The sequence below is a fragment of the Ammospiza caudacuta genome, chromosome 6 (genome assembly GCF_027887145.1).
Source record: "Ammospiza caudacuta isolate bAmmCau1 chromosome 6, bAmmCau1.pri, whole genome shotgun sequence".
Lineage (NCBI taxonomy): Eukaryota > Metazoa > Chordata > Aves > Passeriformes > Passerellidae > Ammospiza > Ammospiza caudacuta.
This window is the reverse complement of record NC_080598.1, coordinates 26,493,441-26,637,619: the sequence shown is the minus strand read 5'-3', so window position 1 is coordinate 26,637,619 and position 144,179 is coordinate 26,493,441. Positions and strand designations below refer to the sequence as shown.

The following is a 144,179-nucleotide window of genomic DNA, read 5'->3' as shown; positions in this document are numbered from 1 at the left end:
ATCCCTCTTTGCTCCTTCTCCTGTTAGTACATGAAGACGATATTATACCACAACACCATGTAAGTTTTTTGTCATTGTTTGAGTAATTGCAGGACTCAATCAAGTAAAAACATAACCAATATAAATTCTAGGTGGTGACACCTTTGAATTCCAACAGTTATGTATTCTGTATCATATAATGTATTTTTAACTCTTTAAGGTTACACAGGAATCAATTAGCCAGAGTGTGAGGATGTCAGACTACTAGGCTACGTATTTGCTGGTATTTCAAATTTGCACTTGTTGCTAATTTATTTGATTAAAAATTAGCATATCCAGATTTTGCCATGCTGTGATTATGAGGACTGATTTAGGAGCAAATTGTAGAACAGACTTATTTGGTAGTGTGTTGCTCTAGAACAGGAAGAGATTGTTGAGCTTATTATTAGATGGGGTCAAGGAGGTAAGGCTTCATTTACTCTGAAACGCATCACTGATGTTTTCATGCAAGAACCTGACTCATCTAAGAATCTGTACTGAGTGTTCTGGGTCAGATAAGAGGCCCAGCTAGCCCAGTGACCCATGCCCAGTACTGGCCATACAGAGAGGCCCAGGAAAGAAGCACAAGGCAGGCAGGAATGACCTTTCTCCTAACACATTCCTGCACTCCAGCTGTTTCCAGCCATCTTTCCTTGGGCTGAATTTTTGGCAGTCTTTAGTAACCCTTGGAAGACCTCTCTTTGTGCCCCTGTGAGCTTTACTATCTGCAATTGTGATAAGATGTTGCACAGGTCCACCACCTGCCACATGAAAAATTACCTTTCTTGTTTGCTTTGAACCTGGCTGCTTCTAGCCTCTTCTCTAGATGATCAGTAAAGTCCCCTCCAATCCAATCCAGTCCAATCCAATCCAATCCAATCCAATCCAATCCAATCCAATCCAATCCAATCCATTCTTTTCCAGACCTGGGAGCCCTAACTAATTTAAATCATGCTCTAAATGGAAATATTTCCTTTTGCCTTTCAGCATTACTGCCAGATTAGACCTTTCTGCCCTTTCATAATAGAAATTGTTTGGTAGCTTTTAGAACAGCTGACTCCACAGCTTCTATTGCATGGAAATATTTAACTTCTGTATAATTCTGTGTACATGTATGTCTGATCCTGGAATGGTGCAAATCTGTAAATTTGCTGTTTTCAAAGCAGCTCTGTTTAGACCAAATGAAGCTGTCACTGGGGATTTGCCTTTCTGTTTATTGATGATGATAAAAATTTAGTAAGTGTTTGAGGATTTTTACAACTTTTGTAGCCTACCTTAAAGAAAATCAATAACCTGAATATTCAATATAATCTCTGTACAGAATTAAATGATAAAGACAAGTGTGTAAAACAAAGCAGAACTGTGTTTTGTCCTTTTTGGACTTGGGCCTACTTGCCAATTGATTTTGGTCTGATATTACTGATCTGGTAATTCTGGTGAGAATTTGGATTATGGAAACAGGAGTGCCTTATGTAATTTATTGCATGGGTAATATGAGAACACAGCATATTTCAGTAGTGAATATTTCAGTGCACATCTGATAACAGTGATTGGCATGGACGAGTAGCCTCTGTAAATGAAAGGTCCTTTACATTGTGTATATTTGGAAGAAATATTCAGTAGCATTCAAATTAAATGTGAACTGTAATGAAACAAAGGAAGATCATAAAATAAGCAAAGTGAAGCTGAGTAAGTGCTTTATTCAAGGAACCTGTGGAAGAAACAGGAAATGGTGTAGGCACAGTCCACCTTTTTAATTACCATGTTAAAAATCAACATGCAAATTGTTTATGCAGAAGTCAAAACCAAGCAAACTGCCTCAGAGCTGGGCAGCATTCCACCCGCAGAAGATTTGTTACATCATGCCTTAAAACTGCCAGCAAGAGCTTTGGGGAACATTAGCACTGCAATGTTGCAACAGTCCCAGCACCACCCAAGGAACTGGCACACAGAGTGCACAGCTGGGCTATGCTTTGTAGGTCTGGCCACAGTTCAGTTGCAGGAATTCAGTGCATAAATATTAACTTTGAGCCACACATATGCCCCTTTTCAATAGTTTGAACAGTCATCTGAGACAATAATGCAATAAAGATCTTGTTTGCAATTTCTGAACAAGATAACATTTAACAGGAAGCAAGTCAGATAACTGACTTCTGCATTCAAACTTGTCACGTGACAAACTGTATTTCACATTTAAGATATAAAACAACTCTGTCATTCCTTGTTGCCTTTTGAGCCAAATTTTGTGCCTTTATGAGAATGGATTTTAGCTTCTTTTTGGCTTAGCAAACTTTGGGTAGAAGGTGACAGCCTGAAGAGTTTACTGTCATATCATAGTTTCCATTCCTTCAGAGATACAGATGTACAGTTTTAACCAGCTGATTTTGCCAAGGCAATGAAACTAAAGGTTGACCAGAGATATAGACTCTCTCACTTAACTAATTAAATGTCTTTTATTACTAAACAGATGATAGAGACATATGCTGCAGCAGACAGGTTATTTGGTTATTTGGCTAGCTGCAGATCTTTCTTTGGCACTGCTCTATTAGTCTCAGCTTACAGGGAACCTTAAGCAGTGTCTTCAGAAGACACAGGGACTGCTGAGCGGCTACGGCAAGTCACAGCAGAGGCAGGGCCCTGAATGCTGAATGACGTTTCAGCAACCAAATCCTCCGAAACTGTCAGGATAAATAAGACTCTAACACTGTTGTTTTAGTGTCAGTGAGCAAGGCATTACTTTATTCCTAGACTGGAGGCGTGTGTGTGGCCAACAAAATTCATGCCTCTGTACAAATGCAGATACAAAACTCATTCACTTATTTATACATTTTTAGCAAACAAAGAAATTAATGTTCATTGGTTCTAAATTACATAATTGTCTTTCATTAATCAGTATCATGTTTCCTATTGGTTATCGTTTTCTCACTTCTCATGCTAATTAGTTTATATTTTTCAGTCTTTTTAGTATTTTTTTTCCAGGTAGAGACTTTTCAACACACATATACTGAGTCTTTATTAGCTTCTTCTCTATCTTCCGGTTTCTGCAAAAGTCCTTGTAGTCCATAAATTCTGTGCTTCTTGTATCCAATTTCAACAATACATCACTCTCTACCAGGCCTTGTTCATTGAAGCATATCAAGGTTAGCTTAGCAAAACTCTAAGTTTCATTAATTTTCCCAAGCTCTATTCCCACACTAGCTGCTTATGACAACTTTGCTAAATGCTGGCTAAGAGTACTTTAAGAATAGTATACTATTTGTAATATATATATATATAGGTAACAATTAAACAATTAATTTAGAAGTTAATTAAAACCACTAACTGAAATTATTAAGAGTTTCTATTGTTTCCAACACTTTCAGAATAATTTCACTACTTCTGTGCCATTTTATAGTGCCACCTTGGGACGTCAGTGCCTATGCTGCTGTCTCAGTAACTTACACAATCAGCTGATTTATCAAACAATAAGAGTTTCTACCAGTTTCCCTAAATTATGCATGGCACAGCATGTAAACCTTTTCCAAACTGTTTGTCACTCACACCCCTCAGTGTGGATTCTGGGCCATATCTTCCTCTTGATGTCAAGGAAAAGGACCAATTCCTTATGAAATTACTGCCAAAACCATACCATTAGCTGGAATTAAGCTGGTTAGCCTCCTGCAATGAACTGCCTTCTGTGCTACACGATCGTCTAATTTGTGAAGCCTTATTTAAAAATGCACACAGTGTGCCAGGTGGAAAAAGCGGCACGGAGCTCGACACTGTTCATACTTACATGAACACAGGAATTATACTTATATTGTTCTGTGTCCACATTTCTGACATTTTTCTTTAGAAAATGGAGCGTTCCCTAGGTGTGCACGCAGCAGCATTTTGGGAAGTGTGGCCTTAAATTCTCTTTTGGCTTCTAAACTGACTCTGTGGTACCTGAGGTCCATTATGCAAAGGCATCTATGTAACAGGGAGTATTTCCAACTCCTCACCCTGCAGGATCTCAGAGCATTTTCCAAAACAATATACATGTGTCATTTACTGAGCACCGTATGGGGCTTATTACGCCTCAGTAAATATTTCACCCGTTCAATAAAACCTACATTCAGAGCCTACATAGGTTGTGTGTCTGTAGGAGTTCAAGAGTTGAAGAGAGGTAGCAATACCAGAGAATATAAAATCTACTGAAATAAAATTTGAACCAATAGGACTGTTAACAGCCAAAAAATCCCCCAGGAACAGGGTGTGTGATGAAATCTTATGATAAAAAAAAACTTGCCTGCATTCACTGAAGGTTTGAACTTTAAAACAAAACACTCCAATGCAATTAACCTCCCCAAGATACCGATAAAAGAACATCTTTGTCATGCCAACAGAGAAATAAAACTTTCCAATAAATTCTGATGAAAATCCAGTGTCTAACACTATTTTAAAAGAAACTGTAGCATCGATATTTGATACATCCCATTGCTGTCCTGTGAGAGTCACCTTCTATCTGGTGATATCAGATCTCTTTGGCACATGATGGCTTGCTGCCTTTGAGAGAGTTGTTATCTCACCATTCTTCAGATGAGAGCAGGAAAAGTAATGATGAATAGAGCTATAAAGTGATCAAAGTTCACACAAAAAATCAACAGCAGAGCTGATAGGAGAAACATCTTCATTCCAGTTCATCTACTGTAATCACATTTGTCTACATTTGCAAGGTATGTCTAACAGCAGGTTTATCCTGGCAGGTTATTGTATACAAAATGTGTCAGGTTTTGTGTGGCTGCCCTGCTGGAGGCATGGGTTAACAGTTATGGTGGGTACATGGGTTGGAGGGTACATGGGTTATAGTGTAGCTGTGCTACACAACAGGCTACACGCACTCCGGCGCACCAGTTCCACACCTGTCCATCACAGTGATGGAGCAGAGCTTTACCATTTACTTGGCACAAAATTTCAAAAGTAGCCAAAACCCAAATTTAAAATCTGGGCAGAATAAGTTGGAGATTGGAAAAAAAATTGGAAAGTTGGGATTGGAAAAAATAAGATTTAGACAGGAAATCCAGATCAGTTTTACAGTGCTGATGAAGCTCATAGGTACTGCAGCCCAAGGAAGCAGTTGGCCTTAGTGAAAGGCAGATTGCATGAATTGCATGATTATCAGCAATCTAATAGCAAAAAAAAAAAAAAAAAACCCAAAAAAATCTAGCAAAAGCCACTTCACATATTTCTCTTTCTTCGGAAAGAGACTACCCACACTCAGAGGAACCGAATAGCATGAACGTTTCTCTTCACTAGGGGCCAATAATAATTTCTGGCAATAGCAGCTACTTTGTTCATGCCAGTGGATATTTTGAAACATTTCAAACTATTGCAGTAGAGATTTAAAATGTTCTTTTATGTGTGCATATTCTGATTCAGAATATTTAGAAACTTGTTAACAACAACAGCTGTACTATTTTAATATGTGAAATGGTCAAAGGTTTTGTACATATTTTTACAGCTGCATTGATGATGAGAGTGAGGTATGGCTGAGTGCCACACAGAACTCAGAGAAGTCATTGGCAGATGAAACATGACCTGCATCATTTGTTTAGGTGGGCACAGAAGCTGCTTTGCTTACCCTGGATATGTAAAATATAATGTCAGTCAGATGGGCACACACATTTCTTTCCATGAGCTGCTGCTGGTCACCCTCTGGGACTCTGCCTTTAGAAAGTACTCCTAAGTTGCTTATGCAACCAAATCCTTTTTGGGTTTTGACTGACTCATATATTTGCAGTGATTGGGAATACATGTACAGGTACTTCACAACAACACAATTTATTATTTAATTCTCTAATTGCATTATTTTAGCTACGTAAAATTTTATCTTACTCAAGCGTGAAAGAGAAAATAAAAAACAATCTTATAATAATCACTACAGGTTTGAAGGCTTTCTGGATTGTGGCTATCCTTTCTGGCATTGCTGTAGAGGAACCCTGGAATGATTGAACCCTGCTATATAATCCAAGATCTGTGCTGCCATTGAAGTGTTTTTGACTCCTCGGTGTTTAAGCTGTATTTAGATATATCAGTTTTTACCAGTTCTCTCTCATGGCACTCCTATTTCTCTTATCAAATATGAACTTAGCTATAGGATCAAGAGGAAATAGAAACCTTAAAAGGAAGCAATAATTTGTATTAAAACATGTTTGTAAAAGATTATGTAAACTTTCCACCCTTGATGTCTCCAATGACAGGGGAGCTAAGCTTTCTTCAACTCTTCCCTGGAGGCAACTCTTTGAGTTCAGAAGAATAGCAAGCCTTATTTGAACACAATATAAATGTAGACCACGCTGGCTTTATAAGATTGCATTCCTGCACTACCCATCAAAGAGGGTGGAGTAAAATGCCACAATTTATCAGTTGTTCTGTGGCCACCCTGCAAAGATACATTCAGTTAGGCGGAATTAGGAAAGAATTTTGGTTACCTCTGTTAAGATAAGACTAGATAGATTATATATGTGTTCCTAGCTCAGTCTATCTACCATCTGCAGCATACTGGGGAAGGGAAGAGCACAAAAAGAAGCTCACCCATTTTGAGTCCTTATGAGGTAGGAATCTGTACTTATGTACTGCAGACTTTTGAGCATAATTCCCAAATTAGTTGGGACATAATTCCCGAACAACTTCTCTCTAGATTCCCTGTGCAAATTAAAGTTTTGTGCTACCAGTTTAAATAAAATACATTTTAATCTCACACATGCACCATATTTGTATCCAAATCTTACCTCAGAATTGGAAAAAGCTTGCAAACAGTAGATTGCTTATGATTAGTGCCAATAAACACTACTACAGTAGCCAAACACATATTTGCTTAGAGAGAAAGAGTGAGTCTTTTAATCCTCTTTCAGCATTGGCCAGATCAGCAACTGCCTTTGGTAGTAACCAGGTCCTAACCTGGGCCTTGCTCTGCTGCTTTCTGTGCTGCTAAAAGGCATTGCAACAGCTCAGCTTAATCTGGCACAACTGAGGAGAGAGGGCTGCCTTAGGCAATGCTTACACACTTAATCTAAGAACTATTAGACTTACAAGAAGTGTACCTGTATGTTACCGGAATTGAACCCGCCCCAGCTGATTGTTAGAGATGCTCTGAAGTAATCACTTGAATGTTAATTCAGGAAAGGTGAAAGGTTAGCAAGGAAAACAATTTCAATTCTTCATATCATGCAATATAATATTTTTCAAAATTACTAGAGAAGCCTTAATCATTTGGCTTTTCTAACTATATTGAATAATTTTCCTTCTTTAAGGTTAGAAGTAAATTGATTATCAAAAGAATCCAGAGAAAATTACAAAATGAGATAGCCAGTTCTAAAGCCTGGTAACAGTGCAGTGCCTCTGAGCATTACTGACAAAAACTTTCTCTCCAATAGCTGACAGCTTTGTGATTACAGTGGGACACTAAGGGAGCTGCCACCAAGTGGGAATGCTGGATGTTAGAAGCAGAACCTTAAACAACCTTGGCATTTGGTGGAGAAACAACACAGATGGGCATGCCAGAGTAGCTTGCTCACAGCAGCCCTTCATTCCCTACAGCCTTTCATTCCCAGCAAAGAGCCTGGTATGTTTTTAACCATCTGGAAGTTTGGGTTGTTTTTTTTTTGTTTGTTTGTTTGTTTTTGTGGGTTTTTTTTTCCCCCCAGGGTTAATACGGTTTAATAAGTTAGAAATAAAGTCTTGAGTACATCCATCACTGCAGCAAGACCCACTTCCAGAGCTGCAAGTAGATGTTTTTCTTCAACTGTAGAAGAGCTGGTGGAAGTGAAGGCTTTACTTCTTTTCTGGTTTTGTTTTTTTTTTTTTTTTTTTTTTTTTTTTTTTTAATGAGACACAAAGCCATACTTAATTGTTAGTCACAATCTTTACTTTGTGTCAATGCTGCTACAAACAGGAAAGCAATTCTAGTGAATGCCCTGCATAGAACTGTTAAATTTCCAGGTGGGGTACAGTATCTGGCTTATCTGGCGCTTGCTAGGAGGTAGATCCTTTTTCTTAATCTACTTGCTAATGGGAGGAAAAACTGGTCGTTCAAGTTACATGTGGGACATGTGACATGAGAATGGGCTGATAAGTAAGTTGCACCCAGAAATTGATTTGGTTGCTTATTAGCTGTTTTTCCATTTGTGCCAAATACTGATAGATGTAATAACAATGAAATGCCCTTGGGAAATTTAAGAACTCTTTCAATTGCAGCTACTGATGTAATAATAAATTCACATATATTAGTCAAAAGGAAAACAAAATAACTGAATCTAATGAAAGCTTAATTGAATAAAATGAGTTGGTCTTGCCTGGTTTTAGTTTACAGAAGTATTTCTGTCCAGAATGCAGCAGCATTCCATGTGACATGCCAGGCCAGTGCAGCAGACTGTCCTTCTCCAGCAGATCTGATCTTTTATTGGCTGCTCATTCTTTGAAAGTGTGTGCATAAACCTCTTGCAAAGGCCTTGCTGAGAAAGAGGACAGCTGGGGTTATTATTTGAAAAGCCGATAGTACTCTCTTTATAAGCCACAGATAAAATGTTTCACATTTCTATTTCAGGCTGTAAACCAGACCAGGCTGTTCTTGAGTGTAAGTTTACCTTCACAGGAAATCCATTGTTTGGAAAGCTAATGGAATCACCACACCCTGTGAGCACACAGATAAGGCTCTCAGATAAGTTCTTTTTCTCCGTGAATACCTAGAAATTATCAGATAATGCTATTGTTAAATTGCAATATTGAAAATCTTACAAGAAATGATACATTTATTTACACAAATCTGTTGGGGTTGGGAACTTGATCTGAGAAAGGAAGCAAATTAGCAAGTGGGAATTTTCATGTCCAATGCAAAGATAAATCATCAATCTGGAATAAATCACTAAGCAAGTTAGCAAGAACCTAAATCCAAGGTCTAAGATCTCAAAGCAAGAGAGCCTGACGATTTGTATAAAAACATTGGCAACCCAGTAGCTTTATTTATTTCCCTCTGGATGTATACAAACCAAAAATTACTCTGAAGAAACATTCTTGCAGAGTCAAGCCTTCAGAAAAATGTAGCACTTTCCCCTTCCCTCTTGTGGCAGAAATAGGAGCTGAGTAAAGATAGGAAATTTTCATGTGAAAATGTGTGGGTGATGAACAAGTGCATTTTCTCCCTAGATGGAAAGAAGTCCAGAAGACAGAATTAATACAGCTGTAAAGTACTATGAAAATAGTGTAGACACCAGCACTCTTTGAATGTCTTGCATTCAATTCTTATAAAATAAGTCTGAGCAAGGAAACCTTGAAATATTGAGGCAATTAGCATCTTAGCAACACCACAATGACATATTTATAAGTTTGTAATTACTACTCAGCTCTAGAAATGCTGCTTCTTCTAGTATTTTACAGTAGAAAAAGTGATGAGTTTGTCTGTAAGGATACCCTAGCTACTCCAGACATAAGAAATGCATGGAGATGATGTGAAACATGAGAGAGAGGACTTCCTTCTTTTAGTCTCCATATACAGCGAGACCAGAAACTCAGTTTCAGATTAGGTCCCATTAAAAGAGCAGGATATATCCATTAGCATATTTGGAAAATTTGATGAGAAAATCTAGTTGCAAAACTCAATTTGTTTATGCGGCAGTTCTGAGGGCGTGAAACATCTGATTTTTAAAGTCATATCCTCCTCCTTGCTCCTTATAGGAGTAGTCTGGTTAAATACACATAGATTCTTAAAGGAGAAACTAAAGGCACATTTTTTTTTACCTGCATAATCCTGACAAATTTGAAACTGTCACTCTGAAACTTAAGGCACTTGAGAAAAAAGGGGACAGATCTTTAAAAATGCTGGTCCAAGCAGCTGAGAGTTTATGAAAAGTATTTCTGCTGTCAGCAACTGAAATGAGATCTTAAAGTGGGAAGTGCTGGGCCAACTTCAGGTGTTATGTCTACATTGCAGCTCATCCAGCTTGTACAGCAAGTTACATTGTTGGATTTTAATCCTGAAGTAGCTTTTAATGTGCATAGTTTTGGATAATCCAAATCACAAGTTTTGGATAATCTGTATTTTACTTACTCCTCTGCAGGGACAAATGATTGTGTTTACACAGCTGTACTACTTGAGGCTCAGTTTAAAGAAAGAATGTACACATGGAGAAGATCCTTTTGCCTTTGCAATTACATTTCTGTCTTTCCAATATAACACAAGAATGGTCTCTGTTCTGCTGAGATGTAGAGACTACTGCTGTTAGTGAAGCTGTCCCTGCTTCATTTCCCAGAAGAGATACCACTGTGCAGCTGTATTTTCCACATAATCATAGGCATCTCTGATACTTAATGAACATTCACAATATGATTTTTAGATGACACAACTTACCCAGCACATTTTAATTGTGTTTGCCCTTTGTTCCTTTTGACCTTTAAGCCTTTGCTTGAAATAAAACCAGTAAAGAGACAGAAACAAACTGCTGTGCCACATCAAATCAGACTACAATTCAAGGAGAAGAACTGTAAATGTGGAAGTGTCAAGAAAGAGTAAGTTTTTCCTGATTCATATAAACACTTTATTCAAATGCTTTGGGCACAGATAAACAGTCCTTGTGCAATGTTTGTTATGGTTTCACCTACTTCAAGCTGGAAACTGAAAGTGTTTTGGTTAATGGGACAGAAAAGTTTCTTGAGTTCTCTGCAGCTGCAAGTACTTCAGTATGTTATGATGAAGCACTATCTCACATCTTTAACAGCAAAGCATCTCAGTAATTCAGATTTTTTTTTGGTTTGTTTGTTTTGTTGGTTTTTTTTTGTTCCTCGAGGAGGAACCATTGCTTTGTAGTGCACTTACAGTGACTGGCTGTACCTGCTGGCATTTCCTGGAAAAGAAGAAATAAATTTTCATGATATCCTTTAATAGACACAGATATAAGTCTTAGTAAAAATGTTTTAAAATTTTCTTATGACACTACTAACTTGGGAGGGGTGCTTCAAGTATTTGAAATTCTTTTCTATGTAAGCTGAGACCTAACAAGTACAAGATCTGATTTCAAGTGAAAAAAACAGGAAAAATTCTGAGGGCTACAACAGAAACATCTGATGGATCCTTTAAAATGTTCTTTAGAATTTAAGAAATTTGGTTTTATATTAAATGATTGGTAATAGTCTTAGAATTTTTTTTAAGTTTTATGTAATATTGGCAGTTTCTGTAATCTTATTCCTATTGTGTCTTGACCTACCTTTAACCCTTGTGAAATATTTTCTGTAGTTCTTATGTCACAGTTACATTTCTGCAGTTTCCTGACTGGTGCAGTGTATAGGTACTCATAGCATGTTGACTTCTACTTGGAGGAAAAATTAACTGATTTAGATTTTTGGGGTTTTTTTTTTCCCAACTCATCCTCCTCAGTATATAAAATCTTTATTTAAGAGGGACAAAGGCATAACACCCTTCCACTCCAGTTGCATTTTTTTTCAAACATAATTTCTGCATTTCTTTCTTGAATATACTGGTTCTTGAGCTGGTTCTACCCATGTCTTCTTCCTACTTCATATGACAAAACAAAGCTTGGATAAATGATGCTAGAAACTGTATTATTCTTTATTCTTTATAGCAAGCAAAGAGAAAAATATCTGTAACACTCTCCTGTTCTGATCTTAGTTTTAGTGATCCTTGAGTATTACCATTTTACAGTGGTCTGCAACAGGTAATATAGAATAGTGGGTATGAAATAAAGCCAATTTGCAGCACCAAGCTGCATATGGGAGGATTCCAATAAGTGTGTGGTTTAACTCTGGTGTCACCTGAAGAATTGGATGTCTTTATAAGGGAAGTATTTCCAAGGTACAGTTATACTGCAATAAATAAAAAGTGTTCACAAAACCTAAAGTAACCAAAGCCCCTAACTGATGCTAAATTAAAAAAAAAAAAATTAATCTAAGTACTTTTTTTAACATCCCTTCCTGCTCTGGTGATTCTTTCTTTTAAGTTTACTTTTACTACTGTGATAGCTAAAAACTGAATGCGCTTCTAATCATTTAATATAAAGGGATAAGGACTTAAGGTATTTTTTGGAGGAGTTGTTGTTATCCATTAAGAGTGCTTTATGGCTCTGGGGTTCAGAGATAATGAAGAATAAGAGACAACTTGTTAACACTGCACGGAGAAATAGAAAGTTCACAAAAGTAGAATTTTGCTTCTAGGGAGGTTTAAATGTGGACTTCAGTATGTGCTCATGTGTTTGGGGGAAAAAGCCAAAATACCTTTACATTCCATTTTAACTCATATTGCTAATCAGAGGAACTTCTGAGACAGGTGGCAGGATGTCTCATCAAAGTGAAACTAGAGCCACCCTGCTGAGGTTCCACCTGCTATGTAAAAGTCCTACCACCTTCTTGCCAAGTGGAAAGAATTAGCTGACTCCAGTAGATTTTGGGTCTGTATCAGGTAAAAGTGATTCATTAGGCTGTGAGATTGAGCACTAGAAACTGTACACTCCACAACTACAACTAGAATCTGCCTTAAAATTGTTTAAGAAAATTAATTTCCTAACCATGGTAGTGAAAAATTGTCCCATATTCTAGTGTAAATTTCCCTTCCCAAGGATTTCAGAGCACTAACAAACTAAGGCTCTGCCCCTTGGTCATGGGATGAAGAAGTTGTTGGAGTCACAAGAGGTATTCTACACCTGAAAATGAGCTTTTTGTGGGGAAAATGAAATTAGCTGCTGGCCTTTCAGTATAATTTGGGAAATGTACTTCAAATTGTATGTACCTGCTGCATTTAGCATTTGTAAAAAGTTAGCACTCTGTAACAGCACTCCCCTTACTAGCTTTTCATCTCTCTCCCTAGTAATTTAATTTTTTTCTCCCATTATGTCATGGCTTAGCACAGCTCAGGTCACAAATTGCCGATAGCAGTAGGTGCTATAACATGGTTAGAATTGCAATATAAATAAAAGTAACTCCTAACTGTACAAGTTATGTGCAGATTGATCACACTTTACCCACTGGTATCTCCAGTGGATGCTGGGCATGGTACTGTGTAATTTTCTTTGATTTAAGATTATAAACCTGTAGCACAGAATATCATGGGCTTGAAAGCAAGTACACCAGCAGTAGTTTCCTCATTGCATTAAACAATTACTTGAAATGAACCTAATTTCACATCACAGTAAGTACAACTGAGATCAGCACGAGTGTACCAATGAAAGAGCCCATCTAATGTGGCCTGATTTTTGTCCAGTTTGCAAACATTGTATCTAAGAACTGTTTGCATTGAAAGTACCCTAATATTTTGTGGGTTAATAATCAGATTTATGTCCATAAAATAGTATTTTCCTACCAGACAAAAAGACCCACCACAAGATCTCCACTTTTCAGAAGTCTCCTGAACAATTTTATTGTCTTTTAGAATCCTTCTCTAGGTGACATCCTCCAAGCAAAGGCAACATACAGTTAAATGCATCATTTGGAAAGCCATGCCTTGGTTTCTGGATCATCAGCTTTGAGTCACAGAATGATTTGTGTTGGAAAGGGGCCTTTAAAGGTCATCTAGTCCAAACCCCCTGCAATAAGCAGGGACATCTTTCTTCAGCCAGATCAGATTGCTCAAAGACCCGTTCAACCTGACACATTGAATATTTCCAGGCACGGGGGCTTCCTTCCCTTCCCTGCACTGCACACACTTTTGGCCCATTTGCACATACCTAGACTTTTAAAATGTTTTTGATTTATGGAACTGGATTTTGGAATATAAATCCTTGACTAAATTTGTAGGCAATATAATCATTAGTAGATATAACAACTGTTGCAGTCACAGGAGCTAGCAACTGCACTCAGCGCTTGACAACCATCAGCAATCTGCTTATCGTCTCAATTTCTCAACTAATCTCTATTATTGTCAGTTAGGAATCAAAACCTTAGGGAAAAAAGATATATTAATTATTTCTGCATTTCCAGATCGCTCTGGAAGGTTGCTATGGGCACAGAATATTGTAACTCTTCTTGGCATCCCCCAGGCAATGCTGGCAGTGGTTGTGCCCCAAGCTCCATGTTAGCACGCAGCTTATCCAGAATGTATGAAGTTAAGAAAGAAAAAAACAACAGACACTGGCAGAATGTCTCACACCTTACAAGCTCATTTGTGAATGTTTACTACTTCTGGGGAAAACAACAAAACCAACAAAACAAAACCCAACAAAACAAAAAACCAACAAGAGGGCTAGTGAAATAAACCGGGGAAGACAAGCGTGAAGGAATACAGGACAGAACACCAATATGCAGGACAGCTCTTCTGAGCGCTGGGAGGGGGTGCAAAAAGGATGTGATAGTTACCAAGTATCCATCCTTAACAGCTCTGGCTTTAACCGAAATCACAGTATCGTCGAACATACTCCTACCGCAATTTCTACTTCCCATGCTACCTTACCATCGCTGCCATTTCGTCTCCCAAGCACACTGAAACATTATCGGTGCACATTGCAAACTTTTAAAATGTACATAGCTTCCCCAGGTGAATCTTTAGGATACTACAGCTACGTCAAATGCCTGAAATTCCGCATCCATCCGAGTTTATCCGTTTACGTGCACTTTTGGGAAGGTTCTGTTAAGCCACAAAGGAGGAACAGACAAGGATGCTTGGACGAGAGCGGGCCTCTCTCTAGTCCTGCTGTCACCCAGCAAATACAGAGCTCTCCTTTTTCTCTCATAATAGAAAATTTCGTGAGATTTCTGTCTTTTCTAGGGATCTTTGCATTAAAACCACTAAGTCAGTTCCCGGGCAGGATGCGCTGGCGCTGCGGGCGGGACCAGCCTGTTGCGGGCAGCAGCGGGGGCTGTGGGCGGCCCTGCCCGCGGCTCGGCATCGCAGCCGGGGACAGAGGGCGCGGGGCAGGGACGCCGTCCCGGAGGGATCAAGCGGCAGTTCAGGGGTGCCCGGGAACGCCGCCCCCGCGCCCGGCCCCCGCCGCGCTCCCTCGCGGAAGGCAGGAGCGCCGCGGCGGCGCTCAGCGGGCGCTGCTGCTCCGCGCTCACGCCCTCGCCGGGGTAAACGCGGTCGCTCCCGCGCCTGCCGCCGCCCCCCGGTTCCCCGCGCGGCGGGGACAGCCCCGCGCAGCGTCCGCTGCCGAGCCCGTCCCGGCCGCTCCCGGGGCGGGGGCGCGCGGGAGGAGGCGGCGGGGCGGGGGCAGCGGCGGCGCTGGGAGATCCGGGGCGCGCATGCGCGCTCCGGCGCTCCGTGACGGGAGCGCTCCCGCGGCACCGGGGCCCGGCTCGCGCTCCCATAGGCTGCTTCCCCCGGCAGGCGCGCGCCCGCGGCGCGGCTCTTCCTACCGCGCTCGCGGGGGCGCGCGCTGCCCGGGCCGTGCGCCGCTGTCACGGCTGCCCGCGCGCCGCTCCCCGCCCTCGGCGCGCGCCCTGCCCGCGCCCCGCGCCCCGTCCCCGCCAGCTCCGCTCCGCCGCCGGCGGGTTCCTGCTTCCGTCTGCTCCCGCCGCTCCCCGCCCGCCAGCCCCGCCGCCCCCCCGCCCGGCACCCGCGGCAGCGGCAGCGCGGGCTCCGCCGGCGGCGCCGGCGCTCCGGTAAGGGGATGCGGGGGCTGAGCGGCAGCCGCGGCGGCGGGGAAGCGGGTACCGAGGCGAGACCGGGCGGCTCCGGCGAGCGCTCCCCATCTCTCCCTCGGGCCTGGCGCCGCCGCTTTTGCGACTCGGGCGCTGCTCAGCAACCGCTGCCGCCGCCGCCGGGGTGGTGATGGCGGGGAGGGGGCCGGTCCCTGCCGTGTGCCGGGGTCCCCCTGGGCTCCCGCACCTGAGGGTCGCTGCTGGGGCCTGAGGCCGCCGGAGAGCGCGGCGGAGGAAGGGGAGGCCGGGGCTCGGCGAGCGGCCGGGGCATCACCGTGGGCGGCGGGGCCGGGCCGGGCCCGGGAGGGAGATGCGTGCGAGCCCCGGGCGGCGGCGTTGCCCCGGGCGCGGCGCGGACAGCGCGGTTCCCGCAGCGCGGAGCGCGGCTGCCGCCGTCCCGTGCGCCGCGGCCGCAGGGCAGGCGCGGGGGGCGGCCTCCAACTTTCCTTGTCCCGGGAACTGCGGCCGCCCGAGGGGACGCCCGCTTTTGGCAGGGAGGAATACACGGGGAGCGGGGGCTGTGAGGACGGACCTCACGCTTTGGGGCCGCCTAGTAGCTCGAGGAAGTGCTTGCCTGACACGGGTACAGAGCCTTCGGTTGTTGCCTGGGGCTTTTCCCACGGCGACCTTTCCTGTTTTTCGGCACAATTGGCTTTGGTCGTGGATCCTGTTACTGGTAAGGCTCTGGCGATTTAGTTAGTGCTTGATGTATGCTCAGGTCTTTCACACGTGTGTGCCAGTAGTGCGCGCAGGGTGTTCTTGGTGCACTGCAAAGACTGACCCTCTGCTTTCAGAAGCTCCTGGTTGAGGGTACAAGAGGCAGAAACTATAGTGCTGTGGTGCAGAGTGTACCAAGAAGCCTAAGGGCAAAGGCATGAGCTGTAAAATTGCTTGTTGAAGACTGTAACTTCCTCGGGGCAGTACCTGCTGTCCTTGTGCCCTTAGCGCACACACGGTATGCTGTGATGCGCTTGCTGTGTGTTCATGGATGTGGCAAACAACCCTGTGCTCACAACATTCGTGTGCTTTATCTGTGATCTTCTATTAGCACTTGGCACCTCTTGTTCTGTCTGTGTGTGTTTGTATACTGAAACATACACATCAGCTGAAAATTGTATGTTTCAGTATACATGTGTACATATATATATGCATACATACTCTTTCTGTCCCCAAGTAGAGGATCTTAATGTCTAGGCCTGGAAGTTACTGGTGTAAATGCTTCAGAAGGAGTGAGCATGAAAAGGTTTCTTGATTTTATAGTATTAATCTTATTTATTTTTCCAAGTAATTTTCCACTGCAAGTCATCAAAAACTTCAGAGAAGTCTGAACTGCAAAAGCAAATAAATGGCCAACTTGCCTGTGCTGCTGGTGCTTGGGGTGCTTTTACAGATGACTGTTACAATTCCTTTCATTATTAAAGAAAACTAGTTATGGGGAGTTGGTGACTCTGCTTTGATGTATTTCCAGTAGCGTCTGTTTCTCTGGTTATTGCAGGTATGCTTACTGCCAGATTTTTAGTTATGCTTGTTAGGGTTTTATATGAATATTTACCTTAAGCAGGCACACTAGCATATTGCAAAGTTTGCATATTTTCCCAACTACATGTAATAAGACAGCCTTTTTCAAAGTTGGAAGTACAATTAATTACTCATATTTTCTGAGCAAAAAGTTCAACAATGAGAGAAGGGCAGGAATCAACTTGGAGTGTTGAATCAGGTAAATTCACTCTTTCAGTGATATAGTTGCCAGGACATTTGACAACTGGGAAATACAGAAGGTCAGTTTTAGCCCATTGTCTTCATTTGTTTAAAATTTTGGTGGTTTAATTAGCTGAACAACTGAAAGTACAGTAGTTCTAGGCAATACAAGAAAAAAATATGTTAGCTATACATGCTGAAGTAGAAATAGAGCTACTTCACCTTAAGTGAATTGGTAAAGGTGGTACTAAACCACCTAGGGGCTTCCCTTTGGTTTGACATCTGTGGTTTATGATCACTTTATTGCAACTTCAAATAGAGACTTCATTGTATAATTGAATACTTATATATTACAAATATTGCACACCATTCATACTGTGGAATTTTTTTTTGATCCATTTCTGTCTTTGTGTGGCTGTATGGAATAGGTGCTTTATCTGTCAGATCTTTTCTAAACCAAATCATTTTCCCAGGCTTGGAATGTATGCAGTTAAAAGTAATAAATGTTAATTTTATTTATAGTTTATCAAATCAGTCTGTTCATTGACATTTCAATGGATAAAGAAGAAGAAGGTTTGGATTTGAGTATTTATATCTTGTTGCAGTCAGAATTAAAGTAAAAAGTAATGACTGTAATCTTAAACTGGTCTGGAGGGGGAGCTAGTGTCAAAGCAAAACTGACTTAATTAAATCTTGTCTGGTCATAGAATATGCTTCTAATACAATAAGAAAAACAAATATAGATGATGCATGCTATGTATGATTGCATTAATATGCATCTCTTGTATGATGAAATAATCTGAAAGTGATGTGTGATTTTTTTTTTGGGAAATAGAGTATGCGTTTTGCTGTTGTGCAACAAAATCTGTATCCAAAGAACTTTGAAGTTGCAAGATCAAGCTCTTACACATCATGAAATGGCACAATCAGAGATTCTTGTAGTCATGTAATGTGGCCTATAAATGTAGGGTTAAATTTTACATTTTTCCCTGCAATGTTGCTTTCAGTTTATAGCATAGAATGGCATAGATGGTGTTCAGTGTGCCATACTGAATCCTTTTTCTTAGTATCAAATAATGTGTGGCCTCAAGTTTTGTTTATGTGCTGTTCATACTGTACTTTCTTAATTTCCTCTTTTGCTGTTTCATTACCTTCAGTCTCTAGTGCCTGCATGTTTCACTAGTAATATTTTCACATAAGTCTCCTGAGATATATTATGTATTCCTTTGTGTTGAATATCCAATTTAGGAGCTTTATGATATGATTTTTCAAAATAATCTATCAGTGTTTTAATGATTTATGTATTCCAAGAGGTTTTCCCATAAAGGTCTAATTTACTAACAATAATCTGGCTTTTTTTTTTGTTGTTTTTAATAAACCCCTCAACAGGGATCCATGAATGCCTATCTAGGAAAGACCTCATTGCTTGATTTGTAGAATGGTGTGTGTTGATTTAGACTGCAGGGATAAATACTTAGATCTGTTGCAGTGTTAACCCCATGGTACTAAGTCCATAATTTTGATGAAGAGTGGATTCCCCATTAAAAGTTTGTAGGGGGTTTTTGATATATTTTTTTCCTTTAAAGATGATTTGTGTGCAAGAAAGAAGGAAAAAAAAATCCAGGACAGTATTAATTCCCTCACTTTTTCTACAATACCTGTCTTATTAACAGCACACTTGCCAACATTTGCAGTGCATATGGCAAGGTCCTTATATAATATAATGTTGTTATTTATTGTTTTTCTTACACATTGTTCAGTAACACAGCAAGAGTACCTTGAGCACAAGGGCACAGAGAACAAGATCAAATAACCTTTAATTTTTGTGATGTGACTATATATATTTTTTAACCAATGGGTAGGTTTTTTGGTAGTCAACTGTTTAAAACTCTCTCAAATTCTTTGCACATAACCAAAATATTCAACGTTCTAGTTTAAAAAAAAGTCAGCAAACCTGATGGACAGTAGGAAACCCTCTGTCCTGTGGGATTGCACATATGACTAATACGCCTATTAAAGTCTCTAAAAATGCTGAAATTTGTCTATTTTGCCTTGCAACTTGTGCCACTTGAGCTAGCTGGGAATGTGATACTGGTAATTTGTTATTCAGCTGTACTCCAGATGATGTTGTCTGTGTATGGTTTTCTGAGATTTTGAAGTGTTTGAAAGTAGAGGTGAAACTCTGCAATCTTGGGCTCTATTCCAGGCTCTGGGAGTGAATGTATTCTGTTGGATGCTGATTTTTCTGCTTATTCCTTGTGTGATATCCCTGTCCCAATCTTCTTTGCCCTATCCTGAAATTTTTATCACAATTCTATTTTCCCCATGTAAACAGTTTGTTTCTTGCTAAAGGGCTTATCTGGCATCCAGTACTATCCAGTGTGCATAGAGGTTCTGACTAATAAGTTGTTTATCTGAGCTTTTTCCACTGTTTGAATCCTTTCACAGTCCTGTCTGCTGGTTTCAGGTTTCTGTCCACTATCCTCAGTTTCACATCCAGTTCTCTGTCATAAAAAGGATCTCTCTGTGTTGTGCATTTCCACTGGCTCCTGTAGTTCTGTATTCTGTAGTTTTCCCCCTTCAATGTTGTGCTTCATTCTTCCTGACTTCCCTCATCTGAATTTGTTTTTTCCTTTCATGCCATCTCAGACTTGGTCTGTATCCCAAACTCAAGATTGTGTTCAGTGTGTCAACTGTATCAGCTTTTTCCCATGTTGCAGTTCTTTCTTTAGTCAAATTGTATTGGTTCCTCTCTTTTCCATCCTTTTGTTTACATGGATAGCTTATGTTTTCATACTTGTTGGATCCAGCAGGGGTATCATTGAGAATAAATTTAGATACCAGTGGTCCATCCTGATAATCGGGAAAGCAAGCTGGCCTATCAAGAGATGACTTTGTGGGGAACTCATGTCTGAGCTGCAGTGCAAAAATGGGATATACAAACAGGGGCAGCTGGGACAGGCTACAAAGGAAAAATTTAGAAAAATTGTCCTGGTATGTAGGGATGACATCAAGAGAGCCAATGCTCACCTAGAGATGATGCTTAGGAAGGAGATCAAGGGCAGCAAGAAGAGTTTCTTCTAGTACTTGAGTAGTGAAAAGCAGGACAAGTAAAATATGAGCTTCTTTTGGAACATGATGTGTCATAGTGGATACAGATAAGGCTGGGGTACCCTGATCCTTCTGTTCCTTAGTGAGGCATCACCAGCAAGGTCTCCCAGGCCTCTGTGCTTAGTAACAAGGGTTTGAGGAGAGCAGCTGCCAGCAGTGGCTGAGGATTCAGCTGGGGATTATTGAGATGACTCAAATCCTACCAGTGCATGGGGCCAAAAGGATGCCTGTGAACGTTGATAGAGCTGGCCAGTGTCACAGCGAGGTCCTTCCCTAGCGTCTTTGAAACCAGAAGACCCTCTCAATGGCTGAACAAATGCATATGTTGCACCCTCCAGAAAAGGCCAAAATACAGCCCAAAGAGCTACAAACTGGGTAGCTTCCTTTTTTGTCCTTGGGAAAATAGGGGCATGGGTTTTCTTGGAACACATTTCTGGTCACAAGAAGTAAGTGAATGGGAGCAGTCAGCATGGATTTGTCAAAGGTAAATCATGCATGATAAGGCAGATTACCTTCTATGGTAAGATGACTGAATATTTGGAAGAGGTAAGAACAGTGGATTTAATTTTCCTGGACTTTAGCAAGATTCTCAACTCAATCTCCAGTGATATTCTTATATACAGATTTGGACATAACAGATTTCTGGAGAACTAGAAGATATAAAAAAGATTGGATGGATGGATGGATGGATGGATGGATGGATGGATGGATGGATGGATGGAAGGATGGATAGATGGATTCAGAAAGGAGTGCTTAGTGTGTCATATAGGGAGGTTGGTAACAAGAGGGGTACTGCAGGGATTTGTGCTGAATAGTGACAAAGTGTGCTCTTGTGCTTGCAGATGACACCAAGCTGAGGGGAGATAGTTGTGCTTGATGATGGGGCTGCCATTCAGGGGGACTTTGTTGCTGTGAACACAAGGCCCATCTGGAGCTTTATTCAAGAAGAGCTGCAGAGTCCTACACTGGTGAAACAGGAGCACCTTGCAGTGTTAGAGGCTGGGGACTGACAGGCTGGAAAGCAGCTCTGCTGGAGAAACCTGGGGTCTTGGCAGACAGCACTCTGCCCGTGGATCAGCAGCAGCATGCCCCTGCAGAATCATGGAATGGTTCCCTGCTACCAGTGTAAAGCACAGCACTGAGGGCTGTTATGGAAAAGGAAAAAAAAAGAACTCTATCTCAGTCACACCCTATACAAAGGGATGTAAAAGATCATCCAGTTCCAGCCCCCCACCATGGGCAGGGACACCTTCCACTAGACCAGGTTGCTCAGAGCCCCATCCAGCCTGGCCTTGTACACTTCCAGGGATGGGGTATCCACAACCTCACTGGGCAACCTGGTCCAGAATTCCACCATTTTCACAGTAAAAGATTTCTTCCTAGTGTCTTATCGAAACTTTCCCTCTTTCAGCTGACGGCCATTCCGCCTTGCCCTATTACTGCATGCCCTTGTCAGTAGTCCCTCTCCGGCTGTTATGTAGACCTCCTTTAGGTCTGCAAAGTGCTCTAAGGTTTCAGAGGAGCCTTCTCTCCTTTTCCTCTTTGTTTCCCTCTTATTCTCCACAACCCTGACTCTCTCAGTCTAAAAAAATGAAGGGCAGCAACATCCAATGAGATGAAACTCTATGAGAAGGAACATAGCCAGCAATGGAGGGAAGTGGTTGTTGCTCTCTGCTTGGTGCTCATGAGACTGCATCTAGATGCTGTGCCCAGTTTTGGGACGCTGAATACAGGAAAGATATTGATAAGTAGAAGTAAAGTTGATGGAGGACTACCAAGATGATTAGGGAACTGGAACACTCATCCTGTGAGGAGAGGCTGAGATGGGTTTTTTCAGCTGGAGAAAGAGATGATCTCAGTGAGATCAAACAACAACATACTGTTTTTTTGAGGATATCACTGAGAAGATGGAGTCAGGCTCTTTTACTGAGATGTGTGGGGAGAGGACATGAGGCAGTGTTCATTAGTTGAAACACAGAAGGTTCAGGCTTGATATAAAGAAAACCTCTTTCCATGGGGAGTATTGAAGCTGTGTAGGAGGTTGCCCTGAGAGGCTGCACAGCTTCTGTCTTAGAGGTTTTCAGGACCCAAATGGGAAAGCTGAGCAACCCATTCTTATATCTGACCTTGAGCAGGAGATTGGACTGAGGGACATGTGAAGGTCCCTTCTAAGCTATGTTATCCTGTGGATCTTTAGTTCCCAGAAGCCTTACAGGAATGGAATAAGTACAGACAGAATATGTCGGTGGCTCAGCTGCAACATATCAAAACAAAATCAGTAACAGTTACATTACAGCGAGCTTGACAAAAGCATCACTTGTATGTCAGGGTGCTGTCTCTTAGAAAGATGCATGTAGAGCTTAAAGCATATGAGCGATTAAACTTTTTGAAGAAAACCTTTTGTAATGAGACAAAAGTGTATTTTTATGTAGCTTTCCTTGGAAGGAGGAAAAATATGTTTTGCATACCGTGTAAACTTGAAGCAGCTTTGACATGGACACCTGGCGCAGAACAGGTCGTCTTGAAAAGCCTTTGGCAACTTAAAGTAAAAAATTATTCTTTTACAATGAAGTATCTGTCAGACTTAAAAATTGGTGATCTCTCTTGGTTGTTTGTCATGATATGTATGTATATTCATATTATGTAGCTCATAATGCATCATTTCAAGGTGATGATTTTCTGACAACCTGTTAAATCAGTTGCAATCAATTCTGATTTCCACCCCCCCCTCCCCCTACCCCCCTAAATATTGTATACTAGATCCCTCAGATGATTATTTTTTCTTCCTACTCTTTTCTCCCTCCCCTGCCACATTTTCAGGGTAGGGAATAAATAAAGGAAGAGATGTAGTCCTAAGATGCAAGGAGCCCAGTAACTGTTTTGGAAGACTTTTGACTAAAAGTCTTCAAATCAGAAGACTTGCCTGTTGCAGAGAGCTACTGTGAAATAACAGGCTGGATGTACATGTGTAGTTAAAATTAATTTTTCTTTTTTGTTATCTAAGTGTGAGATGTTATATGAGGAATGATGTTTTTGTCTCTTCATTTGTACTTGCTAACCTGTCCTCTGTAGATATCCTCCCTAAAACAAATGGTGATTTCTGTAGCAAAGCGTAGTTTCCATGAATCAATGATTGTATTTAGTTCCTTCAAATATTAGATATTTATAAGCATAATGTGCATAATTTATTTTCAGAATATATCACATGGTAAAAATAAATACTTCTGTTGGTCATTCTAGAGCTTGATGAGGTTTGTGCTGCTACAATTGCTTTGTGGTAGCAATACTCTGAATGTAAATGCTTTTTAGGAGAATGCTTTCATTATATGTTTGCTTCATAATCTTATAGTATGATGAATAATTTTCTGTAATATTAGAGAATTTCTTTTGTGAGGCAGTTAATAGCAATAAATATCACCATGACATTATTAATTCTGCATGCTACAGACTCTTTAGGAACTTGTGGAACATTGCTGTGAATATCTTATGGACGTCAATTTTGACTTGCTGTGAATTAAAATCTTTCTTCAAAGCATTGCTCTTACAAAAGGTTTTGTAAAAGAGCAATAGGAATTCTCTTCCAATAACCTCCCAATGTTCATCTTTAGTTTGTTATATTACTTTTGTTGTACTTCACCATAGTTTGTTTGCACAGTGACACAGTAACTTTTCAAAGTACATCTGATTTGTATGGGTACTGATATATTTGTTAAGCTTTTTGGAGTTTATTTTTTTGAAGGTTTTTTTTAATTGATGTAAAAAGTATTAAAGTAAGTATTTATCCAATATGCTGTTTATTGAAGAGTTTCTAAAACATATAATAAAAATATTTGTTTAAATTATTAATGTTTTCAATTACAAAATTTCTTCTTAAAACCCTTTGCCTCTAAGGAAAAATCCTGTTGACCAAGTTCAGAATGTGAGCTTTCAGATTGCCTGGACCCTTTAGCTCTGTGCCTCTATTTGTGATGATAAAATGTGTAGTATACCTGATATGCTATACTTAACTGATATTTTTTTCTCGTTTTGGGTGCTTGCTAAACAACTTCCTTTGTTTGACAATCAGTGCTCACACAGCAATAGCAAAAACTGTTCCCTCTCAAGGATACAGTCATCTAATGTGGCTGTAATGTGTTGATGAATACTCTGTCCCCCCACCCCCTTTCTGATTTTCTCCCACCCCTAGTTGTATTAAACCATTCATGGCAGGGCAACGTCTTTGGTTTCTCTCAGCTGCCTAGGCAAGCATTTGTTTCTTATTTAGGGCAAGATTTGAATATACAGGAGAAAAACTTAAACAGAAATGTTGTCCTTACTTTTGAGGGTTTCAGTGGGACACCTTTGTGGTATTGTGCCATGGTTAGATAGTCTCTGCCCTTCCCTTTTCTGTAGTCTGGGGTTTAGAATGACTTGTTCACAGTTTACAGTCTTCTTGATGCATGTCTTCACATTTCTGTTCAATAGCTAAATCTGTTTCACAGTTATCTTGGGATTTGTTTTTTAACAGTACAGCATCTGACTTTTTGATCTGTCTATTGCTTGGGGTGTTTTTAAGTTATAGCAGCTAGGACAGCGTGACTTACACCTTTTTCCTCACGTGGCCCACTGCAGGCATTCAGTGGCATTGAAAGATGTTCTCCTTGAGTTATTCTTCATTGCTGATGCCTACTCAGCAGTCTGAATTTTGGATTGAACTGCTAGACATTCTCTTTGCAATGGTTTTTACCTTTTAACGTCAATGAGGTAGTGCTGGACTAGGTATCAATACTCTGAAGTTTGCTCTGCCAGGCTGTAAAGATGGATGGCAATTTTGGTAATATGGCAGCTTACATTACACCCTATGACAGTATTTTCAGATTCTGCAGATATATGATTTGTGTACTTCCTAGGGAGCGGGGGATGTCCCCTAGCAGATTGTTGATGTTTTTTTTCTGATGTAACTTTTTTTCAGTGGCAGCAAGATCCTTGTAATGCATGTGAGAAAGCCCTTTTATCCTTCTTCACTTAATTACAACAGATAGTGCTCTTACAGATGAGGAATTCAGTATAAGTAGAGCACAGAAATGTTTGTCTCTCAAGGAGTCAGGCATACATATGAGATAGAGAGAGATCAGCATAATTTAAAATGCTTGTTTGATTTTCCGGTACAACGTACTGCAGCATCATGCATAGGTAATGTTAATAATTCTGCAGATTCTGTGTCTGTAGAAGAGCTGAGAGAACATGGTCTGTACTCAGTTACTTGCTCTTAAGAGCCTTCTGTGTGTGTGCACAAAATCACTCACAGTTTATCCTTAGGCACACTGAACATGTCTAGATGCTTCAAGCTGTTGGAACAAGAATAGGAAATATCCCAAGGACTGAAATCTGACACAGGGTCATAAAACCATGTGTTGAGATGTGACAGGGTGTGCTGGCATCTCTTCACCAGAGAGGTTTTGATCTAGACTTTCCGAAGAATGAGTTTGGAATACTGTTTTACAGAGCATTGATTTTTGCTTACTTCCAAATCCACTGTGTCCTCAAGTCCTTCAGCAGATAAGATCCAGCTGTCCTGGCTTTGAAGAGACAGTCACAGATTTGTGACCAACTGTATTTTCAGTTAAGACTTTGAAGACTGTGCCTTTTGTGGCACATGTTCTTATGTAGATTGTGAGTACATTTACTGTTCCAACTGTGTTGGACTCAGGTGTTTGGGTGTTGTGGTTATTTGGGATGGGCTTGCTCATTCTTCACAAGAATGGAAGGGGAACTGACACATTTGTATGCCTGCTGAGGGGATTGGTTAACTGCATGCATGTCTCCAGTGTTGGTTTGTTCACAGTTACAGGTTTCACCTGTGGTTAAAATCCCCTTTTATCCAACTTTTTATGTCAAGTGGATATCAGTTGTCATTAGAAAAAGATTAAATCTAAGTACTTTTTAGCTGCAGTTTTTGTTGATGTGACTTGTATTTCCCCCCCACCCCATCTGATCTTTGATTGGTCCTTTTATATTTGTTAACTTTGGGGATGCCTTTTGTTGTACCTTGGCCTGTCTGATTCCAGGTTTTCTCTTGCTTACCTAACATCCTGCTTTCTCCAGTGGAGAGCCCTTTACTTAGAGAAGAGATTTGGAAGAGGAGCATAAAATTGACTGTGGCACAATATAGTACAGATTTTCAGGTGTTTTCAAGTCATGCCATGCTGATTAAGGCATTGGTATGATATCCGGAGTGTCATGGAATCATAGAATGGTTTGTGCAGGAACAGACCTTAAAGATCATTCAGCTCCAACCCTCCTGCCATGGGCAGGGATACCTTTCACTGGACTCCAGGTACTGGAAGGCAGCATTTAGGTTACCCTGAAGCCTTCTCTTTTTCGGGCTGAACAATCCCAATTCTGTCAGTCTTTCCTCATAGGAGAGGTGTTTTGCTATAGATTGTTTAGAAAATTAAATGATTAATCTTGGGCTTTAGATTTTATAGACTTATATTACTAATTTTTTATGCTTTCAAAAATCTGAGCTAGTAAATTGAGGTAATAGTTTAGTGTCCCATCAGAAATATTAACCAGGGTATCAATCACATGGTTATATTTAGAAATAAGTGGAAAAAATAGTAAGCAGAATTGTATCTTATTTATTTCACAGTGCTATTTTGAAGGTGCATACAGATTCTGAACAGCTTTCACGCTGAGTCAGACCTTTTGACTTTCTTCATGTTCATATAGCTAGTATAAATACAGAAACACTTTTTCACAGTTCCTAAATTTTCATTTAAATATATTTCCTTGTGATGCTGATGTGAAATGCTACAATTTGGTCATACTGTGTTAGACAGCAAAGGTGCAACCTCGATGTTCCTGAAAATTGTTTCTTGCAGAGAAGTTTGTAAATAGTGGGTAACACTCACTGGCAACTGTAAGTCAAATATATTTAGCCAGTTTTTTGTTTCTTAAAGGGATTTACTGTGACCTGACTTCTAGGACAGTAAAAACCCGCTTGTGTACCTAATGTTCTCTGTGCCATTCTGTTATGCAAGACCTTAAAGTCATAAGCAAATAGGAAATCTTTAGATTGCTAACCTTTTGTTAGTGGCTTTTCTCTTGAAGTCTTCTACAGTAGTATTTAACTTCTTACTGTCCCTGGCAGAAGCAACCACAATGAAATTGATTATTTATCTGGTTTAAGCATACCTTATCAAAAAAGATTATAGTTTTAACTGTTCTTTTTGAAATCATTAATACTGTGAAATGGAAGCATTTGGAGCGCTCCTTTGGACAGTTATTTTCCTGATTTTTGCTTGAAAATATTTTATTAATATGATGTTTATTAACTGCCATCACCTGGTGTTGAATTGTATCTAGAGCTCAGGGCTCTACTGTGGCTTTTTAAAAATTGTTATGTTAGGTCAAATGTGATTGTAGGTAAAAAAAAATGCTGTGAACTGTGGATTCCCATCTGAGAATTCTTCAGCTGTGTTTGGATATGCTGTGCAAAGACTTACTGTTATTTTGAAGGTAGATAGTCCCAGATGTGCAGTTGGTATGTACTAACATAAAAAAATAGAGTGACAGTATATAAGAATAAACAATGGTAAACCAAAATGGAATATTGTCATTTGAACTGATTTCTAATGACACTTGTACTATTACAGGTGTCTGTCTCCTTTTAATTGCACTAATTACATATGTGTAATTGGTGACAGTGTATATATATATATGTATGTAGAGAAAAGTTATTTAGAAGGCAGTCTCAGTACTTAAGGGTACATTTGAGCTTCAACAATTTTGTCTCTCATCTGTCTTTTATCTTGTACTTTCTCAGCTTTAGACTATTTCCTGATGGAAATGTATGAAATGTTGTGACAAGTTTGTCCTTCTTTATCCAGTAGGCTCTCTAATGAGTTCACTGATGGACAGCACTGATGTCAAACTGTGTCTCTGTAAAACTAAATGTACAGTGAAAGCTGCTACAAATTTTGTTTGTGTATCAGGCTTAAGATTACATGTGGGTTTTTTTAATGTTTTCTCAATATCTTTTCTTTCACGTTTCCCAGAGTTCATCCATATACTTCCTTTTCTTTTCCTAGTGTCCTGTTACTGGGATCAGGATTTAGCAGAAACCTCATTTTCATAATTCTGTGTCTCTTGGTGTTTGAGTACTGCCTTGTTTTCTTGGCTTGGTGTCTGCCAGCATCTCTTGACTGATGGGAAAAGGTGATCAATGGTCAAATGAAGCAGCTGTTACAAAGGGAAACAGAAGTGAAGCTCGGTGCAATTTATATAAAGGTCTTTGCTGTTTGAAAACTGGGTTATATGTATAGTGTAGATTAAACTTATCCACATTATATGCATATAGACTGAGATATATACAAAAATGTGTAATTATACCAGATTATACTGATCACATTGGGTGGCTTGTACCACAGTCATTGGGTATTGTAGGGAAACCCAACTTACTACCAATGTGTTCTTGCTTTGGGTATGAATGAAGCACTTTTTTGTGGAGCCTTTAACCTACAGTAAATTCGTTGCAGTGTCTGTCTGCTCTCCTTCATACATTATAAACTGAAAGAGAAAAAAAGATGAAATTCAACTTGATTAAAAATCAACATGTAACTTTTTTACTTTTTATCCCTAAGTAGGAAGGACATGTATAATTTGCTAAATATTTTCTTTATAAATTAAGCACGAGAGGAGTAAAAAAGTTATACAAGATTGGCTAATGGATAGTAAAAGTGGGAGACAGGAAAATAACAACCACTTCAGGAGGAACATTGAAGTGTACATTTGAAGGAATAGGCTCTTAATATCACACTGCTTTAGTCTGTTTGTGGTGAAGCCTGCTCAAGGAAAAGATGTCAAAAATTTTTCAAATACCAGCAACTTAAAAGACCTGAAATCTCTCTGAAAAGAAATGTACTCTAGTATTAGTACATGTTTTTTTCCCTAACATTTAGGTTCTGTAAAACTGGGTGTGTAGTATCAAGGAATATATTCTAAGGGCATTTTCTGCTGCACTGAATGATATAAATTATATAGGTTTTCTGTATAATATTAATACTGATGGAATTATATTTAATACAGATTTTCATCTTCCTTCATTATCAGGCACCTAACAGATATTGCAGAAAGGTCTTTCAGATTTTTTTTATTGAAAATCCCTGACCACTTCTTTGATCTTAATTCCAAGGATCTTAAATTTGATAGTCTTCTTACTTTGTTTGAAGATTTGTTTGAAGATCTACCTTTGATTAACCCATCTGATAAACGTGAACATTTTCCATGGCTGATAAACATGAAGCTGCACTGCTCTCAAGGGAAGCAGTGTTGTGTGTTCCTTTTTTTCTCAGCTTCCTGGTTGCTGAGTGCTGCTTGCATCTGTTCTTAGCCTTCCCACGGAGGAGCAGTGGCAGCAGTACAGGATTGATACTATCTTTGAAATCTGCGCAGCTGCTGGTGTGGCTCTGAGTCACAGCAGTGAAGTTGACCACAATCTTGTTAATGCACTGCTACTTGACCAGTCAGTTAATAAAACCAGAATCACTCAAGCTGATCGATGATAGACTTTGAAATAAAGTGCTATGATTTTTATTTGCTTGTTGTTTGAAAAGCTTTAAAGGAAAAATGAAATTACGTATGAATTCCCAGTATAATTTCCATAGCAAAATCAAACCATGTGCTCACTGTGGGTAGGTTTGAAGAACTTACCCTTTTCTTTCTTCATTTTTTTCTACCTTCTGAAAAGGGTGAGGCATCTAAGGCACAATAGAAAATGTGGTTTCTTTCTTTCAATTTACTAGTGAATTGTTTCAATTCATACGTAGAGGATTTTTAATAATTCTGTTGGTATTTCTCTTGTGCGTTCACATCTCTTTCAATATAATTTTTTTCTGACTGTAAAGGACTTGAGTAATGGTATTTGTAGGGGTAGCTGGTATTTGCAGTGTAAGGTGTATACTTTTTAATTTTTAAAAAACTTCACCTGCTTTATGTCAGAACTTTGATAGTGTGAATTAAATTCCACAATTTAAAATTATTCTGCCAAATTAATAGCAAGATTCTCTAGCTTTTTTATATAAATATGAACTAGAAACAAATAGGATTTTTTTTAATTGGCTTACAGCCATGTTTCTTTGTGTTGTATTTTCAAAATCACAGTTGTTTTTCAGTGAAATATATGGTACTGTCTTCTGTTAAGCTTGCTGATTTTTTTTTCCCATGACTGTCAAACATTGTCTTTTAGTAGGATGGACTTTCTCTTTTGAACTAATTACTGCAACTGGTAACAAATAAACATGAGGCTGTACTGAATGAAAAATTTCATCCCTCAAATTCAAAGCCTTTTAAAAAGAAAAAAAATTGTTTCTTGACCTGATTTTAAATGAATGGGTTTTGCCAGCATTTCAGCTTGTAGACTGTTATTTCTTCTATATGTTGAATGTATTCTCACTTGACAACATTCTTAATTGGGTTTTCCTGACAGCTTTTTTTCCAGTATTTTCATTCATTAGTCAGTGTCTACAGAGTATTCTTTCTGTGTGATTTCCTTTCCTTTAAATTTTCTCATTCTTTTGGTTGAATTTCTAAAGATAGTTACTACTTTCTCCTCTTTTTTTTAATGTACTTTTCCAGACTTTATCTGCACTTAATTTTAGTTTCCTTAAGCTGGTTTGATTTCAAATCCCTTTTGACTGCATCATCACTAATAAAGTGGACCATTGTCTGTTACTGAGGACAGCTGGCACAGATTGAGATGTGTCCTCTCTGTTAATCTTTCAGCCTTAAAACAGGTAGCTGTGTGCGCAGTGCTGTTGGAAGTTTTCCCAGCCATGTGATAACCCTCAGATTGCTCCCAGAGGTTGGGAGAGTGCAGTTGGCCTTTATCAAAAGTATTTCAGGACTTGTTCTGACATGATGATTTGCATTTCAGTGTCTGGGAAAGTTTTGGTCATTAATATATTGATGCAACCTTTCAGGTTAACTTTTGTAAATGCAATAGTTAAGCCAGTTACTAACAAGAGGTTAACTCAGTTTTATCTGTGATCTGCTTCCTAAAAGGCCTACTCTGTGAATCATTAATATTAAAATCTGATGCTTTGAATGATTCTGCTAGCTGTCTAGAAAAAAACCAAACTATACCCAACAACCAAAAAAAAAAAAAGGAAATAAACAATCTCATCAGTCCATCCAACTCCCTCATCCACTTAAATTTTCTGGTTTTGTCATTTATAGGAGGTCTACATTTTCCTGCTCATTGTAACTTCCCCATTCTGATGTTATGCGGAGTGTTTGGCTTCTTTTGCATTCTGTATTTCAGAGCAGACTAATCTGAAGATACTCAAGAGAAGACTTCCTGCCCCACCCTATATATCTGTCCTCCCTGAGCCAAGTGTGCCTTCTAACAGGGTGGAGTACCTCACGAGATGTCTTGTGTCAGTTGAGTTATATTTTTGTTTATTTTCCGAGATTTTCAGCTACCGTTTTTTTATTCCCATAGTTCTTGTGTTAGCTTGCTAGAGGCAGAAGTTTACAGAGAAGCTCTGGAGATATTCTATTGTGTGCCACCTTCTCCTCCCTGTGACCCTTTAGCTACCCACGCTTGCCACTCATTCCTTTGTTGCTGTGATCTAGGTTGCCATTTGTAAGTCTTGTTGTTTTATTAAAGAGGACAGTCTTTGCCTTTAATTTGCTCACTGGTGATTTGAATGACAGCAGAGTTTTAGCCTGCCTGGCTGGGAAGCACAGATGGCACTTCACATGGCTGAGAAAAAGTAGAACTCTGGGGAAAAGGAACATATGTTTTCCTGGATTTGAGAGAACTAAAAGAGGTCCAGTGCTTGATATGTTTTTCCAAATTTTCCCCAAATTTGCATCACATGTGCAATAGTGTAATGCATTAGCAACGTTACTCTAGCATACAGGAAATTCTGTAAAGTGATAAATGTAGGCCTGCAAATACTGAGCAAGAGTGATGTGTCTTCCAGGTGTAATGGGATGTGTCAGCTAGGGCCATGTAAATAAAAAGGAGAAATGAGTCAAGTGGTTGGGCCATTGTGTCTTGAAGGAGAGGAGCAGGAAAGAACTTGAGAACTGTGCAATAATAGGTTTATTACCTTCTGAGTCACCTGTCTCCTGGCAAGTGGATAGGTTAAAAGTGTGTTTATATTTGAGATGTTATTTTGTAACTTAATTCTTCATTTGGCCCTTTAACATGTCCATGAAAGAAGTCAGGGGATTGTGCCCTGTTTTGTGTACTGCATCAGTTTTGTAGAGTGCTCTGAGTTTGTTCCTTGAGAAACCATTATGTGTCAAAATTTCCATATCATGAATAACCTTTGTACCTTAAAGCAGCTATTTTATATTTTCTTCTCTAAAGGGTAAGCACTTAATGATACTAAGTTTTGTTCTCAATTGTTGTTTATGCTGGTAAAAATGGTGTACTCTTAGAACAAGGTCAAAGTGGCAAAGTACTGTGTTACAAAAAAAACCCAAACAACTGTGGGCACATCATTGTATTTTATGCTTATTTTGATGAATATTGAGGAATAATGCTCCCAGATCTGGCTTAATTGAAAGTGGAATTTCATTGACCAACTTCTATGCCCTTCTCAAACCATTGGAAATCAAAGCTTGTTTGAAGGGGAACCTCCTATACCAAACTGAGCTGCAGAAAGAATTCTGTGCACTTCCCTGCAAAACAGATGATTCCTGGGAGCTGCTTCTCTGGCACTAGAAGTTTGATGATTTGTCTTTGTACCTTGCATATGCCAGCTTTTTTCGCTCTTAGCAAGGAATCTGAAGGAAAAAGAAGCAACAAAACCAAACCCCAAACCATTATGTAATGTATATAGAAGACCCTATATGATTTTTTAAATATATACATTAAAAACAATAGCTTTCCTTCTGTCTCCGTGGGATGTTTTTCTTTCCATATTTGTTTAAGGAAATTTGCTTAGTGCCAGCAACTAGCAGTGCTGCCAGGCAGATGGATTGATAGGTATAGGAGAAATGAAATTCAGTTTTTCAGTTAAATACTCACTTCTTCATTAGAAACATACATTATCTCTTAAAACTGGAAAAATTGTGTTCTGAGTCTCACTTGGGCTTATAGAAGGAATATTTTTCCATTTCTTTTTCTTTACCAATTTGCTGATTTTGTTTGTTTGTTTGTTGGAAGTGGTTTTGTTGTGTTTAAATGTTTTTAGTTGTTTAAAATAGATTCTTTTCATGCAATGTTCTCCCTACCATAGGTTCAGTCAGTTCTCTTGAAACTTGAAACTGTAGAGCTGGCAGTGGAAAATGTGGATGACTTTAGTAAAAGCTGGTCTGTGTGCTTCAGAAATTGCTTGTACTAGAGAAGGTGGGATTATCATGCTTAGGAGCAGATTTATGTGTTTGGAGTAATAGAAGATGTTGAACAAATAAAAAGTAGGTTGCAAATTCACTTACTTGTGCACTGGTGAGAACTCTGGGTGGACCCAGACTGGTCACCAGAGGCAGATTGCTGTTGTATGACCCAGCTCCTGATCTGCTTCTGTCTCAGATGATGTGGCTTGGTGAGAGTAACACGGTTCTAAACCACACCAGTTGCTTTCTAGCTTTAAAAAGAAGATTGTTAGGACCGGCCAGTAAAGCATTTGTTGATTCACATTTAGATCAGCATTAGCTCTGATCACAGTCACACTCAGAAAAGAGCAAGTCATGTGGATAAGAGCTAGTTAGGCTGAACTTGCCGTCTTAAAGGAGAAAGAAAGCATTTGGCAAGGAGGACCTGGGAAGAAATAACAATAGTCTTTATTGGGTGTGAGAGCATATATGGGAGAGAAACATCTGAAAATAAATATATCTGAGGTATAAATTTACAAGCAAATCTTGTTTGAAAATCAGAGGATGAGGTCTAGTCCCAGAAATGGGGAGAAAGAAACTCAGTGGCTCAAGATGATCTTTTATATATTTATCTAAGAATCCTGTGTAAGATGATGAGGTTGATCCTGGACTCAGAGTAAAAGCAGATAAGGAAGTATATGATTGTTATTTGTCATAAAGTTTTCAGTTTTCAGTTCAAATTCTGTTCCTCAGATCTTCCACTGGTATCCTGCCCATGTCCGAAGGGAATGTTTATTGTTTCTCTTTTTTCTATTCTTAGTGCATAGTTTATCTTCTTCTGAAGCAGGACAATTTGCATTCTCTAAAGGTGGGATTTTGAGTGATGTGTCTGATTTGTCCTTCTGTAAGCCCAAGTGAGACTCAGAACACAATTTTTCCAGTTTTAAGAGATAATGTATGCTTCTAGTGAAGAAGTGAGTATTTAACTGAAAAACTGAATTTCATTTCTCCTATACCTATCAATCCATCTGCCTGGCAGCACTGCTAATTGCTGGCACTAAGCAAATTTCCTTAAACAAATATGGAAAGAAAAACATCCCACGGAGACAGAAGGAAAGCTATTGTTTTTAATGTATATATTTAAAAAATCATATAGGGTCTTCTATATACATTACATAATGGTTTGGGGTTTGGTTTTGTTGCTTCTTTTTCCTTCAGATTCCTTGCTAAGAGCGAAAAAAGCTGGCATATGCAAGGTACAAAGACAAATCATCAAACTTCTAGTGCCAGAGAAGCAGCTCCCAGGAATCATCTGTTTTGCAGGGAAGTGCACAGGATTCTTTCTGCAGTTCAATTTGGTATAGGAGGTTCCCCTTCAAACAAGCTTTGGTTTTGGTTGCAATGCAGGAGACTGGATTGAACACTGCAGATGTTATTGAATCCTTTATAAGGATGTATATAATTTTTTATAAATAGATGAATTAAAAAAAAAAGAGAAAAAAAGTAATGACTAGTCTTTTTAAACACAGCAATTCAAAGTCAGAAATGGGCATATAACTAAAATTTTCAATCGATAAGTTCTCTTCATGACCTTTATATCCAAAAAGATCTGTGTAAGAGAGCAAATTTATCTGGAAGGAACAACTGTCTAATTAGTGATATTTGTAAATACTCTTGAGGTAATTGAAACAGAAATGCAAAGATTTTTTAAAATACTTTCAGTTTTTACATTATGAATAGAATTCAAATCTCAGGGATTTATTGGAAATACTGGGCTGTAAAATTGTAAACTTTTTGGTAGTTTTGAATGTTTCAGAGGAGACAGGCTGTTTTAAGATAATCACAATTTATGTAAAGTGGCTGCATTCTTTTTATGGAATTGTGGGAAAAAAAACCCAAAGAGCTTTATTTCTGTCTTATTAGTAATGTAGGGCATGGGGATTTGCCCAGTCTGGTAGGACTGGAAGGCCTTTTGGTACTGCTTGTAATTCTGCTGCTTACAAATAAATAAACTTGTAAATTTTATAATAGTTCTTTTTGTTATATGAAATGTAAATGTTTCCACTTCATGTTTACCATGAGCCAATCTGTCTAAATCTGTTTTTCCATATGTGGCTCACATAATGTACTACCTTCTACTTGTTAATGAAGTTGGAAATATGAACTAGTAAGAAAATACATCATAATGCTTCATACAAAAGTAAGAATAAGCATCATTCTAGACCATGCTTTACTGTGTTCCATGTAGGCCTACCTCTTGCAGCATGTGCACTCTGAATTTTGTTCTGCTTGGCTTCTTAAGTCACCTTCAGCTGAAAGTTTCACCTCTCAATTTTTGTGAAGCAGGCACTGTAGCTGATTTGATGAGTGCTACAATAAAAGAATGAGTTTATTTTTTCTGATTTTGCTTTTTATACATGGAACATCAGGGTTGTATTTTTTTGGTTTCTGAGATACTTTATCACATCAAAAGCTATAACCTTTTCATTAAGTGTCTTAGCCAAGTATACCTGGACTATCAATCTCAAATAGAAGTGAAAATAGGCTATCTCCGTTTCCCTCAGGCTTTCCATTTTTGGAAGTTCATGGGCTCTGACTTTGTAGGTGCTGATTACTTTAAATAATTTATTACATGAATAGGAAAACACAGAATTCAGATTTGTTTTTTATCACTGTTGCTGCTTCTGAGAGCTTTAGAGTTGCCAATTCACCTTTAACAGTACAGCTGCTGAAGCTTCTCTTTTAAATAGAAAATCACTTAATTTTCATTCAAAAATAAGAGTAATTTGTCAGAATTCTAATTGCAGTAAAAGTCAGTTATCTGAAGCATTTTTAATTTTTTGGCCTTTGTTCCTGTTCCTGATACAATTGTTGCTTTAATTGGTTTCCTGTTTATTTTTTTCTTTCTTTCATTCCTTTCCTTGAAGTCAGGTTCACAAATAAGCTTTTTCAACAACTAGTTTCTTGCTGTTTCAGAGTCTGGTAGTGCAGCTTTTGATTGCTTTTCTGTTAAATGGCCAGGAATCAGCGTTTAGCTCAGTAGTGTGCTGCCATCCTGAATTAGTGAGACAACTGTTAGGAAATGGTGTGCTAACTCCATGCCTTGATAACCCCAACGTAAGATTTTGTTTAAAATAGTTTTTCCTTCACTGAAAGAGTTGTCAAGCCCTGGAACAGGCTGCCCAGGGAAGTTGTTGAGCCTCCATCCCTGGGTGAGTTTAAAAGATATGTAGATGTGGCTCTTAAGGACATGTAGTGGTAGATTTATGGCTGGACTTGATGATCTTCAAGGTCTTTTCTAACCTAAATGATTCTGTGATAAAAACTAATGAACTTCTCCTCTTCTACTTTCAGAGTCTTGCCTATGCTTCAAAATGAAAGTGAGGAAGAAGAATCCCTGAAAGTATTAATTTGAACAGTAATTATTGCTTGTAAGTAAGTACTTCTCATTCTTTGTGGTGTTGCCTTCACAATTGAAAACTGCTCTGTTGATAAGTGTTTGTCAGCTGAGAAGAGAAAACTGCAAAAGAGTGATCAGGTTCTTCACTTTTCAGTGATCACTGACAAAATGGGTCAATCAGATACCCGTTTCACCATTTGTTTCTCTGTACACCTATATCTCTCCCTTCTCCTCTTTGCCTCTCATCTCTAAAAAGATAAATTCTTTGGTAGGTTCATTATGTACCCTCTGTCTTACATACTAAATCCTGTATTTCTCTGGCAGTATTTCAGGGCGCTTTCCATCTGTATTGCAGATATTACATGTATTTCTCAGAGGTAAGCTGGTCTTCTACAAAAACTGGGCACAGGCCCTACTCCATGAAGTTTTTCAAGAGTTATAAATAACTAAGCTGTTGTGGGTGGAAAGTACTGTGTGCTCTGGGATATCCCAGATCCAATGCTTCAGATTCTTATGGTTTTGAAGGTCTGGGCAAGTACCATAATAGTCATGTTTGAGGACACATTATTTTTATTGAAATATAAGTTAGCAGAAAGGTAACTCTCTTCACTTTAAGAAGAATGTTTAAAGAATGAATTGACCTACACTGAAACATGAATCCAGGTGTGAACTTGGAAACCAAGACTATTATGACATAATTCTTTCTTTGATGTAATTGTAGAAAAGACTGTTCTGATCAGTATTCTTAACTATGATAAGAAAGTTGTGAAAATTTCTTAAACTTCTGCAATTGAACAAATCAGACTAAGAGTTCCAGCAAATTTGTTGCAGATTTGATGCTTTTACAGTTCACCCAACTTCACTAGTGCTTGTCAAGCTGGTGACATTTAAAGTGCTCTCAATTATTTTGATTTATTTTGTGCACTTATAACTTTAGAAGTATTGTGGTATTGTAGGAGTTTAATGGATAGTTTATAAAAAAAAAAAAAAAAAGAAAAGAAAGAAAAAAGTGGGATTTCAAATAATGTTCTAGGGACCTTCTGACCAGGCCAGAACAAAGAATATGGTGATAGCTTTCCAAGTGTCCAGGTAGTGTCCAGAGTTGGCTGTTGGGACTGCTTCCTGTTGGTGAGAAGACTTGTTTCCATTTCCTGAACCCAGCTTTCTTCCCTGTCTGACTCCTACTGAAATGAGTTACCTGATTTATCTCACAAATCCAGAGGAAAGGTTTTGTTTCTTGGCTTTTGGGGTGGATCAGCTCAGATGACTGTTCAAAGAAGTGTCCAAATGGTGCAGAAGAAGCAGAGAGACTCTGCAGGCAGGAGCAAAGTGTGGCCACGTAGGAGCGTAACCTGTCCCTTCAGGCAGCTGCCAGTCCATGGATTTGCCCAGCAGTGTGTGGTACCGCTCTCTTGGAGTTGTTAGGCTGGGAATACATGGTTTGACTTTGGAGAAAAACAGGCTTCTGTGGATGTTTCAAACTAGAAGTGGCTTATCTCGCCAGATCCCTCCTAGCCATTGCAGAATGGTTTATTGATATGGAGTAGAAACAATGATTCAGATAGAAAAAAATCCTAGCAGGGAATTAGGAAATCTGTACAGTCTTTCCCCTACCTCACCTTCCAACTTTGCAGCCCCATGTGTAGTATCTGTGTGCTCCAGGCTCTGAAAATAAATGAAAGGTAGGAGAACTTTCATGACTTCTCAAAACCTCACTTGTAGTCAGAATTGGCTGGTCCCTTGTACATGATGTTATGTAATAGAACAATTTGTATCTTGATTTGGAGTTTTGTAAATTAAAATCTATTTCCTTGTGGGAGCCTGCTTGCAGGCATGCATGCATGCATATGAATTACTTTTGTGCTTCCTGTTGTTCTGTGTTCCCACTAACTTGCTTTGTCTGGAAGCTGTGGTGATGGTTTGACTGTCTTTAGCAGAGATGTGTTCCTTTCTTTAGCAAGAAAGAGGCACAGTGCTTGAGAACTGCATGAAACCTCTTCTTGCCTTTTCTGTTTAGTTTGTGTGGGAGGGTAATTAAAAGGATTTGAGCAGGTCTATAAACTGCAGTGCCTGGAGCTGTAGTTAAGCCAGTGGTTTGGTATATGCATTGCTCAACTACTGAGGGAGGTTGAGCAGTGGAGGAAAGCTGATTTGGTGTCTAGGTAAGATCTAGGGAGTGCTGGTGGGTTGAGACAAGTAACTGAGCACTACAGTGAGGTGGTACCTTCCCCTACTTGGATTGCATACTTGGTTATCCAATCCATGGATCGTCTTGGATTCCTGCTTGCAGTCAGATTTTGTAATAAGCTGCATTTGGAATTATGTTCTGCTGTCACAGTATGGCTTGGGGAAACTGTATTATCATCCATATACTTATTTGATATTTTTTCCTGATGCTTTTCAGATAGAAAAATGTTTCCATGGTAGCCTTTCTTTTTTTTTTCCAAATCATATTTCACACTTAGTCTAATCCATTCCATCTATGAACTGCTGTTCTGTAGTTTTTTGAGAAATAAAGATAAAATCAACATTTTTTATTGCATTCTATAACACTTTCTTATCCTTTCTTGGATATTCTGTAAGTTAGATTAATCTGCGATAGGCTTTTCAAGATAAACTAATCTCTGGAAAAGGCCTGTATATCTTGAGTTTTATTTATTGTAAGGGCACCTAAAATCTCAGATACATATTCTCTGTTTCTACATATCTAAATAGATCAGTGTATGATTCCTGATGGAAAATACCTTTTCAGGAGGGTATGTTGCTGATTTAGCCCTGCCATTTTATTAAAACTGTCCCTCTGTGGTTCTGGAGTATCTCCGATCATACTTACTACTTTCCCTCTTGCCTGAGGATCAGCAAAGTCTGTTTCTTGTTCTAACATTTGGCTTTAGTGTGCTCTTCTATCCTGGTAGGCATTTAACTTGGAGTCTTCTTTGAAAGGTTGCTTCCTGCTCCTCTGTCTCTCTGAACTATATTCTTTATTAAAAGTGTGTTCTAGATATATCATTTCTGATGCAGAGGCACAAACAAAAGTCTTTTATGTTTTTCTTTTCAAGAAAAGAGAATGCTAATGGACCCATTGACACACATGTTTACTGCAGTGAAAAATCATACCAGGCTGAGACACTGCAGAGATGTTGGAAGATTGGAGAAGAATTTAACATGAAGCAAGAACTTAGAATTCGCAGAGGAAAATGGGATTCAAGCTATTAAGGGCTAATTTGAAATCCTGATTTTAGATTAAAGAAAAAGAAAACAGGGGAGTCCAGGATAAGGAATGGCTGAGAGTTCTGAAGAAAGAGAGTTAAGAGCTACCTTAAATCAAGAGTCTTGGGCACAAAAAGTAGTTCTAAGAATGTAACATCACACCAGGATGAATAAATGAAAGTGCTGTCATTCAGCACTGTAAAACTGATGTAGATCTCTCTGCACAACCTAGAGTAGAAATGGAGTCAGCTAGGTCATTGTGTCCAGTTTGGAACCATGCACTTAATGCACGCCAATAAATCAGAATTATCTTGCTGAATTGGAGAATCTAGGAGAAAATAGTATTGAAAGGATAATGTTTCATACAAGATCTGTGAGGAGAGGTTGAAATAATAAGAGGCTGATTATGGAGCAAAATTTTTTCCCCTGTTAATTGTCTGTCTCTTTTGTGAATGAAGCCTAGGGAGGACAGCTTTTTGCAGAGGATGCTGAGAAGGAGCACTGGATCTCTTTTTGCATATTGCAGTGTTTCTTATTTCATTTTTTTTAGCTTAAATACTTCTTTCAATGGACCAAGTAACATTTTATCTTGAATGCATCTGAGTTTAAGCCTAAATAGTCCAAATCTAAAACATCAACAGAATATTTGAAAAAAACTAGACATGATAACCTGGTGGATATTATTTGGCTCTAATTAGTACTATTTTACAGTGCCTGAAAAGCCAAATTTCAAATACCACTGGTAGTCTGTACCTTTTAAAATGTCTAGGATTAGTCTGTTATTTGAAACTAAACTTTTGTAATGACAAATTCATTAAGGGGACAAGATCAGAGGAACTAGCCAGGCAAGAAGTTTCCTGCTTCACAAGTTCTTTCAGTTAAATAGGTGAGGATGTACATCACAGGGTTTTTAAAATTATGTTTATAATATGAAATACAGAGAGATAGAGTATGTGGGATAAAGTTATCTGTGTGTTATGAATTTTTATTTAGTATTATAATTTTTAGATGAAATGGTAAGAGGGGTGATAGTCTTGCACACTTTTTGCTGCTGAGTGAAAGAAATTGTACTTGCCACAGGGAGAAAAACAAGATGTGGATAAGTGTCAAGGTGACACCTACAGTATAGAAATGTTCTGCTGTTCTTTTGGCTTTGCTCTTTTTTTTAATTATGTAATTATACTACACTGATAATTGAGTACTTCTTTATAGTTTGGATTATATTAAATAGTACCTAATAAACACATCTGAAATTGGCAGATCCTGTTAGCATAAGAAAATCTTAATTTAATTGTTTTTGCACTTCAGTCGTGGTGGGTTTTTTTTGTTACTTCTTTTGTTCTTAAACAAATGTTGAAATAAGCCAAGTCTAAGGGGAATGAGAAAAATTAGATGTTTGCCAGTATGTGGAAAAAAATCTAATCAAGATGGAGGTTAATTGTAGGGTGATTGACTTGAAACTGATCCTAATGATACTGCCTTAATCAGATTGGTTTTGCCTAAGTATATTTGTTGTAACTCATGTTAACTGTATTAAAATTGGTTAATGAATCCAAAAACCTGTCAGTAAGGAGGGAACTTACAAACTCTAAGGAAGGCTCCCCCATTGCTACATGGCAGAAGTTCTTGGTCATTGGCTTTAGCTCTTGGGAAGAATACATTGCTCCTAATAAATGTCCAAATTTGATAGAGATCACTAACTGTTAAATTGCTTGGCAAGTTGAACTGGAAAGTATTTTGATAGAGCCAAATGTGTGATCTCAGGTCTAGAGACCAATATTGTAGATTGCATTTATGGATTAGAGACAATGGTTTTGAATAACACAAGCAGTAGAAGGGGTGTAGGGGAGGTGATATTAACTGCTGTATACAATATTAATGGGCTGTGGTGAGTGTATAATGGCTAGTTTGGGGTTCCTAAGATTAGTCAGAAATAGTCTTAAGAGGTTTAGAAGAAAGCTGTAAAAATGCAGGTTCTGGGAAAGTATATCTCATTTTAGAGATTTAAGAAGCTTGTTCTGTAAAGTGTTACTTGAACAGTTTTGAAGATTTGAACTTTAAGCCTAAATGAAAAGGCATTGGTGAGAGCTGAAAACAGACATTTGGTAACTAAGTAGTTGAGCAATTTATCTGAGAATCATTTGTTCTCATTTTCTCTTTTAATGTATTTGAAGCTCATGGATGGTTTTAGTAAAAATGTGTGCCTTTTCTTGGAGAACATGTGTGGTCCTGATGCAAGAAATAGGAGAAAGTGTGTGATCATTGGATCACAAAGCAGAGATGGTAGTCATGATCTATTAGAGTGCAGCAAGACAGTATAGCAGAATATCCGCATTAGATGGAAAGAAAGCAAGGATTGCCATTGAGCTTGCAGATGGAGCTGAGACCTCATGTTGTGGCTCAGGAAACTAAAATATTACAGAGTGTCACGGAGCGATCCCAGTCCAATTCCCAGTGCCGTATTCCCCTCTGGGGGCAGGCTGTTAATATAACCTCACCCAGGTCAGCACGTTACTGGTAACACTTTTGTCACAAATATTATGTAAAATACAATGTATCACAGTAACAGGAATGTAAATCCGTGAAATCCATCCTTGTCTCAAGGCATTACCAGCTCCTTTTCTGCCAGCAAAATACATTTTCAGGCATTGTATTGCATCTTCTTATGCCGTAGTTGTATTACTCCTTTCTTCTTTCTAAATGGTGTACAGATTTTTCACCTGTTGAGCTAATGGTAGAATCCTTCTGAGTGAATGTTGGCTTTGCAGCTCTTCCACTGAACATGTTCCTTTCCAGGAAATATGCTAATGTTTTCACAAAGTTCTTTTTTTAAAGGACTGGTTTTTGCACCTTCCTTCCCAACCATGTTAATATTAGTGGTAATCTTTTTTTTTTTTTTAACCATGGAAAAGTAGTCCTTTCCCCTCTCCACTTAACATTGGCTTAGGAAGGCAGAACTACTGTATATCTCTCTTCTCTTGATTCATCACAGTGTAGAAATTCCCTTGTGTTAAAATGTGCTTTTTCCTGCATGTTACAGGTGCAGTGCTGGGCAAAGGCCATGTTTTTAGTGTCTCTAAATGTAAGAGAATAGCTATTTACTTTCTATTTCCCTTCAAGCAGATAGCAATCTGGAACTGCAGGCTCATGGAGGGCAGTCTTTCCATTTTGCGCCATTGTCAAATGACGTTGGTTGTTTCGTCAGCATTATGTGCAGTTGTGTTTGGCATGAACCTAGTCTGGAGGGTGCAAGGAGATTGCTGATCGTCCTGTAGCTCTAAGAGTGAGTGAACTTTACAACTCGGTGCTTTTCTCACACACCCGAAAGCACCACTCAGCACTGCGCAGGTGGTCAGTGAACACGTGCAGCATTTGATGGCTTTGTGCACCATCTGTGTCATGCATCCTTTCTTCTTGATTATCTTCATTTCAATGTGTTTTGGTAGTTGCTGAAGTAAAAAAAAACCTGGAAACATTATGTATGCTGTTGTTACATGTTCATAACACTCCTCTGAGAAGAATTTGTATATCTTCTGGAGAGTGGCTGGATGAAAACTGGCATGATGAGCCACATGTATTTCATAAAGGGGACACTAAAAAGCCACTAATGAAGTTGTGGGAAGTGGACTCTTGAGTCCTTGTAATTTCCTGAATGCTGTGATTAGCATCCCACAGAGCATTGTAAAACAGTTCATTAATCATAGTCAGCAACAAAGAAGGCTCTGGAATGTCAGCTGTACTGTGCACCTTTCTGTGGTTACAAGATCTTGTGAACAGGGGCCAGAATATTTACAAAAACAAGTATATGTGTGCTGTGATGGGCCACTCTTATCAGCAGTATTAAAGTATACTCCAGCATACTTTCTGGAATAAAGAATAAATGGAATAAAAATTTTTCTAGTGTAGCAATACTATTAGAATGGGTTCTTAAGTTATTTTGCTGAAAAAATATTTTATGATCTTTGTATTTTTCTGTTACTTAACCATTTCTATTTTAAATGAATGTTCATATTAAAAATGCTTGCGCTAATTTTGTCCCACTGGTTCCATTCAAACAATTTATCTAGTTGTTTTCAGTTTGCTGATCTACATGTTTTCTTATTATTTTATAACATTTTATCCTAGTGTTCCAGATATTCCAGGAAACTAATTTACATATACCTGGAATCTCTGTTTTTCAATTAATAATTGTTGCTATTAACTAACGTGTTTCTTAAAATGTGTTCTGATTTAAAATGATCTGTATGATGAATCTGAGTTACTAAGCTCCATTGGATGGGAAAAATTAAGCAGATATTTTTGGAAGTTATTTTGCAAAACCTGAAAATTGAACATTCATTCTAGATCAGTGCTACATTGTTTATTTGAAATGGTATATTTCTGAAAACTGTTCTAAAGCATACACTTGAAGTCAAAAGAAACTAAATCAGAAGTAATTCACTGATCCCTTGAGTTTTCAGCTAGCAGTTTGTTAGTTTTGGCTCTTTAGTCCAATAGGAATACTCCAGAGGGTGTTCTTAGGATGTGACCAGTGAAAAATAATCTCAGAGTTTGGGAGAATTATACAGCAGCATATATTAGAGTGGGCTTAATGTTTTGGTGTCTCACTAGAGCAGGGAGCATAGCTTGAAGCAAGGTCAAGAAAATGGATAACTTTAACTCTGTTCAGAAAATCAGTGGAATGTAGTTCATGCATTCTAAAGGCTTCAGAGGGTCTTTTAACATAAGCTTTCCACCTCTTGTTCAGCTTTTTTTCTTCCACATGCCTTTTTGGAGTTCTGATCTTTCAGTCTTGAACTCTGCAAATCCCTTAAATTTGGCAGAACTTGAGGGTTTTTCCATTTGTCTTCTATTGCTTATTACCTGCTTTTCATTTATTCCTTTGCATCAACGTTTTTGTAATTGAGTAACTGTAACTGTTGTAAACATGTCAGCTAGACATGGAGTGGGTGGCAGAGGGAATGGGATCTTTTCCTAGTGCCTGCCAAATAGAACGAGTAGGTTTTGTGTGCTTTCCTAAAAATATATGGATTTTCTTAAGACCTCTGTGCACTGAGACTCAAATATCTTTCATAAAGAAGCATCAGAAAAATTAATTGATAGCTTGATGCAGAAAGTAATCAGAACTTTGATGCAACTCAGTACTCCTGTGCATGTATGTGCTCTTTCCATGTAGTTGCTCACTAAGTCATGGCCAACTACTTCCATTACTGTCTTGTATTTCAACAGTATTCTAAACTCTGCCATTTCTTTAGACATGTTAAGAGCATATATCCATATGCACACAGAAAATAATTTAAAAAATATTTTTTATCTATGCCCTTTTTAGCAGTCATAGTGTGAAGAATTTTTTTTTCAGTTTTCTGTTTTGTTCCCATCTAGAGTACTTTTTCTAAAATGTAATTTATTCTGTACTCTGCTTAAGGATGTAACTTTTTTTGGTCTAATTCCTGGCCTGTTATGATGAGTAATCAAGTGTTTCTTTCATCTAGTAAGATTGTTGTGTTTATGAATTGATTATCTTTCTTCAGCTGCTAAATTTCTCAATTCTGTTTCTCAGAGTGTTCAGTGTTCTTCAAGGCAAGAAGAATTTTACCTTTTTTTTCCTCTGTTCCTCTGGCCCAGTCCATGCAGTCAAATTGTGAGGGGGATTCTAGACTTTTTTGCCATGTGAGCAAGTTTTTATCTTTCTCCACCTGTCATTTAATTAGACAAGATTAAGGAATGAAGTATAAAAATGCATTTTTCCTAAGCAAACAAGGAAGACAAATTATTTCATAACAAGCTAATAACCAGATAATTAATAAAATGTTATGGGTTTTTTCTTAATATCAAATATATTGGTTTTGGAATTATTTGGATGAGCTGGTTGAAAAGTGTTTGTGGGAACATAATGTTTTTCTTTGTTTATTGTCAGAATTGATTCCCATTCTCCCATTTTCTTGTTGATAAGTCTCCTCAAACATTTTAAAATAATAATTCTCATTTCTAGAAAGCTCAGAACTGTAAGTTAAGAATGTTGTGGTGGTGTGTGATTATAATGATAGATCCATTTTCATTCCTTTTTATTGGTATCCTGACATTCAGTGTGTTTGATCTATAATCTTTTTGGTCAAGCAGAGAAAATCTGAGAGGATGGGGCAGGAGAGAAGAGTCAGCTCAACACTTAAAACATTAAAATGCTCCAAACCAATGAACAATCAAACTAACAAGAAAAAAAAAAAAAAAAAAAGAAAAAAAGAGAATTTAAAAAAATTTTAAAAAACCCCAAACAATGCAATATGGCCCATATTGCTCCCTGCAAATGTGACTCCTTCATAGGTTACACCTTCATCTTAGTTGGCTGCACTTCTGTGCTGGGATCAGGTGCTTCCAATTGCATCTATAGAACTGACTTCCTCGTGTAACTGTTGCTTATGTTGGAAACCAGAACATGCTGTACTTAATGGAACCTCATTATACAGGAATTCCAAAGATGGTCTTTGAGTTAAAAGATCTCTAGGTTTAACTCCTGTTAAACACAACCGTGAAAAGAGTTATTGGATGTGTGTGTATGTTGAAGAAGAGCCAATGCAGAGATGACCAGATCAATAAACTATAATTAAATTGCCTGTTTTTGGCAAGGCTATCCAACAATTGCTTTTAGAAAAATGAAATTTTGGGGAGAAAAGAGAAACAGTTTTTTTTGTGAATTTGTAACCCCATAATGGAATAGAAAAAAACCCCAGAATATATGGTTATGTTTATGTAATGGTAACAGTGTAATGCAAGGTTTCATCTTATCCTGCTCCAGGGCCTGTGCTGGGTCATATGTACTTCATCATAAGAATAAATTTTCTGAAAAACAGAATCTCTTGAGCTTTTCTGGATAGAACCTATATAGGAATTATACACTATATTTATGACCAAATCTTGGCATAATGTTTTCATTTTAATTATTTGTGTGTGTGTGTGTGTGCTTTTCTAATATAGATAGGGGATGAAAGAAGCTGGAAGTGAGTACATATTGAGATTTGGGAAGAGCTCTTCCTGTGGTCAGGTAATGAATTAAATACCCTGAATATTACTAAATGAACCTGTGCATGTAGCATTCCATGAAGATATATGATATGTGTTACATGGTACAGTATGTCTAGTAATGGATCCATTTAAAGCAAATCAGGGTTGTTTGTTTTTTTTTAAATACCAGTGTTGAATTTTTGATCACCTTTTGAAAGTCTCAGACTTTCATCTACCATCATTGCTGTGAAAGACAAGCTATACTACTAGTATATGTAAAATACATATTCCATTGCATGCTGTTTTAAAAAAGCTTAACTTCTTTTGTATGGCTGAAATGAATAAAGATCTTTAAGCTCAACTCTGGATCCAAATTATTTATTTATCTCTGGAACCAGCTGTGAAAATCACAGTGAGATAAACACAGTGTATGATATTTCTCTTCCATCAGTTGCTGCATAGGGAGTTTTTCCTAGGGAAGTCTTATGAAATCAATTAATAAATATTTAGACTATTTATAAGTGATGTTATATAGAAGTAGGAAGTAGTGCTACTTCTTTTTATATGTCATTAGGGAGCCTTTTTGTAATGTTATATATTTCTGGGAAATAATGAGTAAATATTTACAAGCATAAATTATATGCTTTCCACTCTGTTGTTTTTCAAAAGAAAACAAGAATAGTTTGCTACATATCTGGTATTTGAAAATTAGCTAATTTAGGCTAATAAACACATCCTGGGCTAGTGCAGTAATAGGATGTGAAATTTTTTAATAAATGTCTGGTTACTCTTGACTGTCTTTCCCTCAATATTGTTGTCTTTAATATTGACTTGAAATATATTTAGTAAGTAGACAGCAAAATTCATCTCACTGTCATATTTTGGTAGCTGTTTTTTAAAGTTTCATTTATTTGAGAAAGCTTGCATCAGTTTTAAACTCCCGATATAAGGAAACTGATGTCCGTCACCACTGTGCTTCGGAAAGTGATGGTTATTTTGTGAAGCAGAATATCTTGCAACCAGACCTGTAAATATTTTAAACTGCTAAAGAATTCTACTGACCATAGCAAAAGGTTTATCATTCACTTGTGTTGAGCAAACACTTCGGTAGTGAGAGGCAAGACAGCAATGTCAGTAGTAGTTAGTGGTGCTGCTCTAGGTGAAAATAAAAAGCACAGCATTCTTGTTTAACCTTGGTGTTGTAATTTATTGAAGGAATTTATCACTTTGTTTTGTTCTGAAGTTAAAAAGGAGAAATGTTACTGCAAAATTTTTGCACCTCTTCTGAAAGAACTTCAAGGTGAACATTCCTTCAGCCATACAAGCTGTTTAACTTCATCAAGGAAAAGACTAAGGTTTTACTCCAAATAAATGTAGTGGCAGCTACTAACAGTCTTGAAGTCATTTATGGGGAGTTAATCAACACCTGAAAAGGTGGCTGAACAGACCATAAAATTTATTTTCAGAGGAACCATATTAATATTATATTTCAAGTTGGTGCCTTCATGAAAAATCTGAAAACAGCCACATGTATGTGGTCCTAGATAATTTAGGTTTATATCAAATTTGAATTAACTGTGAGCAGAGGAGACAGAATTAGAATTGCATCTGAGATACTGTAATGATATTTTGATTCTCATGTCTTTGCAAACAAGTCGATGTTTGCAAGTTATAGAGGTTGAGAAAAAGAAAATTTTAAAATACAGGTTGTATTGCAGATTTTAAATCTGTAAAATAGAGATTAAATTTTACAGATTTAAAATGTACAATTGTTTACAGATTGTAAAGTGTAGTCAGAAGTTTGGTGACTGTTTGATTCAGTCTCTGTGAAAGAATATATATATGCAGCAGGCAAAAACTGCTGGAGGGTTGGTATATCTGCAAAGGTCAATCGAGCATAAGGAGTCTGTTCTGAAGTAAGAATTCCAAGTGCTAGTTATGTTGGTAGTATTGTGTAGTGATGGATGCAGGGAGAAAATCAGTTACCACCTTATCAGTGTTATTTGTCCAATTTTCAGTTCATGTTTCCTTATATACTACACTTCTGGGGTATCTGAATAGCAAACATAAAGAATTTTTAGAATTTAAAACATAGTTCCCTGAACTCTGAAAACAAATTTTACAATTATCTAAATGTACTTTTTCCCCCGCTCTGACTTGAAATGTAATGCTTTATGATTACGTATATTTTAAATGAAGTCTCTGGGTTTTGATGTTTTAGCAATCTAATTCTTTTCCTCTGTTTTATGTGGTTAGAAAACGGGTTAGAAAACTATTGTGCTGAGAATGCAGTGTTGGTATTTGTGGGCTTTCTCCCTCCAATAAGTGTATTTAGCAAATAGTTAATTTATTCGACATCACTTACAGAAATGCATGTAAATGGAAAAAGGAAAAATGAATAGCTTTCCTTTGAACTGATGATTGGATCTGAAAAGATTAGCAATAATTCAGACTAGTTTTCAGAAAATGAAAATGTTTGAAATCACACAGGTAGTATGGGTTTGTGTTTTGTTTCTGAGAATTCCCCTATATTGTTTGCAGCTGACACTTTGGATGTGTGTGGATGCTTCTGTGAATGCTGGTTGCAGGATCAGGATCTAAGTTAGGGGTGCAAAGCAGGAACAGTAAGTCCTTTGAATACAGAAGGACTTAATTATACCAGCAGCAGCACGTGACACCCTGTGAGCACTTTTGTTTATAACACGTTCTGAGAAGTGCAGTCTGCCTGTGTTTTAAGTGAGGTGAGGTTCCTAAATTGAAACATGAACACAAAATGTTCACATGCACGCATTTCATTAGGATATACAAGTCACATACAATTACAAGATTTCTTCAATTTTCTTTTCTTAATAGACTGCTTTTTGGAGCCTTTAACTGTGTTTGTCCTAATAATGCTCTGTTAGTTTGTAGGAGAACATAATAATCACTGCATTTACAAAAGTTATTACTGGGATTTTTTAATAAATTTGTTATGAGGGGTGGAAAGTTCTCTGATTAGAACAAAGTTACAGACAGAATGTAATAAGTTTGTTTCTTCTAAGCTGCAATACTGATAGTTTTATAAACTACAGGTAAAATGTTATGTTTCATGTTTTAGTTTACCATCCAAGTATCTTTCATAACAGTTTTATTTTCGTAGAAATGCTTGTGCTGAATCATCTTTCTCCATTTTCACATGACTGGTCACACATTGTGACTTCTTTCTTTCTATGTTTTACTGCTGCTTTTCATAAAAAGAAGAGTATGAGAGAAAGCAATATTAAAAGTAAAATTTATTTTCTCTATAATATATTTAATCTGTATTAACATTGACATTGGTAAGGTTTAGTTTTGAAAAAGTTTTCCCTAAATACTCCAGCAGTATGAGTTTATTGTATATCTGCAGAATTCAGCTCTTGCTACCTACTTCCAAATGCATACACATGCACTTTACCATTCCAGCCAATTCCCAAATAATTACTTTTGAAATTCTGTCAGTAAAATATTCTCCCTAACTCTGGTGCTTCAGCAGATCAAGTTCAAGATATTAGATATCTTGCAGACTCTTAAGAACAGTATCAGAGCTCTATTAGAATGGGCTGAGTTCTGTTTATTTACTGTATTTTATTGCAATTTTCTTCACTTTTTTCCTTTGCTTACTGAATAGATTTTCAACTATGACCATGCCTACAATAAGATCCAGGCAGAAAAAGTCATATCTAAAATGGATGTGATCTGAGCTTTTGTCTGCAAAGGCTCCCTGTCCTACTCAAATGTCAGTAGCGGTTACCCGTAGAAGTTGAAGCAAGCAGCCATGACCCCTGTTTTCTGAGCTACCAGGACCTGGATTGTTCTAAGACAGATGCAGTATAGTATCCATGCGTGGATTTTTGTAGAAAGAATATCTTAGTCTGCTTTCTTTAACATATCAAAGTCTTTAAACTCAAACCATTTTAATTGCAGTGACTTTCACAATCTAGTAGTGCCTTCTTAAAATCCTAATGTTTTACATCAACCAGGTCTCCCTAATTCCATGATAAATTAGTTTTTAAAACTTAGTGACCTTCTGAAGCATGACATACCTCAGAAAAACAATGTTCTTTATTTCCCAGTATCTGGTGTTAATTGATGTGCCTCTTGTTTCTGGTGAGTATTGTAGTTTCCTAGCTGCAAGAATTCTTCTGTCGTCTTCTTTGTGAATAAAGATTACAATGTAGTCATCAATTTAAGTTCCTTCTAGTAACTGCAAATGCATTTATTTCATTTAACTTTTCCTGCTGTGGTCCTGTATTTAATGTGCTGTAATAATCATCTCAAGCATAATTTGCACTTATGGCATCTGTGTCAAGTCTTTCAGTTCCACCGTGCTTTAAAAATATTTGATATAGTTTTTATGCATGTAAGAATTGGCTTCTCAAAACTTCTGTAGGCTGTCAATTTAGTATCTTCTAATTAGACTTTATCACCACCTCTCTGCTTGGTTTATGTGTGTCATAGGGAAAAAAAACTTGGTCATTGATATTTTACAAAGCAGCTTTAATTGTACTCCAAAGACTTCTTTTCTGCTGATTCTAATGGTTGTGGACTTTGAAATTGCCAGCACCTTCCCAGCATTTTCTAAAAGATCATCTAGTTTTCTTATAGAATTCTGTCTTTATTCTCAGCAGTCACTTCACCACAGAGCATTCAGTAGTGTTAAACAGCTTGTTATCTTATACAGGTGATATTTTATACCTTATTGTGTAACCTGCCTTCTGTCTTTTAGAATCTCTGCTAGTCTCCACACAAGAAGGATGTCGGGATCATCTATTTATGGGACCATTTATTTTGTCAAAGTTTTCTTGAGGCCCCCTTGTTTTGGGACCCCAGAGTGCTCAAAGTATTAAAAAATTTTTAAAAAATTAAAAAGTTTGTTGTACTTATGTGTAGATGCATCACTTTAAGACATGGTTTGGTGGTGGCCTTGGCAGTGCTGGGTTAATGGTTGGACTGCATGATCTTAGAGGTCTTTTCCAACCTAAAAGCTTTTATGATTGTATGAGTCTACTTGTCTGTCTAGAATATTCTGATTTTAGCAAAACTAACTTCAAAAACCAGTGTTTCACTTAAGTTCCTCATTTACCTACCTCTATGTAGATAATCATGTGTATAATGCAGCATGATGGGGTAACCGCTGCCTTCTAATCTACTGCTGCCATTTGTTATAATCTTCATTTGCAATTTTAAAGTGGGGAAGCAGATTTATTTTCTTGTTTCCTTGTTGCTTTTTGATTTTGTGAGTAACTAAGGGCTAGAGATGTAGATCCTTTATGCCCTCCTTCCTTGTGGAACTGAACTCTAAATGCCATCTGGACTCTCCTTTAAATTCCTAGGAAATTCCATCCTGAGACTCAATTTGCTAAAGCAGGGTTGCTTGCTTAAAAAAGAATACAAAGATTTATAAACCAAAAGCCTACTATCTGTATTTAGGCCTTAGCCAGACTCGAGGAAAAAAGAGTGTGTGTGTGTGTGTGTGTGACACTGGTGGGAGGTAGCTCAGAGCCATGGAGAGCTCTTTTAAATTCTGGTATGGGGAATAATGGACATCCTTGATTTTTTCTTGTTATTGTTGCTAAAATTAGCCTGAGCTATTCAGGAATGAAGGAAGCTGAAGGGCTGGAAAAAGGCTGCACTGAAAGTAGGAACAAGACCGTAATACCTGCTATAAAAGAGTAGGTGGAAAAAGCCTAACTTGTAAGTTAAGGAATTGTGAGATGCTGCTGTAAAGCTGCTAAACATGGGAGCTGCTGGCTCCTATGATAGTCATATCCTTATTGTAATGTGTTCACCACAAAGGAAAATACTGCTTTTCTCACAAATAATGAGTTTATGCACAATTATTTTATGAAGGAACTGCCTTTTTGTGTGCTGTGTAGGAAACAGTAAGAATAGCACAATTTTAGGTTTTTCCTACAAGTGCTTGACTTCTAGATTGATTCAAATGGTGATTTAAAGTCCTGCATTTTGTTAGTTATTATCAATCTGAAATACTTGAATGGGATTTCACTAGAATTACCTTTGAGAAGATATGCAAATTTAACTTTTAAGTCTTTTGTTTCTGTAAAGTATTAATATTGCTTTAATAATTACAGACTTTATATGGAAAATCAATTTAAAATCTTATTTTTAGAATGTTTACCTTACAAAAAAAAGTATTCTTTGGTAAAAAACTTCAAGCTTGCTTGATTGCTGTAGAAAAAGTTATATATATCTGGGCACAGAGACACAACAATCCCATCTTAGATATAAAAGAAAATAGCTCAGTCATTAAAGCTGATAGTTGCTAACACTCACCATGGTTTGACAGGAAATTTATGCATTAGGGATAGTTGTTATAAATAAAAATGGGAACTCTGATTAACAGTGTAAAATTAAGTATTAAGTTTAAATGGACATAAAAGGAGCTAAGCAAGAAGTGAATACTTTCAAAGGTGTTTTAAACTCAGCAAGTTTTAAACTCATCTGTCATTTTTCCTTAATAATGTGTCATGCCAATTTTGAGAGGAAAAGGCATTGGCAGCATTATGTGAGGTTTTGACTTGCAGCTTCATAGCTCTGTTATATTCTTAGCCTTACTATTGTACAAAGTGCTTTGAGTTTTTCACTTCCTTCACTTTTAAATAAATGAATAGATCTTAGATCAGTGGTACACTTGAGCTATGGGAGTGGTGAGGATCACATGCAGAAAGCAATTAAATTTTGGTGGCATGGAGCACTACAAAAGCTGTAAACCAGTGTAAATTAGCCAGCATGAACCTATATGCTAATACAAGTAAATGGCTTGAATTATCTTGTTAGGTGCCTTTTTTGGGGCTTTTTTGTGTATAAAGTTCTGTATCCCAAGTAAAAGGAAACTGGAGTGCCAAGGGAAATTTTTGCAGGCTAAGATTTGTATGTTTTGGCGCAGTGGAATTAAAGTTAAGGCAGATACTTTTTTATCATATGGCAATATTACTATTTGCAATCCCCAGTAAAATATGTCTTGCTCTAATAAAAGTACTGCATAAAACATGGTTCAATTTGAACTAGAAAATGGTAATAAAAAAGCAAGTCTAATTATTTAGTTAATGATCCCATTTGGCATTCTTTCCCTGATGTGGCCCACTCAAAACTGTAGTCCAGCATTTCTATCAAATCACCCAGACCCCAAGCCTGCCATGTATAAGAAGAAAGTCTTTTAGCTCAGTTCTGTGACTGTTTTTTTTTTTTTTTTTTTCTCCCCAGCATCTGAATACCATATAGCCTTCACTATGCTTTGATTTTGCAAAACCTCCTGGTTGCAGATATCACTTCAGTTTTCTTATGGCTGCCAAGTGTCACGCATTTTTGCATAACTATTACAAACTCAGCAGCTCTCTCATCTGCCTGTTTTTCATCTTGATTTATAAACATCCAGCTGAGTTGTGAACAGACTGATGTTAAGTTTCCTGGTTATTAGATTTTTGCATGTTGCTTTGATGCCAGCCAAAAGAGAAAAGATCTTACCTCTGATCTTGCTTCTGATGTCTGCAGCCATTAAGGAATGACATGGGGAAGCAAGTGGAAAAGAAAGGAAAGTTTAGTGGAGCGCTGCAGCAGAAACAAGAATGGAAAAGTCAAATATTACCTTAAGGTTGTTTTTTTTTCTCCCTCTCTGTTCCTTTCCCAAGACATCCAGATTATTCTGCTGATAGGGCGCTGCACTTTCCGCAAGAGGAGGCGGCTGTACTTTGGTCCCAGATGAGCACTGAAACGGGAGGCAAACATTCTGTTAAGTCTGTTAAGAAAGGGATGCACCATTTCTGTTTGTTAACTTTTAAATGACTAATGCAGAGCAGAAAGCCTTGTTCTGTTCAGCTTCTTGATTCAACTGCTGTATATTTTTGAATGCATTTTTGGTGCTTTAATTAAAAGGGAATAAGCAATTGGGAATCCTTTACTTAATGAAATCATCATTTCAGTGTCTGTTCCTTTTTCTGTTTTGCACTTACTTGTTTAGGAACTACTTTCTCCTACCTCATGAGCCAAATTTATCTAGGTGGAACTCCTAATTCTCAAAGTTTGTTATGTGTTTATTTACAAGTGTAAAAAAAATTCAATATCACAAATTCTTTCTTTTTATAACACATAAATTATGTCCTTCAACTTCCATAGTCTGATCTTTTCTGATCTTTTACTTCATTGCTTCCAAAGATTCTCTTCCTGTTTTTTTTTTTTTTTTTTTGGAATGACGCTTCTGCAAGGATTATCAGTACATTATTAACTTATTGCTGTGGAGGAAGATCATGCTTGATGTTAGAGGTTTGAATTTTTATTATTCATCAACTGGGGTTTTATTAGAATAGGGTTCTATGGAGTCACGGTAAGTAAACAAGAGAAAATAAACCTTTACTATCATGCGATTGTCCTGTTCATTTTCTGAGGTAATTTTTATCTTACAATGACATTTCATTAGTTCAGATTAAACAAAGCTAACTTCTCACTTCACTGTGTTTCTGGTTAATGTATTATCCTAGTACTTAAAAAGGACTGTAAAAGTGAAGACTGTTTTATCCATTGCTTATTAAAATGAATCCATATATGTAATTTCCTTGGAGGAGAGCATTGTTTCTGTAATTGACTCTTTTATCATTCTAAAAGAAGAATCACCAATAAGTTTTTGTCTTTTTGACAGAAAATCTTGTATATATCTGTCAAGTACTCTGCTCTTTTTATTTCAAGGTACAATTCCTTCTTTTGTTCAAAATAACATTGATTGGAAAAAAAAAGAGAAATTACTGTATCTTTTTTGAAGCTTTCAAATGTAATATGCTACAAGAACTATGAACACTTATATTTAATGTTGTATCTAATATGAAGGAGTGCTTATTATTTTCAAACTGTATTTGTTACTGTTGATGTACTGTTGATTCTTTTATCTAGTTTAGAAAAGTAATTACTTCTGATTAGATTCTTAACCCCTGATAAACTCTTTCAAGGTCAGTGTTCTATGTATAGCTTTAGCTTAAAAGCCCCCAAGTGCTGTGGGTATGGACTCCTCAGAGCCACTGCTGTTGTGATAATTGAACCTTTAGGTCTTCATGAGGCACAATTTTGAGGAATATTTGGTCTCTGATACTAAAAGTTCCTAAATTGGTGTTTCGATAGTTTGTTTTTTATCTCATACCAGAACTACATACCAGAAGCTATGTAGTTGAAGTAGGATTAGTACTTAAGTCCATTGTGTTTTTTGTTATTGTGTGTGTGTGCTTTGGGGTTTTTTTCTTCAAGTAGAAATAAATTTAGTAACTACAGGGGCATAGGACCCTGAATTTGCCAAATTTTTACGTGGTTCACCTTAGGCGTTCTCTATGTAATTAGCTCTTCAAAGGAAACCAAATGTTTTTTAATTGAAAAATTGCTCAGTTTTATTAGAGTAACAGTTGGACAATTACCACTTTAAGTTTTGCAAACTCAGTGAATAGGGAAGAAAGAAGAAAAGGGAAAAAAATGTTTACAAGGTTTTCTCTGCCCACATTATCATTGTGAGTGTACTGTTGCTTCTACTTGCTCACAGTTAATTCAGTGCCTTTAAGCCTTGAATTGCATGAAGAAAGCTTATGTTTCTTTGGCAGATAGCAGGAATTTCCTTGAAATTTTGGAAGTTGTATTCTTTTGCTGTGGAATACTTTTAAAGAGCTGTTCAACTTATTTGTATTTTGTTTTCTCCAAATTTCCAGATCTATGATTTTTCCAGTGATTATTCTAGTGACTTTTAAAATTTTGATTCAAAGAAAATTCTTTCCAAGGTTTCCTTAACATATTCATAATTTTTATAAATGAAAAAGATACATAGATGATAAAAGATATGAGAGAATATATGCATATACTTCTATTAATTTTATTAAAATTATGGTTAAATATTCTGTCTTGGATTTTATTTTTTATTTTTTCCATTTTCAAAGTTTTGCCTGATATTTTGAACAGGGAGTAATGCTTAGAGAGGGGTAAACAATTATTTGACAAAACTGCTAAATGACTGAACTGCTTTAATTGATTATGCAGATTTGTATCTCTCATTCAACATGTATAACATCTTTCAGCTGCAAATTTGATGGTATCTGTAAATATTAATGAATCAACTTCAAACATAATTTTGAAGCTGGCAAATATTGACAAGGGAAATTGGGGCCTGGTGAGACAGACTTGTAAAATGTACTCATAAAATCAATACAGAGCCTAAAATATTCTTTGATTTAATTCTTTGGTTGCTAGATCACATTGTATCTTAATGTAGATATAGTGAAAAATGGTAGTTAAAAATGTTCTGAATTGAGTGATTGAATGATCTTTGTGGATAATCTGTGATTAGCTAAATAAGAAAACATTACATTCTTTCTCACTCTTATGATGAAGAGTAAATTAAAAGGAAGTTGTTCTTACAGAATGTGAAATTAAACGGATTTCTTTTTTTTTTTCAAACAGTTACTAATCTCACTGACTGCTGGAATAGTGGAATTACATGTTAACCTCCAACCTCCATGATGCAGTTGTGTTTCCTTCCTTCTGTCACGGACAGGGTAAGCTGTTATTCATATGTGTCACAAAGTTAGGATTTTTTAAAATTTTCTGCTGTTTATGTGACTGATAAAATACATTGTATGTTTGCATGTTGTGCCTTTTAGAATAGTACTTTTTACACAAAGCTGTTTTTTAAAAAAAAGCTGTAAAAGTTATTTTATATCACAGAATCACATCATAGCTGGCTTTAGAAAGTTTCTTTGGAGATCTTTTAGCTCAACACCAGTGATCAAGGTAGGGTTGATTGGAGTTCATTGCTTGGGTCTTTGCCCAGCCTCCCAGGATGGAGACTGCACTGACAATTTTTGCTGCACTTTCACCACTGTAACCATGTGATGTGCTAAATACAAAGAATTTAATTCAATGGGACATGTTGTATAGAACAAGCTATCATGAAACTTTTAATAATGAACTGTTTCTTTGGTCATGAAAAATGAATAACTAGAAATTGTCCTGCAGATTTATTTGTCTAGATATTTTGAATCAATCTTTTCTACTTTCTACTTTTTCAAAAATTTTGCATCAAACGTTTGTACTTTTTATAACCACTCTTTTTTTTTTTTTTGAGGAATTATTTCCATTATCATCTGATTCATTTATTGATGTGAAACTTCCTAAGTATGCAGGTTTTGGTTTTGTGGGCTTTGTTTTTGTTTGTTTTATCTTCATTTTGTTTTGGTTTTATTTATTTTTTTCTTAATGGTGGATATTTAGACTTGCAAAGGATAAAAATCTAGAAATTGCCTAAGTAATTTGTACCATTTTGAACAGCAAGGAGGTAATGCAAAGGAATGTAATAAAACAGAAAGTAATATTAGAAATTATTTTGCGTTGAAGCACTTGTTCAGGGCTTCAAAGATTATTATTTTTGATAACAACTCAGGTATTTGTGGTAGTTAGTGATCACTGATGGAGGAGGAGGAGGCTTATAGGAAATAATTGCATACATTCTTTAATTACCTTCCTACATGATTCTGATTGAACTTAGACTTGTGAGGGAAATTGCACTTATTATTCTCTCAGCTTCAGTTTTTCCTCTACACACCACCATAAGAACTTGAAAAAAGCCGTAGCCACCTTGGTTTGGTGATCTCTGTTGTGTCTTTTTAGGAAATTTATTGGTGCTACTCTGCTTGCAAATGAAGCAATTCTTGAACTGTTGATGATCTCTTACTTTGTATTCTACATGTGCTCATCCTGTTGATTTATTTTGCTTGCATCAGTAAATATTGACTTCCTAAAAGAAGAATAAATTTGTCACAAGATTACTAATTGGACATTGTGAATATTTCTCTATTTATTCCTTTGTCTTTCATTCTGAAGGTGTTTTCATTTCAAATTTTTGCAAAGCTGTTTTCAGGTATAAAATACCTGTTAAGTTGAAAATAGTTTATGTGCTGCTCAGCTGAGCATTTTACATCAAATACACACTATAAGCTCCAAAATAATACCAGAATCTTCCCCTGCATTTCCCTGCTTTGAATATTTTGTCTGTATTATAATATGTATTGTGCTAAAGCTTCTAAATGAATCTTCAGATGACTCATCTCAAGTTGATAATCTTCCTTTTAGACTTGAGGTTTTAATTCCTCAAGTCCTGTTAATTTATCTTCTTCATGATCTCTGTAAGTCTGAAAAATCATCAAGCTCCTACATTCAATGACAGAACCTCTTCAGTGAAATTTCAGGAAGGATAAATCGCATTGTGTCTTCCTCCAAAGCTTGTTCTGATTGGTTAAGATTTTGTTTTCTAACCAAATGAGTGGTCCTGGAGCTTTGACACAGTTAAGGAAGTCCCTCACTACCATCTCTTCCTTCTCAAATGTTTAATTTGAGAATGATCTGCAGATTGTATCAGACACATACATGTATTTATTCATGTACAAATGTAAGGGACTATATGAAGAGAATATCATGCAAATGGCTCAGAGCAATCTCTACAGGTATAAAATTAGACTTTTACAAAGAGAAACACTAGTAGACATTGAGTTGTGGATGTACGAGTAAATAGGGAGTGAGTCTGTCTACTTATGGCCTCTGATACATGTGAATAGAAGTTAAGAAAAAAGAAGTAAATTTCTACAATAATTAAGTATATATTTGTAATACTATGAATTTTATGTCCTTAATGTTCCAGAAAAAGAGGAATTGGATAGTTTTTATGGGGAGAAAGAATATAAATAAACCAGTGAGCTTGACTAGGAAACTAAATGAACTTAATTTTGGAGCTTTTAGAACACAAACATTAGTACATGCTCTGTCAATGGGTTTCTGTTCTCTGGTTGAAGAAAACAATACATATAATTTGTATGTTAATAAAGGTAATTAAAAAGTTATAGATGAATGAAATGCTTTCCAAATTGTTTCCAGTCGCGATTCTAAAAATGTTTGCAACTAAATGGGAAAAGGTCTCTTGGGATTGATATATATGAATGCTAGAATTAGAAATAATTATCAGTCCTGGCTTGATTAAAGTAGTGTGCAAAGCATGGAAAAAAATACAAAGAAATGATGGTTAACAAAGTAGAGGTAGATATAAATGGGAAATTAGATAAATGCAGCATAGATTTGTTATCAAATTTTCTTTGATCTATATTATTTTGGGTTTACTTACCTATTGTTTCAATGGGGTCAATTATGTGTCCCTTTCAGCATTTCTTGGCACACAGAAAATTCTATATTGAGTGAGAGAAATTGTGGATGAAAATAGAATCATTTGTAGGAAAAGGAAGTAGCTGAAGGGATGAAGTGACAGGGACTTGTGCTGCAAGGAAGAGTATCAACCTGGAGGAGAGACCCTCTTAGGGCAATTGATTACATGTGTTATTCATCTGAGATGTTTTCAGTAGTGACAATGTCACAAAAATATAATAATTTATAATGAAATATAGGTCACAAAATAGAGGAGGGTTCTGATGGGATCAGAAAAAATGTACAAGAGTTTTTTATGTGGTATACTGCAGTGGTAGAATGGGATAAAGTTTAATAAAAAGGATGAAAAATAACAATTTCTGTGTATAAGATGGGAGCTTATAAATTTGAAGAGAGAGAGATGCAAAAAGGTTTGAATGTATTATGTCCTTTTAAAGTGGTTGCTGACTGCCAGAGCAAAGCAGCCATGAAAAGAGAAATCCTGTTTTGGGACACATCACATGAGGCAGGTCCAAGAGAGAAAAGCAAGTATTTGGTTCATACGAGACACCAGCAATGCCTTGTGTTACATGCAGAATTTTGATTCAATTACTGTGTAAGTCTTCATAAAGAATGCATTGCATACACTGTGAATAATATTTGTAAGGCTAGCTTATTTTTATCAAACACTACAGAAGGATTTACTTGTTACTTTTGTCCTTTGATCCTTAGTTTTATTTTAATATCCTAAAAGGATTATTTCCTTAGGCTCTAATCCTTTGTCAGAGGCTGTGCCATCACATTATTCTTAAATAGGAACTGGAATCAGAAAGTTGGTTTTAATTTTCATTTTTATGAGAGTACAACAGGCTAACATTACTTAGAGTAGAATAATTTCATTAGAAGGTAGTTTTAGTAAGTGAAATCTTAAAAATATGAAATCTTAATATCTTTTAAGTTTACTTTTAAGAGAAACTAACAATGTTCTGAGGATTCAGTGTAAGTTGTAAGTCTGCTGTAACCTGCTTTTCGAGAGTCTCACAGTTAATGGTAAGTCATTGTGATGGCTCTTAGAGTGGAATGAAGTGCATGTTTTGTACATTGTACAATTTTAGAAGATGTACATACCTTAAATATAGTCCCATATATGTTAGCTAAAGTGATGTGTGTGTTTTACTTTTTGAGTAATTTTCTCCTTTTCAGCTTACATAAGGTACACTTTTTTCCTAGGCCAGTAGGTGGTTGAGCCAAAAGTAGACTTGCTTAGTTTGCTTTGAATTTAATCTAAAATAACTTGAAACTGTACATTGCCAAGAAAAATCATAATGCTATTCTGGGGCTGTAATTCTGTAGGAAGCAGAAATGCACAAGGAGAAAATACACACTGCGTCACTGAATTTACTATTGAAAGCATGTTTGGAATAGTGCATTAAAAATAGTGCATTAAGCTATAGAAGAATTTGAAATTAGGTAGTATTGAGCTATTAAATTTTTTAATTCTTAAGTACCTTTTAAAGCTTTAAAATAACTTGAAGGCTTTGTGGGAGCAAGATGAAGAAAGATAGTATTTTTTGGGTTTTTTTTTTTTTGATTAATAATTTTGTTTTGATTAATCATTTTTGCTATAGCAAAATATTTTTGCTATAGCAAAATAACTTTGACATGGGTGCACATTATTTCTCATTAAGATATTGGTGCTACGCTTCAGTCACTTTTTTAGTTATCATTTTAATCAAGTCTCTTTAATATTTCATTTAGTTGTTTTCACTTAGTCATTCAGTGCATTCCATTGCAGCAATGTTTTTTTTTAACCAAATGTTTGCTGTTAATTTGGCAACAAAACCTTTTCACATTCTTACAATCAACTGCGGCTTACACGTGTAGTATGCACAATTTGATTTCCCAATTAAGTCTTGAAGCAGACCCTTATTTTAGGTAAATATTCTGTCTCTTCTTCATGGAGTCTAAATGAGTTTGTAGCACTAACCACATTTTCTGTGCTATGCACTTATAGTAAATAAATTTTAACTTGAGTTCCTTTCTCACAATGTTATGTTTCATTCAATTGATGCATTGAACATTATGTATTCCCAATGATTTATGGGAGCCACTACTTACCAGACATAGTTTATTTCATAGCTAATGCTGCAAATTTCGTAGTGACTTTTTATAATAAACCTACAAGATTACATTAAACCTGAAAAATAGCTTACTGTACGTGATGCTTTCAACTCAGCATTTGCTTTTAATGTTATTTCATTCTTATTCTACAAAACTTTTTCCTGATATTGGTTTGATGTCTTTAGTAGCCGAAGTAACAAATCAATTTATAAGGAGTGAGAGAACTTCTACATTTAAAACCAAAAAGCATTCATTTTAATCAGCATCAATGTGCTGTTTATTTCTCATTATGTTGAGAAAATTTTATAGATATCTGCAGCCTTTTCATCTTCTCTCTCAGGGAACCAGGAGACCTTTTAAATTTGTATATGGAAGACTTTGCACTGTTAATGTCGTACCAAATTGCTTTATTTCATGGGAGCTAAAGTTGTGTCTTTACAAGCATACATTGAGGGATGACTGGAGGTTACCAAGTTCACTGTGGCATCTGCAGTCCCACACTGGTACTGGCATTAGAGCTGGCTTTGATTTGCTGCACTGATGGAAGCTGCTGCTCGTACTGAGCTTTGCCTTGCCTAGCCCCTGAGACTGGGATTTCTGTGGTTGCTAGCTGGGCTCTTATAAATGGGACATGATTTACCAGAGGGATCAGGTTGAAAAACCCTCTTAACTGTGTGTAGTGATGAAATTTGTTAAGAAAATTGGCTTGAAAAATTGTTCTAGACCTGCTGGGAAGAATAGAGGAACACATTCTTTTTCATTTTATATATCCAGGGTAAGCCTTTTGAAAGAGATAAGAAATTTATTTTATACATTATTTTAGAGAGTAACATTGTAAGAATGCGGTTCAGGATACCCCAGAAAGGAAACAAGAACTAATCTAAAATTGAAGGAAAAATTAACTAATTACCAATATACTATGTAATGTATTTATGCCCTGGAAAATGCAAGTTTATGGGTAAATCTAATCAAATGTAAGACAAGAAATCATGCTAAATCTCAGGGGATAACTAACTATTAAATTAAAATTCATGGCTTTTTCTGGTAAAATCAAATGAACATAATATTCTTAGATAAAGGACCTTTACTATATAATTCCAACATAAATTTATAACACTAACAACTGCTATTTAGGTATTTTTCTGTCTCCTGCTTAATAAAATACATTTATTGGTACTGCTCTGCCCCACCTTTTGGGTTTGATGGACTCTTATTTAGATGTTCAGTGTCAGATGGTGGTGATAACCATGTTATGATCCATGACAGGCTTGAATTGCTGCATTTGTGGGCTGCTGCTGTGGGTTTTTTTTCTAACTCAAGGCTCATAGTTCAGTCTTGGCAGTCTTGAACTTAGTTTAGAGTATGAAACCTCATAAACAGCTGTAGAAAATTAAACAAGTATAAATATTGACATTACCTCTTGACTTTCTGTCAGGCAGATAGCTGTGGCATACGTCTGCATGTGGAGATCTCAGAAACCTGAGACAAGCTATAAAAAATGAACAGTTTTGAAAATGTGATGATTTCTCCTTTGTTTTGATTTATATACAGATCTTGTGTGAACTTTGAAATATGAATCACAGAGTGACAGAATGGTTTGGTTGGAAGGAACCTTAAAGATCATCTAGTTCCAACTGCCCTGCCACGAGCAGGGATGCCACTAGGTCAGGTTTCTCAAAGTTCCATCCAGCCTGGCTTTGAACTCTTCCAGTGAGGGCACATCCAGGGATACTGCATATCTCATCCCTGGAATGTCAAATACGTTGACATTTTGCATTTCCAGAACAGCATTAAATAAAAGAAATTGTGTGAAAGCCACATTACAGTACAAAGTTGATAGTTAAGCACTGTTGGAACTCATGTATAATTAGATACACCACATTTGAGATATAGGCTTTTTAATGTTTTTTTCAGAATGTTCTTCCTGTTCATTCAGCCAGTTTAACATCTGTACTTTATGTTTAACTCTACTGTGACCTAACTTATGAAAAGAACAATGAAATCTTCAGAGATTGATAGAAATCTGATAAAACCTGTGAGGACTTTGTTGCAGTTAGCCCAATGCTGAACTGATATTTCGTAGAATTACCAATCATAGCTAAAGCCCATTCATAACGGGCCTCAAAGGTCATTTATACACAACTCTGCACACTGATGAACTGATTTTTTCCCCATTTTTTTTTCCTCATTAAACATCTTGATGACCTCCAGATCATTGCTATCAGACTTTTTCACCTCATGTTTCACCTTGTTTTCCAAACATTTATGAATATGTCAAGCTGTATGGAGTCTGCTGTGGGTGCAGAGAGGTTCCTGCTCATTCTTTCCACTAAACTGATAGTCTGGTCTTGCTGTACATCTCTTCTAACAGGATGGGCACTCACATGAGGATCTTTCTTCTTCCATTCAGCTTAGATTTTTTTGGAACAATTTGGGAATCTTGTTGAATGCCATTTGAAAATTCACATTGATCAAATAAATTATGTAACAATTAGAACTGGTTCTGTCTTGCCTCTGTGTTTATTTACATCTTCAAAGGAACTTTAATAAATTTATGGGGCACAATTTGTCTTTCTAAAAGTAATGTTAGTACTTTTATACTTCGATTACTTTCATCCTTATGTCTGCAGATTTATTTCATCTTATTATTTCTGCCAGTTTGGCTAACATAAATATGTTATTTTCCTGGTCTGTAATTACAGGGTTCCATGCTGTAGACCTTAGAAATAATTCAGTTTACTTTTTAAATTTTCCATTCCTTTGCTACAAAGTCATTATGAGTAAGTGGTTGCGTGCCTCCGTTAATAATTAAACTATTGTATTCTTTAATTTCTTTAGAACTGTTGGAAGAATACCGTCTGTTCCTGATGACTTGTTATATCAATTTTGTGGATTTTTGATTGTCTGATCTACTAACACTGTTGTTTGAGACAGATCAACGCTGCCTCTGGTAAAGAAGATACCTGATTTGTGAGTCTGCTTAAACTTATATTTTATGAAAAACAGATTGGAAAAAAAGTCAATATTTTGCTTGCAAAGTGCTCTGTAAACAATTCTGTCCCATCTTACTAGTCATTATTGGATTTTTTTTGCCTCTTTTAAACATACACAAACTACCCCTCTTCTCAAGATAACTTGAGAAATTTTTCAGCATTTTCAGTGCTGTTGAAAACAGTGAGCATTTTCAAGGTTAGAGTTATTGTATCTGGAAATGTGTGCTCCAGGCATATTTCCATAACTGGATGAGTTTGGAAGTTATTGCAATTTAGGAAGATTTTGCTCTAGACTTTAAATAAGTGGGAACAGAATAAAATAACTAAATGAAATTAAAAAGAAGTTAAGGTGAAAGAAGGATCAAACAGAAAAGAATAATTCGGGAGAAGGTAGATGTGGATGGTATCTCAGAGGAAATATTGTGGATTTAGAGATTTGAGAATTCAAAAAATGGGTTACTTTGAAAATTGAGTCAGAATGGCATATATGTGCCCTTAAAAAAAGGTAGAAATATTACATTGCTGAGAAAGAGGAGGAAAGGGGAGAAGTACTTAAAGAAGACTATGGACATGCTGTCAGTTAAAATTTTTTCTAGATAGTTGAGGAAATTTGTTCCCTAGTAGAATATTTTGCCAAGTAGAAAATGAGTTGAGGTAATTTTGCATTCTTTTAAATGGCATGGTGGTTTTATTCATGAGAGAAGGTATTACCTTTGGAGCATTTTTTGCTTTTATTATAATTTTAATAACAACAACTTCTCAAAATATGTTTGATAGTTTTGAAACAGCAGAGAAGTGTTTCTAAAGTCATGCCTGATTTTTAAATACTTGCAAATAACAGAATATACTGTTAAACTGACTATAACTCATTTGTTAGAGTGGCAGTCATGATAAAAATAGAGAAGACAGTTAATAAAAGTGAAAAAAATGAAGATGTATTTGTAATTAAATAAAAGCTATTTGTTGATAGTAAAGGAAAATGTTAAGTTTACCAGAGTGACTTTTAAGCAATTTTAATGTCTGAAATGACACATGAAATGGTAAATATTTCTCTTATAAAAAGCAGCATTTCTTCTGGCCATTTCAAAGCCAGGATTAATTGCATAGTCTTTCATTCGTGAATTCAGCATAATGTTCTCTGCAAAGTTAAAAGCTTTTTTCTTTGTCTCTGTGACAGAAAGTACTAGCATTGCCAATTGTCATTCTTGAATGTTAATGAAAATACATTTAGTTCAATTGCAGTCCACTATATTTTTACATATCAGAATTATAATTTCAGGTTTATTTTCATTTTTTCCTGCAGTATATAAATGAAGAATGACGCAATATTAATGCTTTCTATGTACAGCCTTATAAGAATCTTCTTTAAAGAGTTGCAGTAAGACAAACACTGAAAATAGTTTTTCTCTGGTACAATGTGTTGAAGCAGAAGAGCTGGAATTGTCCACTTTTGTACAAACTAAGAAAATGTTTGCTATTTTGTGAGTCGAAGCAGCTCTGGAGTGAATCGAACTTCTGAAAATGCGGCCATGGACTGGTTCCTGGCGTTGGATTATGCTCATCCTGTTTGCTTGGGGAACTTTGCTGTTCTACATTGGAGGGCACCTGGTACGAGATAGCGAGCACCCGGATCACTCCAGCCGGGAGCTGTCCAAGATCCTCGCTAAGCTGGAACGGTTAAAGCAACAAAATGAGGACTTAAGGCGCATGGCAGAATCTCTCAGGTAGGATCTCAAAGTAAATAAAACTGCTCAGAAAATGTTTGAAATACGAAATAGCAGAATTTAAATTGTAAGGGTTGCTTGTGGGAATTTTTGCAAGATTATATTTCACGTTTAAAAGTATATATTAATGTTTTCATCTGTGCTCTAAGTAGATGAAAATATATTGCAAACTTCTAAATAAATAATGTACATTTAGTTCTGGTTTAATGTAATCATTACTTAAGAGTCATTTAATGGTGTAGAAGTGTTAGTTACTGTCACAATAACAGAGTTCTGTAGGTGATTCACCCCTCAATGCCAACTTTAAACAAGTGCAATTATTATGACATTGATACAAATTAGAACATTTAGTTCTTTATACTTCTGCATGCAATAATTGGAAGAGCTCATTTTAAAATTGCTGAAAACATTTGTACAGCTTGTTAAAGATAAATGCTGACTTGCTGAAGATGATCTGCAATAGATTGCTGCATTATACAAATCCTTTTATCTAAGTTTTCTTCCTTGCGTTGCTGCTAAGCTTGTAGAAACACTTGTAAAAAAGTAGTATCATCTCCTTTTTTACAATTACACTGAAATTTTGAAAATATAGGAGTCATTGAAATATAACCCATGCAAATTATGCAGTGGCTGGAAGAGAGTAAATGGTTTTACTGGTGGCAGGGTACTGTTTGCCACTCAAGAAGGAGGCAGTAGAGGCAGGACATGCTAAGTAGAGGCTAAACTATATTTTAGGCAGTCATGATTTTTCTAAATACCTTTCAATATTTTACTAACCTTTAGTGAAATGTCTATATTCAGATAAATATTACATTTTTGGCCGGCAAGGTTTAAGTGATAGCTTATGCTGTTGATAATTTCCCATGCTTTATAAAAAGAAAAACCTCAGTTTGCATCTACTTTAAACATGCTACAGTATTTCCACATTCCTTCTCTATGATTCCATTAATGGTGTCAGGATGCTGGAATTAGATGCAGAACTGTGTGAACTGGATTCCGTTCAGCTTTTTTGGAAATATGTTCTTTAGCAATATTTCTGAGACATTTCCTCATAGTGTTTCTATATCATAACCACAGGAGGATCTGAAATTCTGGGATGAGAAAGCCTAAATGACTTTAAATACCAGTTGAACAGTGACTCATGTCCAGGTTCAGTTGTCAGTGCTCTCCAGGAGTGAGCCAGCTTGAGACTGGAAGACCTTCAGGCATAGTTTTTTTCTGGAAGTAATGTGAGATTGCTGAAGTACTGGACTTTGAGGGAAATGATGCATGACAATATAGGGCCTTTCCATTATTTTTACTATGCCAAATCCTTGGTACTGTTTACGTAGAAACATCAGAAATAGGTTTTAGAAATATCCTGGTCAACCTGTGTTACTAAAGTATTACAATATAATGTGGTACAGAATTTCAGTATTTCATTTATTTGTTTGCCAGACAGAATAAGCTGTGTTGAAAATAGCTGTTAGCTTTAAAACTGTCCCATTTCTAGTTTTGTAGCACCATGTCTGTTTAAAACAAGGCATTAACCAGCAGTCCATGGATTGAGTATCCGTGCCCTGGAAGAGATCGCTGCTGCTGTGAGCATACATTATAGGAACAAAACACCTCTTAACTTCAGAAATCCAATTAGACAGAAAAGATTACTTTTGCTCCAGTTTACATCTTAAAGTAAAGATGTAATTTATTTTAGGCTTTATTGATCAAAGACAGAAAGATTGGAACTATGATTTGAATATGATTTAATTGCTAAAATATTTTGTTTTGTACTGAAAACTTTAATTACTGGTAGTGTCAGTTAAATCTGAGTGGTAAGACAACACCCTCTACATCAATAGAGCTCATAACAGGCATGAGGTAAAACTTGATTTTGCTGCCCTTTTCCACTGAGATTTTGTATCTAGAGAAGAAAACAGCACATTAAAATTTTGTGTGGTTAAAACAGAGAATATATTATAGTATGCAATGGGGCTAAGATCATTGCTGAAATTAAGAATATTCCAAATCAGAACTTAAAGTTACTTGTGGAGGAGTTTATACAAAATGAGAGTGCCTACCTGTAAAATTGGAGCAGTAGACAAACATCTGATTAACAATCCTAGTTAATTATACTAGTGAAAGTATTTTGGTGCTATTAGATAAAACTTTTGCCTGGCAAAAAGTTCCAAGTTAACAGAATTTACCTTAGTGGGCAAAGAAGTTTTGTGAATGTTACAAAATTATCCTGATAAATAGTTGTTCTATTAATAATAGCTAGTTAGGGCAGGCAGGAAGGGGCAGAAGGCAGGTGTGGTTACAAGAATCAGTAGTTTAGTGAGAGTGTAAGTTGTTTTTTAATTTCCATTTTGAAGTTAGAGAAAATTGATATTTCATCTTTAATTGTTAATTAAAATGGTAAAATGCATTTCAGTACATTTCAGTTGCCTGGACTTTCCCATTATAATGGGTTCCTGAGACTCCCCAGACTTCGTTATCACCTGATAAAAATCTTCTGAGATGGTTGAAAACAAGAGCTGGGCTGTGCTTGTTTGCATCTCTTAATGAATGCCAACATGCAATGACAAGAAGTGATCTTTCCACCCTGAGATTTGAATCCTCCTTTGCTGCCAATTTATGTGGCAGCCCCTCATGCCCAAGGACAACAACAAAAAAACCCGCCAAAAATCTACCCTTTGAAACATACCATATGTGCGTGCACAGCCAGCCATTCAAAACTTGACAAAGATCATATCTGTGAAAAGGCTTTAGAAAATCATGCTTAACCCTTTTCTCCTCTGTGATACTTAAATAATATCTGATTTTGTAATTTTCTCCTGATTGCTTCTTTTCACACAAGATGTGTAAGGAATAGAATTAGGGTTTTAGGGCAGGGGTAGGTACTTGTTTGGGTTATTCTGGTTCCTATCTGCTGCAACCGTTTGTATGTTTGTTTTCAAAAAATATGTTTTTATGAATTTATGATCTTAAAAATACTTATTTATTACCCATATTGTTTAAGAGTAGTTCATATTTTTGCAAGGATTTTTGGTGAGCATATTTTTTAATACCTATTTTCTAAGATGTACCTTTGCAAGAGTGCAAGTTAGAACAGTCACATCTTTTTGTAAATGGCCTGAGATTAAAAGTATTCCTTTAGGAACTGAGTCCACTTTTGTGGTGCAATTCTGATTACTTGAAATTGCATCAGGTACCACATAGTTTTTATGTTGTATTTAAAATGCCTTAGGTGAGAAGTTACTGTACTTTTTCTTGTGCCAATATGATGCTTTGTAAAAACCTTGCTTGTGGGCTAGAAAAAAGCACAGATGTATGTTAATGTTGCAGAAGATAAATGGAATTAAAGGTATTTTGTAGTGTGAGTTTTAAAAATTATGTGTATGAATATTGTGGTATGGTGAGTTTGGAGAGTTGCCATAGTCTGTATATGATTATAAACAATATTGTGTGAGCAGATCTGAGTTGATTTTAGAAGCATTCTAGATTTCATTGGTGTAAAATAGTAATAAATCTGAGGTTTTTATAGATTGTTCTTTCACTATTCTGTATCCAGTAGACCTGGAAGAGCCCTTTCAAGGACACTTATTCCAGATGTAGTAGGTGTGACTGCAAAACTGGAAATCTTTACTACAATTTTTGTACTTATTTAAAGGAAACTTGAAAGGGAGTAATAATCAAATCAAAGCATTACATCATGTTGTTTCCTAAAACCAGTAGTTTTACCTAAATGTTTTACTTGCTATTAGGATTATAATATGACTTCCAAAGACTGTCCCTGTTGCATATGGGTGATACAAGGCTTTTAGGAATAGGAGAGCTTAAAATTACAACTTTTGTAATGTCCCATTTTCTTGGATGGAAACTGAAGCTGTGTATGCCTTCATCCTTGTCATAGCCTTTCTTTATTTTTGCAATACATGAATGCTTTGTAATATTCATGTGCTTCTTTATTGCTGGGTGGTAGTCAAATTTTTATATTTTAGGGTATTTTGATGGAAGATAAACCTGGCAGTTTAGGAACCAGTAATTTCAGAGTTCTCCTCAGGGGAATAGAAAATCTTGTTAAATGGATTCATACTGTGTTCATGTTATGAATACATCACATTTGGACTATATTTCCTTCCTAGACTCTTTTGAATATTGCATTTTGTAGAACCTGCAATTCTTCTAATAAATATGATAGCCTGTTTCTTACTCTGAATTAGGAGTGTGTGTTATAAAGCAGAACAGAGGTGGAAAAGGGCAAAATGTCATCAAACACATGAAACCAAACACCTACATATTATTCTTACAGTTCTTAGTGTAGCTTCAGAAAGAAGAGATCAGATTTAATTTTGAAAGAGTACTAGAGTTGCTTTAATGTAGCAGGTGCTGAAGCTGGTAGAGAATCAAAACTCAAGATCAATTAATCATAAACAACTCTATTAAAGTAGTTCTGTCATTTACTCTGTGCAATTTTTTGGGTCCTTTAAACCTGTAGAAAACATTAAAGGGGCTTGGATAGAAGAATGGTTTTGGGTTGATAAAAATTTAAATACTAAAGTACAGTTTCCTACTACATGTATTTAAAATATCTCAAGTTTGAAGCTGAGCTTATTGCACAGTGTGGGAAGAATAACAATAATTGAACTAAATGGTGGCCACCTCTGCTCTTTTTACTGTTTTTTTGTGCAATTCTGAGTTAAGGGAAGCAAGGCATGCAGTGGATATAAATCATTGCTGATCAGGTCTATGCTGATCTAAATTGATAAGGGATGTTTCTCTTTATTTGCAGATAACATTGACTCTTTCTTTCAGTTTTATTTACTGAGGAGGTTTTATCTAAGGAGGATGAAGTGACAGCCTGTATTCTTTTTGTTTGTGTGTGCTAGTAGTCATGAATAATTGAACATGATTTTTTTCTTGGGAAGAGAAAAAAGTGAGAGGGGAAAAGGCAATCATAATGTGGCTTTAGGTAGTTACAATCCTAGTTCCTTACAAAGAACTTGGATATAAATGAAAGAATGAGAAAGTATTTGAGTATGAACTAGTGAAATCTTACTTTTTCCTTTTGCTGATAAATTAGTGTAACCTTTTAGATATCTTGGAAATACGAAAAGGTTAGAATGGTTTTTATAATTTATGGATTTTTAAAAACTATTTTTACAATTATTTTACACAGTATGGCAGTTCTTCTAGCTAAATTGAATGTCACTATGATTAATTTTTAAGGGGTTCTTTTTGCCTTCAGAGAGCCAGACTAGAGATCCATTGCTTTGTAATTGCCCCTTTGTCATTGCACTTGAAGGTGATGAGAAAGTGGCCTCAGTCATATGGATTATGTACACAGAATTATTTTTTTAAAATCTGGATTGCTGGCAAAGGACAAAGCAGAAACAGTTTATTTCTACAGCATAATCTTTTTGACGTTTAAAGTTATCCAGTACTATCTTTATTTGATGAGTTAATTATGGGAAAGATAATTTATATTTGCTATCAGATGGTAGGAAGCATGCAAACATCACACCTTTTAACTATAGAGAATTGAAATAAGCTTTGTTTATTAGCTTGGTTGACGATTTAAGTGGCTTATAATGACGTTTATTTTGGATTTATAACCTAATTACAGTTTTACCATAGTAATAAGTGAAGGATACTCTGTACTGGATGCTTACTGATGTGTTTTTTATTACTGCTTAGAATCATCCTAGTTTAGATGAATTTACTTTAAACTCACTTCTCATATTTTAAGGAGTAAAATAGTTTTTAGGACTTCGGTAAGAATTCTTTTTCCCATAAGAATTCCTGTTTTTCAACAGGCATTCTTATTCATGAGTATGCATAATTACTAGGATATTCTGCACTAGAAGTTACCTGCATGGATGCTATGAGACTAGACAAGGATTTTGATTGAAACACTTTTCCCTCAAATGTTATATCCAGCTCAGCTGAAGTACTTGTAGAGGGTAATAACTGCCAAGCTGTGCTGGTTGCAGAGAAGAATCTTTTCCCTAATTTTGAGACTGGATGAAAGTGAGGAAGACAGCAATTCCAAGTCTGATGAGGTAACAGATGTAGAGACACATCTGAAAAAAGAATAAGCTATCTTCATTTAATCCTAAAATGATGTGATTTTTGGAAGTCTAAGCAACTAGCTTAGAGACCATCCCCCCCTCCCACCTCTTTTATCTAACAGTCTAAGTATAATAAAAATTTTTATTGCAGTGTGCCAAAGTAAGAAGAATGTTAAATGGCAAAATGGTACTTTTCTTTTTAAGATCTTAATTATATCAAATGCTTAACATTACTGTGCTTCTTTCATATCATCCACAACCATCCTTCTGTAGGATTCTCTAATTGCTACTTTACAGACTTTCCTTATGCTAAGAGGATGTGTGCACTGTCTCAAGACTTCTTATGGTAATGATGTTCTATCCTTGCACCCTATTGTTCCTCACAGACTCTACCTTTAGGGTATGTGACTTGTACAGGATAAGCTGTTTCATTTTTTTCTGGCAATTTTGTGGTTAGTTGTTCTTTCACAACTCAAATTGTGGTACCGAGCTGGCAGATCACAAACACATTTCCATCTGGTGGTTTTAAATTAGTGTAAGAATTAAATGGTTTTCAATATACTTTTTAAAGGCTTGTTTGTATTGTCTTGTACATGGCTATCCAATACTCTATCTCAGTAGGATATAACACCATACATTTGTTGTAGAAACAAATTTACAAATTGATTGTTGAAACAGATTATATTTAGGGAGTGCACATGCTTAAGATGAGGATATTTTACACAGTTTTGACATGCTTGTTCCATCATTGCATGGAAAAGCAGATGTACAAGCAGTTAATGATAATTCCTTTTTGTTTACCATGGTAGTTTTAGAACACAAATATTTTTTTCAGTAATTTAATTATCCCTAGTAGGATCGGGATAGGATAGCTTTAGTGGGAAGCTTTAAGACTGCAGAGTTTTTCTTCTAAATTTCTGTTAGGCTATGTAGCTGCTTCTTCCTCCGCCTCTCCTACTCCCTTCTGAAAAAACATGCTTGAATGCTGTGCTTCATGTGATGCACTTTTCTGATGCTCACATTAGGTATTCTCTTCACCTGTTCCAGGGAAAATGAACTTTTCATCAGTCCCTGAAATTTTATTGGAATTTAGTTATCCAGACCTGAGAGACATTAAAGAAATAACATCTCAGTAGGATATTTAGAATGCTTGAATTTCTTTTTTACAGGAAAGGTGCTCCCTTAAACCACTGTTTTCTCTATGCCAGAGGCATCTTTTGTCTGTCAAGGACTCTTCCTGTGCATGGTGCTGTGAAACTCTGTGTGTTTGTGTGTAGAGAGTATCTGTTTCTTTTTATGCTCATATTCCTTTATGAAAGAAGAATCATCTTCATATTTTGCAAGAATTCTGTATTCTTTGCAGTTCTAAAGACTTCTCATTGCACATCTTTTTCTTTCTGGGGTCAGCTCTTACATTATAAAATGTGGAATAATTTTTAACCAGAAGGGTAATTTCTCTTGAAATGAAAAGGGTTTTTAATTTCCCTGCATTAAATTTGAGGCAAGAAGAAGTTAGCATCTAATTTTTAAACGTTAATCATTTTGCTTTATTAATATATGGATTCAAGTTGAGATGATGAACAAACTTCAGTAATGGCCTCAGGGCTGATTTATGGCCCATAGATTTCAGGATATGTGTTTCCATACTTCTCCTGTGCTCACATATCAGAAATTTAACGGATGGATGTTACAATTGCTGATGGTTTTTTAGGTGATCTACACTTCAGAATACTAGAGTTGTCATAAAAAAATTATGATAGTGGTACATTTAAGATGGTTGGATCTTTTTCTGAGTCCAGGCAATACATGGAAATCATCCTGTGTGGATGTGTAGGAAGACATAACTGGAGATCAAGTGCTGGAGCCCTGGTTCTCCTAGAAGATATGGCCAGGGCTCAAGAGCAGAATGGATTTGTTTGTGTGCCAGTCAGGTTAACAGTTAAACTGCCACAGATATTATTTTCACAAGCAGAGCCTTGGATTGTTCTTGTTGGTGAGTGGAAGTCTTGTAAACAACACAGTTTAGGATCAGGAGCTTGCAGCTGTGTTGTGCACTGTTTTTCTCCTATGGGATTGGGCTTTTAAAATCTTTATGTTAATATGTTTAATTTCTTCTGGTTTTAAGGAATTCTGATGAAGGATTATCAGTAAAACAGTATGAAATAAAAAATGAGTGGAGACCTGAATTGTTAATGCAAATAATTTATCAAATAATTATATTTATAAATCATGCAATTTCTTTGTTTTCTGTATCCTAGGATACCAGATGGTCCCATTGATCAGGGACCAGCTGCAGGAAAGGTACATGCTTTAGAGGAGCAACTTCTAAAGGCCAAAGAACAGATAGAAAACTATAAGAAGCGGACAGGAGATGGTTGGTAGATGATTTTTCTTTTAATTCTAAAACAAGTTTTGACGTTTTGCTATTTCATATCACAGATGTATTGGCTTCTTAACAAATAATTCAGCTACAATTACTGATGCTTTTATGCATTTTTTTTTTAAAGTAGGCGGCCTTGGAAAAGACCATGAAATACTGAGAAGGAGGATTGAAAATGGGGCTAAGGAGCTTTGGTTTTTCCTCCAGAGTGAACTGAAGAAGTTAAAAAATCTAGAAGGAAGTGAACTGCAAACACGCATTGATGAATTTCTGTCTGATTTGGGTCATCAGGAAAGGTACTTTCATTAGTCGGTTCTGACCTTTAATTTAACTGTCATTATATTATTCAAAGATGTGTGGCAATTATAGTTTTCATTGTTAATCATCAGGCCTCCTTATTGTTGGACTACCTTTTGTATTTTATTAAAATATTCTGCACGAGTTTTGTTTGTGCTGAACAAAATTAATCCAAGAACTGTTAAAATTCAGTGACATCTGTCTGTAAGCATATTATAACTGTTCCCAACAGGATTGCAATGACAGTTTGTGTCTCATCAGTAAACAGTTATACAAAAATAGCTGAATTGACTAAATACACTACTTTAAATCGTTGCCCTGAAAAAAGCTGTGATCTCTATATATGAACATGTGTAATAAAGCAAGAGCCTTTGAAAATAATATAGTAAAGGGAAAAAATCATGAGAATTTTCAATTCCTTAGAAATAATGCAAACACTATTTAAAACATAAAGACAATATGAATTTGGTTATTAATATGGGCAAATAGTATAGTCCATTAAATTTTGTAATTTAATATTCCGCAATTCCAAAATCCATTTTGTCACAGATTGATTGAGTTGAAAGTGAGAAGAGACTATTCAATTATTGAAAGTTATTATTTATATAGAAGACATGATTAAATTTCATCCAATTAGTTCTCTGCCAAGTGCTGTTTTATATATTTGACTGAAATAAAAGTAGTGCTTGGCTGAAGTGGAATTTTCCAAAAGACTTGTGAGGTCTTCACTTGAACAGTGAATTGGCAGAGAAGTGTCACTTCCCTGGGCAGTTTCAATAGTTATCTCCTCTTAGAAATATTTTTTTCCGCAGAACTTATTTCCATCTGGGCTTCTTGAACTTTAGGTCATGGATTCTTATGTACCTTTTAAACTATCTCTGCTAAAAACTGGAGCAAGTAGTCTAATACCAGACTTTCTGTCGTTTGTCATGGTAATAGAATCACTTACGTGCATGTTATTGCTCTGTTTGTAAAGCCAGGATGAGGCAGTCACCACAGTGAAACTTTGAATAATGATGTGTGTGTTTGGTGCCAGAAAGTTCTTATGTTGCTGCCTTCCAGGATGAGTTCTTTCCCTTAGTCCTTTCCATTGTATGCCAATGATTATTAATTCATTAAGTCTTAATTTTCCACACTGACACCTTTATGTTCACGTGTCACTGTACTTCAGGATGAGGTGAAACCCATTTGAGAGGTGCATAAACTCCTTCGCATGGAGTTATACTGGAAGTTGAGATGAACCTCACTGTGGTACTGAAAGAAGTTTGTATATGATGCAAGCAATCACAACTGCTCTTTTATTTCCTCTGAGAATTTTTGTGTTGAATACAAATACTCTTTCAGTTGTCCAGGTGGTTATTAAATATAGAATAATCTGAAGGCTGTTTAGCCTTTGTAATAGATCTGTGTAGATCTTCCTATCTGGTGAGGTCCTCAAAGAAGACTTAGGTAATTTAGCTAAAATCAAACAGCCATAAACTAGTTTTTATTAAACTGAATCTGGACAATCTGTTTGCAGTGTAGAAATTCAAAGGAATTGCATTAGAAAAAAACAGATAAAAAATGTTTCTACGATATTCAGCCTGTGTTCCTGGTGCATTTGCAGTGTTGCCTTCAAGCAGTAGAATTATCTTGTGTTGCAGAATTGTGCAGAATGCACAGTTTGGTTCCTCTAGTCCTGAGGAAGTTTTTTCCTGCATCTTTGTGGTCGAGCTGTCTCCTTCTTTCCCTTTAATCTTTCAGTCTTGTTGTGTGAATTGCAGGAAGATTCCCAGTCTGTGTGCCCATCCTTGAGCATGTGATGCACTGCTGCCTCTGGGGTCTTCTTTGCCCTTACAATGCACAGTACCTCCCCAGGGAAGGAACAGTCTCATCTTCCCTCCACACTGTCCATCTGCTTGCTTCTCTAAAGGAACAGAGCATAAGTTTGGAAAGCAAATCAGATGTTTGTCATTCACTTTGAGAAGCACGGGTTTTTGCTTTGGTTTTTTTTTTTTTTTGTTTTGGTTTTTTTTTTCTGTTTTGGGTTTTCTTTTGGTTTGGTTTTTTTGTTGTTTTGTTTTTTGCTTATTGTCTGTTTTGTTTGTTGGTTTGGTCTTTTAAGTACATGTGCACTTCTTGAATTTTTTTAAAGGAATTAAACCTGTTGTCAAATGCTCTTTTGTTTACAGTGTTGTCTTTAAAAAGTTATATTTTAGATAAATGGAACACTGCAAGTGCAGCTGGTATTACTTTTATACAAATACATGCACATAAATATACATAAAAATATCTCAGAAATTTTAATATATATTATAATCTACTGTTTGGATTAGAAAGATTAGTGTTTATTATAAGTACTTAAAGGATTTTTTCATGCTGTCCTTATGTGGGAAAACAAAGAGGCGGGTATCAAATGTAGAGGTACCTATGTAAGGAGAGAGGCTCATGCTTATTTTGTTTTGTTGGTGAGGAAAGCCTTCTGGGTCATAGATTAAGAATTGGTTTTTAAGAGATGATAAACTTTAGTTTCTCTGGTTCTGGACAAGTATTAGAGTTCTTTGTTAATTTTGGTGATGTTAAGCAAATTGTTTACTACTCATATGATAGTGCTTCTTGTTGGATGCTTTAATCACTGTTGGCTATGCCCTAGGAGCTGTGTGGATTTTCTCCAGGGCAGTGCTGGTCTCACCTAAGTATTGGTCAAGTATTTCAGTACTGATTCTGTTTGAGAAACAGTGTTGCCCAACACAAGATTTTCCTTGAGAATTACATAATTGTATTCTCATAGTTGCTATAGGAAAGAGGGCTGTTGAGAGTAAATTCATCTAAACATTGGAAAGACTATTTGGTATTGAGTTATTAAAACAGAGAAAATTAATTCTCTAGTTGTCATGGTTGTTTCCTGTGTTGACAAATGTTGTTTGCAAGGTGGCTGTTACTGAGTTAGTTTCATTCCTTCTCCCAGGGAGTAGCTGTCATCAGGGATTTTGTGGTAACTGACCAACATTTGATGCTCAGTATTCAGAGAAATTTTCACATTATTTCCTTTGAATTACATATTTTCCTTTGAGCTTTTATTTGTTGATGTAAAATTTTAGGAGATTTAAATTTTTTCATATGACTGGAATAAATGTCTAGACTGATTGTTAAAAACGCCCACACTTCCCCCTTTATTTTGGCAATCAAATACAGATGAAACGCAGACAGATTTTTTCCTCCATTCTGCTTTCCAGGAAAAAAATACTTTTAAGTGCAGCTCCAAGATTTATTTTATGATATGAAGCAAGAACAGCAACAAGCTGATGATGTTGGTTAGTAGCCCAGAGCAAGTTTGATGCAGCAGATATCTGCAGTGCCACTGGGTGAGGTTTCCTGCCATTTCAGCACCTGCAGTAGCCTCTAATAAACCTGTGCAGGCTCATCCTTTGTCTGCACTGAGCTATCTTGGGCTCATGGATCACCTCTCCCTGTGCTTTTAACTCTCGGCACGGAGCATGACCCTGTTCTTTGGTATTTGCGTCTCTTCTAAGTCTGTATTAATAAGTTATCACAGTGATCTGTCACACTCAAAAAACCTTAGCAGATGTAGCTAGAAAATGCACATTTCTGAGCAGTAACAATCAAAGAAGAAAGGACTCTGTGACTGTGTCTTAAAATAGCACTACTTTCTAATAATTTCTGTGTGATAACACCTGTGAATTTTTCACTTCCCAGTTTACTTCAGGGTTTTATAATTTTTTTTAAAGAAGATTATGGATACTGTCTGAAAACTCTTTCATGAATTTGTAACATTTCCTGCAAATCATTTGATACTTTTTATGGTTTCTACTGAGCAAAGCTGCCTTTATTTAATTTGGTGAGTCACTGAGGCTGTGTAAGGACACTCACCCATTTCTCTTACCTCAAAAATTATCAAAGTAATTATAATTCATCCATAAGGCTAATTATTAAAACTTAGCTACTGCCTTTCCTTTGTCGTGGTCACCATAGCCAGTAATATAAAAAACAAAATTTGGGCAACACTTTTGTTCTATAGAAATAGGAAAAATTAGTTAAGAGCTGACAAAAATTTTATTGTTGTTTTTAATTGGTAAACTTTGTATTTTCGGTTATTTTTCCAATATTTAATGGAAATATATTTCTATAAAATATAAGGAGAGTACACTGATTACTTGCATTGCAGGTACTGAAATGACTTGTTTAAGGCTAATGAAAGAGCATTTGACAAAAGTTTAAAATGTGGCTATGTGGTTGCATGGCTGCTTTTAATGAAAGAGGATTTAAAATAAAAATAATGTTTTATTTTGAACCTTGAAACCTTGACTTTGTACTTTTTCTTTAAACACCCAACTTGGTTATATTCTGATTGGGAGGAAAAACATATTTAAACTCCTGAGAAATTGCATTGGTTTCCTTTTCTAGTATGCCTACTAGCCTATGTGTTTTCTATAAATAGGGAAAGTGTCTAAAGAGCAAACCCTTTATTTGTATTAGAGCTAATCCATCGTTAGTTCTGTTCTAATTCTCTTTGAATTGTGTGTGCATGTGTCTGTATTTTGTGTCTTTAATAGTTACTGATTTAAAACTAGTTACCTGGTGATGCTTAAAATTTATTTTTATGCAAAGCCACAATGGGGTGTTTCAAGCTCAATTACCTTGTAAAAGAAAATTGACTTTATAGTTTCAGATTACAATGTAGATAAGGTTCCTGCAGTTGATTGACAGAAGGTGAGGGTTACTGCTGCTGAATAATTTGGGCAAAATGTTTAATACAATAATAGTAGATGCTATAGTCAGTGTCTGTGTTACCCTGTGTAGAAGCATGAGGATAAAGACCAGAATGAGTGTTTGAGAATAAAAATACAGATCCATAAATCCAGTTATTAAATTAGCAAGAAAGTTTATCTGGTAACTCTGCTGATAAATCAAATTAGGGCACCTCTAGCTTTATCTCGATGTTTTCTGCTTCAATAATGTGTCATTGAAGTAGTTTCCTAGTAGGGAAATGCAGCCTCTCAATTATGGACACGGGGTAGCCTTGGCTAATTGGATTTGTGCTTCCAGTGCTAACAAGTGCTGCCAACAGCTTGACAAGACCACTTCACATGTTGTTAGGAAATGTATTTTTCTTACCTTCACACTGTTTTTTGGTCACCTCCCAAATTTCTCTGCCTTTGTTCTCTTTTGCTTCTCTTTCTAGTGCTCAAACTTTTGGTTTATCAAGAATTTCAGGCAATAAAAGCAGCATCTGAAGTTCAGATGAAAGTATTAAGAAAAGTGGTTCAAACTTACAACTTTAGCATTGTTATGGAGAAATGTTTAGCAATATTAAATATTCTCAATCTATGAAACCAACTCTGAAATTAATGCTTCTGAGTTGGGCCGTCTTTTACTTTTAGAATAACCATTAACATTTCTAGAAACACTTTGAATAGTTTGTCTCTAGTTTTCTATTTCTTCCCAAAAGCCACAGAGATTAAAAAAAATATTTTTTTCCAGGGTGGTACTGTTTGGACAAAATCAGTAATTTTAACTTAGCTGCAAATTTTAACAAATGCCGTATATAATTTTTATTTTTGTGGTGATGAGTTCTTTATCCTCTTATTTGGCCAATGAAATGTTATAGCCCTAAGAAGAGAATCTCTAATGTATTAGATAATCTCAATTTAATATTTCATAGTTCTTCAAAATTCATGTTTTGTAGTATGGACTTGCATGGCCATGGGTCTGTTTAGAATTTCTAATTTTTAATTGCTGATGGGTGTGGAACATTTGTTGTATGAAGGATGCAGTCAGTCTGTCTTGGCTGCTGTTTGAATTGTGCAGGAGATGGGATGAAGAAACTGATTTTGAAGCTGCAATTGAAATACCTCTTTAATTTTCTTTGATTTAATTTAATGCTCCAAATTATTAATGTTAAGATTGTTTTCTGCTGTTGTTTATAGGTCAATAATGACCGACTTGTACTACCTCAGTCAAACAGATGGAGCTGGAGATTGGCGAGAAAAAGAGGCCAAAGATCTAACAGATTTGGTACAGAGAAGAATAACTTATTTACAGGTAAGAGGATAGAGCTTTTGAATCAAGGGAAACATTTTTTTCTTCTTACATATGTAGCGCTTAGCTAAACCTTGCAATAGAATAATTACATCACAGTTTAAAAGTGAATGTTGGTATGTGAACGAATTATGTGGAAAATAAATTATTACAGTTGTTTCAAACATTATTTTATGTGTATAGGGAAGGTAATAATCAAAGGAAATCATTGGGGTTTGTATTTTTGTTGGTGGTTATTTTGGTTTATTTGTTTCTTTGTGGGTGTTTTTTTGGATCCACGTTTTTTACTGGGCTGTACTTACCTATTTCAATTCTTCACTTTATTCTAAAAAAAATTGTCTGGTTGATTTTTTTTTAATTTATTTTATTCTTTAGAGTATCAAAACGCATTAATTTGTTTGCATAGTTTTAAGACAAAATTTAAAAGTCCTTGTATCAAACTTCTGAACTAGCAGCACATTTTTAAAAACATAGGGAAGCAAAATTGAAGTGCTTCTATAGTGTATTGTCTAGTCCAAGATTGTTTCAACAGATGTTTGAGACTTCTTTAGGTCCTCATATTTTTGAGTTGATAAGGACTTTTTAATATGTGTGCTTGTGTGTGTGTGAATAAAATCTAAATAAAACATGATCTGAAGGTGTTGGGGCTTTTTTTCATGACTGAATGCATGCAGCTATTTATGTAGTGATCAAAAAGATAATTTAGTCTGTTTTATTCGTACTTGGTTTATTTTTTATGGCATGTGTGGAGCTGTTTTGTATGGTCACTCCTAATGCCCAATCTTTTCTCTTGTGTAAATAGCTGAATTTGTTTCTCAGATTTTCATTATTTCACAGTTCAGCTGTTAGAACCTTCTCTTCTGTGACCAAGCTATGTATATGTTGCTTGTGAAATAAAAAAGACACCCTTCTGAGGAAAAAACCATCTCTTTAAATTGTGCAGGAGTCATCACTTTAATTGTACTTCTTCAACTCCTTTCTGAGAACTGTTCCTTATTTTTTCATTTTGATACCACTGTTTGGCAGTAGTATACCATAACTACTTTTCATGCTGATAAATGTAGCCTTTCTCTACCTTTTCCTTGTCTTTCACTTTCCATTTGTTGTCCTGTTTAGTAATATAACTGTGCAAGTCATCAAAAAGAGCACAAAATTATTTGCTTTAACAAATATGCACCAAGGTAAAGCAGTCAAATGGTTTGAAATTGCACAGATTTATATATCTCTATTAATAATAAAGCTGTATTAAAAATAAAATAAAATGAAAAAATTTAACAACCCTTGTCCCTCAAGTCAATGAAAAAAAAAAATTATATGGACCATATTTGTAATTGTTTTTTAAGTATGAAAGTACTGCATAGCTTTTTTCTGGTACATGTTGAACATTGACAGCTGCATTATTTTGGGACATCTCCCTGGGAAGTCATTTAGCTGAATGATTGTGAGTAGTGATGACTGCTACTTCATTTGGATGACATTACCATAAATTTGATTTAACGAGGCTACATGAAACTAGTTTCCTATAGTTGGAGCAACATTTTAAAAGCTAGGACTTTATATTTAAGGAAAAGGCCTTATTTTCAGAGATCTTTTTTATCAAACAGGTGTAGAAAATGTGCAAGAGAAGTCAGATAAGAGCACCCGTAGTGCTGTAATCAAGTGAATAAATAATTATGAAGGCAGCAGTTTTCTGTCCCTTCTCTTTTGTGCCTATTTTTGTTCTGTTTATTTTAGGAAGTTTGTGATTCAGCATGCAGTCTCACAATAGCAGAATATTTTTGCCTCTGATTTAAAAAGAATCCAAAACTTTTGTTCAGCTTTGAAGGTTAAAAATGCAATCAGGTGAGAAAGGTTACTAAGTACTCAACAACACATCAATTCTATCAGTCATAGTTTGCCATATTCAAGTTATATTCTGCTATACTATTTAGTTGGGGCTTTATATGTATGCAAAGAGCAGAAAGTTGGTCACAAGACTTTTTTCTGAGCTTTCTGGACTTTGCAGTATTTTTGTGGTTTAATGTGTCACTTAGATTTTTCTGTCTTAAAGTGTTTTAAATCCTTTCCTTCACATTAAAATTACTGATTAGTATTTTTAATAAAAGTCCTCATGCTAAAATGACAAAAGCAATAAAAAATGCTCTGGGCCCTTTGCAGGCATGCAAGGGGAGGCACCCCATAGAACTGTAATTAATCAAATCATAAGTATATTATATGTTTTTAGTATAATAACCACCTTAGGAAGTGTGGTTACTGCTGATATCTGTGTGAGGTTTTCTCTAGGATTGAGGAACACACTGTGTTAAAGTCCATGTGCATGCTGGGATGTTTCACTCAAGCTGAAACTTGCGTGTCACAGAAGGGTAGGTGCAAACTAGAGGAATTTATATTAGAGGAAGGTTTGAGATCTCTGACTCTCAAATCCATTACCTACTATTTCTGACTAGGGAGAGAAGAATGTTTTCTTCCCGCAGCTGAAAGAAACTTCTGGTGGTTTGTTTGGATTTTTTGTTTCTTCGCGTGGTCTGCCTCCAAATTCTTGAGGGTATGAAAAGGAAGGATTACAAATGACATCACAAAATAAGGGGAATAGAAGATAGTATTAATTACATTTGTGATCACTAGGATGAGAAACACCAATTTTTGACATATTTCTCTAAAAAATGGGATTTTCCAAGATTTTGAGTGGGACTCTCTTCTCCAGTAGACTGTGTAGCATCAAAGAATAAAATATCTGTTGAAAATATAAAAAAGAACAGCTTTGTTAATGAGTATCATACTGTGTTTATAAGGTTACTCAGTAAATGGCAGCAGATTGCTTGTCTACTCCACTCTAATCTGTTGTGATTCATTTGATTAAGTACATTTCTCTGAACTGTGTTCAGTTCTCTGAACTGTAACTTCACTAGCGCAGTATTTTCTGATACAGTAAAATGTATGTTAAGGAGCAGGGTTTACTTTTGCCAGTTTGTCATGTGTTTTGATAGCTGACTACACACTTGAAAGCCCTGGAGGATGGTGAGGCATTGAGGCAGCACTTGGGACATTATTCCCACCTGAGCCTGCTTTCTGTGAATAGGCCAACCAAGAGCCCTGGAAGAGGAGTGCAGTGGAAACCCTGAGTTTTGTGAGAACAACAGTATATGCCCATGTTCTTTGTGATGGAAGACCATTCAATCCATCTTACCAGTTGAAAAATCTACTTTTATTTTAGATGGTATTCTCTTTCATAGAAATAGGTAATTCTAACCATTTTGCTATTCTGAAAATTTGTTAATTTTTTCAGTTGCATTGGTCATAGAAGTTATTCTGGGGAAGATAAAAGGTGTAAACTCTGGAATGGCTTGATGATCTAATCTTCTATGTATTGAAGTATGTTTTGTGTAATTGGTCAGGTGTAGGTTTTTTGTTTGGGATTTTATGTGGGTTTGTTTAATTTTTGTTTGTATTTTTTCTTAAAATATCTTTTTACTGCAGTTTTATGGCTGTTACATTACAGGACTTGACATTCGTGGAGGTCCCTTTCACTCTCTCTTGATTATATAGATCATTAAATTGCAGATAGGAGTGTGATCAGCAGTGTCATTATGGTTGAGAACAGAATGTACTACCCACTCAAATCAGGGATTTATAATCCTTTTCTGTGACTTTGTGACAGGCGGAAAAATCTTTTGTCAGTCTTCATTGGTTTTGAAATTGTTGCTCTTTATCAGCTCAATACTGGTTGCTTTGGTTGGCAGTTGTGGTTATGAACACCCAAACTATTCTGATGCTTGAAATGTGACTTTTCTTCCTTATCAATGGGTAATATTTTCACCTTTTCCTGGAAACCAGTTGAAACTGCAATATATCCAGGTATCTCTACTCTCCTTTTCTTTTAAAATTCTCAATAGACAATTGAAGCTCAGATAGTGCTTTGTCTTTTTGCTACTTGAATATAGCAATTCGAAAAAACACCACAGTCATAAAGAAATTAGTTAAATAGCTTCCTTAAGTCAAACTAATACTAATATATATAGTTTTTACTTAAGTCTACAAACAATGATAAATCCCAAGTAAGTGCATTATATTAACATTGATAACCAGTCACACTATCAAATTACATTTCATTGTGTGATTACTACTTGATTTCCATAATATTGTTCATAAGCTATTATATGAAGTTTGCCTTTACATGAAAGAAAGTGAGAAGGGCATACCTTGACAATATTTCAAATATGCCATTGATTAAATGCTTTCATGTTAGAGGACACAAGCATTTAGAGGTAATGACAAGTGTAGAAAGCTTATCTAAGGTCATTTTCTAAAAATTCACAGACAATATTCCTTTCAAAAAGAATAATGTTGTAGCTTTACCCAAGCTGATTACAAATACCCACCAGACACTCCCTCGTCCTTCCTGGTAGGACAGGAAAAGAAGAAACCCCCCCCCCAAAAAAAAAAAAAAAAAAAACCAACCAAAAAAACCCCAAACCACCCGCAGAAAAAGCCCATTGTGTGTTAAGAACAGTTTAATAACTGAAACCAAGCAAAATATGATAATATTAATGACAGTAGTAATAATAAAAATATAATACTGCTGATAATCATGATATGAGAAGGTATTTTTTCATGGAGTTCTTTCTATGTGGACTTCTACAGAATACTAAAAAGGCCCTCTTTCTCTTCTGGAAGACTCTGGGAAATACATTTGTTATAATTTCAAAAGATACCTGTTGGATTTAGTCTCAAGTTATCCATTAAATTTGTGATGACAAAAGTACTGGTCTGAGGAATAAAAATCTTGAACAAAAATTTTATTTCATTTATTGTTTTCATACCTAATTAGGCTTTGAATCAGGTATATTTAAAAAGAAAAATATAAACTGCTGATGGTATAGCACATGTTTTAGACTTTTGGATTTGTTTTGGTACCTCCACCCCTCCCTGTCTGAATTGCCATCCCCTCCTTTACATAACTGAATGCACAAAGTTCTATTTTAAATTGTTTTAGGACTCAGAATATTCAGATTATCTTTTAGATCACTTGAAGGAGTGATCTCAGTTCTCCGGACAGGGATCACTGTTGTTTGAAGATTTGATTTGACTGTTGCAAATGTACAGAAAATTTTATTTTAAGTTTAGATGTGAAAGAAACAGAATTTATATTGGTGCCTAAATATCAGTATCCTTGTACCTTTTATGAAATGCTAATCCTGGAGATTTTGTGGAAAACCTTTCTGGAATTTAGAGCTGTGTCTAGAGCCATGCAAGTATGAATGCATACGAAAAAAGTACTATCTTTTACGTAAAGAAAAACTTCTGTTGATTATGATGTTGTGTTGTCCGCATACCTGAAAATTCCACATGCCTAAAAATACTTATTAATTTGAACTTTTAAACATAGCATTCAAACAATGTAGCTATTTGCCTGCTGTCTTATGGTTTTTTGGTTTGTGGAAGTGAAATATGTTATCTTATGGAAAGTGTATGCAGATTACAATTCTGTCCTTTATCATTCTGCTTGGGAATGTGTTTTGCATTCTGTATTTGCTATGTGGTCAGCTAGCCTGGGAAGCACTCCCTTAATAAGTATTTGTTTTATTCTGTACCATTCGTTTTGTTCTGTACGTTGTAGACAGGTGGAAATTTTCTTTCATTGGGTGACATGGATGCTTATTGAAAGAGAACTAACAAACTTGAAAAACTGCCAAAGGAAAAAGCATTCTAACACTGAGAATCAAGTTGATGAAATGTGAACTCGGAGTCCAAATGTTGTCTTTTTCTGACAGATTTACAAATGAGAAAGTAATTTAAAATCTTGAATGTATTCTATTTTATATTAGGATAGTGAAGTATGTTCAATAACTGTTCATGCTCGCAGTGAAGAATTCACATAAAATTTTCATGGAGCTGAAGCTTACTCATCCATTTTAGTCAGAGATGTGTTATAGCAGGGCGGCTTCTGTGATTTATGACATTTGCCAGTTTTTCAGAAAAACGCAAGCCTTTGGTGTAGCTTCTCTTCAGCTCCACTTTTTCACCCATCCTTACAGAACCCGAAGGATTGCAGCAAGGCTAAGAAACTCGTGTGTAACATCAACAAAGGCTGTGGCTATGGCTGCCAGCTTCACCACGTGGTGTATTGCTTCATGATCGCGTACGGCACGCAGCGCACGCTGATCCTGGAGTCGCAGAACTGGCGCTACGCCACGGGCGGCTGGGAGACCGTGTTCCGGCCCGTCAGCGAGACCTGCACCGACAGGGCGGGTGCCACCACGGGCCACTGGTCAGGTAAGGCTGGGCCACCCTCGGCGCTCCTCCTGCTTCTGTGCACCTTCCCTCCCATAGAATGAACCCGTTGTCTCCTTCGTGTTGTGTGCAGCGTGATAACTGTGGCTGCGGCTGGGTATGTAAGCACCTTTTGCGTCTTATTTGCCCACTGTATTTAAAAACAAATTCCTTCATAAGATAGCTCTGCATTGGTAGAGTCTTTATAATACAAAAGTTTAGTGTTTGAGACTTAAATTACAACTTTTCAGCAGGGTGCTACTCTGTTCTCTGCTAGATATTCTAATTTTCATGGGAGGAGGGTATTAAATAGAGGCTGTTGTTAATAAACTTTTTAAGAAATAAGGGATGTTTCCAATATTAAGCAATTGAAATATAAAAGAAATGGTGTCCAATAGTCACACCCCAACAAAATAAACAAGTAATTGAAATAATTACTCCTAATGCGAGCTGAGCAGATCCAAAATTCATGCTATAAAAACAATGGCAGTGTTAAATATGAGTTTTTATTTGTATATCAGCAAATCGTTCCTTTCTTATATCATGCTGAACAATTTGCCTAGAGTTAGTAGATGGACACTGATGGTTGAAGGATCAGGTAGCTTTGTTTGTGTCCAAGTAAACAATGTTTGTTTTAAGTGATGTCTTTCTCCATGTGATTGGTAGTCAAAACATATCAACATTTTCAGTCTTTTCACTAGGACACTGCATACCCAGTGCATATGGGATCTTAAATTAACTCTTAAAATTTTACAGGTCTGAAATTAACTTAATCAGATTTACGAAATCCGGTTTACAGGTTGCATGTAAACTTGTGTGTTTACTCATTGAAGCAGCATCTGCACATTGAAATAGCATCTGTTCTTCAGAGCTTCAAGATGCTACTAAATTAGCTTTGAGAATGCTAGTTAGTTTTTGTGAATGAGTTTTTTTTTTGCAAAAAATGTTTCTTAGGAATGATTGGATGTTTTATAAAAACAACTATAAATGGAGAACAGATATTGAGAACTCCAGATGAAGTTTTATTTGTGTTTGGATAAGTTAGTAAGTGAGTCTATAGTCTGGACATGGTTCTCAGTGTGGTCTCCTATACGTGACTCCAGAATTTAGATGCAGGCAGTTTTGTGAACAACTTCAGAGTCCAGTAAGCTGGAAAACAGTTCACTCATGCACACATGGCTTCAAGAGGTCATATATTTAATGAAAATCTATTTAAATAGATGATGGTTTCCTGCAATATAGGCTTTTGCTGGTGAAAATACAAATAATGCTTTATTTTAGGTTCCTACAGTGAGGGTACTTTTTTTTTTTTTTTTTACTTTTCAATTAGTTTCTAGATCAGAATGAATAATTTGAAGGCTGAGCACATGAAATACCCTGATGCAATCAATTATTTTTTAAATAATGAATGCCACTAATTTGAGTTTTGGCGTTCTAGAGCTAGAGGGCTATGAAAGACAAACTTTCTGTAGTTGGTGTGTTGGCCAGCCACACATGCTATAAACTGTGTTAAATTCTGATCTTGTGTAGTGGCTTGGTCAGTGAGGATGGATGATTCTGATAAGGGATCTCTTTACTAGCTTCAGCCTGGCTTCAGTGGGAGTCATTATTACTGCTAAATTTTAGAGACAGCATATCTTGCTGAAGATTTCTGTGTGCTTTTTATGTCTCCCTAAATATATATAGATTTTTATTTACTTGTATATCTGTTTATTTATTCCTTGTTTTTTCAGGGACAAATAAGTCTGAAATTCTTAACTCTACTTAGGAGCAGTTGGTTTGCAAAACCGTGTGTTTAATTTTTTTTCTCTACAAATTCTGAAATCAGTGTGGGATTTTCTATAATTTCAAAATAAATGTATTAAAATGCATTGACGTTTATCAATTTTCATTTTTCATAAACAAAACATTTCTCCTATGTAGTGTAGGGATTTTTAAATTTTTTTTAAATTATGTTTCAAAAATATTCATACTAATGAATAATTTTAGCAAGTGTTCAATGTAAATTATGGAAATAGGCCAAGTCAGAAAAATATATCCTCTAAGAGAGATGCTTTAATGTAATTTGCAGACCTGAATAGATAATAATATAGTAAAATGTGCTTCATAACAAAATAGTTTAAATTTGTTTATCTATTAATTGCTCCTGATTGACATTTGTTAGTTTTATTCACAACATGAAATTTTGCATTTTCTGAGCTTTATCTTCAGTGAAACAATTTAGAATGTAATACCTTCTCCAAGAATTAAGAAGCTTATATAATCTGAGAATGCATATAGTTCTGGAATTTTCTTTGTCCAGTCCTCTCCTGACTGGGTATAAAAGCTAACCTTGATTTTGGGATTTGGGAAGTAGAGTGACTTTTAATGAGCAAGCTGATATTTGCCTGATAGCAGAAGATTAGTAAGAGGTGTTCTCATCGCTGAAGAATTAAGGGTCAGCCCAGCCCACGTCATGTCTTGGAGGAATTGTTCTTTGTGTTTGACTTGGTAGTTCTGGAATCAAGTTCAGCTTTTCTGGCTTAAACATATTAAATGATTGAGAATTCTATTGCAGATTTCTGTAAATGCAGCAGTTATTTTACACTGTGGCATAAATTTCTTTGTCCTTTGTTTCACTCATACTGTCTTTCTAGAGAAAAAAAATCTAGAGAGGTTGTTGTCTTCTTAGTTCTAAAATGATATTTTGCCTGTAATTGCACCTTGCCTGTAGTTTGTTTCTCCTTTGATGTCTATGGTCAAACTGTTTAAAAATAATTTAAGCAGGAATTTTTATAAGAAACATGAATGATTTACTAGTAGTAAGAGCCAAAATGTAGACAATTTCTGAAGACATTTATAATGAAATTTTTGATTAATTTTATTTAAATTAATTAATTAGCCAGGTCATAATGTTATTATCATTGCTGCATGCTAAAACAAAGCCTCTTCTTACCATTTTTTCCTTGCTGATTTATGATGTTATGGTGGCATTCCCCAATGATAAATAGAAAGAGGTCTACAAAATAACTAGACCAAAAAATCATAAATGAAAAAGAAAACAGATTAATAGGAAGGACAGATTAATGTACTGTTAGAAGTCATATTTGCATGTCAAGCTGGAGAATGAAGGGATGTAGAGGTAAAGAAGCCATCTACTTGCTTTAAATAACAGTATGTGCTCCTTCCCATAGGCCTAAAATCCAGAAAGAGCAAAGATAACTTGAAAAAGGAAACCTGAAACAAAGTTTCTTGCAGTTATCCTTGAATATTGATTTTGCTGCCTCTAACTATGGTTTGATGAATTAATGCTTTTGAGGAAGGGATACCCAGAAGGGAGAAAATGGCAGAACTCTTCATTTGTTGGTAGTGCCAGCTTTTACGTATTAATTAAACTACAATCTTAAAATATAAATTAACTAATATGTTTATATGTATAATTCAAGAATGAGGGTACAGTGGGTACACAAAATGAATGTTTAATTTATTAAAGTCTATCTGGCAACAGTAATCAAAAGGACTAAATAAAAATTGCAAAATCAAACCATAAAAAGTTGTACAGAATTAATTGCAATAAATTAAGAAGTTTCACTCCGTGAACTAGATATTCCTTGACAGTAGTTTTTTATGGAAATCAGCTGAATATTTAGTATTGGCCTAAAAAAACCCACTTTAACTTGCATACAATTGTATGAATTATGTTTTGCCCCCGCATCTCACTCTTATCTATAAACATTTGCTGAAAGAATGGATTAATTTCTAGTTCTAATTCTTAACATTGTGTTTATACAGTGGCTTTCCTTAGTTACATTTTAATTCAAACAAGCTCCATTTCTATGAAGCAAGCTGGAGAATGGTGATTTGAGAGAACAGAGTGGAAGAGCAACCTCTCTGAATTTTCCCTTTTTTCAATTGTGTTAATCTTGAAATCGAGCGACTGATGCTGTGTAGATTTTTTGTCTTCAAGGTGCCTTGTAAGATACTCTGTGTAAAGGCATTTTTCTGTGTGAATTCAGAATATATTTAGGAAGTGGTAACTTTTAAAAGGACCTTGGAATTCTATTGAAGTAGGTCTGAGTTTTCAGAGCAATGCAGTAGCCTAAAAGAGCTAAGTGTGATCCTTGTTCATGTCTAAGTGGAGGGTTATGGAATAATAGCAAGAAGCTTTTTTCACTGTGCAGAGCAAAGGCGGGCTGCAGGACACTGTCTACTTCTGTTATCTGGCCTTCAAAATGAATATTGATAAATATGAAAGTATTCTGAGAAAGACCTACACTGATTCAAGGACATAAAAATCTGCTTTACAGTTGGAGATTAAAAACCATAATTCAGTTCTAAAATAAAGCAAGTTTTAAAAGCTGGTCCTGCCACATTTTATAAGTATTTCTATATGTGAAATATTTCTACTTTTAGACAAGGATATGGCTGGATTATTTTGATTAGAGATGAGATCTGCTTTTCACAATGACTCGCTGCTGCTGTTGACCCTTATTATGGCAATGGGTCCAGAAACAGAAAAGCAAAAAAAATGCATGATCTAACATTGGAATTACAGGAGATGCAGTCTTTTCTTGTAACTAGCTTTATTTCTTTTGGGGATTTTCAACCAGAAGAATATTTGCCTTTTTGTGTTTTGGAGTGGATATGGGTTTTTTTTTAATTTGTTTGTTTTGTAGTGATACTTTTAGTGTTGTCTTAAAACTTGTGTCATGAAGTTCACTTGTGCAGTCCCAAATCTGCCATACTAAACTAAATTACTTTATTTTACTTTGCTTTAACCTATTTTAAGGAGGTTGTAATAAAACACATCTGTGTGTTCTTTCATGCTATAATCAATCAAGCCAAGTTGATCCTAATTAAGCCATTTATGTGGCCTAAACGTACCACTGGTTCTCATCTAATTATATGAGGAACTACATCGAATCTAATCCATTCTTGGTAAAAGAATGGTGTTCTTGGAAGTTGTTTTGCATGTCAGTGGCATCTTTCAACAGGATGGGAAATAAATGGGAAATACTTTAATTTAAATACAGCTGTTGTCCAGTAAATTTTCTGACAGCAGAAGTAAGAATGTCTATATTTCTTTAAAGGTTGATACATATAATCATGCTATCTGTCAAAAAATGTTCAAGAAGCAAAAACATTGGGCTTGTATACAGTGAGTTGTCTGTATGTCATTGCTAATTTAGATGAAGATTTGATGTCTGCATAAAATGCAATTGAGTGTTTGATAATAGTTCCTTGCTTGGGCAGGACTATAAACAGATTAGGAAACATGTTCCATGAGAATTCTTTAACTGCATTGAAATGAAGGAAGGTAACATAAATGTGCCCTGACTGAAGAAAATTACTTTCCAAAAAGCAGGGACTTCTTTCCCTGCATTTCTTGATAAGGGGAAGCTGAAGACTTAGAAATCCAAAGAGTGCATGGAGGTGGGGTAAAAGATTCTTGGCTTTGTTCTGTTCAGTGGTAGGAATAATTGATCATGTATTTGATCACAGATCTTATGCTGTTTTCATTAAATACTACACTTTGAAGCATGACTTTCCCTTTTTCCTAACAGGTTGATGTTGCCCCCCCACAATGTAGTAGCCAAACTAGTACCTGGAGGTTAGTGGTTAATTGCAAACTTTCCTCACGAGCATTAAATCATGGACGAAAAATTACAGATTGGTAAACAAAATGTCCATTGCAAACTGGAAAAAAAGTTTCTGCTTAATTGTCACCCTTTTAAGGATTTTTTAATAAGCAAAAGAGCTACAAATTGGCTTAATATTAGAGTTTATTTGATTTTTATTTTGAAAAGCTTTTTTCAAAAAAATTTTACTTGAAAAGTTGTACTGCAGCATGCACAGTAGGGAAGAATAGCATGTTTTGTACTGAAATTAAAAATATCAGGTTTTTTTTTTTTTTATATATGAAGAGGTGGCATGAGGTAAACGAAGTATGTTAGGTTTTAAACAAACTGCAAAGTTTGAAATGGGAATCTGAGTTCTTTGTTTGGCTGCAAAAATTTCAATCCAAACTGAAGCATTGTTAGGTTTTTGGGGAATTAGGACCTGAATTCAAGTTTTGAACAACTTTTTAATGTATTACACTGGTCATTACAACATTCTAGTTAAGTAATAATACCTATTTTAAAGTAATCTTTAAACAAGGGTAACCTGAGCTGGCAGTTGTGGAGTTGAATTCAAGTCATCCAAACTCCTGCTACGTCTTGAAAATGACTACTGCCATTTCCAGGTGGGAGACATCCCAGAGCACTGCCAGTTATGGTTATGGCTCTCGTGCTTGGGAATATATCAATTATTTTGGTGGCCATTTTTCCTCTTCATGCAGCTACTCTTCGTTCTTTACAGTAGCACAAGGCTGGGCATTTCATTTGTTTCAGTGTAACTTCACCAAGTCCTAAAAGGTTTTTGTCTTTTTACATTTGAGTAATTAATTAAAAGAGAACCTTAAAATGTCAGCTAATTCTCAAGATATATCTCTTATCTAGATTTAGAATGTCATATTGAAAAGCTGCTTATAGGCAAATGGCTCTGAATAAAGTTTTTCCACCATGTGAAACAACTGAAAGTTAAACTAAGACTTTTAAGGCAGAAGTACTTTCTTGCATTTTTATGTTTGTTTCTCAATCTTAAGGCCTTCAGCCAACTGATTTATTTCTAGTGTTGTGAACAGATAAGAAATTTAAAAAGCTGCCTTTTATTGCACTGATCTACCCATTTTTGAAGACCCACATTAATTGTAACATTTGATTTCATTTAGCATTTCAAATGAAACAATAGTACTTACTTTAGTACCATATTTTTAGCACTGCATGTCCATGAATGTGATTGTGCTAATTGTAGAGAAATCTTTGGAAGATGTTTTCCTGTAGCTGGTATTACATAAATCCTGAATACAAACCTGAACAAAACAGGTTGTTTTTGTTTTTTTTGCAAGTAGCTTTAACTAAACTAGTGCTTTTAAGTTTCCTGTAATGTGAAAATTAACAATAGTTTGTTACTGTAATAGTTATGAAGCAAGCATCTCTATTTCTGTGTGATTTTTCTTGATTTTTTTCTTAATGCTTCCCTTACGTTTTCCCCTGTGACTGAAGATCAGAAAAATTTCCTTTTCCATTATTGCAGGCTTACACCCTTGATTTTCTCCTTTCATGTTGGTACACCATACGAAGTAGAATGCATCCTTGTTTCTTTCAGATGCATTGTTAAGGTGGCGTGTGCTTCACTGCTATGAATCTCAAACAACATGGAAGGTTTATTCTCTCCTGTTTTATTTATGGTTAACTAAAGTGTCCTTTTGTCTACAAATACCTTAAGAGCCGTGTTCCATCTGGGCTTGCATATGGAGGTACTTTTACTAATTCATTGAAAGAGGAGTCCTCCAAGCGTTCAAATTAGAACAATACAAGATTAGGAGTTATAAACCACTATCTCAAAGAGACAGTAAATGTCTTGTCTAAACTGGGAGTGCTTCTCCATTAGATGCCTGGACAGGCAGCTGCAAATATTAAGCTCCATTGTCATGACCTGTTGGAAGCTTCTAGGTCATGAAATATGAAATACTATCTGCATGTTGGCTTGTTTTTTACATGCTTATACATGCCTGTTACAGGCTTGAGCCAGCATATGCAGGCAAGAGATAAGTCCCTGAAGCTGTTGAAGGATTATTGTAAAATTAAGCTATTTTCTATTACAGAAAAGATTACCTAATATTCAAAGCAAGTCTTTGGAACTATTTTCAAATATATAATAATTAACATTAGACTGAAATAGATAATAAGCTTCAGTGCAATTGTTTGAAATCAAATCCGAAACTGGTTTTTCATCAATATAGTTGTAATGATCTTTTTTATGTGTTCCTGAGTTATTTCAACTATCCTTACATATGATCTTACTTTTAAAACATGAATTCTGTTTACTTGAATGACTAGACTTGGGTAACATGGAAAAACCCTTTTGCATTTATAGAAGTGTATTTGCCTTTACAAATACATTTCATTATATTTTCTGGCAGCCAGGGAATTGGAGCTCCTCTTTAGCAGGTACCCCTTTCATATCAGCTCTTTAGATGAAATGGGGCATTGTTCAAAAGCAGTTTGAATATATAAAGATAAAAGAAAAAATAAATTGCTAGTAAGCTTCTTGATTTCTACCTAGTTTGATGGTCTTCTGACTGCTCTGTGAAGTCTGTTTGTGCAATCTCTTCATCTGTTTCCAGATCTCTTTCCAGCTGACATGCTGGGTATCTAAACAATTGAGGATGGGAAAAGTCTTTACTTTTTAATGTTCTCTCAAAGTGATGTGACAGTTGCCACATAAAGCCACAGTTGCTTCTGCTCACCCGAACTGCTAAAAAGGGAAAAAGAGGCTCTAAAGGCACCACTGCTTTTGTTTTTTAAAAGAGAGCTGTTGCAAATGCAGAAATTGTTGTGCTCAGTTGAGGCCTCCGTCAGGTCAAAAGGGAAAGCATTCACTGGAATCTCATCACTTGTTAGGACAGTAAGAGCACTATTTATCTTTGTGCTGTGGTTTTGATTATGGATAGGATTATCAAAGAACTGGAATAACATGGGAAAATAAACGTTATTGCAATACTGTCACTTGTGTTAAAAAGACATGTTGGTAGTTCAGTAGCTCTGGGAGTTACAGTTTCTGCAGGAGCAGAAAAGACTATCATTAAAGTTCTACTTCTCAGGAGGGAGATGATAAAATAATATCTTTACAGATTTATTTTAGACAAGTTTCTTGTGAGAGCAATAATCCTGTCCTCATGCTTTATCTTTCTATCTGCTCTTCTTAAACCTAACTTCATTTAAGTCCTGAATGTTGGATGAATTTTGGCCAAATTTGACTAAAATAAATAGGTCTTGTTAAAAGTCCTCAAAATAGGTATGTGTGTGTAAAGAGCAAGTGAAGTCAACATTCAGGCCTGTGAGGAAGTGAGAGGCAGTGACTGATCGCAGATGCCACTTTTCAACATGCACACGGTACCCACAGAGGTAAGAGACATGAGAGCAAGTGAGGGTAGTTGCAAGAGTTGTACAGGAGAGGAGAGGAAAGAATGCAGGAAAAAAGCCTTGGAAGTGCTGGATTGAGAAAAGTAATAGAAGGCATGTTTGCATGTTTGAAAACATTTTGGTTTATTCACTCCTGAAGGTATCAAGATTCAGCCCCTTGGGATGACAAATGGGACAATACTATCCATATGGCATGTGAAAACTGGGAAAAAAAGGACTATATTCAGTTTCTTTAAATCAGAATTGCACCAAATTTATTCAACACCTGTCTGCCTTACATGGCTTGATTACATAAAGGATGATTAAAAACTTAGTAAGTGGAACACTAGTGAGAAATAGTTCAGAAAACCAAGTTCAAAAATTCTGTATTAAAATTGTACAAAGCAAAAGCTTAGAGAAAAAAACCATTTCGATATATGAGTTGTATTTTACATTGACTAGTTTAAAAGAAAAATATGATTTTTACCTCATGGCAATTCCATTTTATTGCTCAACTATGGCATAAAGCTATTGTGAGGTAACTTGGTATTCAGGAAGAGCATAACATGACATAACTTTGCATAGTTTTCATTTTTTACTATGTCTGAAAAGGAAAGCACTGAGGTATCAGGATAAGCCCTGAACCTGCTGTCCTTTGCAATACCTAACAGGAACCAGCAAGACATTGAGGAGCCTTGAGAGAGTTCAGCACAGTCCTCTCACCATGCCCTGTGCTAGTCAAACAGCTTTCCCAGCACTCTGACATCTCCTGCAGTTGGATTTAGAGTCGTTCACTTGGGTAAAGTTCCAAATTGGCAGTCAGTCTTTGTGCTGTAGAGCTTAGTTAAGTAGATCTGTGATAAGTCTATGCAAATTAATATCAGCTTAATTAAGTATATTATAGAAACAGAAAAGCAGGGAAGCTATTCCATTTTTACATCAGTTTATTCAGTTGTGTTGCTAGCAAGACAAACTGAAATTAAATTGAAATTCTCAGTTACATGACAGGAATGTCCTTAGTATGGCTTTCTTTGGCATACTCTAAGGACTTCTTGAAAAAATTAAAATTAGCTGACGAATTTTGAAATATCAGGAGATAGATGAGTTTTCAGTTAACATTAAGTAATAGTAGTGATTGCGTGGTTAAATGTGATCCTCCTTTCAGGTAAGAAATTAATAAAAACCCAATGAAAATGCCCATCCAAGTGTAGGAGCCAATGTTCAGATGGCAGGAAGTAAGCTTACCTAAAATGACAAAATTCCAAAGACCTTTTCGAGTCAAGTCAACATTTTTCAGGCTTCCAAAAGAAGTTGATAGGAAAGATACAAACAGCAAATTTTTTTAAATAGGCTTTAAATTAGAGTAAGTTTGAGAAGTAGACAGATGGTAAGGTTATGCCAAATCACAAAAATTATATAAGTCCTGAGGGGTATAAAGTGATTAAGGCACATTGGGATATTGCAATGAAGCAAAGTTATGCTTTTTATAAAACACAGAGCTCATTGCAGTGCTTAAAAAGTATTCAGTGTGCCTTGTGAAAATTGAAACTGTGTTACTGATGTATTAGTGATGAACATATCCAAAACCTGGTAATAAATAAGAACTAGATGGTACAACTGGCATGGGTCCTCTGAATTAAAATAATTTTCAGTCCAGGACCTTCCTCCTGAGTATGTTGTTATGGTAAGATTGTGTGTTTTCAATATTGCAGTATCTTATGACTCTTGCAAAAACACTCAATCTTTGGTTACTCAGTGAAGTAAAATCCAAAACAGGATTAAGTTGCAGAACTCTGGAAGACAATTATTTAGAATATTCCAAACTGAAAAATATCACCTGGAGTCATATAAAAGTTAAGCTGTAAATAGAATTATAGTGAAAAATTTTGACAACTGTAAAAGTAAAATAAATCACATCAGAAAAAGTGACTTGAAGTATTGCTGACATGTAAGTTATGTATAACTACTCTAGAGGTATCTTACTACCTAAATAATTCTATGATTCTGTATTAAATATCAAAATTGTACCACCACGGAGCTGGGAATTGGACCTGATTGACATGATGATGCTGTGATTTAAATTTCCAACATGAGAAAAATATGCAAACACTGGTATGGATTATTACCTTTTATGGCTTGTCTGTTACTTAACAAAATACATCTGTGAAGTAGAAAAAATTCAAACATTTTACAAATTAGAGAAAATGTAGCTAACAACTGAAGTGTGGATTAAAAATTAATTCTGTATTTTTAACTTGGTTTCCATATCTTCAGTTGAAAATTCATATGAATCAGTGATGTGACTTATTGTTTTCTAATATATCTGCTTGTCTGTTAATCTGAGTTTTGGTTGGCTCCTGAATCATTGATTTTGATTGCAGTTTATTTCTGAATAGAATAAAACAATATCCTGCTGCCCAGAAAAGGATAACAGTTTTTTAAACTATGCCTGTTGAAAATAGAACAAGCTCATTGCCTATTATGAATCTTTTCACAAATACTGAAAAAAAAAGTGATCAGTAGGGTAAGAATGCTATCTCTTGCCTGTATGGCTGTTGCAGGGCTGTTTACTCCTTCAGGGTTACTAAAGAGTTGCTCTACACTGGTTTTGTTCAGTGCAAAAGCAAACAGTTGCTGTCAGTTTTCCTTCACTGCATCTACCATCTCATATATTTAAAAGTGGATGAAGACTGATAGGGAGTTTTTCCTTCATTCAGATATGATGATACAGCTAATACAGCCTAGAGAGTTGCCATAAGGTTTTCTGGAATTGTGCACGTAGCTACACATATACATCAGCAGATGATGATTGTATGTTAGCAATTAACATGCCACAACATAACTGAAATAGCCATGACCAAATTTATGATTTGATTATAATTTTTTTAAAGACAACACTCGACCTAGTAGTTAATTTTAAACAATCAAATTGTTTTTCCCTAATGAAATACATTTGCAACTTCATTACTATTCAAACAACATATCATGTAGAGTTGAAAGCTGAAATCTGATTATTTTTCACAATCTTTTTGGATATTCTGTGATTTTGGTATAATTTAATATAGTTTGCTATATATGCTGAGAGTTTTCCTAGTTCTTTCTGGCCAATCTCATTTTCTTCAAAACCTTAAGACATCCTATGGAAATTTTTAGAAGCATCCTCATCCTTTAAATAGGATGGAACAATGTATTGAGTGCTTTTCAGGGTAGGAATGTCAAATAGTAGGTCAGATTGCTCAAGCAGCTTTATCAATAGCAGAACTTTACAAATGACTGTTTACAGACCAACACATTTATTCAGTCACAGAACAAAGTTTTAAAGCTTGTCAGTGATGCTGTACTTAATAAAAATCTACCTTTTATATGCAGATTTTCATTACCTGCTTTTTTCCCCTCAAAAGGTTTGCAGCAAATTTCCTTCTCTAACTTAAGACTGAAGTCTTTTCTTTCTTCTCTTGGCTAAGACTGCTATTGTTTTATTTGCCACCCTGTTTCTTCTCCCATTCTCAGCTGAGGGGAAAAAGGTAATGGAACCTCAAGCACTCTTTCATACCATTCCCAAGCTAAACATTTATTGTCTAAACTTTTGCCTGATACTTCACATCTGCACCACATTTAGCACTTCCCTGGCTTCATGCTCCTTTTCTTTATTGCAGCTTTCTGAAGACATACTAATAAAGTATTATCCATCATATTATAAGAAGATTTAAATGCTCAATATTTTTGCTGAATTTATGAACTTTTATTGAATATTTTCCTGTGACTGTGATTTAATAGATGGTAAAAAAATGAACTGGCTTCTTGAATTAAAAAGAATCATCCATACCTGTAGTATAGGAAATTCTTCTAAAGAATCCCTTAGAGTGATAGTATACAGTGGTAAAATACTGACATACCGATACATCTTAGAAGATAGATTTCCAAATGTGGTAAAAATGAATTGAAAATATACCTGAACATAACAAACATTCCTTATTTAAATAACTATATCTCAGAGAGTTACTGCAGCATTTTGACTAGTCTTGCAAAAGTGTTGTAACATTTTGAATCTTTAACTGTTCTTAAACTCATTATTCCTTCCTTGAATTGATTTTTTTCAGCATTAAGATTTATTTGGTCATCAAAAGTTATATGAGTTTGACTTGCTTATATTTAAAGCAGTTTTTTTTTCTTTCCTGTTTGGTAAGCACTAAAGAGAGAACTAACCACCTTTGCCAGTAAATACTACAGACAATGGAAACATTATTTTGGAGGAAATGAGCATACTAGAAATATTAGCTAAAATGTTCAGTGCTTTAAAAATGTAATTTTTTTTAATGTTGCCATGTATTATAATTTATTTCAGTATATGAATGTAGTTTTGAATTACCAGTTATGTAGACAGTTGTGTTTGTGTAATTTTTAAAAACTCTTAAAATATATTTGGTGGCTATTTAGCCTTGAATTGAAATCCCATCTAAACCATCTGTATGTTCTACTGTAGTTAATATTTAAAACATAACAAATTCTTACCTGTAGGTACATCACATGCTTATACAGTGCCTGTGTTTTCTGTGGTCTATTTAAGTTACTACTTCATAGTTTAAATTCTTGAGGACAGGAATTGTCTTTCTCCTCTTCTAACAACAGAATAGCTAATTCAGTGGTTATATGATATCTGAAATTTACTGGGAGGAGTCACTGAACAAAAATATTTACTGAATAAAAGGGAGTCAAAATAGCAGCAGAGCTGTATTTATTTTTTTAACTATTTCCTATGCCTTAAAATTTAATTTTTAAAGAAGTAACTGAATTTTAGACATTTTAGATAACCAGATAAGCCTTTGCACACAGTAATGGTATAGATGTATATAAGAATGTATCACTATATAAGCAGGAATACATTTTATATTTTATTAACTACCAGCTGCTAGGAATTCAAGAACCTTCAGTTTTGTTCTATTTGAGGTCATTGTTAGATCCAGCTCGTATATAAATCTCATTTAAAATTATGATTTTTATTAGATTTGTTAATGCTGTTTTTGAAAAAGTAGAGCAAGGATTAGGTAGTCTTTTTGAAATTGTAGATACAGGTGAATTGATATGTTTGGGATATTATTTGCCAGTGGTAAAGCTTATGAATAAAGTGAAGTACTTGACTCATCTTAGTATGTATTTTAAAACAGGTGAGACTAATGATAAGGATGTTCAGGTGGTGGAACTTCCCATTGTTGACAGCTTACACCCACGGCCACCCTATTTGCCCTTGGCTGTCCCTGAAGACTTGGCTGATAGACTAATTCGTGTACACGGGGATCCTGCAGTGTGGTGGGTCTCACAGTTTGTGAAATACTTGATTCGTCCACAGCCTTGGCTAGAAAAGGAAATAGAGGAAGCCACAAGGAAACTTGGTTTCAAACATCCAGTGATCGGGTGGGTATTTAGTTTTCTTTTTAACTGTCTGTCCTTTAATACGTGTATGTAATGATTCCTGTTCAGGAAAAAATTGCTTTATGATGATAATCAGAGTCTCTAAGTATTTTTTGGGGAGAGAAGGTGATTTCTAGATGAAGCTCTTATTTTTTAACTGTGCGTAATACAAGTTGATTACAAGTACTTCTTCAGCACACTTGTCTACCTGCTGTTGGACAGATATGTAAAAGGCAGCTCAACAGAAGGTTTTTTAACATGTCCTTCCACATCTGGTAATACAGAATTTCATTAATGTAATTGCCTTACAGCTTGTATTCCAGTCACTTTACTGTCTGTGTCTTCTTTCCAGTGCCTGTAGCTTTTACATTGAGATAAAAAAGGCTAAGCCTATAATTTACATGCCACAATTCACTACTAATTTTATCACTGGCTACATATGAACATCCTATATGCCATTCCCTTCCCTGCTGGTGTTTTTGCAGTTGTTGTTTCCCAGCTATAATGATGAATTGGAAAGGCCTGTGTGGGGAGATATGGGGAGAAGGAAGAAAAGCAGTAAAAAGCAGCTTGTGGGAGAAAGGTTTTTCCATCATGTCGTCTGAAAAATGCTGCTGCTGTGCTGGAGTCTTTTTCCTTTGCCAGAATTTCCTTCAATCCTTAAACTTTCTTTATCTAGGAGTACACAGTAGGTTGTCCAAATGTTAGTTGGCTTTTGACCTTGAGCCAGTGGGCACCTCACTGCTGCTGTGTCTGCAGACTTGTTTCATTTCAAGGAGGTCAAAAAAATGCGTTTGTAACTACCTTAATTCAGACAATGCATTATACGAGGCAAATATTCCTATTTTCCTTTTCACCTGTATTGATCAGGCATTATCTGTCTTCAGTAGATAACTTAGCCTTGTGCTCGAAAGGAATGCCACTTTATATGCTATAATTCAATGTCTTTCATTCCTTTCTTTCAGTTACCCTTTGCCTTCCTTGTCAGATTATTATGTTTCTTTTGAGAATAGACTGACTTCATGTTGTCAGTGTGTCATGATGGACATGGATGAGTTTTAATCCCTCTTTATTTTGTGTATTCATTCAATCTAAAATTTCATTTGCTGAAGTATGTGTAGTGTTAATAAATGTAATTCCTAGATTTTCCCCTTTTCCAGTGTTCACGTCCGCAGGACAGACAAGGTGGGGACCGAGGCAGCGTTTCACCCCATTGAAGAGTACATGGTGCACGTGGAGGAGCGCTTTGAGCTTCTTGCTCGCAGGATGCACGTGGATAAAAAAAGAGTGTATTTGGCTACAGATGACCCTTCCTTGTTGCAAGAGGCAAAATCAAAGTAAGATAAATTATGTTTATATTACAGTTCCTTCCGTCCAGTTAGCTTTACAGCTTCTGACTATTGTACACCACAAGTTTTAGTATAATATTTTTTAATCCTTTATTCAGTTAAGACTGCATTTCATTTTCCAGTGATTTTGATTTTTCTCTCAGATATGCTTTTTTGGGATTTTTTTCCTCCCAAGTATGCTTTTCAAAGCTTAATGTTAAAAATCTGGAAGTGTTGAGCAAGATACCTGTGACTATGTAAAAACAAATCAATGCTGTAGAACAGAGGTAAATAAAAATTATATATACATAAACAATAGAAAATATAAGTAATAAACACAGCACTTATTATTGAACATACATATTAAAAAGAAACTACTTAGAAATATTGTAAAGCCTGGTTAATATATTAAGAAGTATATAAAACCTGTCCAAAAAATGCGAGCATTTACCAGAGGAATTTTTTTAAGTGGGTTGAAAAGCTTATGATGCAGCTCTTCCCTCTTTCAGAAGGACTTCTGTAGTGATAACATAGAAGACTTGCATCTACATGTTGAATAATTTTGTCCTTAAATACAGGGATTCTCAACTTCTTACAGTGTCTTTGTCCCTTTTTTTTTTTGTCCCTCTATCCTCTTCTAGCTCTCTAGAACATGGATACACAGTAAACATTCATTTACTCCTAGATGGCCTGTATTTCCTTGTAAATTAATACTTCTAATTAATTGATTAATACTTTCTAAAATCAAAGCAACTCAGTAGTGGCAAAGTTTTGAACTGTTCTGTTCCTGGTGACATTATTGGAAAAATATGTAGGATAACGTGCTATATAATAGATTTTCTTTGGCATGTGCAAGGCAAGCAGAAAATGTTATTTTGTAGTAGAATAATTTTCTACAGCATTGAAAACCTGTCTATTTCCACTGTGCTATTTCTGTTTTTCTTTCATATTTATAAAAGGCTGCTGTTTAAAATGATGATGTTTTGTGAAAACTAAATGAACATACTCAACTCCAGATGATGGCAACCTAATCCTTTTTTGTATGTGTAAAGGCAAGAATAATAATAGAAACAATTATAGCATTTAAAGTGCAAATCAAAACAATGAAAAGACGGGTAATCCAAAGTTGAGGTTATAATATTTAATTCATTATATGGTCCTAAATAACTTTAAGAACTGTTTGTAACATAACAGAATTCAATATTGATGTAACAATCTTAGTTATGCATTTTTATTTATTTTTGTTTAATTTTCAAGCCTTAGCATTCTTTGTGAATAGTAATGAGATGCTCTACCTGTGAAAACATATAATCTCAAGATTTTAATAGCAACAAAAACTAATTGTAGCCTATTCAGTAAAACAATACTGAATTTTATTAAGAATTACAGCTCAAGTTCATTCCAAATCACTATTTTACTTTAATTTGGATGATACAACCCATTCATATAGCATTAATTTTATGTTTTCTTCATAAAAGGCATACAATCTGTAAGTATTGAAGAATTTTTTATGTGCTACTGCTGGGTTTTCAGGTCACAGCTTCCACTAAAACATAATTTCCTACGTTGCTTGCACCCTACTGTTGCTTGCAGCTTCAGATGCCTTGAGTAGAAGGCATTTGAAACTTCCTGTGATTCCACAGAAGGCAGGGTGCAATTTGATGTTGGGGCATTTAATAGCATCTGAAGGCAGGTTAAGGTCATGTTTTGGCAGCAAAGAAGCTTTTCTTTCTCTTCTTGTGAAATCAACTATAAATTGGTTTACACTTCTGACAAAAATGTTCTAGTCACATTGAACTACCAAGCTTTGATAGAAACAGCTGTCACATTGCAGTAGCTTATGTTGCATTCATTATTTTGTGAAATAATATCAGTAAGTCCTAGGTACTGTATCTCTCTACAAGAGAGTGACTGGCTGTCAAACAGCGTTGGCATTTAAGTAAAGAAAATTTAGCCAACATTCACATGAATAGGCATGTTGTTTCTAGCAAGAGTAGTATTTAAACTAATCATAGTCATAAAACCAGAAATGTTTTGACTTAAGTTTCAGAAACTTCCCTTGCAGACAGATGTCTACCAACTGCAAGTACTGTAGTAAAGATAGTGCAGTCACTGCCACCAGTTTGTAGAGTGTTTGTGTTCTATTTCCAAAAGAAGGAAAGAGGTGATATATTTTCAGAATTAGGATCATGTAGAACAATTTTAGTAGAGAGTAGCAGGGTTGAGAGTTCAACAACTATAATGATCAGGGAATTAAAACATTTGACATCTTCTGGTAAGCAGAGGTCATGGTATTTATCTTGTATAAATGATGTGTTAGGGATGGTGTAAATTGCTTTTTCTTTGGCTGATTTAATAGTTTTCACATGCAAATTTTTGAATGTCTAGTACATGTATTTTTAGTCCATAATACTCTTACAGTATCTTCACTCCTTAAGGTATTCAAAATAATACAGATTATATATACATAAATTCTTAAAGAGACCATATTTAATATATTTCTGGTTTGTATATGAACCTATTTAGGTATTGTTCTTTAGTACATGAGCACAAAAATTCAACAAATCGCATTCTTCCTTCCAGAATGTTTTCCTGTAAAGTCATCTGTATTTTCTTTTTTCTCCTTTTTTTACTGTTTATTTACTTCCACAATAGCAGGTTAATATCTTTTCTCCCTTTCTACTTTGTGCAGTTTGGCTAATCCTCCCCACCCTGCAAGTTATAGTATGCCTGACATACAGAATTCAGCAGTGCTTCAAAGTACTAGAACTTAATGAACAGCTCATATATTTTCCAATTTTTTTTAGAGCAAGACCTGAGAAAACACATTATTTCTTACTCAATCTGCTTACACATATACTCAGAATATTCTTTCAGAGGGAAGAAAATTTTCCCTCTGGACACCTGCACAGGCCTAGCAGTTGAGAACAGGAGCCTGGAACTCAACTTGATTTGCACCCACAGTGATAAGCTGTAGTTACACAACTATCAGCTTCTGAAACCAATGGAAACTCGAAACAGTCCTATAACTGTGCTTGATTTGTACCCTTCTCTAAGGCTGTTAAGTGCAGGGAGGAAAGATTTTTAACTCTCTCTCACTCTCTTCCCCACCTTCTTTTGATTTCTCGTTTTCCTATTCCCATAAGAGCAGAAAAAAGAAAAAGGATTTTTAAAAATTTTTAAGTCATTGTTACATGAGAAAATATTTTATTTTAATATGATATAAACTAAGGTTTCATATTTTTAAAAAAAACGTTTTGAATTACAGTAGTACTGATGTTTTTTGTAATAAGTAAGGAAAAGTGTATTGCTGTGGAATTTTACATCTATTTCCTTATGACCAGCGAATTGCAAAATTTGTTCTCCACATGGCCTTAAGAACTGTGAAAGACTTTTTTATTCTTTTCATTAGTTTATATGCATTTATTTGATATGTCCCTTTCACAGGTGACTGGGTTTTTTTGCAGTGTCCCAATCAGTATCTAATAGTATGGTAGTAAGTGTAGCCTAGTAAAGTCAGAATCCCATATCCTGTTTAGCAGTAGAGAAAACTTCGTGGTCTGAGTATATTTCATCTAAAATCAGCATCATTTGCAGAATGTGGTATGTACTTCCTATTGTGTCTTTCGCTTCAACTTGGTTATATATCTGACAGATGTACAGAGTCTTTTTATTTATTTTTTCTTGATAAAGAGAGGGTATGCTTGGAGGCAGCAGTGACCTTCTAGAGGGTTCAGCAAAATTGTAATTAATTTCCTGTAAAGCAGAGACTCACCTAAAATGAATTAAAAACCCTATCTTGCAGCAAAGGTAATGCTTCTTAAAAAAAAGAAACACAACAATTCTATTAACTGTGTATTGTATTTTTCACAGGTATCCAAATTATGAATTTATCAGTGATAACTCCATATCCTGGTCAGCAGGACTCCATAACCGATACACGGAAAACTCCCTAAGAGGAGTCATTCTGGATATTCACTTCTTGTCTCAGGCAGACTTCCTGGTCTGTACGTTTTCATCCCAGGTAATATGCAATGCAGACACAGTGTTGATGATATGTACCAGTTCTAAATCTTAGTTTTCTCCATGCTTCTCTTTATAAAAAATTGTTTTAAGATGAAAAGCACAGCAAAAAGTTACCAAGTTGACGTGGCTAATGTGCTGATCCACCTAATTCACAAATGGCAAGACATTATTTCTATCCGATTAAATGTTTTTTACTTGCTGTTGTTATTCTCTTAGGTGACAGAATCACACATGATTGTACTGTTAGATGGAAGTGGACACTAAACTCAAAAGTTAAAATTCACTTAAAAACTAAATGTTTTCCACAGCCTCAAATGTAAATTTTTTGCTGCACTGTAATGACAAATAGAAACAAGCGCATATTAATATTAATATATGGTCAATACAATGATATATTGACCTTGACAGACTAAGAAGACAGCAAAACTACAAAAAGTATAGAAAAGCCTCTTATCCTTCCATCATGCTTATGCATACATTTTATTTACCATTCACCACATGCTGTAGGAGAGAATGACATTTTATAGCATATTTAGAAGGTTATTAATACAGGCTGTTTCAGACCAAAGACCTGAGTAAAATCCAAAGTAAAAATTCTCACTAAGAAGAGCTGTGAGGAGCCATCCTGTTTAATAATAATGTTTCATTTAGCTGAAGCACATCCACTGAATGCATATCACAGAGAAAGAAACAAAACCTACAGGGGTATGTCTTAAGTGCCACACATGCATTGGTGTAGAGACAGTTCATAGTCTGAAGGAAGAATTATGTAGTCTTGGATAAAGACTTAATGAAAAATCTGTAACATTTTCTGCTATTGTTATATTCAGATAGCTGTGTTAAAAGTGATAAATGTTTGCTTCAAGTAAAACTCTGGGTGTAAACATAGTTTAAATATAGCCACAAATGGTTTGGCCAGAATATATTGTAATTGAATTTTAAGTGTTAAAGAATGAGTATGTGTTTAAAATACATCAACACTGTTAAGGTGATACAGGTTGATCAGGACCTCTGGAGGGCACCTGACAAAACCCCCTTTGAGGTTCATGGTGCCTTTGAGCACAGCTCTCATTCTATTTCACCATGCATTTGACAGTAGGCTTTTTTATTAGATAACATATTTGATTTTCTAGAGTTGCAGAAAGTTCTACTGAAGAATAGGAGATCCAATATTAGGGTGTTGCTGTCAATAGCTGGACTATGAATTTGGTCCGGTAATTAATTTATTCTAGGCAATTTATTGTGCTGTAATAATTCAAACTCCTTAAAAATAATTTAATACAATTTTTGTGGGCATGCAACATTGTGGATCTCTACAGAATCTTCATATATTGGGGCTTTTCTAAGGTCTGTTGCAAGTTTTCCCACTATTCATAAAGTTTTTTTTTAAGGGGTTTTAAATTTGATTCTCTTATCTCTAACATTTGAATTGCTTTCTCTGTCCTTTCATCAATTAAATAAACAATTTGATATTTACTTTGGCATTGAAGGTAAGCAAAATAAGGCAGTTAATTACCATCTTTTGGCCAATAAGTGTGAAGAAAAAGTAAGGTTAAAAATGTATTCTTATTTATTTCTATTGTGATTTTGGACTTTCTCATTAATCGATTCTATGCTGACTTTGTTTTCTATTTTTCCAAAAAGACTCCGAACTTCTTAACAGAGGTATTAAGAGAAAATGATGCTATATGTGAATAGAATCAGGAATTCCCCTGTATTAGTTTGAAATTAATTAACAAAAATTAATTATCTAAAAGAACATTGGTAGAAATTGAAGAATAGGTATTTCCTTAAAATACTGTTGTTAAAGAATTGGTCCTCTCATGTAATGGAGAGTCAAGGGAAGCAACCTACCTTGGCACTACACTTCAGCAACGTCACATTAATTGAATAGATTAATTTAATTTTATAGGAAAACCACATGGGAGTTACACAAATCATAACACAGCAGGAGAGTTAAGATTACACATTAGAAGAATTTTTTTTTTTTTGGTCTCTTCGTTCTTCATTTAGTCTTCATGAAGTCATAGCTCCCTCTGACTGATATAACTTCATTTCCTTCCAGAATTTATTAGTCTTTGTTTTTTTCATTGTACAGGTAAGTGTACAGGCTGCAGAACATGGGATCTGGGAATAAAAAATGGGAGGCTGGTTTCAGCTATATTTCTGCATGTGGGTGTTTTGCCTGCTGTCCTCACAGTTTACAGTTTAGTCACCCAGGTTTGGTGCTACAAAGAAAAAAATTGCTGAGTGAAGGTGTTGAATGTTTTGTGTCAGATATGCACAACACGCTTGTTTAAAGCATTTCTACTGAAAAGATTTAAAATCTTTATAGTGTGTATTATGTATGTCTCTTCCTGGGGTACACACATATGCAGATAACAAAACAAATACAGTCACAGAAGCTATAAAATAAATAGCCTTTTGCAAATATATGGGTAATCAAACTTGTTTTTATATTATGGTGTGTAACAGGTACTTTGAAATAATTAACTTCAGTCTGATCTTCTGAAAGGCACTTCTGAAAAGTTTTTTTAAAGTTCAGATGCAGAGGGATAAAAGGAAATCTATTACATTTTTAAAGCAAATGCCTCTCTCAAAGGAGCTAAGAAAGTACAAATATGTCTCATATGAGCGATCAAAGTTCTATTCATTGTATCTTCAAAGGCAGAAAATAAAAGTAAAATCAAGCTTTACTATATTAACATAGACTGAAAATTATGAAAAAGCTGAAATGCTGCTTTGTATTGGAGAAATCTGCTGTATTGTTAATCAGCCTTTATCAAACTTAGGTGAAGTTAGAGAAAGACACAGTAATGCAGGTCAGAAACCAGAGAACCAACAGCAGCCAAGTCAGACACCTGACCGAGAAGAGCCTTCTAGCCAGCTGTTGAAAAACCTTTTTTAATGTAGTGGTATGCTTGTGTGTTTCTGGCAACTCTGAGAAATACAATATAATTCTGATGTGGGAACATGTGTTCTGTCTGAAGAAAATTCCCTGCATAAGATGGGTTACAATGACAAGTAAAAATGCATCTTCCCACCGACGTAATAATTGTCTTCATGGAATTAATTTCATTATTTGTCTTCTAAGTTGCCAGCAATTCTATCACTGTTCTAATATAAACAGCATTTTAAAGCCTTGGACTTATGGAACTGTTTGATTGTGAAAATTTGAACTTCCTTTAGAAAAGTAAATGCAAGACCTCATTATTGCAGGATAAATTTAAATGTAAATTCTAAAGGTTCAAAGGGAAGTAAAATGCAATTTTTAGTGGTTATAGTAGAAAAAGAAAACTTGTTTTTACATTTGATTGGCTACACATCATTAATTTTAAAAAGCAGAGTTGCTGGTGTTCATATATATGTTTTCATTTTAAACTGAAGAGGAGATGATAATAATTATTTATCTATTTATTTATTTGTTTGTTTGCTTACCAAATCTGATCACCAGAGGCCAATTAAGATTCTGCAAATTTTCATGCTTTTTAGTAGCAAATATGCAGGGATTCTGTAGAGTTTTTTTGGTTTGGTTTTGCTTGGTTTTTTTTATTTTTTGGGGGGCTATTTTTGTTGGTTGGTTGATTAGTTGTTGTTTTTTTTTTTTTAACCCAGACATTCCAGACCCTGATATTCTTGGGAAATATTACTATACGTTAGTTGTTGATTTCTGTGATATATTTCAGTCACACACAATATTCATTACTTCTGTTTTTATTTCTAAGGTTTGTCGAGTTGCCTATGAAATTATGCAGACGTTGCATCCAGATGCTTCGGCATATTTCCATTCTTTGGATGATATCTACTACTTTGGGGGACAGAATGCTCACAACCAGATTGCTATTTATGCTCATCATCCACGAACTGCTGATGAAATTCCTATGGAACCTGGAGATATAATTGGAGTAGCTGGAAACCACTGGGATGGTTATTCAAAAGGCATCAATAGGAAATTAGGAAGAACAGGCCTGTACCCATCCTATAAAGTTAAGGAGAAAATTGAGACTGTCAAGTATCCTACATATCCAGAGGCTGACAAGTAGATTAAAAGGAAGACATTCAGCAATTATTATAAAAAACTCAGTTTTGATTGGTTCAAACCAGTCAACAATGCACTAACTCCTGGTTTCTATGGGATTTGAATTTGCATTTTATCATGCGGTTAAAATCAAAGCCTTCGCAATGAAACTGGACAAGAAGCTGAGAACAAGTGGATGGGCTATTGTCTGAACTTACTCTTAAACATTTTTGTTATATGCACTCTCACACATGCACACACAAACCCACGTACAGCAGGAAAACTGTTGTTTTATACTTCTTGTCTCTTTTCAGGAGTTGTCCTGGTCATTAGTCTTACGTGAGCTTTGGGCTCTCTTCTCCGCCATTAATTGACAATAATGTTCAGACTTATAACACTGCCACATTGTGTAATTTGAGTGACATGAACATATTTTGTATGTGCAAAATTTGAAACATGGTGCCTATATTTGAAAAGTTTGTGACCTTTTTAGAAGAGCCATGCCTGTTTCACAATGGGCAAGAGTCCACTTTCATCTGGTGTTACTGTGACCACTGAACTTGCTTCAAACAAGAGATTCAGATTTCAGACTAGATTTCTTTACAAGTTTGGGGTTTTTTTTTAGCATTCCATTGATTACTCCTCATCATTAATAAAATAAAGGTTACATTCAACAATCAAGTAGTCACTGTCTCTTAGGAGCTTTTGTAAACAATGCCATGAACAGATTCTTTATTACTGGTAATTTCTGGACATTGCCTTTGATTGAAAAAAACAACAACACAAAATCCACAAAAGAAGGAAAAGATATTCGGAGTTTCATTGAATTTTAAAACACTTGTGTAGTACAGCAGTTGCATAGGGCACAGCACTGCTCAGCTTTGTGGACAGTCAGTAACAGCAGGATTATTTCAGTGGCTAAATTGCTTACATTTTCCCTCTGACACTATTTTCTTACCTTTTCTCTTTCTCTTCTGAAAATAATTCAGGGTTTAGGGTATTATGGATGGCCACTTAGCATTTTGGCATTGAATATAATTACTTTTAAGTAAAATACTTCAGGTTATCCCATTTATAGAACCTGTCAGTCTGGACTATAAAAAAATCTAACAGCTTACCCAAAAATAGTAGGTTACAAGAAAATATACAAGGATGAAGTTTTATGCATGTTGTAAGATTATTGGTACTTCTTAGTGTTTTGAAGTCTCATGCCAGTCAGCTCTCATTAAGAAAAGAGATAATTTATAAAATAATTTTACAAATAAATTCATAGATTTGATGATTGTGTATATAGATGCATATAATATGTAAGATGACAAGAGATTGTTTCCAAATAAAAAGAATATTTAATGGCATTTTATAGCTTCTAGTGCAATCCAGTTTGGATTACTGGAGAGCAGAAAATGTTTACTGTTCAGAGGCTGAGGAAATGCCATATGAGCAAAGGTTAAAACAGCATGGCTAGTTGACCTTAGCAAAGCAAAAATATGCTTAATTATGTTTATGAATAGACCAAGGACAGTGTTTACATAGCGAATGGGTGCACTTGACCATGAATAAATTTTAGGCTGAAAACTAAAAGGAAATCTCTGGAAATGTTCAGTTCAGCAGCAGGCTTCCAATTGAAATAGTGCTGAGATGGAACTGGATTGGTATGTGAAGGAATTACAAAGTAGTACTTTCTGACATTACTTCCAGGACCAGTCCTTTAGATCCCTTCCAGTAATATGTCCCTCAACTAAAAAATTATTTTGCATCTTGAAAAAGAACAACAAAATCAAAGTTGAAAACTCTGGGGGAAAAAAATATACATTTACCATAGTGTTAAATAGACATATCAGTGAAAATGAACTTAGATACCAAATGAGATATAAAGAATAATTGAAAGATAACGGAAAGTTAGTAAGAGCAGCTAAAAGTGCTAAAGATGAATTTTTGCAACAAAAGATGCCTAGAGGCAACTGGCGTTTCTATATTTTGGAACTGGTAAGGAAACAGCTTTATGTAAGTTTCCTGTCTAAGTGATAGTGTTAAATTTTCCACTAATTCAGGCAAATGCATATTTCAGAGGTACAAATGTAGGATAAATGATTTTTTTTAAACTTTTTTTGAGTTGTACATATAAAGCTACTGCTACTTTCCATTTCAACTTGAAAAAAATAGAAACCCATTTCTAGAACATTTCTTCCTCAGCAATTAGGTGAAGGCTTTTTTTTTTTTTTTTGAAAATAGTTTAATTGTTTTTCCACAAATACTACATTAGCTAATTGGTATAGATTTATAGATTTTGAAAATGTTTTATTTTTTAAGCTATTTACTTACAGCTTCAGAGCCCATCATTTCTAGCTCATTTCTTAGAGTGTGATTCAGAAACAGTATTCATAAATAAATTATCACTAAAGTTTTCCTGTAGTTAGGTAACTCAGTTAAAAATGCAATGAAATAAGATAAATAACAGGATATCTAAGATGAGCCCAAAGGCAAAAGCAGGTGTGGTAATGAGAGAACTGAAAACACTGATGTTGTAGAAGCTGAACCTATATAATGTGGCAATTCCTCAGCAGACTGTATCTGACAAAACATTGGCAAGGTACACATATCTCCTTACATATTCTAAGTACCTAATGAATTATTAGGTCATCATCTTTGAGAAAATGATCAAGAAATTATACAAAATTACAGCATCACTGTTAATAATTCAAAAATGTACTAATGTAGATGCTATGATCTTATTCCCCAGGGTCATATGATCCTCTAGTGCGCAAAGTGCAGTACTTCTCAGAGGAAGAAATCTAGCAATACCCTGCTTGCTGGATGCATGTTTCTAGAGATTTGTTTCCTTTGAGACTACCAGTTAGTTATATTTTGGAATCCTGGGACATTGGTACATTAAAACTGATTTTGTTTTATATTAAACAGAATGAATATTTGAGACTTTATTCTCACTGTACAGTGGGGTCCAGGTAATATAGAAGGATCGATGGGTATGTGGAAAAGAGGACCCCCCCCCCCAGATTTTTATTGTAGCTCACAGAAAAGTGAAATAATAGGAAATAAAATTTTGTCTTGAATACCTGGAGAAAGCTGAATCTTTTGAAGGCTATGAACTCATTAAGTTACTAGCCAGAATGCTTGTGAGGAAGCAAGCATACATCATGTTTCTTCTGTTTACCTTCTAGCCCTGAACCAATCCAGTCTTGTAATTTTTGCTGCATACCAAACCACCTTCTCTGACACCCATAAAACAACAAGCCGTCATACCCCCATGAACAACTGCTGTTTAATTAAATTTTTTCTCTTTAAGAAACTTTGGTGTGTGTGTGTGTATGCATGTTGCATACATAAGACCCAATATGAGCAGCACTCTGGCGTTCTTCGCTATTTTACGTTATCACTGTCACATTCTCGGTAAAAACGTACTTGCCAGGTAAATGTAGTCTTTGGAAACTTCATATTGTACATGCTGCTTAGAAGCTAAGAAATTTATTTTGAGTGATTCAGTTACCTGGTCTTCTGTGATATTGCTGTACCACTGACCTCAGTTCCTGATTTTCAGGCCAGGCCACAGTCAGATGCGTGGGATTTGCAGGCTTTCTCTGCCAACATCCTGCCCATGTGAACTGCTGAGTATTATGGGTTTGTTCAAAAAGGATGATGTTTTATTTCAAAGTTTTTACATATTTTTAAATGTTTGCCTTGTTTACGTTCAGATAAGTAATTTGTCTAACCCTTCTATCACTGAATTTTAAGAAAACTTTAGGGAAATCAGATTTTTCTCCTTTACCAATTTTCTGAAAGGAGATCTGGTGATACCTTTTTTAACAGAGAGATATTCACAATGCAGATGTTTCCTTCATAATGGGTTTTGTGTTTCTTTGGTTTGCAATTATAAAGTAAGGGTCTTCTGAGCTAATAGAAAATAAGTGGATAATTTTCATGACAAATTCTTGATAGAGGGAGATTTTTCTTCATGCCAGTGGAATAGCACCTACCATTTGGAACATTTTCATAACAGTGAATTGAACTTGGTTTTTCCAGGTCATTAGCTTCTTCAGAATGTAATCTCTGATGTGACTGAGGAAGCCAGATAAAAATAATTTGTTTAGTTTGGGAAATGGGAAGGAGAGAGAGTCTAAACATGATATTGTGCTTTCAATATGAGTTGCTACATCATCTTATAAAGCCACAAATAAACATTTCTGTACTGGGTTAAGCACCTCTGGTAGTGAAATCATAGAATTTGCAACCCTTCTTTTGATTTTGCCTGATACCAGTCTGAGTTGTGTATAAACATCATGGTCATACTCTGATTATTGGTTGTTAATATCCTACAGTTTCATTCCTCTTTTGGTGGCATGGGAGCAGGTTGTCAAGGGGCTCAAAAGGTTGTTTGATTTTCTTATTGTATGGAATTAAAAGTACACTTAAAGCTCACTTAATTCTACTTCCCTAAGGCACCCCCTAGAATTGTAACTGTAGTCTTCAGACTTTTGTCAAGGTTCTCCCTATCTACCTGCAAGCTTACCTGGAGCAAGACTGGAACAAAGAAAGTAATTTACAAATATGAAATGCATACAGGTTGTGTTTGACTTCATAATATCCTGTTCATTTCTTAAAAGCATGAAACATGGTGTTGCATGATACAAATAAGAGGATAGTATAAGATTCCCAAGTCTGCAAAAGAGTTGCTTGTCTGCCTGCTTGCATTACTGGTTGCATTCACTGTGTACAAGATTATTTAGGAATCCAGGTACGTGGGGCAGAGGTCTTTCAGCATTACTACTGAATGTCTAGGTCTTTCAGCATTACTACTGAATCCCTTCCACTGATGTTTGCTGGTCTTTAGCCCTTTTGTTACTGTGCACAGACAATGCTGGTGATATTTGTTATTCACTGGAATCCCTTTATTTTTTTAATGCTTGTTTTCTTTGACTCAGCTTGTCAGCAGAATCCTATTGCCACTGCAATTCAAACAAGTTTGGATTGATGCAAAGGAGTGTCAGTTGTTTGCACAAAAATGTCTTTGCCATTGCTCAGAATTAACGTCACACTCAGGCTGGCTCCTTGTGAGGTGCTGTTGAGGGAAGGACCATCTCCACTGCACTGAGCTTTACATGTTTTGTAGCTGCTGGCAGTACAGGTACATGGTTTTGCTTTCAGTTTTGCATGATTTTTCCACTTTATCCAGACTCAAGGTTTTGTTTAGTATATTTATGAAGCGTTTTCTGGAGGTTGGTGCGATGAAGTCCCAAATATGCTACATTTTCTTCAAGAAATATAACAGACCTCATCCTATTACCTCTTAACTGTCTTAAAGACATACTATAGTTGCACCATTTTAGTAGAAGCAGCTAGATTGATGTTTCCTGAAGAGACTTACTTTTTTTGTTCTTCTATTAGCCCTACCACTTACCTGTATCTGATCTCGATTGACCCTGGTTGTATGAACCTTCTTCACACCTTTCTGCTTCACATATTTTGATTTCTCTACCAGGTGGTCATTACTTGACCAGGATTCCAAGGGACAAGTCTGTATTTGGTGTTTTGTAATAACCTGTAAAATTGTATTTCTGGCATATTTGCATTTTTGTTTTTATTTTTTAGAAATGTGTTTTTGTGTTGTCCCCCATTAATATAGTCAAGGATTCAAAGATGAAACACTATAATCTGCTGTGCCTGGTAAGTGTTTACGAGGCTTACAAGGCATAGAAATGCCTTTAATACTAAGGTTTACACCTCATACCATGACAAGTTTCTTAAGCAGATGAAGGATATATTTTCATAGCATTCCCTATTCATTTTTGGCTGCAGCTTAATTTGCAAGAGACACAATGTGGATGCAGTCTTTTTACAGGACCATACAGATAATTTGCCACTCTTCAGCCTGGGAATTCTTTTTATTAACTTAGTTTTAGTGTTCCTCTCTGGCAAGATGGGGGAGGTTTGTATAAAACAGCGGCACTGTTCTCAGTTAAGTAGTCCACTGCAAGCAGAGCTGTGAGGATATTGCAGCTCAGCTGCGAGAAGCCACTGAATGCAGAGATTGCTGTCCAGTTTGGCTGTCTGAGGAAGATCTGTCTCTTAAAGAAGCCAAGTATATTTGCTAACATCATTGCAAGCAGTAGCGAACTGGAAGAATGGAAAGAGACCAAAAACCAGGACATCCTACTCACTTCTTTGTGAATAAGAAGGAATTGGGCCTGTGTTATGTTGGTGGGGGTAGTTTGCTTCAGCACTTCTGCTTATTGCTGGAGAATGACCTGTGATGATGAGTTTTTAATTCTAAATCTCTGGTCAGTTTGTAACATCTATAAAATTTTGTTTTCACTTGAGAATAAAATTTATATACACTGTAAGTTCAGCCTTGTGGAATTAGACAGTTTCATTCTTGCCTCAGATGGTGTGTTAGCTTTTCTTAAAATGATGGTTGCTTATGAATAAGATTCAGTTATTCAGCAAAGACAGAAAAAACTTGTTAGGCTGGCTTGACCATTTTTTTACCTGTACATCAGTAGAGATTATACAGGGGCTAGAGAATCTTTATGTGATAAATTTAGGATTGATAGACCTGTTCCCTTGACTGTTCCTTTTGTTTATAAACCATAGAATATTTTTTTTCAATACTAAAAAGTTATAGTTGCAATGTATCTCTCTGCTTAAAATGTGTTTCTTTAGGGCTGGTGATGTGCTATGATTGCTTTTTATTACACTTTTTATTTTTTTGCTTTTATTTTTATTTTTTGCTTTTTATTTTTATTCATATTTGCTTGTTTGTATATTTCTGAGTGTATTGCTCATTCCTTTTGTGCAGTGTTTAGACTATAAAAATTATGATCTAGGAGTTGCCCTTTTTTGTGTTTCCACCTCTTTGTCGCAGTGGGATTCTTCATTAAGTAGGATCCCTAGACAGTACAGTAATATGAATTATAATTGTAGCCATAAAATGGCTTAAACATTTATATCTGTAATGCTAAATTCAATATGATTTTGTAGTGCTTTCTTTTATTTATGTAACATTATTATTTTGTTTAGTTATATATGTTGCTTATTTGCTATTATGTATGTATGAAAAAAAAACTCCTCAACCCTCAAGGAATCCAAGTATTAGAAGTGAGATTCAGGTAGTTATCTTAGATATCTCCTACATGCTGATGACCTTTGTCATTGCTAGTATATTTACATATATGGTTCTGAAACAGCACAGTGATTTAAGAAATTATCTTGTGTACTTTTTATGCTCTCATTCCTCTTGAAGTTAATAAGTGAACATGTGTATGCTAAATCTACTTAACTGTGAATTGAAACAGGTTCATTTCCATGATGATTGGTCTGGTATATATCAGTCAATGATAATTTTGGCAGTAAGCAGGAATGTATATTCCTAATTTCTGTGCTTTTAAACTTGAGTAGAATAAATGAAGGCGCCACTAGAATAACAGGCTTTTCTCACCTTTTGGTGAAATGTCTAGAGCTTGCTCATGCCCTTTTTCATTCTTGCACACATAGACAGTTATGTATCTTATACAAAGGGATAAAATCTGTTGAAGCATCTGAAGAAGCCTCGAGAAGACCAGGATGCAACCAAGGTAATGTTTGGCTTGCTACAAAGATAGATGTGCCAGTCTTGTAATTAACTGAAGGTCATGTTGTTCTCTTCCTGGGCTGCCCCTTCAGGATTGATTTAACAGACCTTATTTTCTTGTGACTTCGTGCTGGATGGACACAGGAACGTCCTGTTCCTTTCTGATAAGATGCATCATGTTCATGCAGGCGCCCTGCTGTACTGCCTCTCCAGTAAAACAGTCTGGGTTTCTTCAGTGCACTGTTGATGCTACTTCCTCTTAATAGTTTCTCTTGAAGGGTTTCCTTTTGGTAAAGCCACACACAGTGGTTGAAAAAAAAGAAAATAATATTATTCTTTACTGATAAGTCTGATATTTTATTTGTGAAGTAGCTATGATTGGCCTTGCTAGCATACAAATCCACAAGGCAGATTTTAACTTCACTCCTGTAGCAAGTAGTTACTACTGTTACCTGTTGCCAAAAATTTGGTGCTGAAAGTAAGCTTTAGGTCTTTGAAAATACTTCTGTCTCTTTTTACTGTCCGAGAAAGAGTGGTGACCCCTTCTGACAGCAGATGTATGGAGTCCACAAGAACTAGTTAGGGCTAATACAATTTTTTCTCTCAACATTGCCACTCTTTTGCCTAAGTCTCTTTTATCCAGCTTAAGTTAATTTTAGAATTTAGAAAAGTTGAAAGCGAATTGTAAATAAGTTTCCTTAGCATGCTGCTAGTACAAGGCACAACACTGTTCAATACTCTCTTCATTTATGCAATAACTTCTCCAGCATGTTTTCTACTGCTATTGCCAACTTCTTTTGTTTCCAACTGATTTCCTCCCTGTCTCTGCTTATGCATTGAGTGGTCTTCTACTCTGTGCCTTTATATCTCAAAAAACCCCTGCATATGTACAAAAACTGAAAACAGAAAACTAAATGCAAAGATATAAACACATCTGATTTTTTCCATCAAATTTTGTATTCTATATATCACACTTTTAAATTTTAGATTCTCAGAAGGAAAAAAAAATCTTTTTTGTTCAGACTTCTTAAGCCCGAAACAATAGACAAAAATGTTTCTAGGAGGAGTAAAGCTTTTCCAGAAACAGTAGATCATTTAGCCCTAGCACAAACAATGAAAAATAGAAAGCTTATTGAATTCCCAAGAGTAGAACTGCATGAAAGAGTACTGAGAGTGCCAGAGTGGAAATACACTGGATTATAATTTAGTTTTCCCCTGTTGGTTTCACAGCTCATCTAAATTGCTGCTTATCTGTGAGGAATCAGCATTAATTTGCATCTGTGGAACTGGACAGACTCTTAGTGTACAGGCTGCCTGTCAGAACAGCTCTAGGAAATTTAGTCTCAAGGCTTTTTTAATTTTACTACAAGATTGCCTTAATGTTCTCGTAGAGTATTTAGTAGTTTTGTACCTTGAGGTTTTTGGATCACCACTTGTGAGTGGTATATAACATGAATGATAAAACTTTAAGTATATCCATCTGGAAAGTGTAGGAACAGCTGTTTGTGCATAAGGCGATACATTGATGTGTCAGGTTAATTAATAATTTTCAAGTCATGGGAAGTACAAAGTGTATCAGTGTTTACTGCACAGCAGTATGGCTAGCAAATGATTTGTGAAATCACTGTTCATTCCAACTGGGGTGTTTTTAATAAAGAACAGTATCTATGATCAACAGTTTTAGTTTGAAGTCTGCCACTTGTCATGGCAATTATTGAGTGACTGAGTAATCAAGAACATGCACTACATTTTACTGTTAGAGACAGATTCAAAGAGTAGTTGAGTCTTACAAATCACTTAAGAACATGTTATTGGACAAAAATGCTCATATTGATTTCAGTGAAAATTCTCTGATCTGAAGTTTTAAGATTCTGTCTGGGGAGGATTCAGTTTTCCAAGTGTATATCAGAACAGTGCACTATACCCATGTATTCTTACTATTACTACTAGTCTGAGGAATTTTATGTTGCTGATATAATGCTTTCTTAGAATTCCTCACATAGATCAAGCTTCTGTTTGTATATGACAATATAGTATTATGTACACAAGCAGAGAAGGGTGTTCCAAATTCCATAAATCCTTTTCCCTTCTGTATACATTATTGTTAGTGCTCTGGAATGGATGCCTGAGAGCATCATCATATTATCATATCAATACTGAAGTTAAGTATCTCTAGCATGCTTGTAATTAGAGAAAATGTTTTTCCAGGAATCACAATTGGAAATTGCTTAGATGAGTGATCCTTTTCAGCAGTAGTGCCATTTAGTGATGTATCTGTTTGCAAGGGAAGGTGAAAAGCCTTCCATCAGAGGCTGTTGGAATATGTGTTTCCCTGAGGATGCATTTTTGATTCCAGGGAGGTGTGCTGCTGGAAATGTTCCTTAAAATTCTTTTGCTACTGAGTTGTGTCAGAAATTTAGCTGTAGCATTTTATTCTGGCAATTTCTTCATAGACAAGAAAGCTTAGTCCACGGGGTAGTTCAAATCATCTGAGAGCTTTGTGGGGAAAACAGTGATTTTCTGACTGGTGACAAAGTATTTGTTTCATGCTGTAACATTTTTCAACAGCATCTAGGAAGATTGCTCTTGTATGCATTTCTGATCTATACAGGCTACATTCAAGATTAATCTGAATAACAGGAAAAATATCTACCAAAAAAAATAGATATGGAAATAAAGTTGTTTGTTTAACTGCAGCTTCTAATGATAGTGAGTGTAGTTTTTGTCATAGTTTTCTTTGTAAGTTTTGGACCACTCCAAGGATTTACCTTGTGCCATCAATTAGAGTCTTCTGTCCCTTAAAAGGCAGTATCCCTTGTCTTATACTCCATTAAAATGTCCAAGTTTTTTTCTTTGTAGTGTTCTTCATGCATGTGTTGCCTTTGTCTTTTTGTGATATGTATGTATTTTTTAAGGCTGCAGTAGCTAGAAAAGTCTTTTGAAAGTTTTGGTATCAGAAGGCCCTAGACACATGCAAATAGTCTGTGTTTCATCATTACAAAATTTTCATTGAATCCTAACCAAAGCTCCTAAAAATACTGATAAATGTACACAGCTCAGGTGTCATAATGACTGTAATCTTGACTTGGTTTGGAATTAAGCTGTTCATATTTTGTCTCTTTTGAGAGTCTTATAAGTCTTACAGTTTGCACCTGAAAATTTCAAACTAGATATGAGTGGAGTGCAGTGCTGTGAATTATCAAGGACAGGACTGCTCAGTGTAATCCAAGCACGTCCAAAAATTTTTACCAGCTTAACTCATTGGCCAGTACAAGAAAATAACAGATTTCTCTAGAGACCTTTTACAAAATATGTTTAACAATTATTCTTCTGGATATGTTTTTTATTTGGTCATTCCTTCCATCAGTTCTGGAAAAGGACTGATTTCTTACCTCACTCATTGGTTAGAATAAAATGTCAACTGAATAGGAATAAGCAGGTCAAGAAAGAGAAAAGCTAATTGCTTCTAACAGCGTTATGTTTGTAGTGTGCTGTTCCCTAATGTATTCCAGTTTCCCCAGCTCTCCACTTGCTTTGTGTTTCTTTATACCTCATGAACTCCATAATGAAAAAGAAATAAGCATAGAGTGTTTCCTTTAAGTCATTCTGAAGTGTACTTAGGAATTAAAGAGCCTCAGTTTTCTTGATCTAGGTGCAGGAATGCCTGCCTAGCCCCAGTGGAGTGCACATTATAGCAAGACATCAGGAAAAAAAAAGATACTTAGTGGGTATGTATTTTTTAATAATTAAGGTTTTAATATTGAGATAGTTTTGCATCTGCTCTTCTCTTGATAGTTATATATTTATTCTGCTAGTCAGTATGAGGTGTCATGGATGTTTAGTTATCAGCCACTACACTCTTGGTCTGTAATAGCTCTTTCTGAGGGTTTAGGGCAAGAAACCCAGATCAGTTCTCAGTTCTTTCGCTTACAGCCTTATTAAGAGATTAAATAATTAGCAATGCTTTTTCCCCCACAATTTTCCCAAATTCACAGTGACAGTTTTCTGGTTTAGCCATCACAGACTAATGATTATTTATCCATGTTCCAGAATGTGTGTATATATCATTCTGTCTATGTTATTTTTAAACTTTGTATTTTGAGAGAATGTTGTAAGGGCAGACTGGGTTCTTTTATGAGAAAATTTAAGTCACTCATGTTAGTATTTTTTTCCTTATTGTCCAGGTATTTAGAAATCATGGTGACCACTCTAAATGTGTAGATAACAGTGTGTATAAATAATGCTTTTACCATCTAGCCCCAATTCTTTTGGTTCCAAGATCCATATAGTTTTATATTATGATCTTACCAGAACTGGAGCCTGCTTAATTATTTTCTTGAAACCAGTGTGACTTTTCCTTTGTCATTAAATTATATAATGCTAGCGTGAGGCCCTAAGGAGACCTGAGATCTCAAAATTTTGAGCTAGATGCAAAGTTTATCTCAGGATAATGGCAGTGATTCTAGCGCTGCTGCAAAGCCTTGTCTCCATCAGCACCAGCCACTATCCATAGCTATTATTGCAGTGTGGTAATGTAGCTGAGAAAAGTTACAAAAGTCCTTCTCTGGCTCAGCAGAATTAAAAGATGCAACTTAGTAAAACCCAGTTACCCCTTGCAGAATTTAGGTGCTTCAGGCCAAAATTAGTTTAATCTTCACGCAAGTTTAGGGGACAGGTGCTGAACATAACTCAGCTAGCAGTTTGCTTTGTTGTGCAATGAAACCCTCACATCCAGCACTGTTCCATGGATTCTTGTGGTTGGAGAAGAAATCCCAGAAATTTGTTTTCCAAATGGTTATATCAATGGCCTGTGCATAAATAATGCTGGAATTGTTTCTTGACGGAGACTGCACTTAGACAATATAGTATCTGAAATGGTAATTGAAATGTAGCACTTTGTTTAATGAGGGCCTTGGCTTTTTGTGTGTATGGAGAGACTTACTGTAAAAAACTGGTGTTCAGAAGTCTCCCACCAGAAAGAGAATAAAGGAGCAGGAGCTGAACTCTCCCTGTAGGTATGGTTGTAACCACTTGCTGCAGTTTGCTAATTTCTTTACTGAGGTTATAACAATGTCTCATATTCAGGTTGATTCACTACTTTTCCATTATCCTTTATTCAACTGCATTGTCATTTATGCATACACTATGGGTTTCCTCTGTATTTCTCCATTTTCAGGAGCCATGTTGGCCTCCAGAAGTTGGCACTGATAAGGCTGTAATGGCTGGGAAATGTGCCCAATTTGAGCACATATATTCTGAAAAATGCTAATGGTCCTAAACATTACTCATGAAAATGTCACCAGGTGGTGATCTCTATTTGCAGCTGCCCTGACATCATTTAGATTACACCAGTGGCGGGACTAACTCAGCTTTTAGCCTACCAGTGTGTAATACAAGCCTTAAAATATGTGAAACATAAGAACCTCGTGTTTGAGTTCATACTATGTCACCATTTATTAACAGTAATCATTTAATAAGATTTTGTTAAACAAAATATTACTGTTTTCTAAGTGCAGTCATGTACATTTTATCTATTTTCAGTCCAAGAAATTGGCAATTTCTTGTAAAAACAAGGTAGAATTTATATAGGAGGAATGAGGATGGGAAATATAGATTTAATTGTATGTGCCAAGTAAAAGCACAAGCACTTAAACTACTCTAATATGCTTGGGTCCTGATTTTATAGGAAATGAAATGTGTCAAAGACAGAGAGGAGGAGGAATTCTGAGCCCTGAAGATTAATGAAACAAAATCCCTCATAAATGGTCTTGATCCTTATTTTGAAATGTCTTCAAGTGGTTCAGCTCAGTTTTATAGAGAACTTAAGTTTATGTTTCAGCTTCCAAGAGGTGTTAGAGGATTTTGGTATTGTTACATTTTTCTGTGTTAATTAAAGGCACAGATACTCATTCCCATTTCAGCACATATCAAACCCCTGTTGGAGAATGATTCCCTGCAGCATCACAGCTCAGAGAAGCAGGTGTTTGACTAATGTTCAGTGAGGATGAAAACATTTTATGACAGATGTTCAGAGAAAAAGAAAACATAATCATTATTGCTGCGTAATTATAAATTAATTGAATTTTGCTGTAGTAGTGCCTTAGCCCATAACTGCTGGAAGATGGTGAAGCTGTAGGAAAAGTCTTGTTCATCATTCATATCCATTTCTCAGTGGTCTGCTACCAGTACTCCAGTGGATTGTAGTCAGATATGCTTCAGATAGTTTTAATACACCAGGGAGGGAAAGAGCAGCTAACCACAGTAAAGTCATCGTTGCCTGATTACATCTCTTGATTCAGTGTAACTCTGATTAAGCACACCTACACTGAAGTCCTCATTGTATATGCACTTGAAAAAAATTACTGTTAAGATGGCCAGCAGGAACTTGCTAGTTGCTCTTTTGAGACTATGTCTTGAAGACAAATTTTAATGTAAGGTGCTCATTTTAAACTCCTTATGGCTATCAAGCCTAATAAAAGCAGTTTGAACCATCCAAATATGGCTACCTAGTAGTGCTTAAATACTAATTAAAGATACTTATCATCTGGAATGGGGAACCTTATTGAAGTTAGTTCACAATTTCTGCTGACAGGCTATTATATTCTAGAAATGATAGGTTAATTAACATATCATAGCCATGGGGGAGGTATGGTTTGCTTTGTTTGTCCTTGAAAGAAAGATATCATTTTAGCAGATGAACTTAACCAGTAGTGTTCTGTCCTGTGAAGAGATCTGAAGTCAATGTGCTCTTTGAAAAATGGAGTTTCTCAAGTCTGTTTACTTGTGACAACTGTCTCTCTAGGAAATAAATTCTAAGGGAGAACTCAAGGATATTTAATGAATGTTATATTTTAAATTGAATTGAATCTTTCTCTATGTTTATACTTCATTTTTCTGTTACTCTTCCAAGGATAAGGTTGTATAGATAAAAAGCTTTCTTTTTGTTTGCTACCTGTCATTTATGACCTGTTATGCCTTGATGCATCCTTGTAAAACAAAATTTTTCAGCATGCTTCATTATCCCTGTTTCTAATTGTTTGGATGCTCACCATTTGAATAATGTTACGATTATTCCAAGAGCATGAAAAAAATTTCTGCTGCAAACCAGAAAACCCTATAGAAGGAATACTTTTGTGTGAGTTTTTTTCCCTTAGGCAAAATCTGTTTTCCACTTTGCCACAGAAGGCTCCTGAGATTTGACACGATCTTTATTTTCCCCCAAGTTTTTAATTACTTATTTAATTTTTATTTAAGTCATATAGCTCTTCTGCAAAGCACTGCTATGTTACATTCCTGAAAAAGACAAGATTCTTCTCTTAATGATAATCCTTTCTATAGCATAAGTGGGGAGCCCACTGAGGTAACTTAATTTGAGCATGACAATTCTCTCTGCACTGTTAAACACTGAGGGTTTAATTCCTGATCATAACCTCAGTCCAGAGGAAATGAAACTGCTAATCAATTTTCCTCCCTTAGTCTCATGCACTCAAATGGTATTGCAGTAAATATGTTCCAAGAGATTCACTGGGGCTGTGTTGCAGTTTCTGATCATTGTATTCATCCTTGAGGTTGATCTGGCAGAAAGCAGGATTAGCAAAGTCCCCCTGCAAGGTTAATTCAGTGAGTGCTGGTATCTTCTGTCATCTTTGACAGGTTCAACACAGCCGCACCTTCTTGCATTTAAAATGGAAATATGTTGAGTGAGACTGGGATCTCTCACTGGTCTAAGACCAGTGGGAAAGTCTGGGGCAAGGAAGACTTACCCATGGTAAAATAGAGTTGGTTTAGCGGAGGATTTAAACAAACTGGGCATCCACAAGCCTATGACCAGCCTGACAGCAAGCACTGAAGGAACTGGCTGATATCATTGTGAGATCACTCTTAATTGGTTTTGAGCAGTCATTGTGTTTGGGGCACATTCCTAAGAGCTAGAAGGCGGCAAATGTCATTCTTATCCTGGAGGATCTTGGGAGCTACAAACTTGTCAGCCTTGCTTCAAGGGAAGGGAATCCATGGGGCTGATAACTTCTAAACATATTAAAGACAGAAGGGGATTTTGAGTTAGAATGCAATTACAAAAGGACTTTCTTGCTCAGTAGGTGAGAGGAGAGCTGTGAACGTTGTTTGTCTAGATCTGAGCTTTTGACAGAGTCTGAAATGCATCCTCAGGTCAAACTTACAAAGTAATTTATGATAAGAGAGAAGTCGACAGTGGGGTGGAGTGAAAACTAGCTGAGCTGCTGGCTCAAAGGTTTTTCATCAGCAGCACAAAGTCCAGCTGGAGTCCAGTCACTGGTGGTGTACCCCAGAACTGCTAGAACAAATACTGTTTAGCATCTTCATGGAAGACTTGGATGATGGGGGCAGAGTGCACCTCAATTTTACCCCCTGATAATCCAGAGAATAGGCTGCCAGGAATCTGGTGAAGTTCAACAGAGGGAAGTGCCAAGTTCTGCACCTGGGGAGAAACAGTCCATGCTCTAGAGCAGCACTGGAAACCAAGTGGCTGAAAAAGAGCTTGGCAAAAAAAAAAGACCTGGGGGTCTGCTGGATGATAAGATGAATGAATCAGCAACTAATGTTAGCATTTGTCTTAGACTGCATCAGGAAATTATTCCCCACAGGAAAAGTGATTATTCCCCTCTACTCAGCACAGGTTGAGGGAAAATCTGAAATGCTGTACTCAGTTCCGGGCTCAATAGTACAAGAAAAATGTGGACTTGGAATGAGTCCAGGAAAGGCTGTGAAGAAGATTAAGGGATTGAAATATTGGCCATGCTGCATCAGCTGGGGTTGTTCATCCTGGGGAAGACTTGGAAGGAAGGAAACCCATCAGATATTTTAAAGCAAAAGGAGTATCCTCCTTAACCAAGGACACACACTGAGGCCTGCCTGTGAAGGTATAAGCAAGACCTTAACAATCTGAAAGGTCTTTCAAAAATAGGCTGGAAGAGTTGCTTAATCATCATAGCACATTTTTTGAGAACAATGTTAGTGGTGGCTTCTCCTGCTCTGTAAGCACAGCAGCTTGTTGTAAGCCCTTGTGTTTCAGAGAAAAGGTCATTCAGGAGATCTACCTTGCTTTTAAAGCTCTTTTTGATGGCAGCTAGCCTAGAAGAAATTGTTACTGATGAAGACTTGCATAACACAGTCCCCAGTATAGTCCTGAAAAGTAGTCCGCTAGTAAAAATTATGGTCTGTATCCATGGTCTTGGAAAGGCATCAGCCAACCAAAGAAATTGTATATAGCCAGATTGGTTGTACAATTTGTGTAGCTTGATCACACATTAACTGGAGATACTTCCACATTAGGTTGCTTCTGAGTTTAGCTGAATGATGCAGCTGATGAACATGCTTGGGGGTGTGCAGTGTTTTTTGTGCTTACTGATATTCCTGACCACAGGGGTATTGCCCTAAATTTCCTTGTGTTCTGAACATAATGCATCTGAGAGAAGAGACTTAAACATTTCTGACATTCCTCGTTGCATATTTTTTTGCTTCCCTGAGCCAGAAATGCTAAATTCTTGGATCATTATCTAAAGCTACTGTCTACATAGACTCATGGAGCTGCTTCTTTCCTTCCACTTCACAAATTTTTCATTTTCAACAGCATTAACATACGCACTCATCTCGCTATTTGAGTCAGAGTAAATGTTCCAGCACTAACTATCTTCTTCCTATCTGCTCTCAGCTAAAACTTAAACTAATCATGTAAAAAGAAACACAGAGCTCTTTAGCATGCATTTCAGAGTTTAAGGAATTTTCTTGAAACTACCACTTGAAATTTAATTTTAAAACTTTCTGGAGTACTTGGTTTTCCTGTAATAGGAGTCAGAGCACTTGCTATTTTTGATGCATAACTAAAGGAACAACATATTAATAATTGGTGATAATGGCATTTTGTGAGATTGCTAAAGGGAAAAGGGAAGGCTTTGTGTGACATCCATGTTTGTTCAGAGCTCACTGAGTATCGATTCTTAAAAGGTTATTTTGCCCGTGTAGGGACACCGAGAAGCTTGGGTTAGGGTTTTGGGAACTGTATGCACATGCAACAAAAATATATAAATGCTTTAAAAGATAGTAGCTTATTCAAAGAAATCTCAAATAAACTTATTCAATAAGTATAAAATAACAGTTTCAGAATAGAGATTTTTTTTTGACAGTTATAAGGACCAAAAGCTAATTTATTACGCTGCATTGAAAAGCCTGAGTTCTTTTACCTCTACCATAAACTTGTGTGTATGCTAGAAGTTGAAAAGGTACATATTTTGATAAGACCTCTAAAGGACTTTCAGTTTTTTTGGCTGCAAGAGAAGAATAGACCTCATTAGGCAGAAAGCAAAAATGAACAGTGAACTACCAATTTCGTTATGAAAGAAACAAAATAAGAAATATGGAATAATTATTAGGAGCACTGATAATGAACCATCTCTTTAAATTGCCAAGCATTTTCCATTATGTTAGATTTTTGTAGTATGTTAGGTTTTTTCCTCAAAACTCAATACCTTATTGTTTTCACCAACCTTTAAAGTTTTCCAGGCTCAAAGACCTGCAGCAGGAGAGAGGTTTTTGTAAATACTTCAAAATTCTCATTGAATTATAAAATGTTACAAATTACTACTTCTCTTACTCAATTTGCATTTCAGAAAGAGGTTTTTGTAGGTTACTGAATATAAAGGCTGCAAGTCCATGCTGCTGCTGTGATGTGATAATAAACTATTATTACAAACTTCTGCAAGTAATTAGATTTAAAAAAATCACGATCTTAAATTTAGTCAATGTAAATAATAAGTGCAGTATTTTGAAATTTTTTAAAGAAGTAAACACAGCTATATATATGGTAATAATTTTATACTTCTTGTTTTAAAGTGTGTTCAATGAGATCCTTGCATGAAAAAAGACATTTTTTTTTGTAAACTCACAGCTACAAAAAAAAGAAGACTGAAACCCTGACTGCTAAAGGTGGAGAATTCTCAGAAGGTAGGTGTTGTCACTGATTAGAGTCTGACACTCCTGTCTTCAATTCTGTTCATATTAACATCTATGAAATAGAAAATGCAGGGAAAGCAATGGGCGGAACCAGATGGGATTCCCATATTTACTAACTGGATGACATTTGGCACCCTATTAATGAAAGATACTGGTGAAATGCCCAAGGAAGTCTAAGCAGAGAAAACATACATATGGAGATGCTCGGTGTAATACTCTGCACTAATTAAGGCAAATTTACATTTACCTCTAATTTTGACACAGTTGCTGTGAAGGCTGAATAATTGATGCATAAATTCTTTCTGTTATGCAGCTCAGAATGCGAATGATAAAAATTTATGACAATGACCTAAAAATGTATTACAACAGTGTCTTATTCAGCCTTCACTCTCCATTGTGAACTTCGGAGGAAATACAGCCCTAAAAATAGACAATGTTTGAGAGGGAAAATATGGAGGTATTTTAAGTTTTGTTAATAATGCATAATGCATAATGTAAATAACAGCAAGTTATGAAAAAATGCATACTGTGCTGACACTGATTGGGTAATAATTTGGAATGCACTTTGGTGAGAAGCAAAATCACGAGCTGCAGACATGCCGATGATGCAGATTTTTCTCCATTTCTGGGGACTGTATGTTTTCTGCGTTTATTCTGCAATGTATAGAAGGCTTGACATGATTACATTTGCAAGTAGATAGATGAAAGAAAACCTCTTCCTGCTGCAGTTAGTAATTTAAAGCAGGAAAGTTGTCTGGTTAGTCAAGGAGATGTGCAATTGGGCCTTGCACATGCTGCGCACAGCTGCGCTTACCTGGGCTGGGTTTGCTCTGCTCTCTACAGCTTGGTCAGGTGTAGCTGAGCCAACTCTGACACAAGAATTTGCAGAGATCCTTAAGTGGCATTTTAGGCATATAATTTATATCAGATTTTTTTTTCTTATCCTCAGCAATAGCAAGGGCCAATTGTTTCAGAGGTTTATTTGTTCTTGTTTGTTAATGCTCTGATATTAATACAGGGCTGTTGAGGATTAACTTGCCAGCCTCTGAGAATCATCAATCATTTGTTACAACTGACTTACAAGTTCTGTAATAATCCTGTTACTTGGATATTAGTGTGACATGGGGTAAAGCTGCGGGTATAGCTGTCAGATGAAGAAAGTAGGATATGTATGTCATTCTCTAGGTCCATTTTCAGAGTCTCTGGGAAAATGATCTATAAATTTGAGTCAGAACACAAGTATATGCATTACTAGGGCTGCACAGATCTGTGATTTGAAGTTCAAGAGGAATAAACACATGGACTATAGTAGCTTTGTAGCTCAAAATGTATTTATGTGCTGTAAAGGTTCTATAGGTTCTGATTGTGCTTGATTCTAGCTAGCACTGTTACATAATTACATTTTCTAAGCCTGTTCTTTTCAGAAAAGTAATCTTTTTACAGTGTTCATGTCAAAAAACAAACCCAAACCAAACCAACCAAACAAAATAAACCTCAAAAAAACCCCCTCTGAAAATCAATTCTGCTAATTTTAAACAGGCTATATTTACTTTCTAAATTAAATCAAAGATATGGATTATACTTCTGTGTAAAAATGCTTGGCATGAGCTCTGGCCTTAGAGAATATAATAATTGAATATGTGAGATTGTTTAAAAAGAAACAACTGTTAGGTAGCATCCCCAATGTCAGTTTTATAAACTGCTTCTGATATAGCAGTCATGTGCATATTTTAAATTAAACCCAGTTTAAGACAATTTCTTTTTTCATAGTCCAAATACATCGAGTCAGTGTAATTTAAACAGCAGTGTACTGGTGTTACGGTTGCAATGGCCAGATTTTCTTTCTTTGGAAGAAATAAATTTTAAATAGGAATGAAAGAAAGAACTTTTTTAATAGAATCCATTTAATATTCTACTTGTTGGTCATCCTCACTGGTGTAAAATATAATAATTATTTTTATTATCATGTATTGTAACAATATTTTGCACAATACATACATAATCAACAAAAACATGGGCACTGTGTTAGCAGAATTCTGCTCTGTATTCCTTGGTGTCTTCCACTTGAGGATATCAGAGACACCCGTAAATGTCATAGGAAAGCAGCCTAGTTAGATTCTGCAGAATTTGTAATTTATACATGAAGATCCCATATTCTGCACACAAGATTTCCTGTCATCTCTTATGGCAAACAAGATATTCCTGGGCATGGTTGTATGCAGATGTTGTATTTTCTGATGTAAGAAAGGGTGAAAACCTAGCTTCACTAATTCAAAAGGAATATTCTGGGTGAAACCAGGTTTTCATTTAAGTTCTTTTTCTGGATGTCTTTTCAACTGCTTTATTTGGGATACTAATAGGGATTTTTTGCTGCATATTCCACTTAAAGTGTAAAAGATTTTGCAAAGCTTGAAAGGTTGCTTCTGTTGTGAAATGAAGATAAACCTTTCCAGATAAATACCTCTAAATAAAAAGAAATATATTTTGCTTTTTCCATGCTAGGAATCTTGTAATCAAAGATAATATATAAGATTAGGTAACTTATGCCTGAGTGGGAGCTAAAATGATGATTAAATACAGATTTTCTTTCAGTTTCTCTGTACAGGACAGTCCCAGCATTTTTTCTCAGTTGTGTGGACAGACCCTTTTTCATCCCCAAGTTTAAGAATGGGAATTCTTCATGTATCAGAGTGATATGATAAGAAAGGTTTGGTAATATTCTAATTTTAGTTTTTCTTGGACACCTTTTAATGTGCCGTTTTTGAAATTGGGCATTATCATCATGATCATCTGTCTTTTTAACCCCCGATTTTTGCATTTATAATAAATAGCTGTCCTCTGAGCAAAGGTCACTTTCATCTATGTTATTTAGACTGCAACAGCTTTCTTTTCAGATATTGGATGATGTGAAGCATCTGTAGTAACTGCAAAACAGAGGCCAGTTTGTGTTGTCCACGTATGAATTGACCCTCTTCCATCTGAGACAACATAAAGGTGAAAATTTATTGAAGTGTAGAAAGACCAGCAGTAGTATAAATGTCATTACCTACATACACCTGATGCATTTTCTCTGTTCTTGTTACAAAATTGTATTTTTCTGAAGTAACCTAGAAATTTTCAGTGAGTGAATTGAAGAAAAGTCAGAAAGTAGCAATGTTGATTCCAACAGCCTGGATTGCAGACAAAGGCTCTGTTAAGTACCTACAATAGTGGGTTAGTGCTAGAATATTTCTGACCTTTTCAAGTTAATTGTTTTGAAAGTCACTGGTATTCTGTTTTTATTACTAAAGCTTTTCCCTTGAAGTGTTCATAATTTAAATGTTTTTCTGAGTCATGCAGTTTAAAAAGTTAAAAACTGTGCAATGTAATAAAATGAAGAGAACCTTGATATGACACAAAGGAAGAATTACGTAATGTCAGGTTACCTTTCTTTGTTCTGACTGCTTTTTTTTCTATTACCTCTCTTCTTAAAAATGTAAGCAATACATTGTTCTACCAGGGCTGTGCTCTTGTTAAGCAAATAACAGATATATCTGAAAATGTAGGAAAAACTAGATCTAATGCAGATCTAGATCTAGATACTGCCATTCTTAGTTTCGAGGGAGCATTGCTGTCTCACGTTAACCGTCTGTCCACCAGGAAACTCAGATCCTTTTCTGCAAAGCTGTTTTCCAGCTGCATAACCTGTGCTGGTGCATGGGGTTATTCCACTTCCAATGCAGGACTGGACCCTTTCCTCTGCTGGGCTCCATCCAAATCCTGTCAGCCACTTCCCTCTGAACAGCAGCACAATCCTCTGGCTTGTCAGCCACTTCTTCCAGTTTGTGCCATCAGCATCTACCTCATCATCCAGACCATTAGTGAAAATATTGAACAGTTTTGGACCCCAAACTTATTTGCTACATTTATTGCCACTTACAGACTTGTAAAAGATTTCACTGGGTTCAGCATGCAGTGGACTTTGGCTTTTCTGACTGTCTCTGCATGCTTGGGCCAGTGTCTCTCTGTGCCTGGCAGGTTACCTGTGCCTGTTTTCACCTTCTGTATACTCCCTTTTAGTCCAAGGCTGTGGTCTTGCTTCTTACCAGTGCTTTCTCTCAGGATCCTGAGCTCCACCATCCTGAGCTCCACCATCTCGTTGTCTCTGCGGGTAAGGCAGCCCTCACCCTTCACACACTGGTGTGCCTCAACCTGCACCTCATTTATAAACAAAGATTATAATGCAAACAGAGCCCCTTGTTTGCAAACAACGCCTGCATCAACAATTACAAAAATTACAGTGCCTGTAATTTTGAGATCTCTGTGTAGTCCACAGTGGTGCATAATAAATACATGTCCAATAGAGCATCAGTTGACCATGAGAGATCAAGCACATCTTCTGGCTACTCTTCCCAGAATCATACTGAAAGGAGTTATTTTCTGGGGCTTTTAGTACTCCCTATGTGAGAGCAGGAGAATGTTAATATTTATAAGTTACATATACACCTAAAGTCTATATGTAACTTTTTATGTCAAATCAACTAATTACAGGATTTGTACATGAAATTTTTTTGACACATCTGAAAGCAGGTGAATGTGTAAATTTTTCAAAACTCTTTCTCTATGGAGTTTTTGGGGCACCTTGTCAGATTATACATCAAAGAACACTTGGCCATAGTTCTCAAGAAAGTTCAGATAAGGTAAGTTTTCCCTGTATCAGGGAGAAAAACTAAAGTGATGGAGCTGAGACAGACATGCTGGACATAATTGGAGATGTGGGTGGGGAGAAACCTGTAGGTGATAATTAATTTGAACACTGGAAAGCAAGACAATGCATGACAAACTTCGAGCAGGTCCATCTGTGTCAAATTGTGTGTGCTTTGTGAAGCTACAAGAGTGAGCACTGTCTGAATAACTGCTGTTTCTGCAGGGTTTTTTAAATTCTTCTTACTTCCAAACCAAATTTCTCCTGTGTGGTTGGTTGAATGCTACTTAGTTCAAATCTCTCTTTGACAAACAAACCCTTCCAGGTTTTGGAAGTCTTCCAGTTCTGTTTTTTTTAAGGGCTGCTGGCTTAGATCTATCAACCAGTGTCTGCTTTACAAGACTGGATAGGATTGAGAGATTAGTAGCAGTAATGGGAAAATATGAACTGGGAAGTAAATATCTATTGGAACTTCTTTTTACTGTATAGAGAAATGGAAGTCCGACAAACAAATGTTTACTAGATTCAGTTTTCAAATTATATATTAAATACTAATAATAATAGTTCGTTGATTTTGTGTTCCCCACTGGGGGGATCTATAAAATTGTCTAGAAACTAAGGCTTCCAAGTTTTAGTCATAAAGGATATGGAGAGGAAAGGCAGAAGAGGATTCCATCGCAATAGTTTCTACGATATCTCCATCCAAGGGTCTGAGGGACCATCAGGAATGGCAGGCTATGTAGTGTATCATTTAACTGTTATGAAGTTAAAATTACACAGTTCTGCACAATAAACTTTCTAAGAGTCTTGGTCTACCCTGACATGCTTGTGTTGAGTGAGCACAAAACACACTCACAGTTTTCATTTATGGAGAATAACGAAACATATTTGAGAGAGGGGCAGCAAAGACTCAGATGTATCTATATAGTTCCTTACAATCTACAAAGCAAGCAGAAGAGAATTTCTGGTGGGCTTGATTTATTGATTTTAATCTGCAGTGAATTGACAGAATGTTTCTGTCCTGCAGCACACCTGTTACAAAAGTATAATTGCAGAGAAGTGTATGAAATAGATAATGGAAATGTTTCCTTCTGGCTTTTCTTCTTGGCAGAGGTGCTAAATGGTTATTCCTTTCATCATATGGTTCTCACACTGTAAAATATAACCTGCTTTTTCTCTACTGCATAAGTCAGGCAAACTGCCCATGCACTAGCAGAAAAAAAAATAGATGACCTTTCTGAAACATTGAAAATTTTCAGGGCTTTTTAACTGGCATTTCATTTGTGTGTGCTGCAGTCACTTGAATTGGCACACTTTCTGTGACTTCACATTTCTCCTTTCTCCACGTCAAATATAATTCATTTTGAAAATTAGCAGTGACATTTTATACTGAGGCTTTATTAATCTTTGAAGTTATAAGATCCAGTCTTCCTTTGAGTGAAACATTTATAAACAATATCATTAGAATTCTTCTAACAGGTCCCAATTAAGAATATGGAAAAAAACTCGAGAAAAGATTGTTATGTTAGACTTGTGAAAGTCCAAATCTGGGACAAAAATAGCAAGCACACCCACATGGATGTCCTGAGGACACAGTTCTCTCCCTATCTCCTCTATCTCTGATACTTTACTGGTATGAGGTAGTGATATAACTGTTTAATAAAGAAGTGGCAGGGAAATAAAAAATATTACCTTAACTATATTCCTTAGAATTTTGTTTAAGGGAGTTATCTTTTTGTATCTAATTCAACTCTGTTTCTGATTCATTAATAGTTTGGAAATTGCAGATGAATGAACATAGGCATAATAACTTACAAGGGTTGGATCATTTAAATGAATAAGTGAGATTGTATGTGTTGTTTATGTTGTATGTGTCCTCTAAAGATCCAGCAGATCTAATAACTTGAGTCTCAGTGATGACAAAATACTACTCTTTCATTATTGAAGCCAGATATTATTTTAAAAATATTCAAGAAAAAAAAAAATTATCCCATGTCTTGGGACTGCCACACGAATGTCCTTCAGTGAAAAATTACTTATGTATTCGATATTTCTTGAATGGCTTTAGTAAAGCATATGAAACATATTAATACAAAATTCTCCCAGAGCACTGACACGTGCCAGAGGGCAGATTAATGAGAACTGGATAGACAAGCCACCTGCCTGATTTTTGCGCTGACAATTCACTGGTGTTTTAAGAAATTGTTAAACGAGTCTGTAATTTTTCATTGCCAGAAGTACAGTGTCTTAGACTTTCCTTGGGTTCTTAATCAATATAAAGGGTAACAAGAGAAAATAGTCTTGGCTGCAGGGGCATTTGTACCACTTCTGGCTGTAATACCAATATAGCTGCCACATTTGTCACCTGACATGGCAATTATGTGTTTCTCAAAGAGGAGGCACTTGGTTTGCTGTATTGTGGCTCCATATTCACAGATGCTTAGTCAGTCAGAAAGATTATCATAGAAAATTCCAGTTACTTACAAAATTGACACATAACATTTCACAATCAAAACTGACATATCTCTTATTAATTTTCTGAGCTCTAGATAGTTAATAAAGTTGTGCTGTTTTGCTACTGTAATTTTTTTTTTTTTTTAAGAGTGGGAGAAGATGCCCATGCTTGTTGAAAAAGCTTTGATTCACGTGAAGATACCCAGATTGTTTGCAAAAGACAGGTCCCAGGCATAAATCAGACAGATAATAGAAGTTGCCATCCCTTTTTTTCAGTTCTACCCTATGAAATCTTGGTATGCCCCCATTCAAAAGGGGGGAATTCTGTCTACAAAGATTTAAACTCGTGCAACCTTAGATACAGAGAATAGAATAGAATAGAATTTGAATATTTGGCCAAATAGAATTTGAAAGAAGTTGAAACTTAAGTAGGCCCACAGGCTAGAATGAAGTGTGCCAAAGGTTTGATCTTCTGATTTAAGAAGTATTTAGGTGTATCCCAGCTACAGTTTTCCCAAAAAGAACTGTCTTCCTTATCCAAACTTTCCAGGAAAGTTAGCATCATTCACTCCTTAGGCACAGGATACTCATAACAGGTTTTTTGCCCAGGGCTACGAGTTTGACTCCTGAATCTGGAGGATTTTTTTTTCTTTTCAGGATTTTCTGTGATTTGGTGCAGCTGGGCTTTTTTCCCCCTCATTTTGCTACTTCTACTGAATTAATCACTTGATGGGAAGCAGTTGAAACTGAATAAGATACAGGGAATTCAAACTGAACTTGAGCACATTCATTCTCACTGCAGGGCAGTGTGAGGAGCTTCCCTGATGCAGACCAGATTTCTCACACCAGAACAATCCATTTGCCTTCCTCACCAGCCTCCTCAGGGGCCCCCGAGAAGACAAGAGTCAGCCTTGCTCTCTGCTCCTCCCAGCCCCATCACACAGGTGATGGGTGATGAGACAGCCGTCCTACAAGCTGCAGTTCAGATGGTGGGTGCAGATTTGGCTGCGTGAGGTTGTCAAGCCATGCCATAGGAGCTCTCTCAGTGCAGCAGTAGATGTGTGCCTGTCTTAGGATCAACCACCATAGTCTCCATCGTGGGATCATTGTGGAATGCACTGATATATTTAGTGTCATTGTGGCATAACTTCGCCTAAGTAGAAGGGATGGGGAGATCTGGCCCCAGCTGCTTCCATCAAAGCCTATGGGACTTACTTGTGCAAAAAATAATTCACCCCATTGTAGAATAGAAGATCTGCAGAAAATGTGTTGTTGTGTTTGCTGCGAGGTTTGAAGGAAGTAGCTTAGAGGAAGGAAATTTATGTCTGTTCCTCTCAGCTCAGCGAGAGAGATTGCATGTAGTTCAGTTCTTGCCTACAGAGCTTGTCTCAGGTCAGTGCCTACACAAATTAAATTCCCAAATTTGACAGATGGGATGTGTTTGGTGTGCATGTTCTCAGTTGCGTGCTGTGTCCCTACATGAAGTAGCTGGAAAAGGAGAGGCGTTGGAAAGGACAGCAGGGGATGGGTGTTGTTTTGGGAGAAGGTTCCAGGTCTGGCAGGAGGACAGTCAGTGCAGCTTGGGAGGCTGCAGCTCAGTGTGACACAGACCACCCTGAGGAGCACAAGCAGCACCCAGAGACAACCAAGTGAACTTCCTTGGGATCAGAGGAGACTGGAAGAGTTTGGTGTGGTCCAGAAAGCCACACAGCTCTCCAAAGTGATTCCTATGAGAAAGGGTCTCTCTCCAAGGTCACAATGAGGAGAGGAGAGATTTGTTTGGAAAACTGTTTCATTTTCATTCTGTCAGATGTGGTCACTTGGAATTTTTTGCAACTTAAAAGCCGGGTTATTTCTGTTTGTTTCATATAACTTATCCCTTCTTCAGTTTGAAAGCCTTTTGCCTTCTTACATTGTCTTCCTATAGACTGAGATCTAGGCAGAGCCAGATCACACAATTGCTGCCTTTCTATAAATCAGTAATTTCTGGGCATTCAGTATTTCTATAGCTCCTGCCTGTAAAAGACACTATCAGCTGATCTTTGGTGTGGCTTTCAGTTGGTTTTGATGTGATAATAGAGCTGACAATAACTTCCTGCATGTGAAACCTTTGTTCTGCAGCTTTTGCTATCTGCGTGTTGCCTGCTGCACCAACACTGTCTGGTTCAATGATTTTGACAGAAATGTCTATATTTTTCTTTTCTGGCCTCTGTATTTTTCTTAGTACTCTTCTTCATATGTGCTTAGGTCTGTAGAGCTTTTGATGACTCAGCTTGTTTGAAATGCGCAGATCTTTGTGGTGCAAGTAGGAAGAGACCTAAGTAAAACAGTTGACTGTGACAGATTGTAGGCAAGCAGGGCTCTTCCTGTGCTTCATAAAATCTGCTAGGGTGCATGGATTGTGAGAGGAAATGGCACCACGAGTCTTCTCACCATATATGGGTCTGGAGAAGTATTTATATTTTCATATAAGGCTAAGACAGATTTATTCCCAGTTCATTTCAGTTCTTGCAGCTCAGTTCTGTTTTTATTCACACTTGCTCATAGCTTTCACACACTTGCACAATCACACGCAAATTTGAAAATCTGCATGAAAAATTAATAATAGATTTGAAGGTCATGATGTTATTTAATGCTTTAGGGAACGTGGTACAGTGAACTTGCTATGCAGGAAGTGCATCTTATCAAGCAGGTGCCCTTGCCATGTTCAGCAAATGATACTTCTACGTTGTCCCTGGCAGGTGGTCTCAGAGCTACAAGTGTTCAGTACATCTGGCCCTAATGCTTGGGGACTACATCAGCATAAAGGCTGCCATTTCTAATTACTGCCAAATCAGAAAGTGCAGCGGGAGGATCTTTCTAGTCCCGACTTCTTCCGAGTCACGTGCTGGATCTGAGCTGTAGCAGTGTGTAATTAGCTGGTGGGCATTTGTTGTTCTCCGCAAGGGTCCTTTCATAGGGCCTTTCAAAAAAGTCTCTGCCCCATCTTAAAGTATTCTTAGACTATTCTCATCTAAAGAAAATGTGGCAGGAAGAAGGAATTAGAGCTATTAAACATTCAGATAGGGAGATGAAAAGATAGGAAGTAAATAATGAGACAGGTCGGATAATATAAAAAGAGAGTGCTTTTCAGTCATTATCAGTCTTAATGTTGAAAGTCCTTAAGTCAAAGGTATTAAGGCACATCCAAACATTTGACCATAATCTCCAGTGTAAGAAGGCCCTAGAAGACATGATGAGGTTTTGAGAACCACTGTCCTTGTCCATCATGGCCAGGATACTCAGTGCTTGTGAATATATGAATATGAAAGAATGTTTGTTAAAGAATGAATGAGTTAAAACCATGTGAGAAGGACAGTGACTGAGTGAAGATAATTTTGACTGAAATAAAATTCCCTTTTTTTCCTTTATGGTCTTTCACCAAGTTTAATCACAATACTTGTGTAACACTGGTGCCATCAGTTAAATTCAGAAATACATAACCAATTTTACATTGTGTTAGTGATGGATGTTATAACATTTAGAAGGGATAGGTGAAGAGGCTCATTATATTTTGATATTGAATATGTGTAATTCAGAACTTAAGAGTGAAGAAGCAGCAGGACAGCATTATTGTTCCTTTTCTTGACATCTGAGTAGGTAGGTAAGGAGGCCCTGTCACTACAAATTCAGTATTAAAAATGTATATTCTGTTGAGAATTGTCTACTTTTATTAACAGCAAGTAGAATTGCCAAGTTCATTTTTCAGGGGAAGCAATGTTGCTACTGGCACTGAATGTATTCCTCAACATTTCCAAAAGTGCATTGTTACATGCATTGTTTGTGTAGCATTTATTCCCGTTGTTTGCTGTGTTTCTCTATGTGATCATAGTGATAGACTGTACTGTTGAATTCACAGTTCTCAGTTTGCTTTTGGGTCAAATGCTGATGAAAAGTGCATCATTCAGCCAGAGCCATAACACACTGCCTCGCAGTTGCTGAGGCTCTAAGGGTTGTTTATTTGCAGGAAGAAAAGGACACATTCCTGCATTCACACACTGGAGCAACAAATGAGAAATGGGATCATGAACTGGGAAACACAAGGGTTTTATATCTAAACCGCTGTCTGGATGTGTTTCCCCTGGGGAAATGTGCTTTGGGGAAGTGCTGATGCTGGTGCATTTCCCCTGAGCACGGTGGGAAGGACACTGCTGTGCTGCTCAGCACTGCCTTTGTGAAGTGCCACGTGCTCTTTACAATGGCATGGACCCCTCTGTGCCAATGGGAATTTCGCCTGCTATGAGCCATTAATACTGAGGTCACCATCTGCTTCTTTCTGCTTCTGGGTGAGACAAGGACTGTCTTTTTTCTTTTTTTTTCCACACAGTCTGCAGCCAATGTTTGAGTTTTAATATCTTTAGTAAAGGAAGAGAAAGAGGTGCATCAAATGAATAATTATCCTAGAGGCTTTTTGTGCATTAGTTACACAGGAAAAGCTGTCAGACTGCAGTCCTGAGACCAACAGTGGGAGTTTATAGATTTTGAAAAGGCGGCAGCCCAGACTCTTCTTCTGTATTACAACTCTGTGAGTGTGCTGATGTGGTTTTACACATGAAACTATTGCGCTCAAAATTTTAGTCCTGGCACTCATGTACTATCTTCTACAACACAAGACATAATGGTGCTTTCTGATATGAAAATATTTTTCTCCATATGATCATTTGCTCTCTTCTCGCAGAGTTTAAAACACAACCATTTTTATTTTCTAATGTTGCATCTTATTTGTGCAGGAGCACTAATTACAAAGACACAGAGCAGTAGAAAATCTGAGTCAAAATGTCAGTGACGGCCATCAGATTGGAGAAACACACAGTCTCCATTAAAGTGTTGTTAACCTTTGGTTGAATCCAGGACCAAAAGCTCTCAAATTAATATTAAGAGGGAGTTTGCAAAATGAAATGCTGGAAAGATGAGTAAAGAACCAACCCAGTGCATTGATCAAGTGAACTTTCAGGACATTTAGTAGAGCAGCATTGTTAGGGAATAATGGGCACTTTTATTGGTAAACTGAGCACTTTCAGTGTAGCTAATGAGACACAGGAAACATGCAGGTTCCTCATACAGTTTTTCTTACCACTTTTCAGATTAAATTGGCAGCACAACATCTTCTATATTGTAATACAATATTTAATTTAAGTTTGAGCGCTGGTTTGAGATACATTTTGCATGAAAGGTCTTTCACAGAATAACATTGCTGTATTTTTACACTGTCAGATGCAAGAAGCAAATGTAGACACAGGAGATATACCACAGAGGTTGTTTGAGGTGAGAGCTGAATAAGGTAGATAGCAGATCCAGTATCCAGTCACTTGAATGAAAAGAACACTGAATGCCTGGGACAAAAACTGCGGAAGTGTGTTTTTGTTTGAGTGCTGTGGGTTGCGCCCCCACTCTCAACTTAATCTTTCCTACTGCAGTTTCTGCTTGTTTAAAGAACTGTCTTGTTGAAGTCTTAATGTGTCCCCTACTCCTTTTCAGATGAATGTTTATTGACTCATTACAAGATTTTACAAGTAAAAGCAATGTTGGGGATTATTTGCTTTTTTTCATCATGTTCTAAAACTTCCTAAGTGATCAACAAAGAAATTTTGATATTTCACTTGACATTTAGATTTTGCATAGTGTCATGAAACAACCAAATATTTCCTCTAATGACTAGTCTGGGAATCCCATATAAATAAAGCCATACTTCAATGTAGTATGTTTGCTTATTTGTTTAGACAGATAAAACTGAGGAGTTTAAACAACATGCCAAGGGTCCCCCAAATCTGACTAGTTTTATTGTTTCCAGATGTCACTTTGTAATACCTGTTCATTGCAGGCTGAGGTCAAGAGAAGGGTTTTTCAGTGGTATCAGACAAAGCTGCAGTATGCCTTTTGTGACAACAGAAATTCAGTGTGAGATGAATGCAGCACAGAATACTAAAGCTCAGTATGCCCCAGTTTCGTGGCTGACTGGAAAGCAGGGCTGTTCCAAACTGAAGGTAGAACAGTGGGGGGTTCTCCTTGTACAAAAGTCGGGTTCTTGTTTGTCTGCCAAGTCCCACCTATCCCCAGGAAGTGGAGCACTTTTAGAGACTGTTACAAATCACCAATACTTGAAATACCTCTACAGTGTATTATATTCCTTTTAAATATAGGAACAAACATGCAGATTTTGGAAAAATTAAGCCTCTGTTGCATATTCTTACTTGATGTCTTTGAGGAGTCAAGTGATAGCTTTTCACTCATTGCCATTTCCTATGCTAATTCTGGTA

At 36.2% G+C, this 144,179-nt stretch overlaps 1 protein-coding gene across 1 annotated transcript; it reads left to right on the top strand.

Annotated features, from left to right (window-relative positions):
• Positions 1–31,748: 31,748 nt before the first annotated feature.
• Positions 31,749–112,851, top strand: FUT8 (fucosyltransferase 8). The gene is made up of 13 exons (XM_058806484.1): positions 31,749–31,841; positions 37,090–37,166; positions 57,806–57,900; positions 65,492–65,623; positions 66,950–67,370; positions 75,679–75,794; positions 75,928–76,096; positions 82,025–82,139; positions 88,172–88,409; positions 102,559–102,805; positions 103,963–104,139; positions 108,004–108,154; positions 111,882–112,851. Exons 5-13 carry the CDS (start codon positions 67,168–67,170, stop codon positions 112,197–112,199), a joined length of 1,734 nt encoding a protein of 577 aa, XP_058662467.1. The 5' UTR covers positions 31,749–31,841; positions 37,090–37,166; positions 57,806–57,900; positions 65,492–65,623; positions 66,950–67,167; the 3' UTR covers positions 112,200–112,851.
• The last annotated feature ends 31,328 nt before the right edge of the window (positions 112,852–144,179 follow it).

Excerpts from the sequence above, each read along its gene's own strand:
- FUT8 (XM_058806484.1), top strand. The coding sequence starts at position 67,168 with ATGCGGCCATGGACTGGTTCCTGGCGTTGGATTATGCTCATCCTGTTT. Across the intron at positions 75,795-75,927 it reads TAAGAAGCGGACAGGAGATG|TAGGCGGCCTTGGAAAAGAC; the intron begins GTTGGTAGATGA and ends TTTTTTTTAAAG. Across the intron at positions 102,806-103,962 it reads TTCAAACATCCAGTGATCGG|TGTTCACGTCCGCAGGACAG; the intron begins GTGGGTATTTAG and ends CCCCTTTTCCAG.